General features: G+C 39.5%; 5 protein-coding genes across 6 annotated transcripts; 3 read left to right on the plus strand and 2 right to left on the minus strand.

Moving 5' to 3' along the window:
• The first annotated feature begins 27,322 nt into the window (after positions 1-27,322).
• Positions 27,323-40,044, plus strand: LOC141000382 (mitochondrial carrier homolog 1-like). The gene is made up of 12 exons (XM_073471103.1): positions 27,323-27,739; positions 30,411-30,495; positions 30,584-30,690; positions 31,952-32,014; positions 33,404-33,461; positions 33,983-34,034; positions 34,270-34,329; positions 34,430-34,523; positions 34,877-34,924; positions 35,008-35,075; positions 35,510-35,585; positions 37,563-40,044. Exons 1-12 carry the CDS (start codon positions 27,587-27,589, stop codon positions 37,635-37,637), a joined length of 939 nt encoding a protein of 312 aa, XP_073327204.1. The 5' UTR covers positions 27,323-27,586; the 3' UTR covers positions 37,638-40,044.
• Positions 40,045-41,650: 1,606 nt separating this feature from the next.
• Positions 41,651-60,978, minus strand: LOC140999650 (sodium-coupled neutral amino acid transporter 3-like). 2 transcript variants are annotated; one of them, XM_073470156.1, is made up of 16 exons: positions 60,572-60,978; positions 55,077-55,211; positions 54,883-54,952; positions 54,582-54,697; positions 53,402-53,475; positions 52,062-52,154; positions 51,302-51,383; positions 48,375-48,457; positions 48,036-48,094; positions 47,479-47,595; positions 47,200-47,279; positions 45,478-45,578; positions 45,235-45,359; positions 43,901-44,045; positions 42,666-42,769; positions 41,651-42,520 (listed from the first exon to the last, which is right to left on the minus strand). In XM_073470156.1, the coding sequence occupies exons 2-16, from the start codon at positions 55,139-55,141 to the stop codon at positions 42,416-42,418; spliced, it is 1,419 nt and encodes a 472-aa protein (XP_073326257.1). In that variant the 5' UTR covers positions 55,142-55,211; positions 60,572-60,978; the 3' UTR covers positions 41,651-42,415. The 2 variants fall into 2 exon arrangements, with proteins under 2 accessions (XP_073326257.1, XP_073326258.1); XM_073470157.1 differs by lacking the exon at positions 60,572-60,978 and adding an exon at positions 56,465-56,546 and having other exon boundaries at positions 42,331-42,520.
• A 1,569-nt stretch (positions 60,979-62,547) lies between these two features.
• Positions 62,548-75,351, plus strand: dedd (death effector domain containing). The gene is made up of 5 exons (XM_073470910.1): positions 62,548-62,842; positions 65,268-65,907; positions 72,076-72,180; positions 72,319-72,456; positions 73,809-75,351. Exons 2-5 carry the CDS (start codon positions 65,343-65,345, stop codon positions 74,213-74,215), a joined length of 1,215 nt encoding a protein of 404 aa, XP_073327011.1. The 5' UTR covers positions 62,548-62,842; positions 65,268-65,342; the 3' UTR covers positions 74,216-75,351.
• Positions 75,352-80,404: 5,053 nt separating this feature from the next.
• On the minus strand, positions 80,405-106,719 carry LOC141000003 (voltage-gated potassium channel subunit beta-2-like). The gene is made up of 15 exons (XM_073470615.1): positions 106,669-106,719; positions 103,027-103,367; positions 100,504-100,547; positions 94,051-94,088; positions 91,996-92,075; positions 90,380-90,424; positions 89,264-89,308; positions 88,193-88,236; positions 87,999-88,085; positions 86,899-86,984; positions 86,122-86,242; positions 84,989-85,083; positions 84,312-84,432; positions 82,274-82,362; positions 80,405-80,494 (listed from the first exon to the last, which is right to left on the minus strand). Exons 1-15 carry the CDS (start codon positions 106,717-106,719, stop codon positions 80,405-80,407), a joined length of 1,377 nt encoding a protein of 458 aa, XP_073326716.1.
• A 2,629-nt stretch (positions 106,720-109,348) lies between these two features.
• LOC141000146 (tumor necrosis factor receptor superfamily member 14-like) lies at positions 109,349-120,043 on the plus strand. The gene is made up of 7 exons (XM_073470776.1): positions 109,349-109,507; positions 113,157-113,291; positions 115,464-115,557; positions 115,936-116,061; positions 117,943-118,098; positions 119,591-119,678; positions 119,766-120,043. Exons 2-7 carry the CDS (start codon positions 113,253-113,255, stop codon positions 119,959-119,961), a joined length of 699 nt encoding a protein of 232 aa, XP_073326877.1. The 5' UTR covers positions 109,349-109,507; positions 113,157-113,252; the 3' UTR covers positions 119,962-120,043.
• The last annotated feature ends 1,853 nt before the right edge of the window (positions 120,044-121,896 follow it).

Raw genomic sequence — 121,896 nt, forward strand, 5'->3', positions numbered from 1 at the left:
TTCTAAAATCAATTCACTTTAAGTGAGAGACAATCAGTCATGTCCTTAGACTTCTATATGCAATGAAACCTTGTTTACTACTCCAGCTGAGCTTTAGTAACGACCTAGCAACAGAGACGATTTCTAGTCCATGTTGAGTCAACCTTGAGCTGACCTTAACTCAGGACATTATATTAAATGTGGACACAGCCTTGGAGGCGGAGCCCCATTCATTCCTATGAAAGCTGCTCAGTGGCATTTTGAATCCAACAAAGCTCAACTACCCAGTATGAAAATACCGAGATCTACCGTGTTGTGAGGCCCATAGAGCTGGTGCTCTAGAGACTTCCACCGACCGAGGTGGCTAACCTCCAGTTTAGCACCCAGCTAACTTGAATGGGGATAAAATAATATAATCGTGCAAATAATTGTAGTGAAATGAGTCATTTCATAGGGGTTGAAAAAATTTTTATCCACCACTTTATAGATGCTTCTTTCACAATTTAAGCTAATGAACAAGTCTTTTTGGGCCACGATGCGTCACATAACGGTTTGGCCAGTACAAAAACTGTCTTCAAAGCCTGGCTCTCTTCTTGGGGGCTTGGTCTTAACATTAAGGCTGAACATTTTGCAGAGAATTATGTTTAGTGATGAGCGAGGTGGGCCGTCATGCTGATTTGAGCAGGTTCTAAATGTTCAGTTGACCAATATGATCACTTGGTTTGAACCAGGCTACTTGTAAAATTCAAACACAGTTGGAATGTTTCCAGCTGTGTTGCTTCCAGCAATCCAGCTGTTCTTCAAAGATGTCGGTAGCTGTGTTTTTGAACTTTGGACAGTGGATAGATTCAGTGGTAGATTCACAAGTCTTTAAAAACAATAGTCAGTTATCCATATGAAAACTGGAACAGTTTGCGTCTGGATACATCCCCCCTTCATGAGGAGACTGCGGTGAGGAATCCTTTCTCTGCATAAATGTATTCCAAAGTTAATCTGAAGTTATTATAAGGCTCCAGCAGGCTCCAGAGTTATCAAGTCAAGAGATCTCTCAAAGTTGGTTTAGTACATAATTTCCTCTGTGTAATGAAGCTCTCGTGAAAGTTCAGTCAGGAAGACTCCTCTTTTGCATGTCTAGGCCATTAGTTTATAACTCATACCATCCAGTCATTCACTCTTCTCACACATGCTCACTTATGAAATCAGCTGTTCACATCCAACGGTCACATCTGTCCAATAACACAGCGACACACCCAGATTGATCATCTTGTTACTGTCTTTTTATGTAAATATGATTCTCTCTCTGCCTTTAGCTCATTCCCTTCCACCTCGCCATCACCAGCCTTCAAAGATTCACCATCTTTATCATTTCATCATCCTACCAATTTCTGCAGTGTCAGACTTTAACTTAAGATTTTTACACATTGAAGTGTGTTTTTTGTTTTGGGGAGTTAGACTGCATATGTGAAAAAAAAGTATTACAAACCCTTTTTGTGGCTCCAGAGGAAGCTGCATGTAATCTGATAAACTGCCACCAGTGATGTCACTCAGTGGCTAAATTGCATTGTGGGTAATGTAAGCAACAGGTTTTGAAAAGAAAGAAGAATGAATAAAAAAGGCGATATCTCTTGTTCCTCTGTGTTGATTTTAATCATCTGTTAGTGTCCATGATGAGTCCAATGGTGTTAAAGGAGTGCAATGATAGACTGGTGGACTGCCTTTCAAAGCCCAGTGCCTACATTACCCACAATGCAACTTAACCACTGAGTGACATAACTGCAGGCAGTTCATTTCTTTATGTTTTATTCACATAAAACATCATTTATTTTGATTGATAGGGACCCAATTTTGGATGCTCTTCAATGTGCTTAATTTCTCTAAGTTTTGCTTTAGTTTTTGGCACTAAAATAGTCTAATTTAAAGATACACATTGGTAAACCACTAAAGGAATCCAAAAATATCAGCATCAGTACAGAAAACTTAACACGTGTCAGACAAGCTGCAGGGAGCTGATGTCTCTGTCTGGCTCTTTCAGACCAAGCTGACCCACTTCTTCAGTGTAGCTGCCTTGTTCCGGGGCGGCACATGGCACTGGCAGCCGTCGCTGCCGTGGACACACACACACACACACACACACACACACACACACACACACACACACACACACACACACACACACACACACACACACAGACCAGCTGAATCAAGGTTGAGAACTGCCCTCTGTTTATCCTAATCTCTGTCTGTAGAGTCCGACTGAAAAGTAGAAATCAGACTGTTGTCAGATCAACATGGTGTCATGGTGATGCTCATAGAAACATTGCACTGGTCACTGGTTATCTGGTCTGTTCTGCCATATCATGATTCAAATGTTTTTCTTTTCATTTTAAAAACAGTGATGATGGGTCCATCTGTGTGAAACAATAAACAAACGATGCCCTGCTCAATGCCCTTTGATTTAAACACACAACTACAACTAAAACCTGAAAGGAACACTGAGTTTTGTTTTCTGTCTCAGAGTCAGACAAGAAGATCAATATCACTTTCATCTCACTGCATCCAAAGACATTACAAGACTGGAAACTGCTGGAAGCTGCTGGCTTCACTAACAGTACAAAGTGTAACAGGCTGACATGAACAAAATGTGTGGCTGAAAAAAAACAAAAGATTCTTGCGCTATATTAAAAAATGCAACCGTGCCTATTATCATTATAAAGCCCTATCCTGCCATGAGGTGAACATAGGAAGGAGTCATCTAATCCAACTGAGGCTGGCTGACCTTTAACCTTCTGACATCACACCCACCAGTCAGCCTCAGAGCACTACAGGAGATGAGACCTAACCTGATTACAACTGAAAAGAAAGAAAATGACATCACTTATTGGAATTATATTGTAAGCTCACAACAAACACTAGAAAAATATTGGGCCCTAATCCGGCAGTACACTGTGGCAGACTACCCAACCACAGTGACTGATAAGAAGACAGTGACAATGTACAGACTGAGTGGCCACAGTCTGGCAATAGATAAGAGCAGACAGAAGCAGACCTGCTGCCCAGAGAAGACAGGCCGTGCTGTTGTTATGATGTGGGAGACAGAACTACACAAATATCATGGAAGAAAAATGCCCTATTTTCCAAAATTTGACAGACAGGAAGAAATGAGCCTTCATTTTGATGGAAGAAAAGACTGCTACAACAAAAGAGAAAACCAGTAGACATAAACATTTAAATTCAATGATAGCAAAGTGAGACAAAAACAGCTGTTAGCAGTGTTTAAATAAAAATAGCATTTTCCAGGAGGATTTTGTTAAGAGCAGTCACGTTTCCCTGCCTCATAATTTTGATGATGTTTTCAGGAAAATGATCTGTTGCCTCAGTACCAACACTTTGTTCTACGACATAAAATACATCATTAAATGTCCCACAATTTAATTTAAAACGCCTGCATGTCTTAAACACGACAGTTGCTTAAGCGTCTAAATGAGACTACAGAGGTTGTCAGGGACATTAAACGTCATCACAGCGAACACGGAGACTCATCTACTCACTAGTCTGTCTTTACAGGCCCACTTTAGTTGTCTGTTTATAGCCGCACACTAGCTTTTTACTTCTAGTGATTTAATTTATGCTTCGAAAAAACAAAAGTGGTGTTCATCTGTGAAGATTATGCTGCTGAACCAAACGTCTTAATATCATAAACTGCCACAGAGCATATTTTTGACAATAACCCAAAATCCAACTAACAAATCCCTGATCTTTACTTCCAGCTTGGCCTACAAAAATACACCATTCCTACACCACTCTACAGAGGTTCGTTAGCTGGCGTTAGCAATGTTAGCTAGTGCACCAAACTGGCAACCACTTGAGGGGGGAGATGATTCCAACAACAGCGGTGTTGTGACATGAATGCAAGACTGACCCAGGTCACTCCTCACTTCCCCACCCTCCTTCTTCCCACCATTATTAAGACTGGAAGTGTGCACAGGTATACATAGATCTGACTAATCCTAATCCTCAGGTCTTTAATCTGCTGTGAGAACAAGCCGTGGACACACTGTGCCTCGACAGCCTGACCTGGCCTGGGTGATGGCACTAAATCCATCCTTTCCGCTGACGATGACACAGCAGGAAAATGGAGTCAGCACACAGAGACAGGACAGGACAGCTCCTCCCTGTCCTCCACATGTTCTGTGTTGCTTATAGCTTCATTTCCTCACTTATTTGGGGGTTTTATTTGTATTTTCATAATGCTGTCCTTTCTGTTCCATTCATCTACCCTTGATGCTTACCACAAAATCTTATCTCTGCAGGTCATGTTTATTTAGTTTCATACATGCATTTCTGCATGTATTTCACCACTGTTTGGCTCGATATTCAACAGCAAAAAAAGCAGTTACTGTTTAAAAAAAGCAGTATTGTATATTTTCTCCCTTGAATTTTGTTGAATTTATTTTGTCAGGGGCAATTGTATATACATTGTGACAATGTGACTGTAGCATGTACATTATGAGCGCCGACCACATATTCAAAGCATAAGGAAACTCGGTCACTGGTTTATACAAAAATAAAAAAATGGACTAAACAAAAGATAAAGGCAACAAATACAAACAGCAAAAAAAAAACACAACTATATTTCAAATGAAATATCAAAGAGATGAAATTCTCATTTCCAGTGTGCCAGTACTTTGGACATACAAGGACATCACAGCACAGCAGTTCAGTCTTTTGTCTGAGTGTGTGTGTGTGTGTGTGTGTGTGTGTCTGTGTGTGTGTGTGTGTGTGTGTGTGTGTGTGTGTGTGTGTGTGTGTGTGTGTGTTTGGAGCAGCAGCACACAGGGTTCAGTACACGATGTCCCAGCACGTTTACAGCTCTGTGTCCTCAGCCGGGGAGCTGATGGCTCCTAGCTAAATGGAGCTCAGCTCATCCATGAAGCACAGCAGCAGCCTGTAGAGAGCAGTGCTGCTCTCTGCCTGTCAGCACAGGAACAACCACAGCCCTGTGAAGAGCAGGGTGCTGGGGCTGGACCTGTATATGAGTCTTTTCATTATGATCAACTAGTACTATTTATTATTTGCTAATACAGCTAAATATTACTAATTAAAATATTATATTTGTATATAAGCAGTTGTGTTATTTACTTCAGTAGACACACACACACACACACACACACACACACAATGTTTCACAAATTGTTTCCTTGGTGGTGAGTGCGCGCACCGCAATAATCACTCACTATCACTAATCATTCCACAGTCACAACACATTGGTAAAAATTGACACACTACTTCACTGTTTAGTTAATCCACATTAGTTTATTCATTCTCATTATAGAGGGAAGTTTTGCTGAAGTCTTATTATCCTAAACTGTTGTTCTCCTCCTCCTCAGGTGTGTGTATATGTATAGTTGTTTTTTTCTTATTGCTCTGGAAGTCCAAGTTTTTGTTTAATCACTGTTTTTTGGAAATAAAAGCACCTCAATCTTCTTTGCAACTCAAGCTGATGTGTTTTTCTTTAAACAGTTAACCCACCTTTTTTAAAACAGCCTGATTACATAGTTTATGTGGTCCAGGTACATGAAAACACAGTCATCATTCAAGTCTCTAAGAATATCATTTATCATCATTTGTCATTTATTGACAGTGATGTCATTGAGACCCCTGTAGTCTGCTGCACAGGATAGATGGCTACAGATGAGGGATGGATGGCAGAACCCTGCTCCAGCAGGACACGAGGATGGACAAATGATGGCAGCAGCCAGAGAATCGTTGATGCCACACAACTTTACTGTGTCGGAGCATGTGGGGCTTGTGCATGGTTGAGTGTTGCAGCACTAATGTTGCTGTTATGAGCATGTCAAATAAAAACAGGAAATCTGTCAGTGGATGCAAACTCAACCACACAGCAAGTTGTGTTACCTAATCAGGCCTCTTCATAATATTATAAGAAAAAATAAATAAAGAGGTGACTCAAGGAAAAATGACTTTGTTTTATGGGGTCATCAGTCAAAAACAGTCGAGAACCACTGATTTACACAGTGAGATATCTAGAGATGTATTTGGCTGTATATAAGCATGATACTCAGTGCTGTGTTATGGCACTGAGAATAAGTTACAATTAAGAGACTTCTGAAAGGAGTACAGGCACATCTTGTGAAGTGAAGGGATCGTGTCACTTCTTTAGTCATAGTTTCTGCTTGGAGGGTTATCAAAAGTTTATCTCAAGTCAATAATGTGGTGACGGTAACGATCAACAAAGCAGGCACCCACTTCATTTTCTGAAGAGATATTGGAGAACACATCTAGTTTTATCAGTCCAAAGGTGTAGCCCTGTACTGATTTATTTTAATTTCAATAAGGGAGAAGCAGCTGCTGCTCTTCTCAAAGGGCTCATTTTGGGTGAGGATACTGAACTCCTTTAACAACTCCTGTCGAGACACAAGTGACGGTACCAAGGCCCGTTTTCACAAACATTCTGACAATTCTCTCAGAGAGCTCCTAACTTAGCATCTACCAAGGAGTCCTAGCTTCAGATTGATTTAGGAAACTTCTGCGACTCTGAGCAAGGAAAGGACAGAAGGTTTTATCTTAGTGAGGAGGCGGGGTCGACACATTCTTTTAAAAGCTGTGATTGGTTGATCAAAAAAGAAATAAATATGCACTTTTATAGATAATGGGCAGAAAATGGACAGTGAAATCACTAGGCCTAATCATAAAATGTAGTTTTTATTAAGACATGATGTAATAATGAACATTATACTTATGTACTTACAGTATGCACTTTTAAATATGGGTAAGTATTAGTGCTGCATGTTTTACATCTCCTGCCTGCGGAGAGATTCCTGCTACAACAACTACTCTTACTCTTTTTGTCTTTAACAAAATTCCCATCCATAGTTTCAACAAGGAAGGCTGAACAAGCATGTTTGTGCAAACTGCACCTTATTATGTGCAATCTAATGTTTGTTCAGCAAATGCTTTATATCTTCAGATAGAACATCTCACAGCAAAGCCTGAAAGTGATTATATATAATGAATTATATAAATTAATGTTGACCTATCTGTAACACATACATAGACACATAAGCAGGACTCAGAGCAGAGCAGCTAAAAGCAATAAATGATTTACAAGTAAAACCAGGCTGTGGTCAGGATGAACATGATGTTAGTGCTCCAACCTTCTCTCAAACCTGCTGGTGGTGATTCTCATTACAGTTATAGACTGCCCCCTGGTGGTGAATGATCACCAGTACACCACACGTTGACCAACATGGATCAATAAGTGATTATAAGAAACTTCTTGACCTCTGATTAGGGTGACATTCAGTCTCAGACATTTATCCTCCAAGGTTTCTTTAACTGATGGAGAACTGATTCAGCACATTTTAAAATCATCTATTTCCTGCAGACAGTGAATGATCAGTTTGAATTACAATCCAATCAAAGTCCTCAAGATAGAGACTAGGAAGGAGTCATTGAAGCAGGTTATTTATGCAAGTCTTTTCATGACAACAACAGTGTTGATATGAATGTAAGAAAATAAAACTAGAACCTGACTAGCAGCAGCTGTTTCCTCCTGTATGTACCCTTCTCTCTAAACACAAACACTGAAAAACAATCGCTGTAGATACACAACTCTACTACTCTAAGGCAAAATATAATTAACTCTGAGGACAAACAATACCCTTCTGTGCTCAATGTGTGTATTTGTGTGTTTTATTTAAGAACACAATATTGACCTCTCTCACTCGGTTTGCCGTCAGATTTATGCTCTGTACACCCGCAAACATCAACAGTTTAACTTAAACTTACAGTTATTACATAAACGAGTTAAGCATAGTTTAAAATGTGTCTATTATAAATACTGCCTATGTCACACATCTATACACCTGGTCAGACACTGTGTAAATAAGCATGACTGTCAGACTGGCTCAGACACTGAACACAGAGCCCCCATGTCCCACTCTGGACATGTGAAAAGGGAGGATGTTTCAGATGACAATCTAACAAACACACTGATTCCTGTCTTGAACAGTTTGTTATCTTTGTGCAACCGGCCTCTGACTCCACAGTTAGCTGTGGTTGTGAGTTGAGTCGGTGCTTGTGGTTTGTGACGCTGCTGCATCGATCTGTTTGGCCTTAATCCTGCTGAACACCTCTGTGCTGGAGAGGAAATGCAGCTTCCTCCCAGGATGTGACATGTCAGACTGTGTCAAGGTGGCGAGTGGTGCAGCTTGAGCTGAACAACATCACATCAGATAACATCCCATGAGGGAGTTTAAGAACAGTTGTCAGTGTTACTATCCATGTCTGGTGAGTCACAACATACTGTAAAAGAAAATGACGTAACAGATGATGACGTCCGTACAAGATGACCCACACACCTATTTTTACACAGGGTTGATATGAAATACCTGAAGTCAACACCTTAATGTGCTTTAAGAGAACACCAGCTCAGAGTTAATCCAATCAAAACAGCATAATGTCATATATAAGATTAATCTCTTGGCTCAGAGATGAAGCAGATCCAGCTGTGGGAGCTGTTAGAGTGCTGCAGAGATTAGCCACATCCTAAATCAAACAGGCTCACAGTCTCTCCAGACGAACCTAAAGCATCATTTTTATTAGCTCTGGAGATAAAGGCCAACACATGCAGGATTAGAGCAGGAAGACACAGCTCTGTCAAATATATATGTGCCTGTAAACTACGCTTTTCAATTCAATTTCCTGATCTGCACTGAATAAATAATGTCCATAAAGGTCTGCTCTTACACAGGCTTCTGTTGGTTTGTTTGTCAGTGTGAGCACCACCTCTAAAATGTAAATCTCATTAATGAACACCTTCATGACTGTGCCATTATCATGTATGAACAGTCAGGTATGAAATTAAAATCTGACTTTAACTTTATGGCTGTTGGATGCAATAGATGATATAAGCATATTTATCAATACACAGCACCTGTTGCTGATATGTTTCATGTCATTCTTTCTATATTTGGTGACAGCACCAGCTGGAACAATTAATATTTAATGTAGACAATGTGGCTACTGTATGTGTAATGCAAAAGGTGTCGCCCGTAGTGACAAATGCACAGGAAATAGTTTTTTAATGAATTCATGGGTAGATAACTGCCGGTTGATTTGCAGTGTGGAGACATGTAGAGTCTGTCAACTTGTTTATTTGTGTTGTCATTTTCACATCCAAAGTTAAACATGGTGGTCGGACCTAACAAACGTTTCTGCTCCGCTTATTTTATGTACTGTGTTGCTTTGCTTGTGTCTCCAAGAGCACCTCATCTTTGATAACTACTTAACAGTCTAACTGCTATTTTGGGTTCATTTAAGATTTTCTGCAGCCTGTGGCCCAACAGGTGAATCAGGTCTCCAACATAACGTTAGTGAAAGTTTACATTTCAACAGATCTTTGCACCAGCAGCATGTTTCCTACTCTAACAACAACATTAACATCCAGTGTTATTTGGATGTTACGGGTCCCGAATGTGGGACCTGTGGGACAAATACAATTGTCTGTGGAAACAGACAGAATAGAAGAGTAATGAAGACACGGAGTTGTACATGTGCCGTCCAAGTTGCGTCTCTTTAATTCTCTAATATTCAAAATACAGCATTAACTCTGCAATGTCATATCCCCATCAGTTTTAGGTCTATAAATCACATCCATCCAATGATCTCATACAAACAAATCAATCACAAATTAATACAGCATTACCCTGTAATCTGACTGTAAGAAAAGGCACATTGCATACTATAAATCTATAGCACAATTTACAGTGTCATTTTACTGTGACTAGCATGCAGCTTACTTCTGCTGTTTTACTGAATGTGATACACACTGCACTACAAGTGGACTCACGGAGGGATATAACATTTTTCTATACAAATCTTCCATAAACATCCTTAAACTCTTATTATTAAATTAACATAGGTGAACCATGTGTCAGTTGTGCGTTTCTTGTTTGCAGGTATGAGACTATGTGCGTGTGTAGTAGCAGTCTCGAACACACTTGACCGCCTGCAAGACAAAGGCAGGGGCAAAAACCCGCCAATTTACCGTCAGTAACAGCGCGAATTTCCGACTTCTTTAACAGCAATAAACATACGCAAATGACCATAAAACTCACTCTCAGTGTACGTATGCACAAATAGAAGTATAAACAACTTCAATTTATCAACCATTGTCACGTACTGACCTGTGGAAACAGACAGAATAGAAGAGTAATGAAGACACGGAGTTGTTCATGTGCCGTCCAAGTTGCGTCTGACGAGTGGGCGGAAGTCCACACCTGAGACCACCGGAATGGCAACAGTCCCGGCCTCAAAGGTTCCACTTACTAATGTTCCCTTTTTCTCCACAATGTACATAAAAAATAAAATGTCTGTATAACATATATTACCGGAGAATCACCTTCAATCCGTAAAAATCAACAGAAGGATTAATTTCCTTTCAATTCAAATTAATGTGGTGACACATTCTTGGGTTCACTACACACTCCCCCACAAACAAAAGTGGCTCCCGACACTTGCAATTCACAACACAACCATAAACTTCACATTATTTCTCATAACTGTAAACTTTCATCAACATATGAAAAGACTTTAACTAGTCTGATACTCAAAATACAAATACAACACCATGTTACTCAAGATGATCATGTGTTAAGTGTATGTGTGTGTTTACTGTTCAATAGCAATGAATAGGATAGATGAATGGCAGGTAAGTGGGAGTAATGACAGGTGTCAGTTGGAATGACTGAAAGTAAGGCTGTGGATACTGATGAGCATAAGTTAAGGGCTGAGCTGCTAATGTACTGACCACAGGGCGTGGCTCATAGGTTGGTTGGCCCAGGGAGCTGTAAGTCAACATCTGGCCAGGGCGCTTGTCTCTGGTGGATCTCCTCAGTGTAGGCTGAGTGTGAGGCTGTGTCTCCTGGATTTCTCCCTCTTGGTCATCAACATGAGGCGACTCCCGTCCATCATGAGGCAACTGTTCAGCAACAGCACCGAGCTCATCGTCCCCCTGTCCCTCTTGTCCTTCCTCATTAACACTTTCACTTTCAGATACAGGCTCGACAGGACCAGTTTCCCCTGTATGAGTGTGCTCAGTGTGTTTTGATATCTCACAGGTGAGTTGAGGCATGACACTGTCATCTTTCTGTGGTGCTCTCGGCCTGCGCAGCCAATAACATGGTGCTTCTTCCTCTTCATCTGATTCACTTGTGTCAGGGTTCTGTGTCTGTTCCATTGATCTTACTGGTTTTGCTGATCTTTTGTTTCTCTTTTGAACAGGTGTATTCTCGGTTGGTGGCTCTACAGGTAAGTCATTTACTTGGAGCAACATGTTTCGGTGGAGAGTGCGGGGCGGACGGCTCCCTGTCTCAGGACTAACCTTATAGACTGGATTTTCACCAACTTGCTCTCTCACAATGTAAATCATCTTTTCCCAATAGGGCTTTAATTTACATGGACCTCCCCTTTCAACAACATTACGGACCAAGACCCTGTCCCCTGGCTGTAGAGTCACACCTCTGTTTCTTTTGTCATAATAGCGTTTACCTTTAGCACTTGACTGCTGACTGTTGGTGCTAGCTATTCTGTATGCTTCAGTCATTCTCTCTGCCCATTTGTCTGCGTATCCCTTTGCCGTGTTTGTTCCTTCCTCTGTTAATAGTCCAAAGAGGAGGTCGACAGGGAGACGTGGATGGTGCCCATACAACAGGTAATATGGGGAATAGCCTGTTGACTCATGTTTAGTACAGTTGTACGCATGAATGACATGAGGCAAGTGATCTTTCCAAGTCTCTCTCTCCTTTTCTCCTAGTGTGCGGAGTATTTGCAACAGGGTCTGATTTAACCTCTCCACCGGATTGCCCTGTGGGTGATAAGGCGACGTTCTGGAGTGCTGCACGCCGGAGAGCTGCCTGAGGGCCCGAAACAGTTCATTCTCGAACTCTCTGCCTTGGTCGTGGTGAAGTTTAGTTGGATAACCAAACCGTGGAACAAAGTCATTGAAAATCTTGTCTGCAGCAGTTTTGCCTGCCTTGTTTCTGGTGGGATATGCCTGTGCAAACCTGGTAAAGTGGTCGAATGACCAGAATGTATTCATATCCACCACGGCTGGTTTCAAGGTGGAGGAAGTCAATGCAGACAAGTTCAAGGGGTGAGCTTGATGTGAGGCTCCCCATGGGCGCTCTGTCATGCACAGCTGGCTTTTTCTGCTGTATACAACGACACTTCCTGCTGATGTACTCCTCAATATCATTTTTCATAAAAGGCCAATAAAAACGTTGTCTTGCAAGGCTCAGTACTCTTTCCACACCCACATGTCCCATGTTATTGTGTAGGTAAGTGAGGGCTGTCTGTCTGTATGTGGTGGGTAAGACTAGCTGTTTGCGACCAAGTGTTTTCCTATACAGGAGGTCATTCTCTATATACAGCCTGCTCCACTCCCTAGAAAGTTTCCTGGTGGGTTTGTCTAATGCCCTGCATCTGTCCTCGGTCATCTCTTTGGTTTTCTTTTTTAACTCTAAGATTTTCCCAATGACTGGATCTCTCTGTTGTTCACTGACAAGGTCACTGTGGTCAATAACTGGAAAAGGTTCTGTCAGAGTTTGTGGGTGTGATGCAATGTTAAGAGCTGCCACCCATGCCACTTCTCCCTGCTGAGCTACTCTACTCCCTCCCCAGGCTGCACACACTGCCTCTTCTGACAAGTTCTCACTACACTGACTCATATAGGTGTTGATGTCAAAGGGACAACGAGAGAGCGTGTCGGCATCAACATTCAGTCTACCTGGTTTGTATCTTATCTCAAAGCGAAAGTCTGCGAGCTGCCCTACCCAGCGATGGCCCACTGCGTTAAGCTTAGCTGTGCTCATCACATAAGTGAGAGGATTGTTGTCAGTGTAGACAACAAAATGGGGTGCGTAAAACAAGTAATCCCTGAATTTGTCACACACTGCCCATTTCAAGGCTAAAAACTCGAGCTTACCACTATGGAGATGATAGCTTTGCTCTGCTGGTGTGAGTGTGCGAGACCCATAGGCGACTACTCTCATTTTCCCACCCTGATTTTGATACAGGACAGCTCCAAGGCCCTGTTGGGAAGCGTCAGTATGGAGTATGAAGGGGTGATCAAAGTCTGGGTACGCTAACACGGGGGGGTTGGTCAGAATGTTTATGAGGCACTCCAGGATCTGCTGATGCTCACTGGTCCACTCAACAGGGGTGCGTGAAGGGAGTTGAGGGCCTTTTGTTTTTCCCCTTGCAGGCTTGGGAGGTGATGGATTGGACTTTACCTGGAGGATCTCATATAAGGGTCTTGCTATACGTGAAAAGTCTTGGACATATGCTCTGTAATAGCTCAGGAAACCTAGGAGTCGTCTGACATCTCCTACTGTCTGTGGAGTTTTCTCTTTCAGGGCCTGTACTGCTTCGACATCCTTAGGATCCACTCTCACACCGTTTTCAGACACCAGCCGCCCCACATACCTGACCTCCTTCCTGAATAACTCACACTTTTCCGGCCTCAACTTTACACCATGGCGCTGTAGAGCTTGGAGTACACGCCGCAACACCTCGACATGCTCTTCAAATGACTGAGAGAAGCAGAGGACATCGTCCAGATAAGGAATGCAACACTCATCCCTTAATGTGTCAAGCATTTCCTCCATGCTTCTCTGGAAGGCTGCTGGTGCATTTGTTAAACCAAAGGGCATCCTGATCCACTCATATAAACCCCAAGGGGTAATGAAAGCTGTAAGGTGCCTTGAGCCCTCAGCAATGAAGCCCTGGTGATAGGCTTTGCCCTGGTCTAAGATGGAAAACCAGCTGTAGCCTCCAAGTGAGTCAATCAGGTCTTGTATGCGGGGGAGAGGATGTCTGTCGGGTACAGTCTTTTTGTTGAGCAGCCTATAATCAATGCAAAGGCGTAGTGATCCGTCTTTTTTTCTGACACAGACAATAGGTGCAGCATATGGAGACTTGGACTTAACAATCCACCCTTTCACTAACAACTCTTGGATGTACTCTTTTACTTCCTTGTACAGTGGCTTGGGGACTGAAGCATAACACTTCTGTACAGGGATGTCGTCCTGGAGCTTAATTGACATCTGAAGAGAGGGGATGCACCCAATGTCAGTGCTGTCACGGGCAAATGCTGCAGACTCCTCATGAAGCATTTCCTCCACCAGTCGTTGTTGCTCTGACTTGAGATGGCTTAGGTCGATAGGTGGTTGCCATAGATCAGCTGGTGGTGGTGTAGGAGTGATGACATTCACTTCTGCTCCAACAGCTTGAGCTGGTGGCTTCCCACTTTGTTGTGTCTCTAGTTTTCCCATTTCAATGACTTTGGTTATGTGCTGGATGGAGCCTAATTCTGTTCTCTTTGGGATAGTGATTTCATGCTTAGTGTGGTTGGAAATGGGCACGTGAATAAGGGGCCACCTGTTGTCACTGATCTCTAAGAGGCCCTCCCCTACACTCAGCTGTTCTATGCATGCACTCTCTTCTGGGGGTTCATATAGAACAACAGAGTCTGATGTGTCAAGTGTCGGTGGGACTCTACATCGTACATGGACAGTTCTCCCAGCTGGTATAGTTACATCTTCTTTCCCTACTCGAACTGTGGCAATGTTGTCATTTGATGTTTTCTGGACCTGAGTAAAATTAACCATAGCTACTGCTTGGTCTTCCTCTACTCCAAGTGCTTTTTGCAAAAGACTGATAACCATAGCATGTGTTTCAGCAGAAGACTGTGGGCCACTAATCATTTCATCAAGAACATTAGAGCCAATTATGGGCTGAGGGAGGGGAAGCTGACTGACTAAAAAGGGGACCTGTACTGCAAGATCTGGGTTGTCGTTAACCATCAGCTCCACCCATCCGTCATAGGGGATTGACTGTCCATTTGCAGCATACAGGCGGAAGCTTTCCCCTGCGTCGAGAAGCTCATCCAGTGGCCGCACTGGGTAACTGGGGATGAATCTTTCCCTCCAGGACCGGTCAATGATGCTTACTTGTGAGCCAGTGTCAAATAGTACTGTTGCTGCGTAACCACTTATGAAGCACTTGAGAAGACTCTTCTTGCCAATCAGTGGTACTGTGGGGGTGCTATTGTGAGGATGTAATGTGTTTTGAGTGCAGGGTTCACCCATTTTCTTGTGATGTTTTTTCTGTTTTGTGTTTCGCTGTCTATGTGTGGAGGTTACTGAGTGGGACTGGGACTGTGAAACGGCCTCTGGTTGTCCCTCGACAGAGACCGGCTCCCGTTTCCCTGCTGCCAGACTCTTTTTGAGCAGCCAACAGCCCGGTGTCCTGAAGCACCACACACAAAACAATGGTCACAGTTCTCTGAGCCATGGAGCGAGCAGTTGTTACAGAGGGGCACTTTACTCTTCCTTGGGAAGGAGAGCAGACCTGGTGTGGGAGGTGGGGCTTTGCTGGGCACGGCGGTGGGATGGGCCTGGGGCAGGTCAAGTATTTTAGCGGGGGAAGCCTTTGGATGAGTTGTTTGTATAGCTGCTGCTTGCTGATCCATTAAAGCGGCAACCATCTTGGTCAGACTCTCCACCTGAGCACTGAGTTTATGTATGGTGTGATGTTCTCTCTTGTCCGCAGTTTGATCTCCATCACCCACTTGAGCACTGTGTGCATGCATTGCTTTTGGTTTGGAGACATAGCCCAGCCGTCGCTGATGTTCATTTTCATCACTGATTATCTTTGTGACTCGGCTGACTATGTCCTCATCAGTTACTTGGTTGTTTGCGAGCAGTGGTCTTAACTGTTGTCTGACATCTGTATGTTTTGGACCCAGACCCTGGTAGATGGTGTGCAGGAAAACCTCCTGGATGGTTTTGGGGTCATAGCGAATGTCTGTGTTGGCCTGCTTTGCTTGGAAGAGGATTCTCTGTTTAAGCCCGATCATACGATATACAAACTGCTGGGGGGGTTCTTGCTCATTTTGCTTTGCACACATTAGTTCCTGGAACAGTTCTGTACTTGCCTTTTCGCCCAGATGAGATCTGAGGAAGCCCTTCAGTTCACAGATGGTTATTTCATCTTTATTTGTGAGCATGTCCTTGAAAGCTCCCGGCTTGATGATCCTCAAAACACCACGGATAACTTCTGCCTCTGTAAAACCCTCTCTGACGCCTTCGTCGATCTGCTTACAGACACTGTTATATGTGACTTCAGAATTTTGATCCCCGATCTGTCCCCCGTGCACCTTAAAGTCTCTACGCTGGAGATAAGGTAAGTCCTTGGGAGAAATCACTGTCTGTGTGTCACCCTTTAAGTGTGTGCGACTGGATGGTTGCATGCTATGTGGTGGGGTAGCAGTGTCTTGATAATGTCTCAGCTTCTTGCCCAGCTCTTCATACATTACTTGGAGCTGGTCTACACTGTGAGTGGCAGTGTCAGTGTTTGGATGAATGTGTTGTTGTATGGTGTGACCCATAGCTGCATCTTTTGGGAGGGTAGTGCTGGTTGCTGATGTGTTGTCGTTAGCATGTGTTGGTGTAGTGTCTTCTGTTGGAATGTTTGTATGTGTCTCATGTTGTTGTGTAGCCCCATTTGAGATATCAACTGTATCAGGATTCTCAATCAACTGACACACTAAATCATTTAACATTAGCAGCTGACTCATACCCTCATCTTCAGAACTGATTAAAGTTTCAGACTGCATATAGTCAAGGATATAACCGACACAACCTTCTTCATCAGAAGACTCCAGGTCAGTTGCACCTTTTCCATCAGCTGCAATGTCTCTGGCCAGCTCGTACACGACTTTTCCTGAGAGTCTGTACAAGTTTTTCTTTATGCTCCACACGAGTTGTTTCCGTGCAGAAGACATGGCTGGTGCAGGTTTGAAGAAACAGCAGTGCAGTTCCCTTGGAAGAACGAAAACCCTCTCCTGGCTGCGATCTCCCCAGCTGGACACCCACTGGCTGTTGTCGTGGCTGCAGTCACGTCTCCTCGCCAAGGCCTCGTGGTTCTGTTATCACTGGATCTCCTCCTCGCCGTGTTGGACGGAGCGAGATCCCGGACGAGCCACCAAGATTTGTTACGGGTCCCGAATGTGGGACCTGTGGGACAAATACAATTGTCTGTGGAAACAGACAGAATAGAAGAGTAATGAAGACACGGAGTTGTACATGTGCCGTCCAAGTTGCGTCTCTTTAATTCTCTAATATTCAAAATACAGCATTAACTCTGCAATGTCATATCCCCATCAGTTTTAGGTCTATAAATCACATCCATCCAATAATCTCATACAAACAAATCAATCACAAATTAATACAGCATTACCCTGTAATCTGACTGTAAGAAAAGGCACATTGCATACTATAAATCTATAGCACAATTTACAGTGTCATTTTACTGTGACTAGCATGCAGCTTACTTCTGCTGTTTTACTGAATGTGATACACACTGCACTACAAGTGGACTCACGGAGGGATATAACATTTTTCTATACAAATCTTCCATAAACATCCTTAAACTCTTATTATTAAATTAACATAGGTGAACCATGTGTCAGTTGTGCGTTTCTTGTTTGCAGGTATGAGACTATGTGCGTGTGTAGTAGCAGTCTCGAACACACTTGACCGCCTGCAAGACAAAGGCAGGGGCAAAAACCCGCCAATTTACCGTCAGTAACAGCGCGAATTTCCGACTTCTTTAACAGCAATAAACATACGCAAATGACCATAAAACTCACTCTCAGTGTACGTATGCACAAATAGAAGTATAAACAACTTCAATTTATCAACCATTGTCACGTACTGACCTGTGGAAACAGACAGAATAGAAGAGTAATGAAGACACGGAGTTGTTCATGTGCCGTCCAAGTTGCGTCTGACGAGTGGGCGGAAGTCCACACCTGAGACCACCGGAATGGCAACAGTCCCGGCCTCAAAGGTTCCACTTACTAATGTTCCCTTTTTCTCCACAATGTACATAAAAAATAAAATGTCTGTATAACATATATTACCGGAGAATCACCTTCAATCCGTAAAAATCAACAGAAGGACACTACATGGATTAATTGCACAAGGATGAATTAATCCTCATGACATATTTAGTGTATCAGATCCTGACACAGAGTTGACTCTACAGGGATGATGATCAACACCAAAGACTCTTTACCGCATCCCCCACGTGCATATGCAGCTTTCAGCACGGCTGACGACACGACTCAAGTGTTTGCTGCTAATTAGTTTGCCGCATCTCAAGGATGAGGTCACCTTCATTAATTAAAGCAAACTTCCTCCGTCCTTGTCAGTTTATGAGAGCACTGAGCTGTTGAGTCACTGGCGTCACTGTCAGCAGGACCCCAGTCTCATCAGCCGCTCTGCTCTGGACATGAGAGGGACATTTAAATGGTCCAATTAATACAGACCAGTAGAACAAAGGCATGCTGGGAGCACTTGATTGCAGGTCAGAGGATGAAAAGAGACATTTGAAGCTGATGGAACATCTCGCCATTGATTGCCAGTGATTAAAACTGCTACCCATGTACTGATCTTTTAATTGAAGAGGCTACATATAATTTGGATTACTGAGATACTGTGCATAAGAGTTCAGGGTGAAATAAGTCACAAGTTATGTAGAGGCGGCTGCCCTATAGAGGCAGGGAAAGAAGGTCTATGATAGCTGTTCACTAAGAGATAAAAGACAGATAATGACACAACACAATAACTCACTCAAGACAAAAGGGGAAAAAGGTCCAGTAGCACCAGATTTGCCAGATCTTACTGACCAAACGAGATGGGCACTAGTGAGCAATAGAAAAGTTAAGGTTGTAGTTTGTGAAACTCCCACAGTCTTTTACATTTTATTTAACACTATTGATTGAATTGAGTATGAAACACTTCCTTAGCCTCTATTCAGGTGACTTTTTAGGCAACAGCATATCCACCTTCTCTCTTTTCTGAGCTCTTGACAGCTTCATTTCATAGAATGCTGAGAGGCCACAAACTACGATAATGTGAAGCTCCTTTGTTTCTGAGTTGTCTGACAGTTTGTTATCATTTTACCACTTATTGATTCATCAAAAACTAAAATGATGATGGGCAGTGAATGTATGATCTCTCTGATTTACCCATTTTTAATTTAGCATGTTTAACACTGATATGACACTCAGAGGCAATCAGTTTGCCAGGTAATTCTCCTAATCCACGCCTGGCAGCACGACATTTGAGGTTGCCCACCCTGAGCTTGATGTCAGAGGGAAAAATGTTCATGTACACTTAAAAGGCTATTTATTTTTTAGGTGGCCCTTCTTTTTACCGTTTACACCAGTACAATGCTCTGCTTCCCTGTCTGTTACACACTGCTTCTCCACACAGGTCATCTACTGCAGGTAACACACTGACTAGGATAAGTACCTCATACATGCCCACATCAAAACACCTGAACTATCCCTTTGGGATGGAGACAATACCCTGTGGCCCCACCACTGTATCCGCCCATGCTTATCACCCCATAGCGATTGATGCATTAGTTGTGCTGATGTCATTTTCAGTTGACACAGAAGCTGTAGTGGTAGCAGCAGTTAACTTAGAGGTTTTTCTGACTCACAGCTGCATCGATCTCAATCTCTTTATATTTTAATAGGTAGCTAACCATGTACTAAGGGTATGCATATTTTTAATCACATCTACAAAGCCCTGATAAGTTGCAAAAGTCAATGAAGTCCAGTTTTGGTGCTTCGTTCCCACCTGCCATACACAGCTTTTACCTTCTTCAGATAGTGCTATAATCAGGAACATTAATACAAGAGAAGTCTGAGTGGTAATTTTTCCTATAACACCACAGGAAATCTATTCTGTTTACAGGGAGTTTAATGTTAAAGCTGGATGGGGGGGACACTCATTAGTTGGCATGTTAAGTATCACCCTGAGAGACTGGTGAATAATTCTCTTATTACTGCAGCACCACTGGAAGCTAATAAAGGTACACAAAGGAAATGTGAAAAATTGCAAGAATATGAAAATAAGTTTCATCGAAGCACAGAACAGTCAAGAAATATTAATGCAAGTTCTTGTTTTAGAGTTAAATTAATCAGCACGACAGGAAATTAGCGAACAGAGAAGAAATCTCATGGAGTGCTCCTTTGTTTTTCCTCCCACTCTCTGTGGGTTCTGAGGCACGACCGTTCTACTGATGCTGTGCTCTGGATACACACTCAGATGCTAGTTTATCAAGGTTCAAGGTGATTTATTAGTCATTATACAACACAGAATACTTAATGAAAAGAAGTTTGTAACTAAGAATAATCCACTTTGGAGGCTGTTTTTGTGATGTTGAACTGCATTATGTTTTACTGAGATGTGTATAACCCTAACCCTGGCTGACTTGCTCATTCTCTTACCACTCGAACATCAGAGTCACCTATAGGTTTTGGTCCGAGTTAATCAGTGGTCAAACATTTGCAATCCCAATGTAAGACTCTTCATCCCAATTTTTACATGCAGGTAAACAAGGAAAATAACCTGTTTAATCGACCACTTTTTAAAAGGAATGCATTTAGATGTGTTTTATTGGAGATGATTTTTTATATATATGGATGGAACAAAAAAAACTTTTTAGAAGGAGAGGAAGCTCTTTAGAGCTCTTTGATCATTTGACGTCAGTTGTCCACTCAACATGAAAATGTTCCCTTAACAAAGCTGTTCCCTTCAAGAGGCAAATGTGTAAGACGTGGCCCGGAATTTAGTTTACAACATTCAAAACATAAACTAACATTATCAACAGAGTGTGAAGCAATATCATTGTTGATGTTATGTCAAAGACGTCTATGTACTGCTATAGAGATGCCTACTGAAGTTAACCAGCTAGCCCCGACCTGTCCTGTCTCCTAATACCACTCTGTACAGCAAGAGGTGATAGTCTGAAAGCCCCCAGAGTTTCAGCTGGGAGGTGTGAGAAACAAAATAGACTCACAAAGTGTCAAGAAAGGAAATATTTCATCACACTGACCATTGTCCAGACTGTATGATATCGCATCAGTGATCAACACTTAAAATGCATCCACTGAACTAAAACTACCTGATCGATTCTAAACACACTTCATTACTGCATCTCGTGGTATAAAAAGTGACACTTAGGTGAATATTGTACATGAAGTACGTATTTTGCCATAAAAGAGAGTACATCTGGGCAAAGCAACATGTTACATAGTTGGTGTCCCCTATTTCATTGTTTGTGCATGCTGATCTATGGACTATTCAATATCCCAACAGTTTATTTTCTTTTTTCTTTATCTCCCAGTTCTTTTTTCAAGTGTCATCTCTTGAAAAATGTCCATTCATCACGAGGAACATTTGAACCAGGGGTGGTTGTTCAAGCGGCTTTATATAAATTTGTACCGTAGACTTTTTCATTTCACGGCATGTAGCCCAAATACCACTGATCACGCAACTGTGCTATAATACTTCAGATCTATCTGAGAATGTCTGAGAAACAGGCGGCTGCACCAGAGGAGTCCACTGGTGTAAAGCCCAACATTCATCGCATAGACACATTACACAGTCTGCAGAGGCTCCTCCTGCAAGACTGAAGGTCTTTCAACTACTCCTAAAACAAATGTTCACTCAAAAATGAAAGTTCAGTCATTATCTATTCACCCCCATGCCGATTGAAAGTTGGGTGAAGTTTTGTAGTACATGAGCATTTCTGGAGCTTCACAGTAAAACAGCGTTGCAGCATTCTCCTAAACAACTGAAGTAGATGGGGACTTGTTTTAAAACGTATGCAACAACTGAAAGAAACCATCTACTTCAGTTGTTCAGGAAGTGTCAGGTATACAAAAACAGGACCTAAATGCCGACACGGAACAGACAGACTCACAACAAAAAGCGAGCTTTAATGAAAGCTGAAAACCAGTCCAAAGATACAAAAGTAGATAAAACAAAAAGCTGGCTATAAAGAGAATCCAGATAACTTACCTGTAAAACAAAGACAGAGAACAAAGCATAAATCCAATTGGAACAAATGTAGAACACGGGGACCAGGAAAAGACACAGAAACACAGGATGAAGGCAAATGACAACAGGAGTGACGTGGAGATGAGAACTGAACAGACGAACCAACAAAGAGTGAGGGGAAAACACACCTAACTGCAAACTAAACTAACGAGGGGAGGAGGTGCAGGTGGAGACACACTGGAAACTGTGCGGTCCTAATGAGACTGCTGTGAGACAGGTGAGGGGGGGAGGGTAACACAGGAGGGAAACAGAACAGTGGGGACACGGGTGAGAAGGAAGTCTACAGTAACCCAAACCCATGACAGGAGAACGCTGCTTTGCTGTGAAGCTCCAGAACTGTTTTGAGGACTATGAAGCTTCACCCAACCTTCAGCATGAGGGTGAGCAGATAATGACTTTCACATATGGGTGAACATTTCCTATAAAGAGGAATTAACGTTAAAGCTGTGTAATCACTTATTCTCAGCTACCTGGGGTCAGAGCTCAACAACACGCTGAAAATCATCACATCTTATATCTCTGCACATATTATCACCTTGGATATTTGATATGGTGAATGTGTGTGGCAAATACATCTGATGTCAGCGAGCATCAGAGATTGTCAACCACACAATCTCCACCTACATAACTAATGTGACAAGAAAGTGTAGCAAGAATGATTTATTAAGTCAATCTACAAGTTGGAGATTAGCTTGCTGTCAGAATTTGACCCTATCTAAACCCGAGTACAACCCCACTGACCTCACGCTGCCTGAAATCCATAATGAAATCCAGCACCAATTCATCCGCACTCTGTGTGACCACCAGCTAATAAAACACACAAGCTGTGCGTGTATACCACAGAGCAGAAAAATGATGTCCCAGGGATCAATAAAAGATGGAGAGAGAAGAAGCTTTTAATTAAACTGTGCCAGGGAGAATTTAACTTGACCCAGCTCTACAGATATTCCATCATTTAAATTTATGATAAGCCATAGACATTTAATTTGAATTTATATTTTATCATATCAGGACAGAGGAGGAATGCAAATTCACACCTCTGTTCACTCAGTCTCACATTGGGACTTACAAACCTATTAAAATGTCTTTACCATCAGTTCAAAGGTGTCTCACTTCATCTACAGCCGACTGAAATCAATGAAAATAAAAACTGAGAGTTGACTTCAACACAGCTTATATTTCAGCATGGGGGCTAATGCTTTCATCTTTTGATTTTAAACTCTGTCAGTCCATCACCTTGGTCCAGACTGAAATATCTCAACAAATGTTGGACTGATTGCTGTGAAATTGTGTGCAGGCATCAGTGGTTCTAAGAGGATGAATCCTACTGATACTGATGATCCACTGAGCTCTCATGTACTGTAATGACACTGGCAGGTTGACAATTTGTACAATAAAATATCTTGAAAGCTATTGGATGTATTGTCATGGTCTCTCATACTGTAAATGATGATCCTCTCAGGTTGAATTCTAATAACATTGGTGCTCCTCTGATTTTTCATCCAGCGACATCATCATTTTCTCCAACAGGTTACTTTAGACTAAAAAACTAATGACAAACAAACCCTCCTCTTGCACAGCCTGTTATTAGATTTTAGGACCCAGTGAGCAGTATCCGTGTATCCAACACATGAGTGTACACTGCTTGACCACACCGTCTGCCCCATACTTCTCGCTGGCCAGCTGCGAGATGCTGAGCTATTTTACTATTTGATAATCTTTTAAAGCTTTTCAAGTCTAACAAATACATGACCAACTCTGTTAAGGCTAACTGGCACGACAGTGCTCACTTCAGCCGCTGACTGGGGCTGTCGCTGCCACAGAAGCGCTGTCCTCTGGCTGAGGGACTGTGTGCTTTGTGTTACTGAGTTAGCTGCTGAACAACCGGCTCAGGGCCCGTGTACTGAGAGCGAAGCTCATTGTTGTCATCGCTAACTGTCCATTGAGGCCACCTCATGTCTCATTCAGATGTAAGAAAAGAATCATCATAATCCATGTAGTAACGAACATGGCTATTGTTAGTGCTCATTGCAGCCGAGCTAGTACGTAGGTGTTTGAACATTTTGGCTGCATTTTCTCTGCTATTCTAGTGCTACTAGCTAGCTTAGCTCTAGCAACGATCCACGCCGAGCTGGTTGAGGCTTGTGGAAGATTCTGTTCATGTGCTTTGTGTGCACAGGCAGAGTGTGTGAAGGTAGGCAGGTACGTAGGTCGACCAGCAGGTAGACTGTCATTTGAAATGATTGAACATGCTTGTTAGAAGTCTGACTTTTTTTTCAAAGCATTTTATTTATTGATTGCTGTTTGGATCTTAAGAGATTTTCTGCAAATATCACAAAAACTAACTAAAATATAACTTAACAGCCCTTTCTTAGATATAACCATATTGATAAAAAAAAAATCATGATTATTTAGCTTGTTTACATCTCTCTGGTGTGAATTCCTACCAGACATGACTACAGCATAATACGTAGTGTCAGACTGACAAAGACGCATGAGGTGATGGAAGAAAGGATTGGTTCTTAAAGCCTCATTTTTACTACCACTGCATCACTGCTTACACAGCAGCAGTATTAAATAAGTGATGTATCCATCTTCAGTCTGAGGGCTTGAGTCTGTCAGCGTGAATGGAAACGGTCAGTGGGCTGAAACCAGCATCTGCCATGACGACAGTAAATCAGCTGACCCACAGGGCCGGCGACTAAATCACACTTGTTTGTGAGGTTTGTGTGTGAAAGGGAGTGTGTATGTGTGTGCATGTGAGCTCCTCTACTCATACCAATCAAACTGTTTGTTCCAGACACTTCATGTCTGACTTTCTGGTCTGATTTCATATGTGGAAAAAGAAGCTGTAAGCATGCATATGAACAGATGTTGACTAGTTTGCCGTTAATGAGATGGTAATAAACCATGCACGAACAATGACACCAGATGATATGTTAATTAAAGTGTCTCGTTGACATTTCCAAAATCTATTACTCTTTTGTCCATCAGGGAATGAATGGTCTATTTCATGAATGAATCAGTGTTTCATTCGGACTGTTTGTAAAATCACGATTCTGTTATTGGATAGGAGAAATGGTATAAAAGTCCACATTAGCCTCCATGCAGCATGAAGCAAGCCACACACCTCTAACATCTAACACGATCTGTTTTAAGATCATTTCCCTGCAATTAACAGTCAGAAATAATGGTATGATCAACATCTTGATGTCCAGTTTTGAACTAAGAACTGAACTTTTAATGCCACACTGCATCGTGAAGACAATCGCATCAGAGTCACTTAATAAACACTGAGACAGGAGGGCCCTGCTCTTGCTGCACCCACACCTTTAGAGGGTGCGGACTAGTTGAAGGTGACACCCTGTTCACTCAATGTATACTCTCAAGATATGTATTTGTTGTGGCCTAGCAGCATAAGCTACTGAAGGAGTTTCTCATTTTTGTTGATTCTGGCGAAAAAAGACGATGATGGTGAAAGAAAGTAAACTTTGTCTTGGTGCTGTTCCACCAGAGCACAGAGCAGCTTCTTTCCTCAGGCTGAGACTCAATTCATCCTCAACACTAAAACCATAAACAAAATAGTTATAATGTCATGACATATTCAACTTGGACTATATTTTCATATTCTCACATTGTTTCAAGTGGTCTGAAGGTTTCCACAGCACGTTTTTTTAAATCCCAATAACTCAGTCAGTTTCAATCCACACTTTTCCAAATCAGTCTGGTTGACTTCTGTATTTTCATCCCAACTCAATAAAAACAACAACAAAAACAATAGAATCATACTCCAAAATGACAAACATCTAAAAACTTGATTTTGGTTGAATGTGAACACCATTCACACTGAGCCATGTGTTACACTACTGCTGCTGTTTGGGTCCTGAGATGAAGAGAGGATACCCACTGAAAGACTCACAGCACCACCTGCTGGAATTAAAGCACTTCTCTATTCAAACTCATCTTAAAAGACCCATGCCATCAGACACAGTGCAGATTCACAAGCGTTAAATCTCACTTAGTAGGCATATTTGTTTTCTTGCAGCTCCTGATGCTACTGAAATGGAAAACTAGACACTGATTGCCATTAAAAGAAAACAAATGGAATGTCCCATTTGTCATTTTGTCAAAAAGGTGATGTTGAAAGAAGAAGGTGTGACATCACAGTATATTATCTGACTTTATTATGTTATTTGATAAATCTCAGTGATGGAATTTCACTAAGTACATTTACTAGGCCTACATTCCTAGAGTATTTCCATTGCCTACTACTTTACAGCCTATTTCCACTCCACTAGATTGTGGGGGCAAATATTGTACTTTACTCATTACATTTATTTGATAACCTTAAAAGCACTTTGTAGTTTTGGAGAAGAAATTCAAAATCAGAATTTTAATACAATATTCATGAGGTAATAATACAAACTCAGAAATAATTATTATTTTCCATAAGTGAATAAACAAGCTGTTCTCAGAGGAAAACAAGGTCCCAGAACACTGTTTGAAGCTAGAAAGGTGGCAGGGTCCGCCACATATAAACAAAGCAGAACAGTATGGAATTGTGTTGTCCTTTAAGGTCAGTTTGTTTATTCAGTTATGAAAACAAAGAGAGTTTGTTTATTAAGTTTATTTAGTCATGAAAACAAAGAGAGTTTGTTTGATTAAAATGTCTTCCCCAAAACTACATAGTGCCCCTTCAGTTAGCAGATTGCATGCTGCAGGAGAGCTCAGATTTGATCAGAAATCAGATTTTAAAAAAATGTAATAAAAAAACCCTCATTCCGATATTCAAAATATAATAATAAAATATAATGCAAAATATTGGATCTGATAACTGGCTGGGGGGTGGGGGGTGGGGCTCTTATAGTGCAGGATATAGCATCTACAGTATATGCAGTACAAACACGTAGGCCCTAAATGTAGCCTATGTATAATTTACTTTTACTCGTACTTTTCATACTTGAGTAAATGTATTATTATTTCATTTATTATTATCATTTTATTATTATTATTTAAAATTGATTTGTAGTACTTGTAAACATTTACTCTAGTAGACTTCTATTTGTATGGGTGACTTTCAATTTGAACCAAGTCATACTTTAACACCACATCTTTGTGACCTGTGACTTTCGGGTACTTCCAACGCTGACGAATTAAAATGTCTGTTTTGTAAACGCGTCCCTGCTGCCATCAGACTATCTGTGCTGCATGTCTTCGTGAATCACCTACCGTTAACTCAGAACATCTGTCCAGGCTCCAGCTCGACGGAACAGAAGTCTGGACACTTTAGATAAGATAAGAGACAAGTGTGTGTGCGACACACGTGTGTTTATGTTGTGGCTCGTCAGACTCCGCCCATGTGTGGTGGTGCCGCTGTCACATGAGAGACATGCTATTTTTAGACAGAAAGCTCTGAAATCACAATATATATAATATGCGCCATAAAGTCGTGTACTTTAACTGCACCGAGACAGACAACAGGTCAAGTCACCGCTGAAGTACTGAATATTATTTTGAAGGTTCAAAGCGGAAGTTGGTGTTGTAGTAGTCCGGCTCCAGACTGAGCGGTGATGAAGTGTGTCGCTCCTTCGAGGTAATTAAAGATGGAATCAGCAGAGAACCTGTCCGAGCAGGTAGTCGGTGCTGAGCAGGATGCTGCACCGGCCCCCGTGGATGTCGACACCGCAGTGTTGCTGCTGGGAGCGGGAGTGACAGCCATCACACATCCGCTGCTATATGTGAAGCTGCTAATACAGGTAGCTGATGTAGCTAGCTAACAGCGACCATAGTGATGTTATCAGAGCGCCGCTGCTGTGTTGTTTTCAGAGTCCTCCTGATGCTCATGTGTCTCATGTACTCATTCAACTAACCGACCCACAGCACACAGCCGGCCTGCTGGTCAGTACTCCCGGGTCCAGACCCAGGCAGAGAGCCGTACTGCAGTGGGTTCTTCCGGTAGCAACAGATGCAGGAGGCTCCGGCAAAGAACCGCTTGTAGTCCAGAGTACTGAAGTTTAAACACACTTTGTTGATGTTTCGTTTCTCAAATAATTTTGATTAGTAGTTTTTTCTTTCTCAAATAAGGACACATAACTGTACATCTGACAATATCTCAAACGTTTCCTAAGGTTTTAAAGGAGCACTGTGTAGTTTTGGAGAAGAAATTTTATTGAGAAGAGACAGATCTTTACTGACTGATTTGTTTTTATGTCTAAACCAACTAAATAAACAAACTCTCTTTTTTCTCATGACTGAATAAACTGATTAAACAAACTGACCTTAAAGGACAACACAGTTTATACTATTTCACTTTGTTTATATGTGGCGGACCCTGCCACCTCTTTAGCTTCAAACAGTGTTCTGGGACCTTATTTTCCTCTGAGAACAGCTTGTTTATGAACATTTCTAAGTTTGTATTATTACCTCATTAAAGTGTCTACGAGGAACAGTTAAGTGTTTATGAATCTTGTGATTCCGCTGATGATTATAAATGACCTGTAACAGCAAATGAGACCATTAGTGAAAAGACTGCTATTTTTATATAGTTATTATTAATGCCTGTGCTCGGGTCCGATCACATATATCACATATAAAATCACATATAAATACATTACCTCGTTGCAATCCATCCTGCGGTCTTTCTGTCACTTGCTTCCAAAACAGCAGCAAAGATCTTTAAAACAGCAGACACTGTGCCTTTGTCAGAATGGACCACTAGAATCAACAAAAACTGAAAGTTCCTCATAGTCACTTTAATATTGTACATATTAAAATTCTGAGTTTGAATTTCTTCTCCAAAACTAAATTCAGTGCCCCTTTAAGTAAACATTTCATCATCACATTGAAAGATGGCAAGCTATGTCTCTCAGCCAAGTCACAGCATGAATATGTGACTCTGTGATCATCTTAATGACAAAGTGATCATTTTAAAAAGACAGAGACAATAGTGTATCTGATACGAGCATAAATCTCTTATTCTTTGGCAACTTTTCAATTGGCAAACTACAACACTGTCAACCTCTGATAAGAGGTCAGCACAGTATAAGCTGGTTAAACCTCTGATTGGTCCCCTCCTGCTCCCTGTGAGTGCTTACACTGTGTTTTAAGACAAGCAAATTTATGATGTAGTTATTCTCATATACATGGAGAAAATACTGATTTGATAGAAACTCCTGAATACTACGTGTTAACCAGCAGGCATTCCCAATCAGCTGTGCTGCCATAGTAAAATCATGTTACACCTATTTTCCAAATAAACAAAAAAATACAACCATACACCATTTGAATTCAAGTTTCTTTACCAAACCAAGATGCCTTTTGCTCCTTGTTGCGTTCCTCAGACCATTCCTGACCGGTCTTTGTGGTGTGTCGGGGTGCATTGTCCTGCTGGGGGGAGACATTGTGGTCTAGGGTGCCGGGGCTGTACTTGGTCTGCAGTGGTGTTCGGATGGTTTGTGTGTGTTGGGTGCTGGGACACGGGGTTGCCCAGCAGAGCCTTGCACTGTGGTGGGGTGGCCAGTGTTGTTCACTCCGCCTGTCGGTGGTTGTGATGCTGTGGCCGATCGTTGTATATATATGTGTATACTATACACATACATGTGTAGTATGTATGTATGCATGTATTTATGTATGTATGTGACTATGTTTTTGTGCTTTCTTTTTTTTGACTTCTTGTTTAACTTCGACTAGATTGGCTTGACTGTTATGCATCCTGTTATATAACCTTCCTGAGTGTCCTGTTTTTGTTCAGTCAAAGCACTTTGTAAACTCTGTTTAAGGTGCTCTTCAATTTTTTTTAATTATCATTATTATCATTATTATTATTATTATTATTATTATTATTATTATTATTGTTGTTGCTGTTATTATTATTAGACAAGCCTAATTGCCTCTCATTCAACTGAGACATGAACAAAATAAAACTCATCAAAACAGTCTTGTCTACAATCACCTCTGGTTTGGTCAAAATAGCAATTGCTGTAAATCGCCTCTGTAGTGTTTCCCCTGTCTTCACACTGACCTCAGAGGCTGTTTTTAGTCCCAGTCTAGTGGCCCGCTGTGCTCACTGGGTGGAGGCTGAGCCTGCTTGAGCTGAGCCCTGTTGCCTGTGGTGACTAACCCTGTAATCCAAGATTGTGGTGCGGGCTGACTCCTGTCCCGTTCAAATTCTGGCCATGTCTTACAAATTACACATTTAAGCATTATCCACTCTGGATACCCTTTTGGAAAAAGACTGTTTTGGGGTCTGAAAAGGATACCTTTGCATGGACTGATGCCATAACACAGAGAAAAAGATTAATTTTTAAATGTAATTCTGTGGAGATCCCAGGTCCATTGTGTTTTTGGTCATTCCAGCAGTTGTCAATGTTATCATCATTCCCATTAGGCAGACAGGCTGTGTTTAATCTCAGTCACTGTTGTTTCCAGGTGGGTCATGAACCTCTTCCCCCAACTGTGGGCACAACTATGTTCGGACGAAGGGTCTTATACCTGCCTGGCTTCTTCTCTTATGGTGAGTGAGGTGTGATTGTTATCATTAGTCTTATTGTTTAACTGCACACATGTAAAGAGCAGTTGACAGGAGATGAATGTGTTTTCAGCACAGTACATTGTGAAAGTGGATGGAAAGAGAGGACTGTTTCGTGGCCTCTCTCCTCGAATCATCTCCAGTGCCATCTCCACTGTTGTCAGGAGCAAAGTTAAACAGGTAAGCAAGGACTTTACAGATATCATGTAAGAGATAATGCCTAACGAGGTGTCCATTGTCAGGAATTAATGCATGATTTCAAGGCCAGTGTTCGCAGAGTCCATTAAATCCTGATTAGGGACACCTTGAAGGACATTATCCCATTGCCAAAAAAAACAACAATTAATCATACATTGATTTATATTTTCATGCATTATGCGATCAAAATCCCAAAATCTGAGGTTTGACCAACAGCTGGAAGAGACGTTATGATCTCATAAAGGTTCTTTTAAAATGATGGTGTTGTTTACTGCTCCAGTAAATAGGACAAACCTTAGAGATGACTTGACAATGGGAGATAAACTAGTCCACTCAGCTCATAGAACCCTTTGGCTCATTAGGCAGAAAGCTAACGTCATGCTAGCCAGATTCAAAGTCAATAACACAATGTACAGTTGACAAACAGTAAATATAATCTGACGGTATGTTTAATAAAAAAGACTAGGTAGCTAGCCATATCACTGTCCTCAGCACTACCAATTTTCACGAACAAATGATAGATGATGGTTGTATAATACAAGCTAACTGCTAATATGAAGACTTGCCAATATATTTATGAAATATTTTGTATTCAGCACTTTTCACTGGAGAAAAAATCAATTATAGTTCAACACATGTACACAATATGTTCTAAGACATTAAATACATAATTAAATGTCCCAAAGTTTAATTATAAAGTGCTTACATGTCTTAATAATGGTGGTTGCTAACAAGTGGCTATAGGAGACAACAGATGTTGTCACAGACATTAAACGTCATCACACCAAGCATGGAGACTCATCTACTCACTAGTCCGTCTTTCCAGGCCGACTTTAGTTGCAAATTGATCAATTAATCAAAAATGTGTATTTTAACTGCGTAGTAAAAAGCTTAGTGGTGGTGAGGTTTTAGTCATTTGACTGTAATGTAATCTGTTAATTGCCTAACATTAGCTTTTTACTTCAAGCATTGTAATTTACAGTACACTTTGAAAATCACATCTTTATTTGTGAAGATTATCTTGCTGAACAAAACATGTAAATAAAACTTGTGTTTGCCTCAGAGCTTATTTTCAGTGATATTCCAAAATCCAATTTTAAAAAATCCCATAGCCTTTTTATTGAGGGTACCGGGGTGATGCTAACTTCCGGGTTAGGCTACAAAAATCTGTCATCCCTACACAACACTGTGCAAGATTGGGTCAAAACCTGTTTTGTCAAAGTAATTTGAGTTCTTGATTCAGCAGGTGGAGCTCCTATCCAAGAGAAATGACATGAAGACTTCACTGAGGAAGGTGGTCCAAGAGGTGAGAATATATGCCACTTAACTTTGGTATTAAAATGTTCCATTATGAAATGAATCTAAGTAGTTCCCAAGCATGTACCAGGTTAAGGTTCAACACCATGGCAGAGAGGACGGATAACTGTCAAGTACTGTCTTGTCAGATTTGTACTCTTCTTTAATCAGTTTTGACCAGGCAGCTTAAAGATACAATATGTAAGATTTCTGCAATAAAATGACTAAAGACGGCTAGACCTTTGATATATATATTTTGGCGAGTTGTGTACTTACATTATCCCGAATATTTCCAACAATGTTCAAACCCAGAGAAAGCTTACTTAAGGTAGGGGTGCGTTTCATTTAGTCACCTGTCGCTAGAACTATAAATATAGAGTCAGAGAGTGAGGAAGGAAGTTAGTGAACGAGATGAAACGTAATGTGAATAAAACTAAAACATTATCAGTTAGTAAACATTTATACATGAGTTGCATCAGATAGATTTTCAATAAACAGGTGGTGGTAGTTTGAGAGAATTTTCCCATTGTGTGACTTGCACGAGTGTTTATTTGCCCCAAACAGCCAGATTAATTTCCTGTATATTAGCTGTAAGACAGGGAGCAAAAGTACACACAAAGGGTGTGTTGAATTCATGTCAACTGCTCACTGAACTCAGCTCTCAAAAAGACTCAAGTTCTCTCTCTTTCGTTTTTCCCCTCTCCTCTATGTAACATTGCGTTTATGAAGTAAAGTAAATTTTCCCTCCAGAACTAGTCAGCAGTCAACACAGTGTAGTTCATCTCTGTAGATCACTGCTGCATTCAGGTTGATAATCAGGAGTGAAGGTAAATCCACTTTTTAATCCCAAAAGTTAAAAAGCAGTGTCTGAGCTCTCCTGTTGGTTAACGGCTCTGGATCAGAGCAGCATCAGATGTGACTCCGGGTGTTTATTCCTCCAGAAAGGTCTGGCTCTGCACCCAACTCTCTCTTCCAGAGATGGACAGCTCTGAGCAGCTGAGCAGCAGCTCTGCTCCCCTGCTCTGCCCGGCCCTCCCCACACAACACTCTGCTTACATATTTTTCTAGTGGTAGAAATTACTTATTCTCTTATTTTGTTGATAATACATTTATTTCAGGCAAATTGTCTGTATAGTAATTTGTGCTTATTTACATATATTAGTTACTTTAGTGTCTTCTGTCAATTTAGAAAAAATATGTTGTTCCTCAAGATAAGGTACCTAAAGAAGTTTTATTTGGGATCAAAATTGAAACACTGGTATTAGTAAGAAGCTTTTTAAAACTATATACCCTGCACTACTAGACACATTAATCCTTTATAATGGACCTGATACTATAAAGATTCCTTTATATCGCTTGGCTTTGGAACAAATCTTTTCAAATTGTTTCCTCTCTCCAGACCTCACATGAGATGATCATCCAGTGTCTTTCAAGAGTAGCCACTCATCCTTTTCATGGTATGTCATCACTGTCCAAGCTGAATTCATCATCAAAAGTGTCTTTGATTACGCAGCTATTTTCTGGAAGCATCTGCTTCATCTAAAAAAGCAATGTCACAACTGAAAGTAGGGCTGTGGCTGCTTATCTTCATTATCACTTGGTTGTTATTTTTTTCAGTTATTCCTGTAGTCTATTAAATGTAGAAATGTGAAAAATGCCCATCACAAATTCTCCATGGTGACGTCTTTAAATGTCTCCTTTTGCCCGACTAGCTAAAACCCAAAGATACTCAGTTCCACAATGACATAAAACAGAAAACGAGAAAATCCTCACATTAGAGAAACTGAAGCCAGTAAATCATTCTTAAATGATTAGACCGTCCGTTTGCACTGCCTACACTACTGTATGAGCCATGTTGTCAATCCCCTTAAAGCTGATATTACAAGTGTCATATACTGGCTGAATTAAATGAAACATCTTAATATCAAAGAGGTAAGTGGGTTGTTTAGCTGTTCATCTGTTTTGTTTCCTTTGGCAGTTATGTCAGTGCGGTGTATGGCCCAGTTTGTTGGCAGAGAGGTCACGTATGGGTAAGACTAATGCTGCAGATATGCTTCAATATTTCCCTTAAATCATTAGTTTCAATTCCCAACTCTACAACATTGAACAGTCATGACTAAATAAGCAACAATACAGGTTAAAGTTACAAAAAAGATTTCAGTGACCTCACAGAGCAATCTCAGTGATAAATACGCTACACGACATGTTCATTTTTACACTGTAGACGTTCTGCACATATTAAAGGAGTTTGTGTTGTATTTGCAGGTCGATGTTCAGTTCGATCGTCAAGATTTTTAAGGAGGAAGGAGTCGCTGGATTCTATGTGTGAGCCATACCTATCATTTTACTTTTCTCTCGATTCACTCACATTTTTACCTTGACCTTTGACCTCCATCAGTCTGAGCAGCGCTTTGTGTGTTTGCAGTGGATTCGTACCCCATGTGGTGGGAGAGGTTCTCTTCCTGTGGTGTTGTAACCTCCTGGCTCACTTTATTAACACCTATGCTGTAGACGATAGTGTAAGTCTCTCACCTTTTTAGACCGTAGAGAAGTAAGTGTAAGAAAAACAACAGTAAGCCTAATTTTGTGTTAACACAATGATTTCTTTATTGATAAAAAATATTGTATAACTAAGCATATACAAATAAACATAAACAAGCGGTCACACTTAGAACAAGATAATGTCCACCTTCTCTGGGTCAGTCAACTTTTACAGTGTTCAGGGACTAAAGCCAAATTTAATTGGGGGATCATTAATTTAGATGCAGTTTTAACCATTATCCCTATTGCATTAATTTCAGTAGTAGTCAGGCTAGCAAACTGTGACAGAGAAAGGTCTGCCTGTTTTCATTTGCTTGTTTTTGTGTTGCAGTTCAGTCAGGCCTCAGCAGTCAGAAGCTACACGAAGTTTGTGATGGGCGTAAGTTCAACATTCAAACTGTGACTCGAAAAGTTTCACATTTGCAGCATTACTACATATTAATGATGTGTGTTTGTCCCTAGATTGCAGTGAGTGTTCTAACATATCCATTCATGCTGGTGGCTGATCTTATGACCGTCAACAACTGTGGGTGAGTTACTCTTTGAAACATTAGTACACCCACTAATTAATTCTGATGGACAATGTACTGTAACAGGTAGTCAGTTCATTCAGTCTGGTAGCTCGTAGAGAAAAGGGAGGAGGGAGTTAGCAACCTCAAGGAAATGTTCTGTAGTTACAGATGGTGGATATATTCAAGTATATTTGGAATGAATCTGTGTAGATTTGACGACTTTAAGCATGTGATTCTGTTAGTGCTGGGTAATATGTTGTGAAAGCACCAATGCTTTAAACCAGCATTTAGACTTTCATATTGGGGAATAAAAATTTACAGAAAATATTAACACGATTGAATGAAGACAAATCCTAATGACTGAACAAGTTCCTTTTGGTTCTATCACTCTTTGTATTACTGAAATCCAGGCTACACTACTGACGCTGATTGGTTCTGGTTTGTGTTCTCAGCCTTGCTGCAGGCCTTCCTCCTCACTCTCCCATCTTTAAGTCCTGGCTGCACTGCTGGAAACACCTGAGCCACAAGGTAGAGTAACACTCATTCTGTTAATCCTGTGGAAACTCACAACACCTCAGTCTGAGTTGTGTTCAGGCATACACCGGTTGCATTACTTGTCCTCATTTTGCTTTTTTCCTGACGATGGACACTCACAACACAAACTGAAAGTGTCTGCACCGTACAGCAGCAGCAGAGCCACAGCACAGAGGACCAAGAGTTACATTTAATTTATCACATCAGGAGATTAAAGAGAGTTAAACAACACCAGTGGAGGAGTTGTTACCAAAGCGCAAAAAGCATCCACAGTATTTGGTATTATTTCAGTTTTAATCCCAAAGTTGACAGAGAACCTGATAACATTAATGAGGTAAAAGGAGTTGGTTACCTCACAGAGAAGTTGGAGGTGTGCAGCCTGTCGCCTGCAGCTCTTAATCTAACAGCTACCTGAGGCTGCTCCTCTTCCGTTACTCTCACAGACTGTATAAACTACTCCCTTAAATTTTAAACCGACCCACTGTCAATAAATGCCTAGAAATGTTTTGTCCTTTAGATGCATTTTTGATGAACAATAGCAGTGAACATGTTGTATTTCCTGTGACTATTTCATAATAAGTCAACTCCTGTTTCTCCAGTTACAGTGCCCCTACATTGTATTTTAATATTTGTATGATATTCAATATTTTTTGTCCTATCCTGGCAGTGTTGATGAACCATACTGTTTGCCAAATATTTTCTTCACAATTAACTTTGTGCTCAAAGTCACAGAATTTGAGCTGTTGCTAATATGGAATAATGATGTATGACTATGGTAGAATCTGTGAGTCAAACATCGTCCTCCAATAGGGTTATAAAAGCAGCGCAGTGGTCAAGCAAGAGAAGGAGAGATAGTTAAGGTGGTTGCTTTCAGATCAGACCAGAGTTAGTGAGAGAGCAGAGGGGAAGTTGATCAGAGAAGTTGTCTCGTGGCAGTAAATGTACAGTACAGGTTACAGTTTGATCATGAATAAACTCTGCAGCTCCTCAATACACAACAAGAACGTCTGTTTGAGTGACAGCTATCACTATCCCCGCTAATATTCATGCTGCTTGTCCATGCTAATATCGATGCTAATGCTAATCCATGCTATTGATGTTTATCCTACTAGAAGGGCAGTCTGGTTGCGATGGTAATAGCTACATATGACTATAAACCACGCCCCCATTCTCTGAAAAAACATTGACCGTTAGACAGGAAGAAAAAGTGACTGGAGGTGGGCTTCAAATGCTTTTAATGTGAAGCTGCAGCAGTAGGAAATGAACACAGTGCTCTACAGAGGTAGTGAGCATCTTTTCTTTTATAAAGTCAGTGTAGTCTGTAACACCAGGTTGGAACATTTCATCAACGTGGCAAGCCTACACCGCATGACACAGAAGAAAGCCACCTTATTTTCCTACCTTGATCTTAATCTCATAATTGTTTCCATTCTGATCACTCACCAAACCAGCCTAGTTTGTTTACTTGTGTGGGTCGCTGTCTAGAGACAGCTAGAGTTGCCGCAGCTAACAACAGAAGGTGGGTTTTTCCTGAAATGTTCCAAATTGGTTTTATCCTTGAAAGATAAAATAAAAAAAAATAAAAAATTGATCATTTTGATTCTGGTCATTCTTTGTGATGTCAGTTAAAAACTTGGTAAGTTGACCTAACTGTCATGTAACTGTTGGGGTACAAATGGGGATACATCTTAAAATCCTAATGCTTTGTCTTCTAGTCAGCGACAGTAATTAATAGCAATCCATTATATTATTGTGAGTATTTTAGAGAAAGTGTTTTTTCTATGTCGAGGGGAGGGTCCAAAGAACATTATCCAAAAAAAGCCCTGCTTCTTCAGAACCAGCCTCACCCAGATCATTTCTAAGACAGTCCCTGAGTTTGACCAGTTTTTTGAAGACTCTTATTTTGGATTGAAGTTGTCAGTATTCAGTATTCCAAAGCATTCAAAGTCCGTATGTGTCCCCTCCTGTCAGGGTCACCTCTTCAGAGGATCCAGCTTCTTTTTCCGCCGGGTGCCTGCAATCTCCCTGCCTCCCATCGAGGACTGACATCATCAGCAGCAGCAGCACCGGCTGGGATGTTCTTCCTCCTCCTGCTCACAAACATTTCCCAAAGACATGGCCTCCACCACCCTGCCGATCAGCCTTTGCTGCTGTCATCCACATGTAGCAGGAGCAGCAGAGACACAGTTCATGGAGTGCCAACAAACTTTTCTTTATAGGAGCTTCGGTTCAGTTCAGCGCAGTGAGAACAGAAGTGGTTCTCTTCAGAACTATGGGGCAATGTTTTGTTCTTGACTGCAGTGACCAAACATTGTGAATCTTCTCCAACTCTAGCAACAGCTACTGAGGGTTATGGGTAATGAAGTCATAAATGCTGTCACACAAACCAACAGATAGAAATATCATTCTCTCTGAGTGGAAACATTTCCAACAAATGGTCATAACACACGTTCCTATAGTGTTGAGTTTAACCCTTAAAGAACCATATCAACTAATTACACCACTACAAAGCACTTATACTTAATGACAACTAACCATTTTGCAAAAGGCGGAGGGTTTTTTGTTCAGCAAGCCTGGCAGCTGTAGATTTTCATTCATTTCTTTACATCTTAAAAGTCTATTAATGGAGTCTTTAAACTTAGTTGGCATGTATAATCCATCACAGTAAACATCAAATCTACACAGACCACAGTAAATTCCTCGTATGTGAAAACTTACTTGGTAATAAAAAATATGATTCTGATTCTTGTCAAAGTTACATTTTCACTGGGTAACACAGTGCAGTTTTTTAAATTGATTTGCTTCTTAATTGCATTATCATGCAAAAATATTGTCCCATCGACAAAAGTTAATGCAGGCTTGATGTTTGCTGGGTTGGATAACACATGGGCAGCAAGTCTTGTTACAGACATGAATGGCCACCCGAAAAAACACATAAAAAAAATCATACATGAAATGTACAGGATTTGTAGTTAAAGAGCTACAATTTGCATTTAACAATACACTTTTTAATCTGTTTGCGCCATGTTGATGTTGTTTCCGAACATCATAATTAATGTTGCTTCAGGACCAGACAAAAAACTAACACAAAAAAAAGTCCATGTCTGGAGCAAGCAGCTGTGGCTAAATAGGTGAAGTACAGCACTGTCCCCCAGGAGACCAGTGTTAATATCCTGTTGGAACATACAGTATTGTTACACTGTTTTTTTTTTTGTTTTTTTTGTTACACCAACTTCACTTAGCAATTTGTTTGTTTGTTTTCTGTTACTGTTTAATTTGGTTTAGGCAACAGAAATACTTGGTTAGTTTAAGTAAAATATGCTTTGGGTTTAAATAGACCCTTTCACAATATTAAACACGTGTTTGAAAGGATAATTTCTTCAATGTGCCTATTTTTCTCATCTTTCTCCCTGAGCCACAAAGCTATAACATTACAAAAACGTCAGTTGCAATGATTGTCCTGGAGCAACATTAACTATGATGTTCCAGGAACAGCACCAACACAGTGATATCAGATCGTGTTGACAAGAACCTGGTTTTGTTGTTTAAAAGCCTGACTATGCAACTTTTACTGAATAGAAGTAACTATTGCCACAAATAGTAATTACGGGTAAAAAAAAAAAATCTAAATTTTTTAAGGTCATGCTGATTCAGTTGCTGTAAAGATCTAGGTGACCTGACTGAGAACAACATCATGTTAATAATACTTAAAACCCTGAATAGAAAAACTGTGTCAACATTTTAAAAAGTTCTCAGGAAAAGAAAAAGAGGTTGCTAACAGAAATGATGCACCTCACTTCTGCTCTAGCCTGGGGTCTGTACTCCAACTTTTATTGGCTCAAAGACTTGAGGTCTTCAGTTGGACCCTCCTAAGACTGAGAACACAAAGCAGAAGTAGTTTGTGTTCCTCTCATTCCACCACAGAGAAATGAGACTTGTAGAAATCATTGGAACTGAAGACTGCCATGATATACATGTTCTTTACAAGTGGATGTAAACTTGACCGCGACTGTAGCAGTCCGGACTGGGAGTTTGGAGAACCGGGGGTAACATCAGAACTGTTCATTTTAGTTCATTTTTGAATGTTTTTGGCTAAAATTATTTCATATTGCACCTTTAATATGTCTGTCTCTGACATGCTAAAATATAGTGTAACAGTAGCACAGTTAAAGAAGAGTAATAAAATCACTACACTGACTGTCATAAGTTAGATAACATTAGCTACGATAAACTACTGGTCATAGTCTGTAAAGTCTGCAGCAGCAAAACTGAGCATGGGTGTGTTTTATTGCTGATAAATTTAGCTGAACATTTTGAAGTGGACAGTGTGTTATATCTTCCTACAAAAGTCAAATAGTCTGGCTTCATACTATTCTTTGCACAGGTAAAAAGACTCCCCCAACCAGCAGTGTCACCCACTGCTCTACAAATAATAAAGTCGGTATTAAAATTTGTCCCCTTTTCATGTATTCTTGATAACTGATTCTCCTCTCAGAACTATCTCCACGTTTTACTCTCAGCCTCTTATTACGAGTTATTACCCTGTCATCCATTCCAGTGACTATCCTCCATTTACCATAAGTGTCATTCATATGAAGCCATTTTGGAAGCTGTACACCTCGCATCTGAAGGCTTTGCTGTTTCTTTGCTATTTAAAATAGTTTCTGTTTATGGTTTTGCTGAGACTAAAAGAAGTATGTTTTTAAATAGCCCATATCAAGTTTGCTTGTGGCTGCTGTGTGTATGTGTGTGTGTGTGTGTGTGTGTGTGTGTGTGTGTGTTTGTGTGTGTGTTTGTGTTTATTTATATTTAGTATAATGAAAAGTTTAGTGGCACCAATGTAAAATCTTACATATTGGGACAACTCAGATGAAGGAAAAAGGTATGTACTGCCGATGCATAGATATACTATATGTATAAACAGTATAGTATAAACCTTTTCATTCCATCATACACAGTCTGTGTAAAATCTCTCTCCACAGGACTGTTTAAAAGCCATACATACATGTGTCCTTGTTGGATGATGTGTCGGTCACGCTCACTTATGTGACTGATGAATGAATGATGTTCATATTCTGACATATTTTCACTTCAGTGAAGTCCCATCTCGCAGGCTGTCGTTTGTGTTTTCATTAATGTAAATGTGTTGTGATTCACTCGTTGAATTCTCCCTCAGTCGTTGTGAAAATAAAATCTATGCTACTCACCAGTGTTCAGTTCATATTAACTATCTGGGAACTGCTTTCTGATTGGGTTTCATTTATACTGGGTTCTCCAAACTTTACTTAAGTTAATAAAGAATTTGCAAATCAAGTTCAAGTACTTACGGCATTGCTAAAGTGAAGCAGTCACTGGTTACTTGTTGTACTGTGTATACCCATAAAATCACTTGCAGGTGGTGATCATCGTTGATCATCTCATGTGGGTCTTTTTTAACATGTTCCCAGCATCTAGACAGCTCTGCAGCCCAAGTACACCCCCACATGGCTATGACATTCCCTGATGGAAGTGCCAGCAGGAAAATGCACCTCACCACACCACAAAAAACATTCAGGAACGGCTCACAGAATGTGACTGAGAGCTCAAGGTGCTGACCTGGCCCTCAAACTCATGGTGGTGCAGTGGTTAGCACTTTGAGTTTGGATGTTCTACCCAATGCTTGCGTGAGTCTCCTCCAGGTACTCTGGTTTTCCCCACCATGAAAACATGCACACTAGATTATCTTCTCGAACCCTCAAATGGGTTAAATGCAGAGTACCAGTTTCACAATGTATGATATGTGATCAAATAAAGATTCCTAGTTCTCCCTTCTTCCAAACCCCCCACATCTAAATCTGATTGAGCAACCACGAGACGCGCTGGAATGAGTCAGATGCAAGTTGTGGTTGATTTGAGTCCTGTGGTTTGCGAGTTGTGGCCTCTGGTTAGTTCTGGAATGTCTCAAGGAAGTGTGTTCAGATTGGGATCTGGGGAATTTCAGGGCCAGGTTGGTACCTTGAGCTCTTTGCCATATGTTAAAACCATAGCTTATATTCCATGCCATTAACAAACAACACAGGTTTCAACACTTGTGAACTTTTATTGGACATCATGAACATTGAACATCCACCTATGCTGTCCAGAATAAATTCACAAATAAACCATACCAAATTAATTGGTTCACAGCTGCATAAACTTAATGTTAGACTTTGGCTGATGGAAACCAAAACATTTTTATCCAGTTTGCCAAACACTGCTCTGCAGAATTACAATACACCAATACATCAATTGAAGTGAATTATTTGAAGGCATCTGTTCCGTCACCTAATACTGTGTGGCTCTCAGATGAACAGAAATAATTGGACTATAATGTTAAACACTGTGATGGAATCTCTTTTTGAATAGCAGTTATATCAAGCACATACCAAATACATTGTCTCCATCAAACTTAGCTGATTATTAAATGCTTTTTGCATTTAGACATTTGTCCAATTTGCTTTTAATATTGCTGTTATTATACACCACATTTAGCCTTTGTTAAGGCAAATAGCTTTTAGTGGTTGAGGGGCTTCCATGGTCAACATGTCCCTCAGCTCTTTATTTAGAACAGAGAAACACCACCTGTGATGGAGCCTGGTGGTATATATCAACCTGGGTGGGTGACGGGACAAAGCTGGACTCCTCTCATCACCCTGGACGGACGGATTGTCCTTATGATTAATAAAACAGTCCCACCAAAGCCACGAGCTTTCCAACAGTAGGTTGAGTCTTGCTTCCCTTTCAGAGGACTGGAGGAGGGGTGCAGCAATGGGCTGCTGTTGCTGTAGGGTTTAGGGGGTTGCACTTTAATGGCCGCCGAGATTTCGCTTTTCTCCGCTCATCCAGTCAAGCCCGATGAATGTTAGGCTCATGGTCATGAATATGAAACCCAGTGCTGTGAAACATGCAGCCTAAAAAACAAAAGAAGATACAGTACATCAGTACAGAATCACTAGGCCCACTGTGCTCCTGGCTGTTACATTTATTATAACTCTGTTTTTCTCAGCTGATTTTGTGAGTGTCTCCCCTCTCAGTCAGGGAGAGATATCAGCCTACCTGGATCTTTGGTCTGGAGTTCATGGGCTCCTGGTTGGTAGGGATAATGCGGATGTAGAAGAGTCCAGGAAGGATAAAGATCAGACTGGGAGCAGTTGTAGCCCCTGGGCACACAGAGGAGGCACAATAAATCAGTCACTGATTTGCTAAATGCACTTATTCATTGCTTGCTGGGTACCATAGTCATCTGGTGATATTGTTATCCACCTTATTCTTAGCCCCCATAATACATTGCTTACATACAGTTTATGGGCGTAACTTCTGGCATATCCAGTCACTTGAGGGAACCAGAGTTTTCCATGGTAACAGGAGGGCGAATCCTCCTTCTTAGAGTGAATAGTCCACCGTATCATTCATGAATGAAGATCTAGGTTAGTTATTTTATCTAGTGAATACTAACCCTAACACTGTTACTATTGCCTAGCCCACTTAGCAAATGCTTCTAAAGTCTTGAAAGTGCCGCCGGTGCGTCAGTTACTATGATACTTTTTTTTAACTTACACTAGTTCCGTCGATCACCTGAAGTATCCCGCTTAATCATTTCCCCAGTAACCTCCCCAGTGACCTGCGCAGGAAATTTGTGGATATAAATCTGTGTGTCATCTACATAACTGTGGTAAAATAGCTGTCTTTAATAATCTGAGCTAGTATGAGCAAGAAGATGTTTAGCAGGAGAGACCCTATAATGGAGCCTTGGGGAACTCCACGTCATTTTTGTTCGCTCAGGTGTGCAATTACTGATCATCACATAGTAGATCCTGCCGTGCAAATACAAATATCTGGAGCGATTTTCTGCACCATTTGAATAACCATCCAACAGTCCTCACTCTCATCCCGTTATGAACTTTCTTTTTCACTCTTACATGTTCGTCTTGTGTTCTTTTTGTTGCCGCGCCCTGCTGGTAGTGCCCCTTCATACACGTGGGTACTTTTCATGTCTAGGTGAGGCAAACTGTCACACTCTCAAGCTGCCCTATAGTGGATTGCAAGTCTATAACATGCTTTGCTGTGAGATTGGCCTGGCACAAATGCTAATGTAAACTTGACCTCATGGAACTCCAAAGTGGCCAATATTAAAACAAAATTAATTTTATAAGAAAAAAACATGAAAAATCTAAAATCTTAAAAACATTATAGAATTCCTCTGCATTTTTATTTCACTGGAGCTATGTTTTTTTTTTTAGATAGCCCTTTTCTTTCAGGCTTCCATAAAACTTCGAAGTGTAATATCTTACCAGTAATGCCAAAGATGTCTCTAATGTTGGGAACGAGAATGACCAGCAGGTTGACAGCAAACAGCAGACACATGGCGATGATGATGTGACGGAGCCAATGGAAGGGCTTCCCTGGAAACAGCAGCTGCAGTAGGGCACGGCGGATCTGGCAGGACAGGACATAAGGATGCATAATGCTGCCCAGGTATCAGACTGGGTCAGTGTATGAAACTAGAACTATAGGACTGTGTGTCACTAATCCCAGCAGACCAAGAGTGGAAATATTTCATGCATGTATGATGTATAACAGTTCACTTATACATCATTTTGTCAGTAGTCAGAATTGTCTTAAACAGGAATTCCAATCATTTTAAACAAGGGCCCTATGTTTGCATATTCTGGTGTGTAAATGATCAGTAGATTTCCTCAGCCAGCCGTCTCTGGCAGCTACAATGACTGCAATGCAATCCTTTGGATCGACAAAGTTACGTCTGCTAATTTAAGTCTCGCTCTGAAATATTTGTTGTTGTTGTTGTTACAGTTGTTGCCTCATCTTCTGTAGATCGTAGTTCAGCAATGACTATAGTAATAAATTATTTTTGGCAGTTTCTCTAGTTCCTCTTTCCACCGTTGTCTTCCTGCAACAACTCAGCTCCATTTCAGAGTGACATTTGTCCTTCAGTAAGACTTTTTGGTTACAAAACGGATTATAATCTTGTAGTAGTGGGTGGTGGTTGAAATCTCCCCCTATGAAATGGGAAACCCTTCAAGACCCTCATATGTCATCAGTAGTCATCAGTGGGGTTCGTGTAAACAGCCTCTTTAGTGGACGTAACAGAGTTGACCCAAAGTATTATGTTGTAGCCATTGCAGCTGTGTTGCTGCCGCTAGCTGAGCCAATCTTCAGGATCCAAAAGTTTCGGCAAGTCTTAATAATTTACATGCCAAAACATGTAAACGTGGGGCCCAGGTTTGAAAATACTGCAATTCCCCTCTTACAGTTCTGATCAATAAAACCTCAAGCTGGATAACCCGGTGTACCTCTGCTCTTTGCAGCTGACCCAAAATGTATCCAAAATCCACAAATGAATTTAAGTTGTTGAATTTATTCAAATAGTTCTCCCTTCCTTTCTGTGTAGGCTTTTAATGTGAAACATCTATAGGAAGTAGATGGAAGTGTATACATCACTTATGCTGAACAGAATAAATGAAGTACTGTGGAAGTATGCACCCTACTGAGTTTACCATGTGAACTTCTGTACTGCACTGCCCACTTTACTAAACGCACAAGTATTTCAGGTCAGTATCAGAGAGTATGTCAGATGGATGTGTGTGAAGCCCAGACACGTTCTTACGGGAAACAAGACCACAGGTACAGTCAGAGTGACGGCCACCAGGACAGCCAGCCGAACACACAGGATCAGAGTGTCCAGGGGGTCCACCTTACTGTAGGTATGGAGGAGCTCTGCCTCAGTGTTCTCTGCACACACACACACACACACACACACACACACACACACAGATATAGAACATGTGTCACTTCACTGTCATTAAACGGCGTTATGTTCTGCAGCTGAGGAAAAGAGACGTTGCCTCACCGTAAAAGGTCAGATAGCCAAAGATGGCAGTGAAGAAGTACATGATGAACATGCCCAGGATGGAAACATTGCCAATATTCTGCATTCTCTTCTTGGTTGGGCTTTGGGGGAAAAAGATACATAGATATAGTACATAAAGTCAAAAGACAAAAAGCATGGCTATAGTTTATTTTCAGAATAGCCTTTATTTACAGACACACACCCTGTTTATCACTGTAGTGCCCAAAAGGGAAACTTACTGCATTTATTTCTTTTGCTTTTTCATTTGGACAAGTTGTAAGAAAATTGCATTCGAGGTGCTCACATTTTCATTTTGATGTTAAAATAATGTGGCTTATCTTTCCAACTTGTAAGAGCTTCTGATTTTCCTTTTCCCCAGATGTCATTTTACCTGGTGGTTACTGATGGTGGGCCAAACCACAAAAATAAGACCCAATTTGTTATACACCAGAGTTATCCTTTCGATTAATGCACAAAAGCTCCTTGGTTAGGTTAAGGCTCCAAAACTACTGGGTTAGGTTTGGGAAAAAGCTCATACTTTGGATTAAAATGAGGACATTCAGTTACGTAACTCATGTCATGTAACTTAAGTAACATAAGTACATCACTTACATAACAGGTTTATGTTATTAACATGCATTTCTTACTTACATGACATAACTTCAAAACAAATCACTTTTGACTCTTAGTCACAAATGGGATGCCAACCCTAGTTTTCTTCACTAATTTAAACCCTGACAAATGTTAAGCATGAGAAGGTTGTGCTATCCAGCCAATAAGTAGATTACTGATAATTGATGCTCTATCATAAGAAAGTAAACTGCAGTGTCATTTCAAATTGGTTTAAAAGTGACTTGAACCAATGCTGCTACACACGTTTAGTACAGTGTGCTACTTACATGTAAACCTAGAACTGATGACAAGCAAAAAATCTGAGAGAAAAGCGTGGTTTTGATGGGTTTCATTCCAAAACACAAACGTTTCTTTCAGGAATGAAAGTCAGCTGATGTTCACTGTTAAACTACACAGACAATTGTATCCACAAAAATGTTGTGTTCTGTAAGAAAAGGACAAAGAAAGGTGCCAATTTTCACAAATGGTAGATATCTCTTTTTGAACAAAACTGTTCATGTTTTAATATCACCAGTTTATGGACTTGCAGTATGTTTCAGATAATTTGGCAGCAATAATGTTTTGCATTTAGCTACTGTAGCTGTGTATTTATATTGCAAAACAAGATATAGTTATTAATTTTAAAGATAAGCTTTCATTGAGTGTTTTTGTTTTTCATATTGCATTGCAATAGCCTGTTTAAAGTTATCATATACCAAACAACTAATCAGTGCTGATAATACTCTATGCTGATAAATAAAGGAGTGATGATAATAAAGTACATGCTTTGAATTCCTAAGATATAACTATGCAGTGTTCCAAGCAGACCGGATGGCCTGCAGCACATGATAGAGCGCTCATTACAACCATAAGAGACTTGAGACTTGACTTGGACTTACAAAAAATGACTTGTGAGCATCTCTTTATACTACTAGAGGGGTACTGCAAGAAGTGGCGTTAGAGGGATAACTACAGCATCAAACCAAGAAGTGCAGGGCCACTGATCAGGCTGCTGTATTTGACACACTGGGAGCGAGGGATGGTTTTTTGACTATCAAAGTGCATGATGTATACTGTGTGTGAAGAATGTAAGACTGGTATGTATCTTACTTGCTCAGTTCAGTGTAGATGGGAAGCACTTCAGGGTGACATACGAAGGCAAATGCCAGGATGGGAATGGTATATGCCGTCTGCAAATCAAGTAACAGAATAACTTCACTTGGTTGTTTTCCAGGAAGCATTTGAACTCCACACTACCCCATGTAATATGATGCATCCACAAATAGTTCCTGACAGTACACGGGTTCAGAGCACAGCACAGTCCTCTGAACAGAGCTCATCATAAATGAACAGCGTGCTTAAAATTGATTGAGGGAGTTTATGTCCAACCTCTTGGTTGATGGTGAAGAATTTGGTGGTGCATGTGTCCTCTGGGACCACTGTGTTCACAGAGTAGTTGCCAAACACTTCCAGAGGGCAGGCGATGTTGAATCTCTTGTAGATTACCTGATGTGACAGAGAGAGAGAGAGGGAGAGAGAGACTTTGATGAAGTGAAGCACATGTTATATTTTCTGCCTTTCCTGACAATACAACTATGGCACTTGTTGAACCCTTTCTAATCATATGTTGTTTTATTTGGTAACTTTACTCTTCTCTGACATGTCTCTACATCTTGGAAATTGATATATTGAGAGTGTGCACCCAGCAACAGTTGTATACATTCCCAAAAAGAACAAACAGAACTCTGCAGCAGCTGTTGGAGGTAACTCATCCCTGTCCAACCAGCTAAAGCTATAAGGATTTAGAGCCCGACTGAGTCTTAGAGAGTATTAACCGAGCCCGACTCAAACTCCACAGGCATTCTGTTTTACACCTCTGAACTCGACTTTGGGTATGTTCAGTGGTGCCCTGACAGTAGCCATTAAGTCATGACCCACAGACTCACCGAAGAGAGGAAGAAGACCATGCAGGAGAGAGAGAAGCCACTGGTATAACCAAGGTACCCTGAAGAATGCAAGAACACAAGCCTCAGACACACTGTTACTATATTAAAATATTATTGTGATGACAATATTTCATTTGAGTGCTGTTTGAGTGTCTGCAGGAGAGAACAACTAGAAATCTTTTGTGTCCTTCATGGCTTTGTGAAGGCTGTATTAAATTTAAGTCTGACCATCAATAAAAGGAAACATGGGGTGATTTTCTTTTTTATAATAAATGGCCTTGTGCTTTCAAAGGCATCTCTCTCAGGAATTGTTGAGCATGACTGGGTTGAGGGACGTACCAAGGTGTTTCATCAACGTTAGTGGGAGGATGATGCAGACAGTGACGATGATGATGAGGTAGTTTCCATTCATGAACCAGTCGCTAGGTGAAGAAAACACACATACAGTAAAGCACAAACACACACATAGTAGAAAACTGTGAGAACTGCATTTAGAGCAGAAGCGAGGTCGGTTCTGTTGTAAAATGACAACTTTTCACTGTGTCCCAGGGGCAGGAAGTCAAATATAGGTTTGTGGTATATGTATTTACTACACGTAGATAAGTGGCTGTGAAGTGAGAGACATTGTTCATACACAAATTATGACTTTTAAAGGAGAAATTCACCCCAAAATTCAATCATTATCTTCTCACCTGCAGTAACACGTTTAGCTTAGCAGCTACAGTGAAGATTCCAGGCTTTAAAAGAAGGTGCAAAAAATGTCAGGTTGATTGAGCGAGAGAAACTGTATGGAGCCATTTTATGTTCATTTGTTTTGGTTGCTTTTTACATTTTAAAAAGTCTCCAGCTACTTAAGTTGTTTAGGAGAATGCTGCAATGCTGTTTTGCTGTGAAGCTCCAGAAATGTTTTGTGGACTAAGAAACTTCACCTGACTTTCCATCAGCATGGGGGTTAGAGGGTAATCATTACATTATCATTTTTGGATGAACTTTTCCATTAAGTAGTTCTTTGTTTCGTACAGTGCAACCAAAACTAAACATGGCGACAAATGAGAAAGTTACCATATAATGTTGATATCTTAAATTAGTTTCAGCCTGTCCTCAAAACATTGCTCCAATTCTATTGTGGTTTGTTGAGAGTGTGCTGCTGACTTACTTCACATCCTCATATATCCCCTTCAGCATTTCACTTGAGCTTAATTACATCTCACAGTTGCAAAGCATTCATTTCTGAGAAGGCACACAACCAACACTCAGTGGGAATAAATTCTGGTGACCATACAACAAGCAAGTTGTCTCAACAAACGTAAGATTGGGTCAGTGCCAACAGATAAATAAATTCACACGGAGCAGAGAAATCACAAAAAGTGAACAATGAATAAGAGTGCAGTTTAGATAAAATTGCACAAAGCAGATTCATGGCACAAATAATAACCAAACACAGCGCATCTGTGTTTCTATTGGCTGATCATAAAAAAATGCTGTGAACAGGAAAACACCTGTTTGAATTTAGTCATACAGGCTTACATTTAAAGAGTAACTATACTTATTTTGCACTTTTTTACGCAGGTCTTGAGGAGTACTACTGAGTGAACAAAGTAGTATAATGCCTTTTGTTCTGGAAAGCAGTCCACTGGTCTAATGTTGCAGTCCTATAACACTCAGTATGTTTACATGATGTTAGAAAAAGTCCGACTACTGTGTTAGTCCGACTGAAACCTGACTTTTAAAGTCCATGTAAACAAGTTAGTCCGACTGAAATCCTACTAAATCGACTTTCTCAAAGTCGGACTAACACACCCAGATGCAGTTGGAAGTCGATTTACTCTTTCATGTATATGCCTTAGTTGGACCTGAACTGGCCTCAGCATTCTGCGCATGTCACCATGCCAGGCGTTGAACTGGAAGTCATCCATGGCATAAATCCATAGCAGGAAGTTGGGAAAAACAAAAGAAGAAGAAGACGACGGCAAAGGTATTAATACAATATATAATATGTAATGTACAGCGCCGAAAAGTCATCCATGTTTTCACCGTTCCCTGTGCAGCACATTTGCGACTTCTTAACTTGTTTGGTATGTGATGTTATAGGTCTACCAGATGAAGGTCCAGTAGCAACTAGCTGTAACGGTGCATATCACCTGCCGTGGTGGAGTCGGACATACTTCTGTCAATGGCAGATGTCCAATTAAATGGTCATAGCTTGACTAAAGTGTGCATGGAAACGTACTGACTGTTGGACTCCTTATTGACAGTCTAAAAACAAATGATCAGAATTGATGCAGCAGAATCAGAGATATCACCTTTTTAATCCATGCATTCTTCTTCCTTTTCAAAATCTGTTGCCTACATTACCCACAATGCAACGTAGCCACTGAGTGACATCATTTGGAGACAGATTACATTCAACTTCCTCTCGAGCCACAAAAGGTTTTGTACTATTTCTTTTTCCACATATGCAGTAGTACTCCTCAAGACCTGCAAATACACTTTAATGTGTAAAATTGGTGGAGTTGCCCTTTAAATGAATGAGAGTAACTCTTCACAATTGCAAGTGCAATGGGACTGGATCTGCTCACTGTGAAGGATCAACTTTACAACATTCAGTTGATTCTTTGTTGTGAGTGTGGTGAAGCAGCAGGGAGCACGCTCAGGTTAAGCTAATAATACAACATTACTCTTCAGAGCAGTGGTGTTGATGCTGATGTCATCATTTAATATCAGGCTTCATTCAGATGAGGCTTTATTGGGCCAAACGTAGGACCATTCTATGGAATATCTAGGAGAGTGGACAGTACACAATGAAATTCTATGAGATGACTGAATAAAACCCATTTTGAAGCAGTTTTAAAGGAACACTGACATTTTCATAAACGCGGTAAACAATCTCATGTTCAGAGCCAAACCAACAGTGAATGAGTTATGGGTTATCAAAGACTGATATGTCTTCTTCCCCTGTGCCTTCCCAAAACTATTACTTAAAACTACACATTACAACAAGTAACAAACAGTCTGGTAAGTTCAGAAAATGACATCACTTTACCATAACACAGCCTTTAAAACCAGGAAAAGACAGCACTTATGTCATATCACGATAAACCGATATCCAAAATCTAACACAATATAAATTCTTGAATCAGGATAAGGATATAAAATCAATATGTTGCCTCACCCTATTTGGACCCATCTCTGTAATGGACACAGTTGAAACCGATATTGAATTTTATACATTTTGTTGATTTCAAAGTTGTTAGCTCATTACTCACTCAGAGGTGGATGTCTGGCCAAGAAAGGCTTGGATGACCAGAGGTAACTCAGATTTTACTATGAACAGGTAGCTGGACATGGCTGCAGGTGAGGAAGAAAGAAAAGCATTTATTAGTGCTGTGTATTGTTTTGGGTTGTCAAAAGTATCAATACTTCAGTATTACATGTTTAAACAATATAATATCTGCATTCGATATTATTGAAACTACCAAACAAGGATCTACAATCAGATTTTCAAACCAAGGTTGTACAGATATTAACATTATGACAAATGTGTTGGTATGTTACCAGTTACTTTTTCTTTACCAGCACTGTGTGCAGGTTGTTGATTAAAAAGAGGAGAAGAAATCCTTTTTGGGCACTTATGAGGTTTTTTTTCTATTGCCATGCTAATTAAAGAGCTGTTGACAATATTCTTTTATTCTAGCGTTGTATCAAAGTTGAAAATTCTAGTAGCAGGACAACCTAATTGTATTGACAGCCTAAGTTTGTCCCTTTTGAGATGTCACGGCTGCTTGTGTTATGAGCACATGTGACGGTATTTGTGAGTCCTGAGTTGGAAGTTGGATGGATGGATGTTTCCTCATTTTTACTTTACCAAATAGTTGAATAGGTACTCAACAATTAGTATCGATGACCACATATATTCACACTGCCATAACACAAAGATTTTCTGGTTCCCTTGGAAGGATATATTATCACCACCTCCTCATCTGACATAAACATTTTAAATACCGCACCTCTATACCAAAGTCTTACCTCCAATGTTATGTAGCGTTATGATGACAGCTGCTAGAATCTTCCCTGGATGACCGAAAGCTCTCATGCCAAGCTGCTCATAGGCACGTATACCTGAAGAGACCAATAACATAGACCCATGTTAACAAACTGATTGGACATTCGGACCAGCCTCTCAATCCCAACCCTCCTACTAGTTGACAAAGCAAACAAGTTAAAAACTAGCTAGCCAGCTAACGACCCCCGGGATAAAATAACAGAGATTTCTTCCTTTTGCTTTACACATATGCTATATGGGTATGATTAAAATGATATAATAAACAAGAATAAACTTTATTTATATAGCACCTTTAAAAACTAAGTTTACAAAGTGCTTTGACAAACAAGCAAAAGAAGGCGAATCAGGAAGACAATATTACAGAATAAACACTCAACAGTCGAGCCAAACACAAGGAAGCCTTGTCTACAGTGAGTTAAAACAAGAAGGCAGAACAGAAAATGTAGTAATTACAAGTAAAAGGAATAAAAAGCAATAAAACAGGCAAAATCACAGAAAATGACAGAAAGGAGAAAAAAGGTAATGCAAATAAAGAGATAAATAAAAGAATAAAATCAGTAAAGGACGAAAAGAAGATGACATCACATCAGACGAATTAAGAACAGATAAAAGGATTAAAGGAGGACAGTAAAAAGAATTAAAAATAATAGATTCACGATAAACAAATAAAAGAAGTGAAGGACAGTAAGAAAAAGACATCACATGAGAGGAATTAAGAGCAGATAAACCGACCGGGAGCAGTAAAAGGACTAAAAAGATAGGAAGATGAAAAATCAGTTTAAAAAAGGTGACTTCACATAAAAGCAAGCCTAGAAAAGTGTTTTTAATAAGTGATTTAAAAGAAGTTACTGATTCTACAAGCTTTATAGTGAAGCAACATTAGCAACATCATACAGTAAGATGTTTCGGTTGTATTAAGGTATTGCATTGATTACAATAAAAAAAGCAAATTTGTGTTTTCAAGGCAGGGAGGAAGAGTAGCAAGTGAAGAGAAAGCCCAAAGACAAAACATAAAGTTTCTGATCTACATACTCACAAAAAAAAAAAGTACTGATGATAAAGTCTCTCTCACAAACCTTTGGTGTTACTTTGTAGATACTGCAATACATTGAGCAGTGATAGTAATGCTGTTGGACTGAATGTAGTGCATATGGTTTGTCAAGGGGATATGGGCTGGTTTTTTATAGGCCATTGACCTGGTTTTGTTACACAGACCTGGCAGCCCTGATTCAGACACATGTAAAGGACGACTAGCTAAACTGGCCTTATATACAGAAGTGAAGTGACTCAAATGAATTCTTACCAACAACTCCAGCACTGCATAGCAGCAGGTGGACGGAATAACAGGACAGACAGGCGATACATGTGAGCAAGATCCTGTAAAACACAAACATGTCTGGTAGGTAATAACATTAATGTCACTAACATGTTGATCAGAGAATTCTGTATTGCACTGCTTTCGGCCTTGGTTTCTTTGAAGCCTTTGAGATCAATTCTAAAAGCTACATGCAGTTATTACATTTTCAGGGATTAAAAAAAACATTCCACTTAAATTGATGTTGTCAAATTTACACAAATACATACTTTAGTTTCTCTCTTGGTACATCCCAATTTAAAGGCAGCATAATAAGCCCATGTTTGAAGACTAAATAGGCCATAAGCAGTCAGTCAACATGGTGCCATTCCCTACACATTATGCTTAGAAACACAGCCTTCTTCAGCCTTCTTTACCAGAGTCTGGAGGGACTTAACATGTCTTTTTCACCTCTTCTCAGTACATCATACATCTCCTGTGTTGCCACTTCACAATTTTTCAAGTTTGTCTATCATAGTCTGTCTTAGAAAACAATCAGGTGCCCACATCAACATTGAAACAGCTTGCTTACTGACTCGCGACAAATATCACAACCTATATTGTCAAATGTGTGGGCCACATTGGATTAATATGGATTTATTCTGGTTTTGGACTGAGATATGTGGATGATTTCCTGGTTTTGGCTGGTAAACACAATCTTATGTTATCTTTGACACACGGTATTAATTTTAGTATGCAAATGATTGATGATTCAATGGGGTTTCCTGTATAATGCATGACAATCCAAGGAAATGTATATAAAAGGAAATATCATAAAAACAGACATTGGAAATTAACAACAGCATTCTTATTATTCATTTAATTGTAATATGAAATATTTAGTAATTCTCAAGACAAGTTGATTAAATTGTACATCAAATATTTGAAACAATAATTTAAGTAACTTTGTATATGTCATAACTACATGATGGTGTGGCATAAGTGACCACAACCAGTGTTGTGTAATGTTTACCATGTCTTCTCACGTGTGTCATGTTTGTCTACTGTCTACCGTTTTCAGGGAACTGCTGTGATACAGAACGTGTGTGTGTGTGTGTGTGTGTTTTTTTTGTGTGTGTGTTTGTATCAGTTGTACTATTGCACCAAAGTGTGTGTCATTGGTACTCACAGGAAGAGGACAATGCCGGTGTTTGACATGGCGTATGACAGACCCAGAATGCCGCTGCCCATGATGGCATTGCTCAGGTTGAAGACAGACATCCCAAAGGAGGTTTTACCTTCAAACTGGAAAAGACATAAAACTGAAATATTAACTTCAAAGACACAATAACAATTATTTTTATTATTTCATTTTGCGTAATGTTACATAAAAGCTATTGTAAGTTATTCTTGAGGTATAAATTCATACAATTAAACAGCGTTTGGAGCACCAACAGGCTGCATGGCCTCTGCCTCTCTCTCAAACTCACATCTGTAAACTGAGGTCTCTTTGATCCATCGCTCTTGTGCTGCAGGAACTTTTCCTCCTCTGGTGGGACTCTGAAATATACACCACAAACAAAAAAGAAATATTGCACTTCTTCAAATTTAGATAATATGAACATATTTCATGTATTGTGCATTAATAGCAAGTCAGCATGGAGGACACATAATGGATACATACCCTCCCTCCACAGACACAGTAGCATCATGTTGGTGATTACCATTTGATAGCTTCTGCAGTTCCATACTTATGACAAGTACAGAGGCTCACTTATTTCTTCATTAAAAATAGAAATGTTCAATTGAACAATGAAATCTGAAAAAAAAACAAAAAACAAACAAACACACAGATTAAACCACCTCAGTCTTTGTTTCCTTTGTTTCCTCCCATAACGAAACAGGGAGCCAGGTTACATGAATAAGGTGTGAATGTAAGTGTCAATGGTTGTCTGATAAGTCCCACCCACTTTTTACACACACATACACATGAGCACGCTGCTCACGTTAACTTGTTATTGATGCATGAATGCCAGGCTGCTAAATTAAGGTGTGTCACACATTGTCACCACAAAATTCCTTGAATAAAGACAGTATAAGAGATTGGAAGATGGGAACATGACAGGACAGAGGAAAGTAAGATGAGACTAAAAGGGAGAAAGAGAAAGGGATGAATTGAAGGTAAAGAAGGAACAAATTAACAAAACAAAAAAGGATGAAGGATATAATGAAGAGGGGAGCTTTTTTTAAAATAATTATCTCTAAATATTTCAGTTGTTACAGCAGTGCCACCATTACATTAGCTAATACAACTGGGCACCTGATAACTGTGTCAGGTTATAAAATCTATTCACCAAAGAAAATTGTGATAATTGGTGATAATGTGTCAATAACTGCAGCATATTAGTGTTTGGAATGAGTGAGAGATACTCATGACCAATGTCCAATGGTATATATATTGACACTGGTACCTCTGGCTTACAGTCAAAGCTGAGCCAAACGATAACACATTCAACATGTGTTACTGTGGTACAGTTCAGAATACATCTGAGCAGCTCTTCTGGTCTTATCCTGTTATTTGTGAATAACAGAGAGAAAGTGGATGACACAAGTTTAGCAGCGTCATTCAGCCCCAGTTCATCAGTATCAAAGTGCACACCTATGAGTCATGTGTCTGTGTTTGGTCTGAATGTACCAACAAATTACTTAATCCACAGACGCTTTAGGTCAAACGCAATCACAATGTTCTATTGACTTTTGGTTGCAATTGGTATCATCTTGTAATATTTGTAATGTTAAAAAATTACCCCAAAATTTCAAGGCAATTGCATTAAGAGCTGAAAGCATTATTCAATTAGTAAATTCACAGAAAATCAATCTGCTGCAATTTTGATAAACAATTATTTTTTAAAGCCATTTATGAAACAAAAATGCCAGAATGTACTTGTTTCAGCATCTGAAATTCGAATCGTCTGAAAAGTCTGCTATGATAATCTTATTTTGTTAAGAACTACTGGTCAGACAAAACAAGACATCTGAATATCAACTGGGGCTTTGAGAAAATTCTCTTACTGTATCCAGTGGTAGAGTTAGGCAATAGGCAACTCTTCAGAGCCCCAAAAGCCCCAAGTTCACTCAAGCCCTTCGAAACAACATAGGATGTGCTTTCAGCACAGTAGCCAGCTCAGTAGTGATGTATCACAGGACACACGCACGTGTCTCTCGCTCTCTCCCTCTCTCTCTCACACACACACATACACAGACACACACACGCACACACGCACACACATACACGTGAATATTGCTAACAGAGGACTATATTTCTACACTGACTAAGAGTGGACCTCTGTATCTGGTCATTTTGAAAAAACAAAAATAGAATCTTCTTTTTACCATAATATTACTTTAAATGTGTTTTGTTTGTTTTTTTAAAAAGAAAGAAATTGCCAAGACGGGACTTGCATTGTTTTTATCCTTATTTTAGGACCAAGTTGCCAAAGACCCAAGGTATGTAGGGATAATGAATGTATATCCTATATCAACTATTTTTTAGCTCTGTTTTTTTTTTATCTCCACCTGTCTCTAAGTCCTCGATTTTGTTCACCAGCTAGTTTCTATCAGAGCTTTTTCTCTGAAAACAGCTGATTTCTGGTGCTGCAAACAAATCTGATGAGAGCAATGAGAGTGAACTCAAACAGTAAAGTTGTGGACCGTAAAATCCCAACAGCAAACATAAAATTTGCTTAAAAGTTCAGTAAAGCTGAGGGGAGCAGCAAAGTTGGTGGACACTGGACTTTTTAAGTATAGAATCTCTTTTGCCAGATTTGCTGTTCAACTAGGTTAAATGTCAGACAAATAGATTGCACACTGCTCTTTGCTAATAGAATACAGTTGGCTAACATTAACAAACCTCAGACAGAATCATAGTTTTTATTGCTAAGCCAATTTCCAATCCTCAGTGAAAGGCAACGTGGCTCTACAGATAAGTGACTGGAGTGGAGCCATATGTGGACAGCTCCAGTTGTGGATATCTGTTGCCTGTAGGCTTCAGTAACGACAGACAGGGTGATAACAGCTGAGAATGACCTCCCTGCTCAAACATGACTGAGCTGGCTCCTCAGACATTGACATTTTGTACAGCGGTCATCACGTGGACTGTATTTGTAAATACTGTCCCCACACAGAGAGACTTTTTACATTTCTATGCTGTTACGCACTTTATATGCAATACTTAACATATTCTTGTTTCCTAGAAGGAAATTTAAAAAATCTTGTTTTTAATGAGAAGAAAATACAATTATTATCATTATCAGATGGTGGCAGAGCAATCAGAGCACATATACTTTTACATACTAGTCTTTACACTGATGAAATTAGTTAACTGCATTTTTCTGTGCTCGTAAGCTTCATTTAAAATGTCCATTCAAAGGTTATTAGTCACACGGCACTGGTCCTACTTTAATGACACATGTTTAAACTGTTTTTCATCATGATAAAAAAGCACAATTTAGCCTGATTGGTAGTTAGTATATTGATTTGATTTGGGTGAACTGACACCTTTTCGTTGCTAAGCCAATGATTATTACACACACAACCCAATAGTTGTTTGAACCTGCTTTTATATCAGGGGAATATGTTGAACCATAGCATTCAATATACAACACTAAATCTCAGCCAATCCCATGAAAGGAAATGGTCGGTTACAGGAGAGTAAATAAAAGTCAAAGTGTTTCCTGTGGCTGTCCGCTCACCTGACATTATGTGACTTATTGTGATGCAGGTACACCCACCCACCCCGTGCACCAATCACGTTCAAGAGTTTTTTGCCAGCGCTTTTTGGCAAAAGACACACACAGCTGTAACTGTTGTATCCTTTTTTTTAATCTGTCCACAAACAGAAATATAAAAATGACAATTTGGCTTTATTACATTTATGTTTATGTTTACAGAAAACATAAATGTGAGTTGAGCACACTGTGTATTGTATTTATTATATACTATTCATGTTTTCTGTTTGTGGTATCCATCTGAATATCTCACTCTTGAAGAGTAAGTGAATAACTTTTATACTAAGGTCCTTTTAAAAGTGTTAGTTAATAGGTAATAAGGCTTTTACAAGTCCTTATAAGATACTTGTTAACATTATTTTGATATTTTTTGATTGATGGATAATTAAGATTATAGGACATTTATAAGCACTGATAAGAATAAAGTTATAGTTATAGACAGCTGGAGAATGTTATCAAAAACTTTGAGTTTCTTTAAAATGTTATATTGTAATATTTATAATTAATTAATATTATAAGGATATGTTTATATTTGTAATTGTAATATTTGCATACTTTATTAGGTATTTATTAGCAGTAAACAATGCACTTATTAACATTTTAGAAAACTTTTTGCAGCTATCAGATCTAAAGGGAGAACAATGATTTGTTCAGGTTAATAAATCCTTGATAATGCACTAAATAACAGATAACCATGCTTTTCCCAGCTACCCTATCTGGAATACTGCATGTTGTCAAGGTTGATAAAAGATGAATTAAGAAAATAGACTATTGTAGCAGTGAAGCATAAAAACATACTTGAAGACAAACTGTAAAATTCATATCCTATAAAATATAGCCCCAAATAGGAAGAAAAAAATATACAGGAAAAAATGGTACAATTATCTGGACAGTTACAGTATCTTTAAACACTGAGGAAAATTGTATGTTGTAAAAGACATTCTGATGATGTTTAATAGAACATCACTAATGGCATCAACACAATTGCCTGTAACTATTGGTAATCCCTTTAGAAATAGGATGCCTTATTTCTATGCAGTGGTAGAATAGAAAAACACTGGAAAAGCATATTGTGTTTTCCATTGCTATTGCTCTTAGGACCCATTAGTTAGTTAACCTCAATAAACTGGTCTGTAATGCTATTGTAAACATTATAAGAAACTCAGGAGGTTTTTATTCTAACATTCTAAGGCTTCTACTAATTGCTAACACTTTTCTTATAAGTCTTGAACTATAATCAAACAATAAATGTGATAATGATGATATTATTACAACTATATCATCTTATTAAAACATAATAAAATAAGAGTCCTCCAAGGACTTATAAGGACCTAACTACCTGTTAAATACCACTAATTACAAGGTCTGTAATACAAAGCGTTACTCTCCACAGTTCTGACAGTGATAAAAACTTTTAAAACCTTTATACATTATTCAAAGAGTTTTGAAAGCCAACAGGAAAACACACGTGTTCGTCTGGCTGGGACTGTATATATAGTCTCCCAGACACTGAGTAAGATGGAACATATAGTGTACAATGTGTGCCAGAATGAGGCCCTGCCCTTCTTTCCAAGCATGGAATGTGTAGATATACAGCTTATGTAATACTGTCACCTTTTTCCATGTGTTTCAGTCTTTTTTTAAAAACATGCAGCCCATTAACCTGAGATCGACACTAGGACAATTGTCCGCTGAGGCTCATGTTAACTCAAAACTGTTCACTGTTTGTTTTGTTGTTGTTGTTTGGTACGTTCTACATTTTTTCATTTATGTGTAGTAGTTAACATAGTCTATGCATGCATGTCAAGAGTACATTAGTGCATTAATTAAAGCTTTCCCTCATAGTCTGTCTTCCACAAATATCTAAAAAGTTACTGGAAAAAATATGTTTACGTCAAGACTCGCCATTTGTCATTTAAGAAGAGAAACCAACTAACCTCACTGTTCAGCAAAAATCATATCACTGTGGTTACCTTCTGACTTTGTTAAAAAAAACATTAGTTATTAATTTGAAAAATAATTAGTAAAATGTTAATAGATTAGAAAATAGCTTGAAATAACATTTTTGATTTTAAGAGGAATTGTGCTCATGCTCATTCAGAGTAAGTTACGTTACTTTAAATTTAAAGTAAAAGTAATTAAAGGGCTGCCAATAACTGACTCTCAGTGACAAATTGTTGGAAAACAGCTGGATAACCTATGCATACAACTTATTTAACGAGTGTGATTAAACCTTTCAAAATCCAAGCCTCTGAGGACAAGCTGGTGTCACTAACAAAGCTGTGCTCTTCTCCCCATGGTTCCTCACTCCTCCTGTGTAGACCTCCTCAAGTTTCTAAACCACGTGGCAGCACAGTAGCTCCAGTGCAGCCAGAAGAATGGACAGACTTACCTCCAGAAACAGACCCAGCTGACTCTACGAAGCAGAGGGAAACCTTTGGGTGAAGTCCTGGGATCAGAGGTGTAGCTTGGCCCGGGACGAATGGCAATGCTGGCCTGTTTTTGGAGCCCAGCAGAGAAGCAAGGGAGAGGTTGGGGAGAGGGGAGCAAAAGTGGGAGCAGGCAGTGAGGAGGAAGGGCTGCTGAAAATGACGGTTTCAAGTTTCTTGTGATGTCACATGTATAGGCACTCCTCTTCCTTTCGAAGAAAAACAGAGAAAGAAAACAAGTTAACTGTGACTTTCTCTCAGGGCTCTGGTGATGGAGGGCTCTGTGGGGAATTCACCAAGCTCCTATGGCCTGCTCATACATACTAGGCCTATTGAATTGTTTCCATGTTCCTACTTTCTACTCTCTTCCCCTGCCTGGGAGTTGAGGTATAGGGGAAATATAGTGAGGTGATAGGCACAGGGTTGCATAAGAGCCTGGCTGCTGGTGGGCAGCCCTGCATTAGAAGCAAACTGGAAAAAGCTGGCTCTATTAGATCAATGTGGGAACGTTTAGTAGAAAAGTAAATATGTAAACCAATGTTCCCGTGAAGTGTCCGAGGTGACCTGACTCCTGCAGCTGAACGGAACTGTTTGAAACAACACATGGTCCAGGATACACACATTCCCGTGGTTATTTTGGTATATTGTTCCACACAGGAACACTGTCCCAGCTGAGTGTCGGTGCTGATTAGTTCCATTAAGTGTGTGTGGAAGCTTGGCTGCTTTTACAATTACGTATTTCAATAAAATCTTTATTGTACAACTTAAATGAAGCATAATTATTATACCATCAGATCAATGTATTGGAGTACTGTTGAGCAGTTGGAGGTTCTTGCTGGTGAAAGATAAATCTAAAACAAATCTTTAAAGGGGTATTGTGCAGTTTTGGAATAGAAATTCAGAATTTTAATATTTACAATATTCATAAGATAAAAATACAAACTAAGAAATATGTATTTTTTGCATAAGTGAATAAACAAGCTGTTCTCAGAGGAAAATATGGTCCCAGAACACTGTTTGAAGCTAGAAAGGTGGCAGGGTCCGCCACATATAAACAAAGTAAAACAGTATTAACTGTGTTGTCCTTTAAGGTCAGTTTGTTCATTCAGTCATGAAAACAAAGAGAGTTTGTTTATTTAGTTTGGTCTACACAGTTAATCACTAAATAGGCCTACTCAAAATCACAATATGGCTGAAGGGAATACCCAAATCACAGAAGCTAAAGCTAAGCTAAGATAAAAGCAAAAAGGGGCAAATCAGCTAGATAATGAAGTAGGCCTACTGTAGTGCTGTAGAGATCCCCTGGCCTACAAATTATATTCTCCAAATGTAAGAAAACATGTTTGTTTTATACAAACCCCAACAAATGTCACATCATCATGTAAAAAATGATCATTCCCGTGGTACTCACAAGAGCTGTCCAAATAATTGCAATATGATTGTTTTAACCATATCATACAGTCCTGTCAGAGAGAAAAGAAATAGTTGTTGATGCTGCCAGAAGATTTTTGAGTAGGTCTATTGTTGAAGTGAGTGGAGAGTAAGTGCAGGGCCTGTTGAGAGCATGAGAGTCAATGCTCTCAGAGCCTAATATGAATAGTACTATGGATGGATCATTAGAGAATGGGAATAATGCCGGGAAAAAAGCTTTAACTTTGTTCTTTTTTTTCTTTTGATTTGACAGAAAATTGAGTGTTATTTTTAATCCAGTGTTGAGCGGTTATGAAACGTTTTGGATGCAAATTGCCTCTAAATAACCAAGAAGAAGAAGAAGAAGAAGAAGAAGAAGAAGAAGAAGAACGTGTGGTAGCAGGTACTAGGTGGTAGTCTGGAGCTGTGTCTGTGCGCGCTGCCGCAGGCTGCAGGCGGGACGCCGCACAGCGCCGGTGTTACCGGAACTGAACTGCACTGTGAACCGGAAGTTCTTTCATTTTAGCTGGAGAACGAAAATTGTCTTCTTATTTTTCCCATGATGTCTGTTTGAGCACCAAAACCGTTAGCTAAACGGACTCTTATTCCTGGAATGGAAGACGCCGTGCCGCACACCGATAGCCTGGAAACATATGTGTTGAGCATCCGTCTTGTAGTTCACCAAAACTATTCAACGGAAACGTGTTTTATGTCCAGAAATAAGCTTTGCTTTGCTATTAGACAGTAGGAAGCTAACTTCGCGTTAGCTGCCTACCGAACTGTGATATTGTCCAACTTGTCAGGAACATCCAGGAACACAGGAGGTAATGTAAAGTTATTAAAAGATAATGACATTTCTTCTTTTGATGGTGTGTTTTGCTTGGCTTTATGTAAGTAAGTTTGGATAATGTCAACGCTGACAGCAAACGTGGACTAAAGCTAGCCATGAGCAGTCATAACAAACCAGGACGCGAATCAAGGGGAGAACGTTCACCCAGGTGTGTTATTATGTGCAGACTAATGGTTACGTCAACGTTACTGACGAAATAGCAAATTGTTAGTTATTAAGTCGTAAGTAGTGTAACACGGATCAGGGGTCACTTTTGTTGTGTGATGACCACACGTCGGCATTGTTCATCTGTTTTTAATTTCCAGACAACTATCGTTAGCTTGCTAGCTAACTTCCGCTAGGCACCCAGCTTAGCTGGTTGTCAGCTTGTTATGTATCTTACTAAACAGCTGGACGTGGGAGGGTGTGTGTGCGTGTGTTTGATCTATACATTAGAAACGGTCTCCTAAGACTTAATATCCAAGTGGCAGCAGTGTTGTTCACGTTACAGAGCATCGGCTCTTGTGTTTACATAAATTCCGCTTTCGTTAGCTGAATTAGCATTAGCTAGCTTAGCGTTATGGTAACTGTAACGTTAGCTGTTAGTCCAAACGGCCTAACAGCTAACGATTATGGTTGTGATCAAAATCGTGATTTCCTGTGTTCATAAATGCATTTGTGCACCATGTGTACTTCACGAACAACGTAGACATGACATTGATGAAGTAAAAAGACAAGATAGAAACGTTACTAATGACAAAATCTCTCAATGTCAAAACTGGAATGGTCTATTTTAACTCACTAATTCCATTTCTGTAATGTTTTCTTATTCTTACGCTGCTCTTCTGTAACATTTACATCCCCTCATTTGATCTATAATTGAACAATACTTATTGTGCTGATAATGACTGTTCCATTATTGAACAGTCCCTCAACCAAACAGCCAATGATTCCAGGTTTTCTCACTGCAGACATGTAGACTTTTTTTAAAAAGCACATTGATGAGGGTCACCTCAGTGTGAGAGGTGCTGTCAGCAATGACAGTGAGTCAGCATGCACAAAACCCAGACCCTGAAACTGAAGCAACTAAATGGAATATAGTCGTCACTCATTTTATTGTTAAGCCAAAACCTCTCGACCTACCCTGGATGGGTGGCTGCGGTATAGGTCACAAGTCCCTCTTCGTCCATCTGAGCGGATGGGGCATAGGCCTGTCAAATACATAAAATATGCTTTCTGTCATTTCAGGCAGACCAAGTTCTTATCACACTGATGAACCAGACCATGTAATAATATTTATAATGTTCCAGGAACAACACCAGCGCAGCAATATCAGATCATCAGCTCATGCAGCTGTGGACTTATCTGAGACTAGAAGTCACAAGAAAAGAAAAATCATAGCTGTCCTCTAAGAATAGAGTTATCATAGTATGAAAAGAAGACATATTGCTATAGGTGGATATTATGATTGTGATATGATTCATGATTAGTGGGAATGATCATTTTTATGTCATAATTTTAATTTTCCCCTAAAAAAACATTAAATCATGATGATGGAACATTTGATGGGGTCAGCACCAAACAAATACGTTTTCCTACATCTATACAATATACTTTCCAGACCATTGCATCTCTGCAGCACTACAGTACTTCATTATAATGCTGTTTTTTCACAATTAATCTTATCACAGAATTGCAGCTTCACAAAATGAATATGTATGTGAATGCAAGTCACACGCAATTTGGGTATCTTCTGAACTGCACATCATAAACACTGTTGGCACAAGGTCACAGGACACATTACTGGAAGTGGCTGACAAAAAAACAGACCGACCAAGAGATACATTGGACATCTAAGTTAGCAAGACAGACACAATAGAGAGAAAGTTGTAAACATTGACACAAGCTTTGGTCAAGGGGGAGGTGGCAGAAGTGACAGGGCCTTGGACGGGAGAGAGAGAGGGATAAAGAGAGGGAGAGACAGATCATACAGCAAGCAGCGGGGGGCTTGAATGACTGGGAGTGAAAGATGCTTTGCTGAAATAACAGAGGACATATCTTTAATGCTATTATGAGAAGTGAACAATATTTTCAGTTGATTATACTACTTAGACTGTGGTGGCCTACCACAGTCTAGGTTATTAATGGGAAACATAGTCTTGTGATGTCACCCAGTCGTAGTCCAATCATTTGCCACCTTCTTTAAATAGTTGGCCCTTGCTTTTTTTTAATGTTGTGTCTCTGTTCTGTTTCTCTGAATGTGATATTTTCCATGAAAGAGTAATCAGAAATACTGATGTTGGTAGAGGGGCCTCTTGTATCATGTAGCTAATTATTGATAAATAATGTTAGTCACTGATGGTAAGCTTGATCTAAAAGAACTTATCGATGATATGTGATTCCCCACTCTCCGTACATAGCTCATCAGTTGGAGCAGACGAAGACAGCAGGAGCTGAAGGGATTCAAACATCCCTCTTCACCATCGGGTCCTGAGATGACATCACAGCAGCCACAGGTCCCCAATGCTGTTATTCCTCCCAACCTTGCTCAGAACTCCTCTGCTCATCAGGCCCGGCCTCACATTCAGGCTAATCAGCTGGACTCAAGTCAGAACAGTGCAGCCTCAAGGCCTCTGGACCACAGAGCTCTGACAGGCAGGCCGGGCTGCTCCGGTGTGGCAGCAACCAGCGGGGAGTCAGCCAACAGGAACGTTTCTGCATCCTGCACCAACTCCAGCTCATCCAGAAGAGATGGGGGCTTTGAACCGTGGCCTGAGGAGGCAGCGGACGACTCCCACGGGCTGTACTCACTCCACCGCATGTTTGACATAGTTGGAGCCCAGCTAACGCACCGGGATGTCAGGGTACTGTCATTCCTGTTTGTTGATGTGATTGACGAGTATGAGCGTGGTGGCATCAGGAGCGGAAAGGATTTCCTGCTGGCCCTTGAGCGCCAAGGTCGCTGTGATGAGACCAACTTCAGACACATTCTCCAGCTTCTGAGGATTATCACACGCCATGACCTACTGCCTTATGTCACACTCAGGAAACGGCAGGCTGGTGAGTACAGCAGTGTCATCAGTATGTTAACACTCACGCTGTCTTAAATTAATTATTAATTAATAACGTATATAAGGTGATCCACTTTTTGACAAAAAATATGTAGAGCTTCAAGCTTCATCACATTGTGTCAAAACTGAAGCGCTCGAGTGCTTCAATCTGTGTCAAATCACTGCAAATCATAAGTCTTTCTTGGCCGCTCCAAACACTGGTATGGTAACAGTGTGAATTAACGCGCATCAAAATCTGTATGGCTTGACAAGTTTTTCACAAATGACAGCTCATTTGACCTGGTTATCCTTACTAGATGTGCTTCTTACATGCTTGTTTGTCTCCAAGATTGACAGCATTGTGTTAAGATCAGTGGTAGGCTTATAATCAGAGTTAACTCAAATGCATCCCTTTGTGGATTATTATACTATTACGATATTCTTCCCATGAGAACAATATGTCACAACTAGTGATGCTGCTATGCTTTCAATATAGTGAGTCCCTGGGACTCACAGTTGGTCATTTGATGGGTCCCAAATAACATTTGTGATTTCTGACAAATTGTCATGCTTGATGTTATATGGTTATAATCACATAGCCATCATATAATCATGTTTGATGAAAATGTATATGAAAAGTAAACAAATGGAAAAACAAATAAAATCCCAAATCTGAAAACAAAACACTGGCACATCTGCAGCTGCCCCCTGAAAGTTGATGAGCCAGTCAGTCAGAGACAGATTTTGTTAGTCAGAGTACGTTAGAAAAACAGGATAAAACAGAGAAGCTTACGAAAGTGCACAGGGATGACATCTCATTGAGGAATTATAAATAAAAGGAACCATAAATATACCTTTATATTATCTGCCACATTAGTTAAAAAAAATAAAGTGATGTAACAAATGAGAGAAGCTGAAATTTGGGGGCACCAGATCCTAATCTACATTTTTAGGGCCCAAAATGTGTAGCAGGGCCGACAGCAGCCGGCAAGAGAGACACTACATGATGTGGGATTTTATAACTGAACTGTAAGCAGGACACACACTTGTACTCTCTCTGACTGTGTGAAGATCTGATGTTTTCAAATCACAGATGATGAAGAAAGGTGTTAAACTGCAAGTCTGAGGCTGCAGGTAAAACACACTGATGCAGGCTGATAAAGAAGTTTAGTGTGGAGCTGAACTGAAAAAAATCCAAATAGTTGAACCTTTTTTATTGAAAAACCCAATCTGGTAGGCTTACAGCCCTGTCACACCGTCCTGATACACTTGTCTCAACATGGCCTGTCTCCTGAACGGCAAAGCATCATCTGTCATCATCGTCATGACAGAATACAGAATCAGTCACCAATACCCATTTTCTAGCTTTGTTTGTTGGAATCTGTGAGTCAAGGATTGGTCTTGTTGCAGCAGAAAGTGTCACAATGATTGAGATATGCACAGTACACAGATGGTTGGAAACTGTCACCAGCGGATTTCTCCTGTCATGATAATGGGTGTCCTTTTATAATTATTTCAATATGGATTTGTGGTTCATGATGTAGCATTATCTGGGATAAACTACAGTGCGTACCTAGCAACATCATTGCACAACAAAAGGGATTCTGCAATACACAATAGTTAATATAACAAATAAAATGTATAAGATCATATCAACAACTGAAAAAGAAAGTACAGTACAGTAGTGCATTAGTTTCACAGAAACTAACAGCATCCTGTGTCACAATAGTAAATGTGATTGGGACCGGCAGAGATCTTCTCTGGGACACCTCTGGGATGAAAGCATTTTTGTATCTGTACAGTATGTATGACTGTCACTTAGCAAATGACAAACTGAACCGAGCAATGGAGCATGTCTTCTCATGCTGTTACTGTACTCTTCTCTCTGTCCAAAGTCGCTGGCTGGCTACTTGGTGCAAGACCTAGGAACAATATGATGCGCTGATATCCAAAAAGACGCAGTAAACTCTATCGATGGGGGCCAGATAGTATCTTTCCCTGATAATGTTGCATTGTGAACGATAAATCTGTTTCGAAGTTGGCAGTAGTAGAGCAAGTTAGCTGTTACCTAGCAGCAGGTGGGCAGCAGCGTCCTGCAGTATGCTTGTTAGGGTTGGGCCAACTTACACGTTTTTCAAACCGGTTGATATGAGGCCAAAGATTCACAACAACCATTCGACTTAACTTAAAAGTTAAATAACACAATGAGTAATAAAATCATCAAATGAGTGAAGCTGGAGAAAAGATGGCAGCAGCAACATTTCAGATAGTCACACATGCACCTTGCAAATCACTTAGTTTTCCACAACATGCCCCTCATGTTTCACCATAAAAAGCATGGTTAATGAAGGGTTTCTGTCTGCTGAAATGCTAAAGGGCTTTTAATGTGAAATGGATACAGGAATCGTAAAGCAGTTACTGTAAGGGCGATTAGGAGCAGCGAATCAAAACGAGGCTCATGCTGCAGGCTACAAAAACAGTGTGCAGTGCTAATAAACTGCAGCGTAACCTGCACCAACATGTTACTGATGAGAGTTTTCCCTTGCTGACTTTGGTATGAGTAGTATAGTGGCACTGTGGCATTGTGTGCAGTGACTAGGGATGTAACGGTATGAAAATTTCACACCACAGTAATAGTGACCAAAATTATCACGGTTATCGGTATACCGCGGTATTTTTAAAATGTCTTCAAAATGTTGAAAAAACACTGATACACTGATAAATTGAAATAATTTCACCAAGATTTATATTTAAATAGATGTATTATATATTAAAAGGCTTAGGGTATAAGCAGCCTGTTTTTGAAACGCGTCCTGTAATGTCTGCGTTACAGAGGTAGAATGAGATGTACTGGCAGTAGCACTCAATTGGCCAGCAGACCCTCTCTGTGAAAAAAATGAATAGAAAATGTCATTATTAATTATTACTGTCATTGTTACTTAATACTAAGGGTGCAACCAACAGATCACACAACTCACAATCTAGATCATATCACTTTTGTGAGAAACAGGTTGGATAATTTTTTAGATCAAAACAAAAAGGATTATTGTTGAATTAATTATGAACACTATTTTGGCTCTTATCTCTATCTAGACACTTGTTATATTCACCATTTTATATTATTCTTTATATATAGTCTATTCTACAAATAATCCACAAGTATTATATATTTCTGATATTACTTATATATATTGGCTGTCTGTCTCTGTCTGCTTGCTCGTCTGTCGTCAATGGACTCGGTCAATCTGATTGGTCAAATGGCTGCTGAGCCACAGGTAGACGCTGCTCCGGTGAACGGAGCTGAGATGAAAGTCAGTCATCTCAGTCATTTTGCATTCACTAACTCAGTCCACCCAGTACGTGTTTGTCTCAAATCATCCTCACTGCAGCTCTGCATCAATATCTGGGGAATTATTAGGTTGACTTTAAAAAGTGAAATCTACAATTAATAAGCGGTTCAGATAACGTGCCAAATCACGGATCAACTTCGTTCAGTTATACCACTATCTGGTCAGTTTACATTAGTGACAACAGCAAATTAGACAGAGAAAACTCGACATACACACATCATGCACCCGAGCTTAAGGTTAATTTACCTTGCATTCGCTGAACAGTTGAGGGTGATGGTCGTGCAAATGAGTAAGTAAATTGGATGTGTTGCCAACCCTCGCAACAACTTTCTTCTTGCAGCTCCTGCAGATAGGGCTGCCATCCTCGACCAGCTGTCCCTGAGCATTCTTATAATAACCAAAATACGCCCAGACTTCAGATTTGGTTCTCTTTGAAGGCAGAAAAATGCCGCTACTATCACGTCCTCCCTCCACCATGTCTTCTTCACTACATAACAAGCACACGTTGCACGTTGCACGCTGCGCCTGCGTAGGGAGACTTGGATAAAGTATCTTGCGAGTTTTCCACACCGTGGTTATCGACCGCGGCGGTTACCATGGTAATTAAAACTTAAACGGTAACCTTCACCGTCAGGAATTTTACCGTGGTTTACCGTGACACCGGTAACCGATACATCCCTAGTGTGCACAACGCTCAACTCTAGTAAAACACAACAAAAGACATAAGCAGTGTACCACCTGTGGAGCTGAGCTAATCGGCTATCCCCGGTCTCCTGCTAACTAGCCACATGTTGCCAGTTCTGTCCACCGGTATGTGATGACCTGAGAGACACACAAAAATTCAAAATCGCTAAATACTTTACCAACATTATATAGTGTTGCCTTAATTGTTCATCTTAATGAACGCAAACTGGCTTGCCTTGTCTTTGTTTTCTTTCTCCCAGCAATGTTATCTGCTTTCTTCATCAGCAGTACCTTTTATACAGATGCCCAAAAAACACACTATGCATTAAGCCACCTGTGGCTTGTGGAGGAGGCGTGTTGTTAATTATGTATCAGATCAAAACTGACATGCACCAAACATCATCTCAACGACCAGGTGCGCTTACAGATTTGTGCAAAACAACAACATAAGTAGGCCTACATTAAGTAGGAGAGGTCGCACCACAATCAGTGTGTTTACAGAAGGGATGTAATAACACAATGAGTCCTTCTCTCTCTCTCTGCAAAGCATGCATGATTGTCAGTAGACTGGAGGGGAAGAGCGAAGGCAGATTTTCCACTGGGTACAGATTTGCAAATTGCGATGGCTAACAAAAATAAAAATATAAAATGCTAAAGTGGGTTGCCAAATATAATTGAAGGGACATTGATATACCTAGGCAGACCATCCAAGTAAAGTTTATGTGTGGGGAAACACTGAGCAGTGAGCTGCGGTTTAATGTGACCCACAACAAGTTTACCACATCTTCTGTGAGTTTTAATGGCAGGTGTCAGACCAGCTTAAAGGCCCATTACCGCCATCTACTGGACTGGAGTGTGGAGCAGTAGACTGGCAGAAAAAACAAAGTTTTGTCCTCTCTCTTATTGCCATTACTCTTATGCAACTTATGTAATTTATAAGTAGATTGTGTACTTTCCAGGATGTCTTTCAAAACAGATTCCACAATGTAGTGTGTTTTCTATCAATTAATACTGATATCAATTCCCTTCTTTCTTCATCATACCTGTTGCAATCTATCAGGTAATGTTGACACTTTCCGGTTTAGTACAGTGTGTGCACAGTCCAGTAGGATGCTTGCCTTTTCTGTGGAGTGTCTGATTTAACAACAAGTTTATAGTGAATAAATCTACTGAAGTACTACAGCTAAGTACAGTTTGGAGGTAAAAGTACTATAAATACTAATACTTTAAATTAATAATTATAGATGATAACAAAGTAAAGAAAAGGCATTTGAATATGGGGATGGTTTTCATTCACTTTGGGTCAGTTAAAGTAGTTTTTTTCGAGATGGGATGATAACAAAAAATATATTACAGATCACAATAAAAAAAAAATGAGACACTCATGAATGGTCAAGTCTGTCACCATGGCTGAAGGCACAGCCTGCACATTGTATCCCTCACTGAAACAAGTTAACTGAGTATAAATATGCGTATAAATACTGCGCATACCAAATAAAAAAAGCCACAGGGAGATTTCTTTATACTTTATTTGTGCAGAAAGACCTTATCATTTTCGATTACTTATTTAAGATCCTTTGATTGTTTTTCAGGAAAAAAAGATGTGTGTCCCATCTGTGATGCAATGAAAATGTTTCGTAACAAAATGTAAGGTTAAAGTGTTTTGTGTCATGTTTTCGTGCAATTTTAGTTTTTATCGTAATGTTTAAGAATATTTTGATGATTAATGTGATGTGATCATGAATCACAGTTATGTTGGACAGGATAACCATGCTATTAAATTTCCACATGGTCTCATGCCTAGCCTGGAGCCCTGCTCAGCTTCTATCAATGTCACAACAATGATGAATTTTGTTCTTCTTGTACAAATAATATACCTTCAAACATTTCAAAGTTACATAGTTCACTGCAAATTGCTAGTAAGTAAATTATGGTTTTATGTAAAAATAGTAATGATATAAATACACAAACATAATAAACATGTTGGTCTGTACTTGACTGGGGTGAAGGCTCATGTATTGACCTTGGCAGTGCATAAAACTGACAGCATCATCTCTGCTTTCTGTGTGATGTATTACACTGGTTCAAATGTGATGATCAGCACTGCACTTAAACTAACATCAGGAATCAACTGTTGTTTTCAGTGTGCCCAGACCCTGTGGACAAGTATCTGGAAGAGACATCAGTGCGCTACATTTCACCAAGAGGAGCAGTGCAGAGCACAGACACGGCGCCTCACAGAAGAACAGGTGTGTGTGTGTGTGTGTGTGTGTGTGTGTGTGTGTGTGTGTGTTCTTTTTGTTACACTTTTATTTCAGCAGGACAAGAGTAAGATTAGTAATATGTGAAGTTGATTGATTAACATCAATATTAATGTCATTTTCTAGGTCCTCAGCCAGTCATATGCTGTTCCCCGTCAGGACCTCATGTTGGCCCTCCACGAATAAAGCCGGCCCCTCCTGTATCTAACCGTAAACGGAGGAGAAGTCATTCCTCAGCTGACTGCAGAGAGAAGCAAACATGTGGTAAAATGAAACACAACACAGAGAGGGATTATTGTTTTTGTCTGGACTTGAAATGAGCCCAGGCAAGAGAGTTTGGTAGAGAAAAACTTAGGAACACCAGTGACTAACCTGATGTTTTAAATGGGTAGGCACTTACTTAGTAACCCACTCACTTAAAATACTATAATGGAAGAACCACCTGTATATCACAGTCTATGACTTACTTCAACAAATGAGATCAATAAAAACCATGACATGGTAAATTAACTCACCAAAGTCAGTTGGGAGAAGAGCAAAAACATCTTTTCCAATGAGAAAAGCCTTCAGTGTCGCTCTTTGGTTTTCTTTCAATTAAATATACCGTATGACCGCTGCTGCCAGTAGCTCCTCGTAGGACCACTGTGGTTCAGACACAGCACAACACAGAGGAGCAGCCCCCTTTGTAGATACAAGGCTGATTCTAAGGTAACAAAAACACCATTCTTATTTTCAAGTGATTATTCACCGATGAAACATCATCATGAATATTATGTTCAATTTGTGTTAATCGAGCCGCCTAAATCCTTCACAGCTTTAATACTTCACATAATCAACACCCTTAAACTTGCTCAATAAGGAGACCTTTTCAGTTCATTTATGGGCACCAAAAAAAAGAGTTTCCAAAGAGTAAAAAGTTAATTCTTAACTTGGGAAGCTTCACACTCTGCTTTTGGAAATCAGTTGTAAGAGTATACACATTTAATAAGTTTGTCTTAGTTATATATTTGATTTTAAAGGGGCAATATTTAAGAAATGTCCACCTGTCAAATTATTTTCCAAACAAAGGGGGCCAGCATATCACCAGAGTAACCACTAACTGCTCCTAACTGTAGCTGTCATAAGCTAGGCAGCTCAGTTAGCTGTGCAGCTAGTGGTCCGGACTGGGACAGTGCCGGAGCTGTGGACAGTGACGGGTCGGGGCTAGCTGGCTAACATGCTATCTTTAGAAGCTATCACTGCAGCAATACATAGACGTTATCACATTGAAACTGTTATTTGTTGGTGATCTTAGTTCATTTTTGAATGTTCAGTTAAAATTCTTACATGTTGCACCTTTAATTACTTTATTGTATTTAAACTCCAAATTCATTTTGATTAAGACTGTGTGTGTGTGTGTGTGTGTGTGTGTGTGTGAGTGTGAGACTGCGCAGACACTGATACAACAATTTGGAAGCACTTGTGTGGAGTTTTCAGGCTTGTTAAGATAATCCTTTATTGATTCCCAGAGGGGAAATTCAAGACACACCCCTGGCATTTGTACAAGGTCAAGCTGGTTGCCATCTGTCGGTCAACTATGATTTTCATTCTTACCTTGCGCTCTTCTCCTCCTTCAGACATCCGCCTTCGGGTTCGTGCTGAATACTGCCAGCATGAGTCTGCTCTTCAGGGCAACGTCTTCTCCAACAAGCAAGAGGCAGTGGAGCGACAGTTTGAGCGCTTCAACCAGGCAAACACTATCCTCAAATCCCGAGACTTGGGCTCCATCATCTGTGACATCAAGTTTTCTGAGCTCACCTACTTGGATGCCTTCTGGAGGGACTATATCAATGGATCATTGCTAGAGGCCCTTAAAGGGGTCTTTATCACAGATTCCTTAAAGCAGGCTGTGGGCCACGAAGCTATAAAACTGTTGGTCAATGTTGACGAGGAGGACTACCAGGCCGGTCGACGCAAACTGCTTCGTAATTTGGTCACGAATGGCGGGAACCCACCAGGAGCTAGCAAAGACTCTGTATCTTAGACACTCTCCAGGAAGTAGCATAAGGGAGGACCGCTGCTGTGCCTCCCCCACAGGGAGAAGAGTGAGATGTGGTTGTGTCATTTGAGGTGCCTGAAGTGCGTGCCTGAAGGGAACTAAAGAACTTCTAGCCACCGCATTGATTCCTTGAGAGCCAAGGTCATACGTTATCTACTTGGCACCCCTTAGCGTAGCATGCGAGGTGATTGGGAACTATGTTAGCATAAAGAAGTAGGCGATTCATACAGGTTGACATTATTTTGAATGTTGAGCTGTTCATTTCCTTCACGGAGGAGAATGCTGATTCATGTGTGCATTGAATTGAATTTATTTCTTGTTTCTGGTATGTTAGTTCATTGAAACACGTTTGTTAACTCTAATGATACTCTTTACCCCTGTTCAAAAGTGGAGTTCTTTTCAATCCAGAAAACATGCATTACTCTGACAAGTTACTCCCAGTGGGAGTTGTACCTTATCAAAGTCAAACTGGTTTTTCCAGGTTTTTCAGGTACATTACCAGTTGATTGGAATTAACCCAATGAGAGTGTTCTGTATGTTATAGGAAAGCGCAGGCTGTAGTTGACTTAAAGTTATTTCTATTTCTTTCAGTCTTTTATCCCACTTGTACCCAAGACGTTGAGAGTTCCCTTGTCTGTAAAAATGAACCCTTCCAGAGCATTTTTTATTGACTCGTTTTTGGTTACTGTCGACTTTAATGTGTCTTGGCTTTATTTTAACAAATGATTTGTTTTAAAACATGGCTTATTTCCAGCAGCTGTTCTTCTGGCCTAATTTGAAATTTCAATTGTCCAGTCACTGCTAATATTTAAAACTTTGTGGATTGTTCTAATGTGTCAAATCTTATCCAATGACATAATGAGTCATACCCTGGTGTTGTAGATTTGTGTGGATGATTGCAAATCATTGCCAGTTTCATTGTCAGCCTATACCTCTGATCCCCACTCACCCTCTCAAATATGTTCACTCCGTATATAACACTGAACTTTTTAAGTTTTTTTTTTTTTTTTTTTAAATTGAAAATACATTTGATAACAAATCGACAGCAGGTGAAAATCACAGCCAGTATGTGTAGAGTCATCTCAGTTGTGCAGGTAAATAAAATCCCAGAACAAAAATAACTCACAGAGCTTGTTTTTGTGAAGTTGCAGATGTTTCATCCTACTGTAGTTGAACTCGCACATTCAATTCTTAGCAGTCAGGCATGTCATACCTCCTGATGGATAAGGATGCAGTTGAGTTCACATGCTCAGAAGGGGGTATGAGCAGGTGTTGCCATCACTTTCTCATTCAGTTGCCTGAATGGTTGTCAGGATACTGGAATTTCTAACTCTGATACAATACCTTCAAAATAAACGATATTCAATACCATGTTCGATACCACAGGGACATATGACATAGTATTGAGGTAATACAATCTTAGATTTTTATTAAAAGATAAATGTGACAAGGCGTGTTTACTGTGTGTTAAGCACAACAGCATCTACGTCAATTTACGTCTGGAAGGTTATATTGGCACCACAGCAGTGCATGTGTCAACTCGCTGTCAGAGAGAAGAGCAAAAAAATTCAGCTAGTACTGGTGTACTGATACTGCGAAAAATGAGTATTGAAACCATTTCAAATATTCAGAATTGATGTTTCAGTATTTAGATTTTTTTTCGACAACACTAGTTGCCTGACGGCCTGTTGGATGTGTTGGAGAAACCTGCCTTGTTTAGAGCTGCTGTTTTAAAACCAGCAGCATTTCACCCTAAAGATCAGTTTGTGAAGATGAACGTGAACACAGCAGTCGCACTCAAACCAAGTGAGCCGAGATCGCTAAGAAAGGCTGGTCTTGGACTGTTTCCAAGTGCTTTCTGGTGTGAAAGCAAGTGGACCAACCACACCATTTAGTACACATCATTTTAACACAATTTCACAAGTAAAACTACTAATGATTTTACTTTGCTCATGAGATCTGTTCAGGAAGCGGTCTTATAATTGATCTTTATAAGCCACATATATGTATATTTATGCAAATCATTTAGCAAAAATGAAAATGGGTATGCACGTTGGCACAGGTTTTCCCTGATTAATAGGCCAAAAGCTGTTAAAACAGCTGTGTTTTATCCTCTGTGTACTACATCTGTTCAGTCCATTAAAGTGTGTGACAGTGATCCCACGCTAATCAGCCCCGAGTCATTACTGTATGAAATGCATCCTTTTCGTCCTGTCTCTACATGTTACTAATTATTCATAACATGCAGTCAGTTTGCAGTTGAATAACACTAATGATGTTTATAGTCGATTATTTCTTGGTCAGCTCTTTGTGACTCCAAAGAACATAAATATACTCATCAGCTGCATTAAAATGCAGCATAAACTTCTGTCATTCACTGGAATTTGATTTCCCCACGTGGGTCATAATGATAAAGGATGACATGAGTCAAAACTCCTTTTGGACCAAATAAACCAAACTAAAGAAGTAAATACACCCTTAGTATCTGGACTGAAAGGACGAGCGTCCTCACTTACATCCTTCTCCATCAGGACGTATGACATGTCCACAGGTATTCATCAATCGTTTTATTAAGGGTTTGAATATGAAAAAAAAGCACTGCCAACAAATGTTACAGCAAGGTATGTGGCATGCTGACCAGAGACAGTAAGTCTGGTGGTTACCTGTGACAAACACGTGTTGACAGTATTACTGATAGTGGCTTTAATTGTATGCAGTCATAAAAGCACTCAGTGGCCACATTATTAGGCTCACCTTTCTGGTTCAGGGAACAGCAGGAAATCTTCATAGCATGGACTCAATGGAGGTTATCGAAACCCGCAGCAGTGGCCTCAGATTCTGTGGCTGCAAAGCCTCAGATTACATGACTGTCTAAGCTAAAGAGGACTTTTTTTTTTTTTTACTCAGGAGTGAAGGATTTCACAAGGCTGGTGGTAGAAAAACTCAGATGATGTTTAGCTGTGACCAAGTTTTCAGGAGAAGCTCATATTGGCTGGTACATTCGTGCCATAAAGCTTTTAGTATCTTCACCCTTTCAGTTCATTAGAGTTGAAGTGTCAGCCAATGTTGCCCATTATCAACATTTCATTGAGTCACTGATTTAATCAATTGAGTACAGTTTATCCAGTTTTTTGCTTTTTTTCTGCACTTTTTTAAATGACATTTCGAGCATATGGCAAAACTGTTTAATTGGTTTGATGGTGGAATGAAAATGGTGAGCTTGATTGTTTTGTTCATCTTTCTGTGATACGTAGGATCAAGTCTACAGACTACATCGGCTGGACTACCATGCTTCCATGTATGCTGGTGGCCAGCTGGCTGTGGTCTATTAAAAAATCCTGGATTATAACAACATTCCTGAAATTCTTGTTTTCTACAATTTCTGAGCACAGCAACAAGTATGTAATAGTAGTAGACAGATTGGGGTCAATAAATAAGCTAATTTCAATTGGAGGTCAGTAACAGTTTGCAGTTTGTACTCTCAGACTCTCAGACAACCTTACTTAACCTTACTTTTTGAGTAGCTGCTTGTTCCTAGAACATTATGATTAGTGTTGTTCCAGGACCGTCCTTGCATCTGAGCAATCATGTTGTTGTGATGTTATGTCTTAGCGACTTGTGGCGGTGTTGTTCCTGGAACTTCATAACTAATGTTGCTTTAGGACCATCATTTCAACTTCAGAAACAGCGACAAAGTCCATCTACGAAGTAATCCATCATGGCTGAGTGGTTAAGTAGACCCTTTCACAACATTAACCATGTATTAGAAAGAATAACTTCTCCAATATGCCTATTTTTCTGGTATTTTCTCCAAAGCTAAATAACAAAAACATGATTAGTCAGTTGCGGTGATGGCCCTGGAGCAACATTAATTATGATGTTGTAGAAAAACACCAAGACAGCGATATCAGATAGTGCTATAAAGGACACAGTATTTCCTGATATGTCATTCAGTGTTGCTTTTATCAGAATGGAGAGGTACAAAATCATCCACATATGGACACATTTCCTCAGAATGCAGGACTGGAGTCAACACCAGTGTCAACTGGCCATCATAATCATACATTTTCAAATGCTGCAAATCTGAAAAAAAAAGAAATTATTTGACATCTTGAAACGTCGTAGCTGGTGTACTGGGACTGGTTCTGACTCAAAGTAGCTTTGTTTTGAAATGTTTACTATTAAACTCAAAGTATAAGCCTAATGCTTCAATGTGATGAAATTATTTTTTGATTTGTTTTTTGATAAAACAGAAATCACATTTTAGTAAAAAGTGTCATTTGAATTGCCAGGATCTAATGCTAATATCTGACAGTTTTCCTTATTTCTGTTGCTTAGTGCACATAGCCAAATGATTGACATAAACAAAATCCAAATGTACTCAGTGTATGTTTTTACCAAATATATTCCTCCTGCTCAAAATCTTATCTCTGCTAACATCAATGGGTAAATATCAGAAAACATGTCATAATTGACAGGCCACTATCACTGTGAATTAGATAGAGTAGGCCTACATCTGATATTTTTACTCCAGTGGAATTTCATGTAAAGGTTGCGAGCTAATGTCTATTATGTAGGTTGGTGTATGTTCTGTTGATTGTATATTCTGTTAGTTGTTCAATGCAGCCGTCTCTTAAGCAAAATTGCATGTAGCCTGTTATGATCTCACTGTGAAACTCACAGTGCTAACACTTTGTAAATAACTTTATTGGATGTCAGGTTTTCTTACTTCAATTTTGCATTTCTTTCAGAAAACAGACAAGTAGGACTAACCATCTTTAATAAATGGTTTATAAAGCATTTAGTTGTTTGTTAACAGTGAAAAAACTTTTAACTTAAGTTTAAATAACTATAAATTTACCATCCAGGACATTTAAAAACAAATTGGCTTACTGATATAATGCTTATTATGGGCAATACCAACGTTTTAGAAATTTGGCTCAAACTTATACTGCTTTGACCCACAAAACCCTGTGTATGATGAGGAATGTCTGAACACACAATCACAAGCTGCTGCATATATCTCCCAGCTAAAAGTACAGGGGGCTGTCAAACTATCGCCTCTTGAGGTTTAAAGTGGTTTTCCAAGACAGGAGAGGCCGAGGCTAGCTGGTTAGCATGCTAACTTCAGTACACATCTCTGCAACACAGTACATAGACGTCTTTTACATGACGTCAACAGTGTTGTTTGTTCACAATCTGTTGAAAATATTATTTGTTTCAAACTAAAATTCTGGCCATATCTTAAAAATTGCCCGTTGAAGAGAAAGGTTGGGATGTCCATCTAAAAATGAACTAGTATATCATATTGTATATCATTATTGTGGTGTGTATGGTCATTTTTCCACACTGGCTGAGACAAAACAGCTAAACAGGCGAACACATAAATACTAAGAGATAAAAAGAGCTTTGAATTCTGTTACCATCTCTCTGTGAATTGTTATTATCATGTTAAGGATATTGGGCTTTTTTCAGGGAAAACTTCAGGCACCACAACAAAGTATTTGACAAAAGGTCACAGTAAAGATTTTAATGAAAGTACAACAGAAAAGCAAACATGCATTGATTAAAACAGAGCTAGATTTATGTAACTAAAACAAAATGCCCAAACTGTGAAAAACTAAAACGAATACAAGTCTTTGGAAAAGACTGATTCAAACTAAATTGAAATACTAGTATTCACAGTGTTTGAGCAAGCCTCATGTTATTACACTACACTAGCTGAATGTGTTGTGCTCAGTAGGTTAACAGGTCATGTGCAACATGTGTTCAATTGCACATAAATCCAATAAATTAATTTTGTAAGTTGCACTATGTGACATGTTGAGGCAACAATCTGTAGTCAGTGAAGAAGCTGCACCTTTAACTAGTTTTGTCAGTGCTTCGGTGACTCAGCTGATTGAACAGTGTTTCCTGTGGGATTTTTTCATTGAAGGCGATATTCAAACTGCATATTGTAGAACCTGATATTATTAAGTGGCAATAAGTGCAAATGTGATCATGAAAGTATCCTGACAGAACATTGACTTGGCCTGATATGTCTTTTGAAAACAGAGTCCAGACGATTCACTGTTCGCTACACTCTTATATTGCACGTGTGTGTTGCTGTCTCTTATTCATAGGCGTCTTTTTTCCAGCAACAGAGGACGTAGTGACAGTTCATCACTGGTGCTTCTAGGATCGAAAGTCCTTTTTACTGTAGGGCTTGTTTCCCAAGAGGTTCTCCACCTCAGATATGATGGACAGTGACAACTTTGGAAGAACCTGTGGAATGAGAAGAGACAAGTTAACTCATTTCTTTAATGACCTGTAATGCAGAGAGAACCAGTTTTTCTACTTGAAATGGCCTTTTATTAGAGACAGGCCTTTATTTCCTGAGTGTCACAAAGGACTTTGGTGTGTTTGCCTGTTTGGTTCTGGTCATTGCTGCTGTTATGGAAGCTGTCATTTGAACTGGACCAAGAGAGAGAATCCATCTGCTCATCATCAGCTTCAGTGTGAATTCCTTGTGTGCTTATGAGCTCGTTTCATTTTGACACACCTGTGAATCACGCCTGATACAGTACTGTATGTACCTAACACAAGTGCAAAACAAACTGACACATTTTAAATAAAATGTAAGACAGACCCATTTAGAAGCTGTAGAGACGTGCAGTGATCAGTTACTACTAGAAATTTAAAAGAATGAAAAGAATTTCAGATCATCTGGAATGTGTGTCTGGTGCGAAGAGCAAACATTGAATGACAATGAAAAAACTCCTTCACATTGCTGGTATAGAGAGCCAATGTTAAACACAATCAAAATGAATTTAACTTGAATTGAAATTCAGGGAAATAAACGTAACCAAAAAAACACTTAATATCTTACGAATCAAAAAATATTCATCCATAATTTTAAAGAGTGAAATACTGACCTACAAAGAACTCAACTAAAACAGATCATGTACAGAGAAGAACTATACATGTTATCATGTCTCAAGACAAGTCGAGTCACAAGTCTTTAACTTCAGAGTTGGATCTCAAGCCATTTATTTTCTGTCCAGTCAAGTTCTAATTCATCAAAACAGTGACTCGATTCAACTCTAGTCCAAGTCATAATGACTCGAGTCCACATCTCTGCTGATTACCATCCAGCACTGCCTTGAACATGCTGCATTTTTGCACAAAAGATGACAGAGACAGAAACATAATATTGGAGAGTCTAAGGAACAACAATAAATTGATTGAAACACTCTTATATGTAGCAACATGGACTATTCTCAAGTACTAGATTTCTAAGGCCATCCCTGCACTGGAGGATACATCTATACCCTTCGGGACAATTTGGGGCTGGGGCCTGGACTAACTTTCAGAACTTTGGCACACTGTTACTCTTATTTGGTGCAGACCTTGAAGGTTTAAAGTGTGAAGCACCTGATAATTCAATCAAGAATGGGAGTTGAGGCTGTAAGTCCATATGACTTTGGTCTGTCTCTAAAAAAATCAGTTTGGAAACAGACCACAACTAAAAGGCAACAATGGATCAAATATTTATTTTATGATTGAAACTGTCCCGATTGCTTTTTTCTGTTTGTTTTTTATTTGACATCATTTATTTTTTTTATTTTTTAGGACGCTTGCCCTGTTAAATTTTAGTGGATGACGAGCTTAATAATGGTGTTGTCCCCACTGTCACAGCTCCAGCTATCAATGGAGAGCAATGATACGATCATTGCCTCTTCCAGGAAAAGGAAAAAGAGCGACAGTGATGTCACCAGCGCCTTTCTGGAGAGTGAAAAGAGATTTTCAACTCAAAGCGCTCGGAACGGCCGCACAAAAAAGGCACAGCGCTCTGAAAAAGGATTCTAGGCAGCTGTGTGCTGCCACAGACGCTCTCCTCACTGAGAACAACTGAAAAATGACACTGGCATTCGGGAAAAAAGCGCTACATGGACACGGGCCCTCAAGCAGACCAAACACTGACTAATCTAGACTGTTTGGTACCATTTAATGTTGGCTGTGGTTATGGAAGTGTTTCCACCTGCAGCCTGTATGTTTTCTGACCTGTATTGCTCTGATGTTCTCCATCAGCTGGTCAGTTGTGGAAGCTCCCAGCAGAACAGAGTTCACCCCTTCATTCCTCAGGCACCATGCTGTGGGAATTTGCAGCACAGGAAGAAAAGCTGAATGCAGTCGCTCAGCAGCCATTGTTGAATGAACTCACCTGGGCTTTATTTCAGAAAGCAGGTTTAGTGTAAACTCTGAGTTTGTTAAGCCTGAGATGAGGGAAACTTTTCAGGTCCAGAAAGACTTAACTTCAACTCAGTAACAGCGACAGTTACCGAGGTAACCGACTAACGGCATATTACTTTTCTTTTTGAGCCACTGATTATTTTCTTTATTTTTTATTTTGGCAGTTTCAGTCCTCCATACTCATGGACAGATTATTTGCTTTTAAATATGCATTTATTTTTATTTGAATTTATGAAAATGTAACTTAGTCTTGGCTGATTTTTGTTATCAGGCAACTGTCTCAAGCATGACGAAATCTGACAAAAGAGATATGAGGGAGCCCGGACAAATAAAACCTGAACTATCTGCATGGTTATGTACGGAGCTGTGTGTGTGTATGTGTGTGTGTGTGTGTGTGTGTGTGCGTGTACATACAGTACATCTAGTGGTTGAATTAGATTTGCTGGAGACCAACTGACTGTTTTACCTTTAACTGAGCAAACCTTTCTACAGAAAGTGCTCCGACTCTGACTTATGTTCGTAGTTAACACCTACATTACATCATTGTTACAGACCTGGGATTTGTATCGACGTCAGTGGTGTCTAATACCATTTTCTACATAATGTTTTAATTACATTTAATCATCATTTAATGAAGTGTGGATCGAATCCAGCTGCACTGATGCATTGATTTGGAGCTCACAATTAAGCTGCATGTATTTTGAATGCGAGGGGAATCAGCACAGACAGCACAGGGAGAACATGCAAAATGATACCGTCATAGACAGTCTGCTAACAACAGCTAAAACTGATTCATTCATACATTCTGATCTGGGTTATATTATGTGGACAACACATTTTCTGGTTTGCCCTCTGATGTCCTCCAGCTGCTCTGCCTGAACTCTGAGTCCTGAGTGATTTACGGAGTTTCCTGATGGACACATAACTTAACTTGTTGTTAAAGTATTATCTACCTGCTGCTAACACCAACATCCTCCTCATTTTTGATTTTAAGGTCACAATTTGATTCAATTCTCGATCTTATTTCATGTGTATATATATCTATATATATATATCTATATATATATATATATATATATATATATATATATATATATATATATATACATATATATTAATTCTATATATATATATAGAATTATATATATATATATATTAATTATATATATATATATATATATATATATATATATATATATATATATATATATATACATATATACATGAAATTCTTTCGATTTCGAATCGAACATATATATATGTATATATATATATGTATATGTCATAGGTGGAATGTAATGTTTTCTCAGTTAAGTCTACTTCTTTATGATGCCTGTGGAGATGTCCTGTCAGCTTCTGTGATTGGCCACTACAAGTTGACTCCATCTAAACTTTTTCGGCACGTGCAACCGCAGCCAAAATGGACTACCCTGATTAAAATGAATGCAAAACTTGATTTCGTAGGTCGAGATCGTGGCGTCATTTTGATCGATATCCGACTTACAATTGAGGTTGTGACACCCGTACTAATTAGCATCTTATTTGAGGTCTGATAAACAGTAAAATCAGCAAATTCGTTGTCCAATATCATTATTGTCCAGGCTGAAGCTGTCATACTTTAGGGGATCCACAAAGTGCAGAGTTATAGCATGGAGGATAAAAAGCTCCTCTAGTTACAGGTTACCATAATAAAAGACATCATTGTGGAAAATGAGAATTAGTCAAACCATGGATAGAGTTTTCTGTAATGTGTGATGAAGTTTAATAAAGTTTTTGTGACAGAGACGGTACTGTAAAAAAACATGGACAACTACACTGAAGGATATGACTGAAGACAGTTTGTTTTTACCAATAGCCAGTTGGGGCAGAGTGCAGCACAGTCGCTCTGCAACTGCCTGCAACTCTTTCAGCTTCACCTGCTGACGGTGCCCCTCCTCACTCAGGATCTTGTCCTTCATCCATTGATAACCCTGTTGCAGACAACACATGACAGAGCTCAGGGCTTAAAATTACACAGGGATACTAGTGCTGTATCTAATCCTGAATGCAACAAAGGATGACCTGCCCAGCACTTCTTTCTTTCTTCAATGAAGCTGGTCTTTGTCACACTGTTACCTGTGAACAGGTCTTGGATGAGGAATACGACTTTTAAGTCCTGCCTTCATCAATATCAGAGTGTAAAACTCAAAATTGGTTCAAACCAATTTGCTCCTTTGAAAAAAATCTATTTTAAAATTGTGATTCAGATTGTGAGCACCATGTACACCTCAAGCACCTCAAACCCTCAACTAATATTATGCAACTATTTGCATGGCTAAATACAATGGAGGCTAAAGTGAGAATTATGTATTTGTGTCAAACATATCTATTCTGTGTAAAAATGTGTTTGCTTACTTGCTAATATGTTTATTTCTGATTGCTAGTAAGAATTTGGTAAAGGTAAGACAAAGGAAGTGGGTAAAGATGAGGATTAATCAGATGTAAAAGCGATGTCACACAATAGAAGAACATAAGGAGAAGTGGTACCTTGAGCGAGGCTCGTGAATAAGAGGGGATCCCTTTTGTATACTTCCCTGAGATGATCCCACAGGCCAGTGGAGACCATGTCATAGCTCCAATGCCTGGAGGTAATGGACAAAATCACATAATACAGGGTTAGCATCCAGATTTAAAGTAATACAGTTTAAAAAAAAAAAAAGAATCACATGGCTTAAAGGTATAACTTGCAAAATATATCCAGAGTAACCAACAACTGCTACTCTTTGCTATCTATCCGTGGCTGTAGCTAGCTACCGTTAGCTAGTTAACTAATGGCTCAGTTAGCCGTGGAGCCAGCAGCCCTAGAATTTGCCTCAACCAAGGACCTTGGGTCATGCGAGGACGGGGGTCAGACCTAAGGGGTCAGAACTGGGACTGAACACAGCCTCTAGGACCATAGGATGTCAGTTTGAAAACAGGGGACACAGTTCTCTGACCAGGACTATGACTTTGTGGACAAGAAGACATGGCAGGCATAAACGGCCAGATGAGAGAGAGAATCAGGCATCGGCAGCAGCAAACACTCGGTGAATTGAGGATTTATTGTGACCACGCCAGAGGTGATTGTTTTATTATATTTATGTTGAGTTTGAAGGCAGTTAAGTTTGTCTCAGTTTGGTAAAAAAAAAAAAAAAATTTGAAAAGAGAGAAACTTGAATTGACCAGGTGTGCGGTTGTATTTTCTGTTTAGTAAGGACAAGAAATTTAACAAGTATAGTAAGTATTTCCTTTCTTGACATTTCATTTGTTTATTTTGTTAATTCATTACAGTAAAAGCTAAGAGAGCCTGTGAAATGGACTTGCTGCTGGCGTATAACACAATTTCCCAGCTGGAACTATGGGGCCCTATCGAATTATGGTTATCATGCTAACTTCAGTAGATACAGAGACGTCTTTGATACAATGTCAACACTGTTGTCTCTGTACATTCTACCGATAAAATTCATTTTTTGAAAGTTCAAACTAAAATTCTGGCCATATATTATACATTGCCCCTAAAAACAAAATTAACATTAAATGGCAGCTCACTGATTCAATATCTTACACACATAATAGAAAATACTAACGAAAAGACTATGTTCTTTTTTATTCTGTTTATCAGGACTACGGCAGCTGCTTACCTATTTTGTGGAAGAGATCAGGGAGTTGCACTTCAACCTTCTCCCTCTGGAACATGTGGTACTCTGCCTGTTCACAGATGGGTGGGATCTGGTTGAACTGTCGTGCCACTGAGTATGCCTCCTACAGCAAGCACAGGGAACAATTACTGAACAGTTGAGCACCATTCAAGTCATTTGTCCACAGTTTTTGACCAATTCAAAGAAACTGACCAAGAAAAAGCCTTTTTTTAAACAACACTTTTCAAAAATCAAGTGCTTTACAAAGATATAAAAACAAGAGAGAAAATATTACCAGATAAAAAATGAAGTAGCAGTGATACAGTAATAATGATGAGCAAGGTGTGACTTACTAAAACACAATAAAACAAGTAAATTAAAAAACAGATGAATGACCAATTCAAAAGAACAGAGCTATCATTCCTGATCTCTCTCAGCATTCGTCCAGAAACATGGAGCTCTGACTCCGAGTGAATTACAAACAGACCTCCGCCGCAGGATCTCAGGCTGCATTCAGGCTCGTAAGAGGATAGTAAGTCAGTGATATAATAAGGGGCTAAGCCAAAACGTGCCTTAAAAGTAAGAGTAAGAGGAGTCCTGCTGAGGCATTTTAAACTAGTTGAAGTTTGGAGCAGTTGTATTGAGTGAGACAGAAGTCATTACATCCTGAATGGAATTTTGACCTGGCAGCAACTGAAGTAGTGTTGAATATCGGTAACAAAGAACCAAATGGATCCATCTATGTTTACTGACTACTTTGAGACTTGTGCGTGAACTTACCATGATCTCCATGGAGGTCCATCGTGACGTCCCCCAATACATGGCCATCCCCTGGTTGATTACATGGGTCATTGCCCTCACCGTCTCTACCAAAACAGCCCAAATTAGCTGAGTTACAAAGTTTGGCTTGAGGCATGAGAGACTTGGTTGAGGTATCCCACTCACGTGGCCACTGGCTAACTTTTCAATGAATAATGAATTATTATTTCTCTCTCATGCCTCCACATTGGGAAGTCATGGGGAGGTTCAAGTTTTATGAATACCACGCAACTGACAAAGGCCCTTTGATCCATCTGAATCCAAATGCATCTTTCACAAAGTTTTCAAACAGACATTCTGACACTTTTGGAGAACACTGATCGGGAACAAAGAGGGTTTCATGAATTCTCTAGTACGAGTCTGTATGCATCACAACTTAGCACAGCTGCCCTGGAAGCCCTGGATTTTTTAATTTTTTCTCTGGGGTCGCGCTTTGATCGAACTACTGCAATACACATAACTACCATTTGAATGAATTATGAGTTCCATTCTTACTTTTTTCATTCCCATTAAATCAGGTTAGCTCTGTTATTTGAGCTCAAATCCTTTTTATGAAAGTGCAGAAAGGTGAACATTCTTGATAATCTTATTATGAAAGCAGAAATATTAGTGATGACCTAACTATATGACTAATTTCTTACAAATGTTACGATGATATTAAAGGTGTTATTGACTGGCCCGCCATGTTTCTTGCCCTTACCCAGGACAAGAAGATCTCATAATGCATTCAATCTCCCCTTCCACTGCATTCACATCACAGAATCGCTGTTGTTCCAAACATCTGCCCCCTCAAGTGGTTGCCAGTGTTTTGCACTAGCTATTGTTGCTTACACTAGCTAGCAAACATTAACTTTGCTAATGCTAGCTAGATAACGTTAACATTGCTAACGCTGTTATGCTGGGCACAATCATGTCTTATTTATAAACGTATACATATGCATTTTAGAATGTAATCTGGATAAGGAGCATTCCCTTGTCTTGCTGGAGCAGGTCAAACCTCAGATAATTTCCTCACATAAATAGACTGTCACTGTGGTCTGTTGCAGGATAAGCACACCTACCTTCTATAGGTGTGTTTGGATCTGGTCGATTGGCGAAAACCACGTCTATGTACTCCAGCTGAAGTCTCTCTAGCGATGCCCTTAGACCTGTTTCATAAAGATAGTCACATATTTATTGCACTATAGCATACAAGCATGCTGCGGTGACACATGCAGCTATGAACAACTTGGTTGTGCTCCTTTTCAAACCTTACCTTCGATTATATGTTTTCTAGATAATCCTCTTTCCATTTCTGCTCTGAAAAACAAACATGTTTCATTTCAGAACACCGGTGTGTAGAATTCCATTTGATAGTGGTCATCACTATATTGAATACATGTAAATACTACAGTGTGTCTAAGTCTCTCTTTGTAAATATGATATTTTCTGTCAGGACTCAGGAAGGTAGATGGTTTAATGTTGGATGTAGTCACCTGTGAGGTTGACAAGCAACTGTTTCATATTGACAAAATAATAAGATTGAATCTGGATGTTATAAGACCACATGGGAAATTTAGCACTTGAATATGATGGCCCTACAGACAGAAGATGACATGGTAGAGTAGATAAGATGTTGCAATTTTGAGAGCAACTGTTAACCAATTGCTGCTTTTCTAATGAGCTTAAATGTGTCAGTGCTGGGAAATAGGACAAAAACCTAAAACATTCCTTTTTAAACTACTCTGCTTTCCCCTCCACCACATAACTTTGCCTGCTAGCAGCGGGTTTGGTAACAACCGTGAGCAAGCTTTTTTTTTTTTATTAAAACCAAAGTGAAGAAATGCATGCAGGTCACTCCATACCAACTCACCCAGAATTCATAATTTTTCCTAGTTCATGTCATGGATTTTTCTTGAGAGATTTCAAGTAAAAACTCCAATTACATTCATGGGACCTTGCAAAATCCTACCACTATACTCCAAATACTTTGAGTTATGAATGAAAATCTTATCTCCTTTAGTTTTTACTTTCTTGGAACCAAATGTTGATTCTGTGTAGTTATAAAAAAGTTCTATTACATCTAGATGTTATTTGGCCCTGCATAAAGAAATGTGCCACAGATCTTTTTCAATCCATTAGCTGGGCTCATCCCATGCCTAGTATGAACAGGAGGACTGTTTGCAACAAGCAAAAGCTCGTATTGCAGATAATTGACAGATAGATAGATAGATGTTACCTTCACTTAATACCTTCTAAAACTTAGCTCGTGGCAAGTAGGATGCTATCCATTCATTGCAATAACAGAATGATGAAAAGAAGGAGAGACAATTTAACATATACGTACTTTCCACCCCAGAAGATTTTGGTGGTGATGACTAAACTGGAACGTCTGCATTTGAGAATATAAATAAGAATACAAATTAAACTGTGGTAGTTTCCTTCTTTCAAAAATGACACCCAGAATTAATGACAATGACTAAAAACACTGTTATATTATCAAGCACATTGGCTAATTCAACTCAAAAACTGAAAATGAAAAATGAAATCGTGAAAAATTGATTGATTATTTCTGTGGACAAACAAATAACATGCAGTCTTTTTGTATTCTATTTAGAAATGTCATATGACAAATATACATCCACCAATGTAGAAATAAAAATCTGTAAGAGTGCAGTGAGAGGCAGGAGTGTTAGGGAGAAAAGCAACAACAACAACAAAAAAACACAACTGCTAACAATGCTCTGTGAGTATCTCACTCAGCATCTGTAAACCTCTGGCACAGAAAACAACACTGTCCTGCCAGTCAAAGAAGGTTAACTGTTCTACTGTTCCTGTTTAATATTGCTTGTGAGGTGAAATAAACAGTTCTACTCTCTTTCAAATGAAGATAACAAAATGATAATCTATCATTGAAGCATTCTATATTTTATATGCAACCTATTGTGAAGCTACAGTAATTTGTCTTACCATCTAACTGCGGATTGTAGTTTGAGGTATACCTTACCTGTCCACAAGAAACTCTGCATTACATCAGAATTTCTGTATCTTCTGTATTTTAATTATTTCCACAGATGGCCTCTGTATAGATCACTGAGTGATTTCTGTTTGTCTTCCTTATCTTCTTTGCTTTTCTTATATGGAAGTGTTTCTTTTCTACAGGAAGTACAATGTGTCAAAGCCTGGTATGTCTCTGAACAGGGGGCAAAACATAATTTATAGCTAATATTACTGCTATTTTATCAGCTACTGAACTATTTTTCGATTATACTGTTAGATAGAATATATAAAAAGATAAATGGTGGAATACATGTCACCATATATGCAATGCTCCTGTAGGGTATTGAGCTGGGAACACAATTTTAGGAAACAAGGAAAAACTACATAAGAACCTTCTAATAATATGATATTACTTTTAAACAAGTCTGCACAAACAAGAAGACACACAATATGAAAACTCTACCTCCATCCTCTCTTCTTTATGATATTTCCCATGACAGTTTCAGCCCTGAGAGGGAATGAGAGAGAGAGAGAGAGAGAGAGAGAGAGAGAGAGTCTTTTTGTTGTTTCTTTCTTTCCCTTTTTAATAAAAATGTAATACATTTCACAAGTCATACAAAGTTACACATACCCAAATAGTAAGGTAAAACAAGCGCCGGACAGTAGTGAGAGTTGTGTCAACATTAGTTCAAAATGTTTGACCGTTACGTAGACTTCAGAGTAGATCCAAGAAGTTCTTGGTGGTGAATTTGAAAAATTTAAACAGATGGACAGAACTGCAGTTTTTGGTAATTGGTAAATGCATTAATTTACAATATTCATATCGCATTCAACATGTGTATGTAGTAAAATATATATTATATTATTATATATTATATTATATTTTAAAGTCAAAATTCGCTAACATTTCAGGATTAGTGAGTGTGAACAGCTAGCGTTACTTGCCTTGTCGACATATTTCAGGGTAACGTTACCTAGGTTAAAAAGCATGTTGCTGTTGTTTATTGCTTTGAAAACTCTTTTTTATCATTTAAGATAAAATGAGGGAGGACAGGAAACAGGAAACAGGAAACCAACCATGGCGATAAATTAAGCAGTATAGGGGCCTGGACACACCAAGTATTTTAAGTCACTGAATCCCAACATGACCTTCTTTGTCTACAGTATCATTTGGTACATACACCCTCACATGTGCACATCCACCTTTGTAATGGTGTCAATAATGTTATTGAAAAAAGTAAATAGCAAGTAAAGTATAAAAAAATTGGGCTTAAATGTAGGCTACTATAAAACTATGAATAAACTATTAAACATGATTCAGTTGAATGAATATTTTCTCTTTGGTATTCATGTCATATACAGATGCAATGATGATGTTTACTGGGTAATATGGGCATGTTGTTGCATTGCTCACAGGCACATTGCTGTGAGCCTGGTGCACCTGGCTCTTAAAGGGAATGGAAGAGGACGCTCAGATTGGTTTATTTTATGTAGCGGCCAAAACACACCCAAGACTAATTCAGAGTCTAAATACAACCCCTTTGCATAGTGCGCATTAGTTTGCACCAAGATTATTCGCAAAATTGACCCCAAACGCACTTGCACCTTGTGCTTTAGACCATGCACCATAGATTGTTTAAATATAGCCCTGTGTATTTGATGACTGGACTGATATGTCATTACTGAAGCTTTGTTGTTTACCATATGTTTTATTACTGCATTGCTGCTTATTGTATGTTTTAGTCTTACATGTTCTGTTGTTGCCTTGTTGTTAACTGTATATTTTTATGATGTAAGGTGACCTTGGGTGTCATGAAAGGAGCCTTTTACATAAGATCTATTATTATTAGTGTTGTTATGTGTCTGTGTATGTGACATTACAGATACACTGGACTTAATAACAGCTGCCTGACTGATCATAGTCGGACTCGTCTGACACATGACACTATCGATTCATTTTTCAGACCCCTCAAACATTGAAATGAAAAACTGTCTATTGGACTATATACCCATTAATGTGGATTTCTCCAGATTTAACGGACTTGGATTGACAACTTTAAACTTTAAAAAAATACTTACTTCCCAGAACTATACACTTCTGCTGTGTCGAACAGATTGATTCCATTCTCATAGGCCAAAGTCATCAGCTCCTCTGCCACCTTCAACAGCAATATTTGAGATGATAAAGATGAGCAAAGTGTGCAAACTGTGTTATTTTCTCTCTCACTGATCTCTGAAGGCCCTTTCTGCTGACAAGGTTCCTCAAAAGGCAAACATTTATATCAATAATTCTTAATTATATAGCATATTTAAAAGGGATTTTTTTAAGCTATGGAAGCAGCGTTACTGTAGGAAAGTCAGTTAGTTACTTAGAAGGTCCACCACTTCAGACCTAAACATCTATTGGACTTTGTACTTTGTAGACTTCTTCCAGATCTCTGAATTGCCACCAAAATCTCTTATTTGTTCGACAAATGCCGCTGATGGCTAGTGATAGGGACACATTAATTACAGGCATGAATTAAGATCTTGGCAGCTGCCTCTGTTGCATACCGATATTAATGCAAGATTATCAGTAATTTTTCAATGTGAAGTTTTTGCTGAACCTATGTATTCAGGCAAGGCATTTGTGTTTTAGCTAATAGTATTAGAGGATTATAATTATGAGTGCCCTGATCAGAATTTCCCGGGCCTATTCCTGGAAGCAGTGTTGGCAGATACTGATCACTGAACAAAGGACTTTTTGTTACTTAGTCATCTACAGTTGTTAATTATTAGTGGCATAATAAAACCACCATTTAAAGGTGAGGAAATACATTTATATCAATCGAATCAAAGAAATAGGTTTATATATAGGTGTGTGTGTGCCTGTGACCGTGGTCAGTTTTGTCTCTGACCAGAGTTAGCACTCACCAGATAAATCCACTAGTGAAGATAAATCCACTTTTTAACCCCAAATGTTAAAACCTTGCTCTCCTCATCTAACAGTGTTTATTTCTCCAGAAGCTCCAGGCTCTGCCCAAGGCTGTCTCCTCCTCCAAAACACCATTGTCTGTCCCTCAAGTTTGTTCGCTTAGTCGTTGCAGACACATGATACTTGTATCATTACATTTGGATGTGTTGATCACAACTGAACAGTTATGGTGAAGGTATCCTTCATTATTTTAAGGGGCAATTTGTTGAACAACCAACACACTAATCAGCACACAAACAATTTACATGATAAGATAAGGAATAGCTAAATGTTGTTCAACATCCCAATAGCAGAAGGGATCAATGAGAGCTTAAATCTATTGGTCCTGCATCTCAGGAGATTTATTATTGTTCAGATGGAAGTCAGTCAGTGATCACATCATGGGCTGCAAAACGCAACATGTTTGACACAATAACATTTCAAACTGTGTTTTATTATGTGGGCCCTCACAAACATCATTACTTGTGGCATTAGCGTTTTAAAACATTAGCTAGCATTTACTGTAGAAGTTAAGAATATAAACATCAATGAGCTCTTGACACTCAGTGTAGTCATCAAATCGTTGAATTCAAGATGTCAACATACATGTTAGTGATGAAGGAGCAGCAGTAAATTTCACATTGTCTCTATCTCTAATTCCATAATATCTTGCTGTATAACCAAGTAAGTAGGTTTTCTAAGATTACTTGTGACTTGCACAACAACACATTTTCCACACCTTTGTTGTCAGGTATTAGGGCATAAACCCAAGTATTGGACTAATTACTATATTGATCAGATGATGATGCTAGATGAAAAGTGATAGGATCATCTATCACAAGTTATTGCAAGTTATCCTGTGGGGACTATGAATGTCTGTACCAAATTGCATTTCTAATCGTCCAATAGTTGAAATAGAAACAGATATATTTTGGCCTCGACCAAGTGGTGGACACTTCTAGCGTTATAAAAAAATCATATGTGAAAATATACAAGGGGGATTATTGAGCTAAAACAACATTTTTCCAGTCTACTACATCTTACACAAGACAATGAAAACATTTCCCTTGTCTGAACAGATACATGAATCCACACGAAACTATTCTTTCATTTTTACATCCTGTTGAACTTGTTGCTAGATTACATGAGAGTGTAAAGGTGTTAAGGGGGTTCTCTCTTACCTCATCCGTTATCTGGCCTCCAAAGGTAACCCACGTGCCTGCAAAAGAATAAAATGATTACACAGAGTGTGTGTGTGTGTGTGTGTGTGTGTGTGTGTGTGTGTGTGTGTGTGTGTGTGTGTGTGTGTGTGTGTTGCAGCAGAAGAGAATCTGGGGCCATATTCATAAAGCTGCCTAATGCTAAAAGTTGCTCCTAGTGACAAAATCCTTGTAAAAAAAAAAAAAGAGTTAATCAAAAAGCATCATCACCCTTAGCGCTTAAGAGCTCCTAAGGGGAAAATCTGTTACGGGTAGGGAGGAGGACTTCTAAGAGCCTTAAGAGTTTCTAAAGCAGAGGAGAAAATGGAGGAAAAACAAAGAGGAAGGAGAAATATTTTCCAAACACGAGATGATGGTGAGTTAATGAAACACTACAGTTTTGATCATGTGGTGATAATGTTTGTGGTCGATCTCATGTGCTCATCTCCGACCCATCGCAACAATGTAAACAGCAGAAATGAAAGTGAGCACAACACCGAGATATTTGGCAACTGTAAAAATGTAAAAGAAAAAGAAAAAAGGAGAAGAAGAAGTGTAACTGTTGTGCCATGATATAGACTTTGAAACATCTATATCTACTAAACCTGTCATCACATGTACATTTACATATGTTTCAGGGAAAAAGAGCGATAACCCTCTGTCAACCGACTACGTCCCAGCCATCTTCATTCATGTGCCAACCCCAAGGAAGAGAAGAAGGATGCAATTAGATGTATTCAGCAGAAGACAGAAGAGCAAACTCCGAAGAAGAGAGCATGCTGAGAAAGCTGCGGCAGTAACCCCTCCAACAGTCTTCAAGACAGCAGTAAGCAGCATACAGCACACCATCTCACAGGAGAAGCTCCTGTGGAGGAATCAACGCACAAAGAACTTGAAGATGATGTCCAGCCTATTCCTGATGATAACGCTGATACAGCAACTCCACCATGTACCAGTGAAGACTGTAAGAAGCATATTAAATCTCTTGAGTTGGAATGCCAAGCTCTAAGGACGGAAAATATGTTGTTCACAGAAAAAATGAATAGAACAGGGCTAAATGAGATGAATCTGCAATACCATGATGTGTATGCTTTAATTAAGCTGAGAATGGATTTGTCTTATGACTTTTTGTCTTAATATTTTGGCATTGATTCAACCACTATTTCAAAGCTTTGCAAACACTGTATTAGTGTCATGTATTGTAGACTGGTGCCAAGTCTAGTAATATGGCCTGAGGGAATCACAATGAAAATCTCAGTACCTTAGAAAAGACAGTTTGAGTCGTTGACTGTTTTGAAATATTTATTGAGAAACCAAGCAATTTGTTAGCCCGTGCTCAATGTTATTCAACATACAGTTCACACCTTACATTGAAATATTTAATTGCCATTTGCCCACAAGGTTCCATTTGTGTCATTTCCAATGGATGAGGAGGCCGCACAAGTGATAAGCTTATCACAGAGCAAAGTCATTTTTTGTCTAATTTGCTCCCAGGGGATCTAGTTTTGGCAGACAGAGGCTTCAATGTTAAAGACAATGTACATTCTAACCAAGCTGAATTAAAGATTCCAGCATTCACTCGTGGCAAGATACAATTAGATCCTGATGACTTGGAGAACACCAGATGCTTAGATTCTCTGAGGATACACATTGAAAGAGTCATTGGAGTTCTCCACCAAAAATACGCTGTCTTGCAAAGCACTGTCCCCACAGGATTCACTGACACTGACAGAGAAAATGATGTGACATACCTTGACAGATTTGTAAAAGTATGTTGTGCGCTTATAAATGTCTCTGAATCTGTTGTACCCTTTCAGTGATCCTGTAACGGATGTAGAGTAATCAATCTGACAACAGATGTGATAATGTAACTAAACAGACGTGTTCATGTAACTCTTAACAGATGTGATATCATCACTCATTCCAAATGTAGTCAGGTATCTCGTAACAGATATGATGTCATGTAACTCAGAAAAGATTTGGCCACCATCCAATGCTTAAGACAGTACCTTGTGGATTGCATAATAATAGATGTAATGACACTAAACATCTTTATGTTTTGCCTTGGAACTGAATTCAGTCAGTTAACTATAAATAAACCTGTTTTTCTCACAGCTCCCGTTGCTTGTGACAAATTACTTTCTGAAGAGAGACTGGTGTGTTTTATTGGCCCTTAAACTATCAATTTGCTAGAGGGCTAAAAAAGAGGGCATCTTTCACATCTGGTGTCACAAAAGGTGAAGAGCTTTCCCTTTCAGTCCAAAGCATAAAATCACAATATGTTTTGTCAGTAGCAAATAGTTACATTTGTACTTGATAGTAGTATGCATGGTCCTGCTTTAATCTGATGGTTCCTTGTTCATCTTTTTCAAGGCAAGGGTTTGGACTACAGTTTGCTGCCTCGTTTACAGAGAGGTCCTTTGCGCAGAATGGGGACAGCAGCTGCAGGAAACATAACCATCAGGTGACCCTGATAAATGGATGTAAAGGTGAAATCTTGAATCCAGCTGTTTCAACCAGAACATTTGAGATGCTGCAACTCCTCGTGCTTACAACCCCATCTAAAAAACAATAAAATCAGTTTAGATAACTTATGACAGAATGATAGCAAACACGCCCAACTTCTAAAACTTGTATGCATAAATACCTTGTAGCCTCAGTGGTGAAGCTATGAGACTTTTGGTAGCATTTTTTTCTTATCAGGGACACTGAGGGCTTTTCAACTGTTACACAATTACATTTTTAAGTCAGCAAGGGTTACATTGCCTTTGGAAGATCTTTTTTTTTTTTTTTTTTTTGCATTGTGTGATTTTGAAAATGATGTCCTTGCCTTGCTGATACTCCACTCTTTTCAAAGACTCCTTACCTGCTCTGGCACACTTGCACTTTTTTGATGTTACAGCTGTCTGATCCTCTCTTCCATGGTTATGCTGCCATACCCTGAAGAACAGAGGTGACACATGGAAGCAACATTCTCCAAGAACAGCTGTGCAGTTCCAGTGGGCTCCTAACACAACCCCAACATTACTGACCACCACCCATGGCTTCAGCTGAGGGTCATTCAGTCTTTGGGAATGATTCCCTGTCATACAGATTTCATGGCACTTTATTCATAACTGCTGTTTATCATAAAGGTATAATTTCATATATGAGGTGGTGCCTTCAGACATTCATTCAAACTGTGCTAACGTGGTAAAGTATTGGTATATCAGAGACATAGACTAGTTAACATAGAAGGCATGTAACAGCGATTAGCTAGTTACATTATGCTGTCCTTTTGCTTATGCTAACGTAACTGTGATGAAGAGACACTTACCCTTCCAGTGACGACGACGCTGTTTTTAGCCGATAGACTCCAAAGCTGAATATTCATCACGATACCGATTGCGTCCATTTGTACCCTTCCAGGCTCTTGTAGGCTTTCAGAGACTCTCCGTGTATGACGAGGGAAAGGTCATCAGATAATTGTAGATGTCTGGATATTCCAGGTCTGGAACATTGTCCGCTCCAGCTGTCTCAATATTTGTAAAAAGCACACCTGGGGCATTGTAAGGGTCAGTTATGTTTAATCTATCAAGTTTTGCATTATATAGCTCAATTTCTGTGGATTTAGAGTGTTCAGTGAACTCTGACAGCTTGAAATCGGCACTGGTGCCATTCATTTTTGCTCTGGCTTTTACTGCCAAAATGGTGGTGTAAACAAAATGAGTCACTTGACATCCAGAGCTCTATTGATTTTACTGTCCATTCTCTATCCATTATCACTGAGTGTGCATTTTTATTTATTTTTCTGTTCAACCAATCAGCTTTTAAAAGAATGTGTCACACCTAGCAATGGGGTCAACCATGCTTTGCTCCCTGTGGGATGAGGTGGGTTGCTGCCCCAAGTAAAGGACTTTAAGTATCCCGAGATGATGTTCACATGTGGAGCACAAGGCAGATTGGGGTGGCATCAGCAGTAATACAGCACTGTACCATACCATTGTAGTGAAAAGGGAGTTGAGACAGATGGCAAAGCTTTTGATTTACCAGTCGATCTGTGTTTCAACCATGGCCTATGATCATGGATCATTGATACAAGTGACCAAAATGAGATGTGACCCTTACAAACAGGGTGTAGAGCTTGGACATCCGGAGAGAGCTGGGACTAGAGTTGTAGTGCCACTTTGCGTTGAAAGGAACCGGCTGAGGTGGTGTCAGGGCACATCCAACATGGAGGAGATGCTTGGGTAGACCCAAAACTTGCTAGAGGGATTGCATATCTCATCTGGCCTGAGGAATGTCTAGAATGCCCAATTAGCCTGCTGCCACTGCGACCTCACCTGGATGAATGGACATTGGACTGGGGGTTGTAGAGCAGGGGAACCAGAGGTCTTGGGTGGATGTCTCTGGGAGTGGAGAGAAGGGTAGTTAGAGACCTCGGGTGGATGGCCAGGGACAGACAGACAGATGCAGACTTCAGATGGGCAACCTGGGGACTGGACAGAAGCAGAGCCACAGAGCTCAGGCAGGAGGCCTGGAGGCAAGACAGATGGGTAAAGCAGGTCAGGAGGGTTGAAGAGCATAGCAGGTCTGGAGGGCAAAGGCCTGGATGCTGGCAAGAGGGAGCTGCTCTGGAGGCCCGGTAAGGGAAGAAAGAGACTGGCAGAGCCGCTCTGGAGGACGACCTGGAGGCTGGCAGCTTAGGAGAAGCAGCAGCTCTGGAGGATGGGCAGGAGGATGACCTAACATGTAAAACAGATCAGGAGGACAACCAGGAGACAAGATAGTTGGGCCATTTCTGCCTTCCGATCAGGAAATCGAACAGATGCCAAAACTTGGCAAGTTTCCGGTTGACCGATCCCTGAAGACAAATCTTACATCGCATCAGCTCTCTAACATTTTCCTTCATCTGTTGGTTTGGCAGTCTGAACATCAAATCCAAGAATGCACTGGCTAAAATAGTTAATAAGCAGCAAAATCATAGTTGTCCAGCAGAGTAGCCTGTGTGTTCTGTACAACAGTCGGGTGGCGATGAGGACAAATTCCATCCTGTCTGACCACACTCACCCTCTCCATCAGGAGTTTCAATCCCTACCCTCTGGTACCTGCTTTAGATTCTCCTTAGTAAAGACAAACAGATACCAACACTCATTCATCCCTACAGCCATTACACTCCTCAATGCAGGGAGAAGGAGGTAGCTGCCTGTTTTGAGTGTTTTGAGTATGTTGGCCTAATTTGAAGAATGATTTATATAGATTTTTACTAAGTGTTGCTGCTGGAACAGTTTGTTGTACTTTGATTGTGAAGCTATCCTGGACATACGGTTGTGCTGATTGTGATTATGCTGTTTTCGCTGGATGATTTTGCTGATTATGTTGATGTATTTTAAACCAGGAGTGTTTTGCTGGTCATACCTTATGCAGGGGTGGCAGGATTGTCATTATCGTAGTGTGTTTATTGCTGTTTTGATGATGGTTGTTGATGTAGTGCTGCTGAGCCTATGGTATTTCATGTTTGTTTCTTTTTAGGTCAAGCTCTATGCTGCAACATCAACTGCCCTTCAGCGATAAACAAAGCTGAACTTGAACCTGAGAACCACCAGGTAGGTCAGGTGGGAAGACGAACACGCTGGTGGAGCCACACTAGAGGAAGACCTAGAAATGGAGCAAACTCAGGTGGGACAGGTGATTGGGGCTTGGGGCAGAGGCTGGCCACAAAGACAGAACCCTGTGGAGGTTAGCAACATGGCTGGAGATCAGGAACAGAGTCTGGCAGCTAGAGTGCAGCACCAGACTAGCGGCAAGAGATCTGAGCAGGAGACTGGCGAGAGTGCAGTACAACATGAGACTGGCAACAGGGCTGGCAGAAGACTAGAAGGTGGCAGCTAAGAGGCTGGCAGGAGAGCCGGTTGAGCCTGAAAAACAGGCTGCTCATCAGACAAATGAGAAATCAGACATCCTTGGGCAGCCCATCCATTTACACATGGACAGGATTTGCAGTGTTTAGAAAATTGTAAATTCAACTAATGAAAAGAAAATAAACTGTCAGCAGTTTTTTCGTTATTAAGCAAATACAGAATGTGGGTTGACGTTCATTATCCTCTATATCCCTGGTGTCTGTTGAAATTATTAAATAATTAATGAAGGTGTCCATGCTGCCAGCTGTGTGTAAAAGTGTGCTTGATTTTAGAGAGGTCTGAGGTACATGATCCTCTGCCAGGAGTTAACACAGCTGAACATAATCGATTGTCACAAAGCACCTCTAATCTCTTTTGTACCCTTATGTAGTCTGTGCAGAACTGCACTACATTTGGTTGAGCTACATTGATAAATGTTGACCTGCAGACTGAAGAGCATTTGAATTTGTTCCGGGCTTATTCAGTCTCTTTACAATGGTGTAGATATGTTATTATATTCATGCTAAATGGCCTCACATTCATAAGCAACACTCACCTAATCCGAGACAGGACACCCTCAGGCCAGATTTGCCCAGATTTCTGTTGACCAAAAAAAAAAAAAACAGTCCAGTTAGAGCAGCAACATCATCAATATGTTCTATTTTGTATAATAATAAAGTGCAGTGTATTTAATAGAAGCAGACTCCACTTTTGAAGTAATTCACATGCTTTTTGTTGTTGCTCAAGATGCACAAAATGATTTAAAGCAGGAGAAAAAACAAATACAGTACAAATATGAAGCAACACTGAGAAGTGACCTTTTTATTGCTGCAAAGATTGTTGACTGTACGGTCTTTCTCAAGTACTCAAAGTCATTTCCCAGCATACAGCTTGAATCAGTCAATGTATGGCCCATCAAACCAAGGCAAACCTCATAATTGAGTTGAGGTATAAAATGCATATATGCACTAGCTCTGGAGGTCAATACTACAAATACACGTTTTGTCAGAATCTGTGACATGCTCAAAATCATCACACCACCCCAATGACCACTGCACAGTTATAAAATGATGATGAAATTTACGCGCAACACAGCAGTACAGAGTTGGATGAACACCTTTGCCATATATTCAGCTAAAACAGATTAGTGCACTGGTGGTCTTCTACACAATACTGTTGCACACATGAAAAAACAAGAAGCAACTTTTGTTTTCAGAAAATGAAGTCATTGTTAGTTATTCTTTTCTAAAAAATATAAAAGAAACACTTAAATTTTTGTTCCCATTTTCACAAGTTGATGAAAAATATTTAAGACATTTTTATGCACACAAAAATTCTTCTTGATTCTTCTTGAAAATGATTCTTTAAAATCAATGTTAGGCTGCAACATGAGGGCCATGGACGGTATGAAAATACCTGGATCTTCTGGTTGTTGGGCCCATAGGGTATGCACACTAGACTTCTGATGACTGAGCTGGCCAAGTTCTGGTTTAGCGCCCGACTAACTGAAATGGAAATTAATAATAACATATAATAATTTAATCGTGCGGCTATTCTAGACTTTCCAAATTTTATTGGACCTAATGGATCAAATTATGATAGCCAAATAATGTGATCAGTGAATATGAATGTGAATAGTGTGAATAATATGACAGAGCTTGTGATGCTCAAAAAAATGTATCCACCGCTTTCCATACACTTCTTTCACAATGTAAGCTTATGGCAAAAAGTCTTTTTAGGCCGCAGTGCATCAGGTGACATTGTTATTACATGGTTTGGCCACTATAAAAACTGGCTTCAAAGCCTGGTGCTCTTCCTGGACTGAAGGCCTGGGCTTGATGAGGGCTGGCTCGCATATCCTGCATCTATTTGGAGCGTCAGTCGTGCTCATTGCAGGATGCAATATGCGCGTGAGCTGTAGGAGCAGTGAAGGGCCTGTATGGGAATGTGATGTAGTCAGGAGTTTGTACATCAGCAGCAGCAGGGACAACAATGGGACAACAAGCTTGCCATTTAGTGGTATCCTCCAGTAAAACACGTAGTATATGTGAACAGCGACGTACATGCCGCAGCTGGTTGGCTATGCAGACATGTGGTTCAAAAGGAAATATCTCCAGACTTAGAGAGCATGTCTCCTTTGTCAAGATAATCTATACACCTGACAGGTGTGGCTTGTCAAGATGCTGATCAAACAGCATGATTAGGTGTATTTTGTGCTGGTCACATAAAATGCCACTCTACAATGTGCAGTTTTAATCCCACACAACGCAAAAACACAATGCTACAGATGTCACAAGTTTTAAAGAAGCTTGGATGGTATTGAAACGGACTTGAATTCAATGATTGTTTCAATACCATAAACCGTCTTCCGAGAATTTGGCTGTACATCCAACCGGCTTCACAACTGCAGACAATGTATAAACACACCAGCTCAGAAGCCCAGAAGATTCACCTGTGTGATCGCATGTGAGGATATGAACACAATTCCTGGAAGCCGAAAACAGAAACCAGTTCTTGCCTGGCCTGCATACATGTCAGCCATTGAGCATGTTTGGAATGCTCTGGATCGATGTGTACGACAGTGTGGACCAACACAATCGACAACCTGATCAGCTCTGTGCGAAGGAGATGTATCACACTGCATGGATCAAATGTGGTCACACCAGACACTGCAGCAGGTTGTGTGATCCATGCGTAATCCTCCTCATGTTCAGTGCCAAAGGAATGTCCTTCTACAAGATAAAACTGGTGGTCTTTTCACTTTGACCAGTGCAAAGCACTCTCACACACCTTTGCACTAATCATGTTGTGATCAGCTCACTTACATGGTCAAAGAGAAAGAAACTGACAAAGAAAGTGGGGAAGACAAGGACATAGACACACAAGGGGTGAATCACTAATAGAACACAGGTAAGGAGTGACAAGGGCATGAAGACAGACAAAGGGAGAAAATGAAAAGCAAAACATGACACACAAGGACAGAACTTCAAAATAAAACAGGAAATAAACCAAAAACTCAAACCATGACAACATTTATATCTTAGCTCAGGGCTATATCTGTGCTATATGGCCTCCTCACCTGTAAATCATGCCTGTAGCATAAGAAATGCTGTCCCTGAGTGAGACATGGTTCATCCGAAGGAAGTCCTCCAGGTTTTTGAGCTGAGCAGCTGCACGGACCTCTCTAAGACGCTGAAACTCTGCTAACTGGCTGCTGCGTTGCTGTCTTTCTTCCTGCTCCAGTGCTTGCTCTGACAAGAAACAGCTCAGGCCACTGTGCACACTCTCACTCATGGACGACAGGGACATTATCTTGCCTCCAGACCCGACATTGCCACTGCTGATGCTACTGCTTCGACATATCCCAGTGTTCTCACGACTCCCAGGTGGCACCACTCCGCTGCCCCCAGGCTTGGGCATCTAGAAGTTGATGATAAAACATGATCTAGTATCAGAGTCAAATAGGAAAGTGATTGAGTCACACCACGTCTTCCTCAGATGTTCTGAGTGGGTCGCTCAGTCATCAGGATACTCTTCTCAACCATTCCCAATGCCATGTGCTCCATGGCTCGAAACATATCACAGCTGTGTTTCATTGGTCTCTGCTCTGTACTTCAATAATGCAGACAGCAGAGACAAACACTGAATCATTTATGGGTGAGTGAACTGCTGATGTGCTTTGCTGTTTGTCTGCGTGGATGAAAAGATGGACGTGCACACATGCACATGACAATGCTGTTTAAAACAGTGCAAGATCTGTACTCACATACTAGGTGCCCAGGAAGACATCTGTGGAATTGTGGCATGCATGAGGATAACTGACTTTGTGGAGACACAGCACAGTTAGCTGAAGGAAGAATTCAAAGACAAGAGCTTTTCAAAACTGACAGTCTCACAATTAACTGAGGATTATCTGCAGAACTGTTATAGAGTATCACATAAGAAAGCAACAAGACGACACAGTGAACATCTGCTTGTGTGAAATGTAACGTTGACGGTGTTAAATTGGAGACACAAGAGGAAAACAGCTCACACACTAAATTACCTAAACAATCAGTTTTTAAAGAAGTCTATGAAAAGGATTATATTTAAAAACAAAAACATTCCATATTGTTATTTGTTGGTCAAGAAACATCGTCAACATCGTGTCAGTCAACTCTCCTTACTCCTTCATATTATAAGTGAAATCTGACTCCTGCTTCACTGCTGTTGTTTGTGATTGTGGTGTTCAATAAAAAAACAAAACAAAGTGCTACTCAACCAGATTGGGGCAAATCTTTATGTAGATATACACCTTCAAGTTCAGAGCTCTTGTTCACACAAGCTGCAAGCTGTGTCGCTCTCTCACTGTCCACTCTCTATAGCTTCCTCCTCCTCCTCCTCCTCTTTTTTCATTCAGGCTCCCTTCTGATGGACCACTGGCCCTTTGGATCATCTACCTCTCCTGGCTCCTGCTGCCTCACATATTGACGGATCTTGATGGTCATACCCTTTGCTCCGGATCATTCTCTTCTGTTTTACTATCTCCTTATCTATGTATTTCTGTCAAATTTGAAGCCTCTTCACTCTGATCTTTTCTTTTTTACTGCTAATTATCTTGTGTGGCCTGCCCTCTTCCAGGTCACCAAGGTGATGAGCGATGCCTCGGCCTGCTCAGTCGTCTCCTGGATCCACAAACTTTACATATATTATAATTTGTATCAGATATTCTGTCTATGTAATTTGTAAACTGTGATTTTGTTGTTCTGTTCTGTACATGCGACATCTTATGCATGTCTGTCTGTCCTGGAAGAGGGATCCTCCTCCACGGCTCTTCCTGAGGTTTCTTCCATCTTCTTTTTTCCCTGTTAAAAGGGTTTTTTTCTCAACATAGCAAGTTTTTCCTCACTCGAATCGAGGGTCTAACGACAGAGGGTGTCCTTCACTGTACAGATTGTAAAGCCCACTGAGGCAATTTGATTGTGATTTGGGGCTATATAAATAAAATTGATTTGATTTCTTTTGAGTAAACATGTTAATATAGAGTCCAAAAGTCTCAGACCACAAAAACCTGGAAATAATCTGACAGTTTGAGGATTCAGAAAGTAAGTGAAAGTGTCTGAGGTCAAATTGTTACTCTTAGCAAAGAGAGTTTTCCTCAGCATCAAATCATGGTTAGACTAAAGGTCACTAATGGGGCAGTGGATGTAACTCCAAAATGCTTCACAGAAACTGGATCAGTTGTTTCCAAAGCACGATCAGGCAGATTCAAAGTGATCACACCATCAGAAGATCAGTACATCAAGCTTAGTTCACTGAGAGATAGAAAAGCAACTTCATCATTCAGATACAGAATGTGCTAAATTAAGACAAGGCTCCATGGAGTCCTGACTGTCATGGACTTTCCTCCACAGTCACCTGACTTCAACCCCACTGAACATTTAGGCTGCAGGCACACATATGTAAATGCCGGCACGCTGAATTTAGGCGGTGCAGGATGTGAGACACATGGAACGTGTGATGTTTTGTCGTCTGTTTGGAGCGGGCCAGCACACAAACATCTTTGCTATTGGTTGTGACTGCAATTTTGCCAGTCAAAGTTCCCCAAAGTTGAACTCCAGGCAAAGCCAAACTGCGGATTTGCTTCAGTACCAGACCCCTTCATTCACATAGAATGGAAGTGAATGAGAGGCAATTTTACATATGCGGCCTTATCGGGGGTCTTGAAGAGCACTGTGTGACATCACAAAAAGCTTTGTGGAACACTGTCAAATCATGCTGGGATAACATGAGTCATCAGGTTTTGCACAAACTTGTGGAGTCCATGCCAGCTCGAGTGCATGCTGTCATTGAAGAAAAAGGGGGATATAACAAATACTAAGATATTCTGAAATTAATGGACAAATTAAAATGTTTAAATTGATAGCATCATTTGTAACAGAAAAGGTGCTATTTCAGTCGAATTAAATGCAAAAAAGTATCTAGTGGTCTCAGACTTTTGGACCCCAATGTAAATCAGAAATGAATGTTAGCCCCACAGACATTGCACTGGGTGAGACATACAACCAGACATCTAGTGTCTGAGATATAACAGCACAAATGTCGAGATGGGAACGAAACAATGTCTGAAATGACTTGGACGTCAATAGTTCACATTAAAAAGACACTTTTTAAAATTATTTCCCAAAAACTTTCAGTCTGGCTCATCAATGGACTTTTTTGAACGTTCAACAAGGACATTAAATTGATACCATTGCTCAGTGGATGGTATTTCAGGATGGTATTTACTGTAAGAAAGACTGCAATAAGTGCTCACAAGCTCCTAAACACATATTATAAATACATTGTATAATAATTTTACATTTCCATTAAATCCATCCTTTATGATGTCCTCACACATGCAAATAAATCAACTGTACAATCTCTGCTGTCTCCATTTTCCTAACCCGCTAGAGCGCATATACCAGAAAATCCCCAACCTCTCAATAATTTAAGATCCTCTTTCCACATCCTGATGACGAAGATGGAACATATCATCATCTGGATACTTTCACTGAGGCAAAACAGAAGAACAGCTGTGTCTTAAGAAGGAGGAGAACAAGAGAAAAAGACATTGGAGAAATATCTTGGGCTTCCACGATCTTCCCCTTAGAAGATCCTTATAGTTCTCCAGACATCGGCAGCATATCCATGCAACATCAATCCTTCAATCCCCTTATCAGTCAAACTATCAGCTACTCACCCGAGCGGTTGGAGTTCGGCCGATGTAGGGGTTCTGGACTACACTGCTCATGATAGATCTTGGTGATGGCCAGCTAAAGAAAAATGTGTTCTACTCAGCCTAAAGCCACACAGAGCAGCTGCTGGATTGCTTTAAAAGTAGTTGTTGGAGGAGTTAATATGGCTTTCCACTCCCTCCTACTTGGTCACACGGCACACAAAGAGCCCTATCAGCAACCCTGTCTGCACTGCAGAGGCCAGAAAATAATCTCACAGGTAAATTATTTATGTTACTAAAACTAGCATCTGCACTAAAAGCTTGTGATTGTCTGAACAGCAGAAAGCATGCTGAAAGCCTATCATTTTGCCTGTTTCAACAGTGATGTAACAAACTATATGTATGTACTAAAGGAAAACTACTCCTACTCCTACTACTACTACTACTGGGGTAGAAAGTGCCATAGGTGTAGATTTGTGTATGTATGGGAGGGGCATGTCAATGTTAGGGTTGACATTTGAACTGTTCCCTTTATTGGTACCTGGAATTTTGTACTGTTACTCAATAGTACCTTTTTCCGGCACTTTACTCGCTCTGTTATTAAATCTTTATAAAATTTCAGTTGGAAAAAATAAGCCTCCAAATACGACCAGCATTGTTTCAAAGGAAGACGCTATTCAAAGGAACTGATGAAATATCAGCACAGTATTGGACTATTTAAAATATACATTACTGTCAAATGGAGCATTAATAACAAGCAGTAGAGGGCAGCAATACTCCACTGCAGCATCTAGTCTGCCTGATCTAAAGAAACACATTCACTGTCTGTCATGTTGTTGCTGTCACTACAGCAGTACTACATACTGTAATATTTCTCCATAAATATTATGCAGTTCTCTTGGTATCTTAATAAGGTTTTGGAAAAACTACAAAGATCTCACACAGTCTACTGTTTTAGCATAACATCGACCAAGACAGTGAAAAAATGCCACAACTTCTCCAGTTTGCTCATTATTACAGCTGCTACAGGGGAGCTGGCTTTCATGCTATCAAACTCTGTACACTCTGGCTTTAAGATATATCTTATGTTTGACCCGGTGTTTCTTCAGGTTACATGTGTTGCCCTGATCTCCATTTTACAGTGCATATATTGCAGCGAGTGTTGCACTGACTTAATGACTTCTTGCCGGGGTGGTGTCTTGTTCTCTGTCTGTCTCTTAACAACGTTGTTTAAAAGGCACTGAAATGTTGCACCAATTCACTTAACCTGAACCAGTACTCAGCAGTCCCAATGTAATCTGGTTTGTAGCCATAAGAGTACCAAGCTCAGTACCCGACCCAAGACAACAGTTGGCCTGCCATGAAAAAATGATATTTTACATTTTTGGCTGTAAAAATGTTTACATAATGTAGGATCCCTTATAATTAATTTGTTTCATAAACTAAGTGCAGCACACAGAGTGACACTTGAATTAAGTCGATTAATTGAACTTGGGAGCTTAAACACAGCCCCAACAATGGAGGCTTATCTTCATGTAGTCCAGTGAGTAACATGAAATAAATTAGTTTTTCACTGCAACCCTGCAGTCATATCATCTGAATCCATGTTTGTTGTTATCAGAATGTCACAGGACAGTCTGGAGGCCTTCCTGCTGATGATAAGTTATGGTAACCCAAAGTGTCTGCCTGTTCAACTATTTCTCTTTTGCAAATTGTTATATAAAGCCAACAGAGGACTCATGAAGAGTTAACAGATCAGATAACAAAGTACCATGTAGATTAAAAAAAAAAAAAAAAAAAAAAGCTGGCCCATTTTGGGGAGGGGTTTTGTTTTTCTTTATTTCAAAGCAGGGGAATTCCATCTCTTCAAATCTCTTTCACTTTCAAGCCCTTCAGAATAAAAGCTTCATAAATGCTCTCTATCAATAGGTACTGGAGGTGATTGTAGGTGAGTTGGCTGACAAATTAAACAGAAAATATGGTGCTTCAAATGAGCTATGACTTACATTGGCAGGGAAAAATTCTTAATGAGCAAGTCTCAACATATCATATGTCAGGTAGTCTGATTTTCATTTTTTTTTCTTTTTTCTGTTAGGTTTAGCCATGGTAATGTTTTGTTAGGATTGAGGGTTGGTGCCACCCAGAACGGCCCTTTGTGGGGTCTGGGTGGCTTCCCTTCATTTTCATTTAGCTGGCCCATCAGCATTTTGTTTTGACGTTTGCTTAGTGAATTTCATATTTCTTTTTTTTGGCTGCAACAAATCATCCATGGCACACACAGTACTCTGTCTGAAGGTGTATCATGTTGTGTGTTTACTTCAGGTGTCGTGACCATCAGGAAACATATCAAGAGACTCAAGTTAACATCTACAATCTTTCCATTGACCACCACAGCTGCTCTACTACCTGCCCTCTGTGAAATGCACTACTGGTAGCTACATTTGCATCCAAATGATAATATTTGCTCTCATAACTAATTATGCATATTCTATTTGTTTTGTCAATGTGTCACCATTATGGCAGAGGGGACATGTTCAGTGCTCTTTACCACCCTGCTACAGGTGAGATAAGGATACAGTGGGAGGAGAATGTACAGGAAGGATCTGAGCTCTGACAAAGATGATTTGTTGCCTCACCAGCAGCACAATGTGGAGGATTTTGAGGATCTTTGTTTAATTTCTTATTTATCTATTTTAACTTATCCGACACTGCTACAGATTAAATGATGTGACAGGTCACGTTAGAGTTTTACAGCCTCATCAGTGCAATTCAGGCTGCACTTATGAAGGACCTTTATTTTGAAAGGTTAAAACGTCCTCCTTCTCTTCACGGACACAAAGTGCGCAGTCTTGTTCATCACACGGTATGTTCTGTATCTTATTTCTTTTCTTTAAAGATGCTAACACATTGTCACACTGTTGAAGTGTGTGTCGTTATGGCTCGTGTATTACATGTATATAGTTTATTATAAGTGTTGCTGCTGATCGAAGCTGCTCTTTCTGTGTGACTGTAACGTCTGTCTGGCTCCATGAAGGTACAGGAGGTTAGAAATGAAGACGAACAATGAAGTTTGACCACGTGTGACGGTGAGAACATCGAGGTCAGGTCCTACAGTATATAAGACAGAGCTGAGATACTGTTGGCATGCGGTTTACCTCTGACTGTTTCTGGTAATATAATCAGAATCAGAATTCCTTTATTTGTCCCGCAAATGGGGAAAGTTCTTAGTCACAGCAGCCAAAGGACAGTATCACACTTAAACAATAATAAAAAGTAAAAAATAACCAGTATAATAAGAGATAAGAGATAAGAAATAGAATTAACTTGTATATACATAGTATTTACAATATCAACTTGGTATTTACAATATGACATAGTATTTATAATATGAACAGTGTAAGTATAAGCAGTTTGGTATTGTTATTTACAAACAATAAATAATAAATATGGGTATTGAAAATTGTCCAATTAGTGCAAACCAGAAAGTGTGTGGATATGTGTAGAGTTTTGTATTGCACAGTGCACATGTGAGGTCTACTGGGAGCAGTGCTGGTTGTACAGTCTAACCGCAGCAGGAAGAAAGGACCTGCGATACCTCTCCTTCACACACTTGGGGTGTATCAACCTGTCGCTGACCAGTGCGGTGATAGTGTCCTGCAGGGGGTGGGACTCCTTCACCAGCAGCGATGACAGTTTATCCATCATCCTGCTCTCTCCCACCACCTGCACTGGGTCAAGAGGGCATCCCAGGATGGAGCTGGCCTTTATTGATAAGTTTATCAAGTCTCTTCCTACCTGCTGCCGAGATGCTGCTGCTCCAGCAGACTACACCATAGAAAATGGCTGATGCCACCACAGAGTCATAGAAAGTTGTCAGGAGTTCCCCCTGCACTCCAATGGACCTGAGCTTCCTCAGCAGATGGAGTCTGCTCTGACCTTTCTTGTATGTTGCTGCAGTGTGATCAGTCCAGTTTATTGTTCAGGTGAACTCCCAGGTACTTGTAAGACGTCACCATCTCAATGTCTCAATGTCTCAATAATAACACAATATAATATAATATAAAAGTAAAGAAAAGAAAAGAATAAATGCAGGCGGATATAATTAGATAGCAGTGTTGGGGTAACTTGTAAAAAAGTAATCAGTTTTTTCTTGTAACAAGTAACGTAACACATAAGTTCTGTAATTCAAGTAATCCATTGTTTATTTAGGTTTTCATAAAAGTAATCATAACTGGAAAAAAATGCTTCCATCCAGTGGAGAGACTTTTTAGCCTTGGAAGTCTTGTCCTTACCCCCCAAGAGGAACCAGCTGTCTGAGGAGACTTCTCTCTTCTCCTGCGTCACAATCACTACTTTGAAACAAAGTAAAGTAGAGAGCAGGACATTGGCTGAGTGACTCTGTGTTTGAAAAGCCTAAATGCATTTATATAGTTTTCAGTGTTGAGCAAGTTACTTTCAAAATATAATATATTACATAATACTGGTTACCTTCATTTTAAAGTAATATATTACATTACGATATTACTGTCCTATAGCTGTAATATTCCTGGGCTAGATCTGTTGTTTTGTTTTTGTGCTTAATACTCAGTAGCTCCGTATCCACACAAGCAACTGCAGCTCCCAGTCTGGTCTTACAGGCCTCAACACAGTTGGAGAAAAATTCAATTTCATGAACTTGAACTTGTTTTTTGTACTCTTGCCCTCTCCCAGCAAGCTGCCAAAACCCCTGTGATCAGATCAGATCTATTGTATGTCAGTACATGTCTGACAGTTTCCAGTTTATTACAGTGTGCACAGTCCAGTGGCCTATGGGATGGTTTAAATTGTTTAAATTATATACATTTAGTAATAAATGTTAATATTAACACCATTGATGTGTTTCATCACAGTACAGTCATATGATTTGGTTTACAGCTTAAAGAACATGTTGAAGTGTGCAGGGCCACTTTAAAGGAGCAATGTGTAATTCCCAGCCACCTGCTCCAGATGAATGGGGGCAGTATTTCAACTGCTCAATGTTTAGTTCAAACCCTTTTTGTTATTTATTTGATATATTTCATTTATTTCTGTACACATTCATCGTTACAAGTTGTTAAAAATGTCAAGACTAAAATAATTACTAGTATGTATTTAGTTACCCATATATTCACCATTCCTCGGTGTTATTGTTGCATCCTTTTGTTACACAGTAAGTGCTAAATAAAACTTTTGGAGGTGCACACTGATACTAAATCCTGAGAACAACTCATTCTGTTGGTGTAACAAGCACAGGTCTGTGTAAGCAGGCATACTGAACAACCACTGTACCCCACATCTGAGTAAAGCTGGCACTAAACTCTTTCAGGCAGGTTATATATATATATATATATAATATACATACATATATATATATATATACATATATATACATATACATATATATATATATATATACATACACATATATACACACATACATATATACATACATACATACATTTATATATATATATAATGTATGTATGTATGTATGTATATATATATATATATATGTATGTATATATATATATATATATATATAATACAAAAAGTACAATAAAAATACAAGGAAATACTATAACAAAAATTTTAGCACGTATGTATGCATTAGACTCACAAAGCTGTACATTTTTTTGCAAACCACTTCATCATGGGATGTGCAAAAGTTCACAGTATAGAGTATATGTCATGGGATGATGGTCAAAGATGTCAGCTGATGTAATGTATAGAGATGGACGTCCACTGGGGGGGTTGTTGATGAGAGCAGCTGCAGATGAGAATAAAGGGCAGGGTGGTAATTCATCACTAGGGTCGGATGGACTGGAATTCTGGTCCGACAAAGACAAAGATGTTGCAAGATAGTTAGTTTAGTCCAGACACATTGTTTTTATCAGAACATGTTAGGACTGTGTTTATTGTACAGTGTGAACAGTGATGTGATCAGAATCAGATATATACAGTGTGAACAATGATGCGTTCAGAATCAGATATATACAGTGTGAACAGTGATGTGATCAGAATCAGATATATACAGTGTGAACAGTGATGTGATCAGAATCAGATATATACAGTGTGAACAGTGATGTGATCAGAATCAGATATATACAGTGTGAACAGTGATGTGATCAGAATCAGATATATACAGTGTGAACAATGATGCGTTCAGAATCAGATATATGCAGTGTGAACAGTGATGTGTTTTGACTGTTTTTTCTAAGGCCTTCTGCATCTTTGTGTTTGTGTCACTTTTTGAATGTTTTAAACAAAGATTGTGTCCAGATCTTACAAGATGCACCTTTTAAAAACAATCACTCAAGCTGCTTCAAATCACCTGTTCATGTGTGGACAGTTTCTACCTTAAAATCAGGTTAGCAAGGTTTTTTTTATTTACATGACATTTAAGATGTCTGATCACTGCAGGAAGCTCAAAATAAACTGTTTGCTTGGCAGTTAGTTTAATCTCTGCATGGATTCTGTTTTCTTTTATTTTTCAGATGGTGTCCTCCTTTTGGAGTTTATATCTCATTTCATCATAAAATGCAGTGAGATAACATCTTCAGCCAATAAAAACTGTGATCCAGCTGTACAAAATGAAAAGAAAACCTGCACTATCACCGTCACTATTACTGGTAAAGTAATTTGTTATTACACAAAGCTTTTATTTGCTCCTCCTCGCCAACATTTCCTTCTTTTTGTACACCTTTTTTCTATTCTCTGTCCCTCACACACATCTACAAACATTTTAGTGTCAAGAAAAGAAAATGGAGAAGTGCTTTGTGTTCATCAGAGAGGCTTCATCAGTTCTACTGTATGAAAACAGCTGCCCTGCCTTTAACTTCTGAATAAGAAGAGAGTAGGTGGGGCAAAAGTCAAGATGGAGCTGTTTTTAAATATGGCAGGCTACTGGTGTGAAGGTGTGAACTAGGTGGAAAGTTTGTTTACTTTTTTTATATATACCATATGTAGTAAACACTGGTGAACCTCCACCTTAACAGACACAGGCCACGTCACAGGAATGTTGCTGAGATTCAACATGTGCCAGGCCACACAGTGACCTTACTCTTAAGACTCCAGCGACTGTCAAACAGGCTTGGGGAGTTATACAGGATTACATAGTCAAGATACAAAAAGAACAGTAACTTTATTCCGGAAAGGTTACAGGAAAAAAAATTATAGTAATTAGAATATTGATACATTCAGTTAAAAGGGATTAGTAACATGATTGCAATTTTAAATGATGATATACTGGTCTTTTACCATGAACATGCACACACATCATGACAACACTGTTACTATGGGGTGCCGAATGTAAAAATTCAGTCACACTTTTCTAGCTGATATATTTTGAATATTTAGCTCATTTTCCTCACATCTGAGGTACAAATTAAATGGTGAATCTAAATCTAAATGCTAAAACTAAATGTTAACTCTAAATCGAAATGCTAAATCTAAATGTTAAATCTAAATCTTAATGTTAAATCTAAATCTTAATGTTAAATCGAAATGCTAAATCTAAATGTTAAATCTAAATCTTAATGTTAAATCTAAATCTTAATGTTAAATCTAAATGCTAAATCTAAATGTTAAATCTAAATCTTAATGTTAAATCTAAATCTTAATGTTAAATCTAAATCTGAATGTTAAATCTAAATCTAAATGCTAAAACTAAATGTTAACTCTAAATCGAAATGTTAACTCTAAATCGAAATGCTAAATCTAAATGTTAAATCTAAATCTTAATGTTAAATCTAAATCTTAATGTTAAATCTAAATCTAAATGCTAAATCTAAATGTGAAATCTAAATCTAAATGTTAAATCTAAATGCTAAATCTAAATCTAAATCTAAATGCTAAATCTATATCTAAATGTTTAGAAAATATGCAAATAGCCCACACGTGTCAGCGTGCACAGACCCGCCCACACCTCTGACCGACCGTGCTGTGGATGTGGAGGTTAAGAGAGGAAGGACCGAACACTGGCAAACGTTAGCTTGTTGGTCGGTTAGCTAACAATAGCTTCCCCCAGAATACAGTAAAAAAGTTCAACTTTTAACTACGTAACTTACCGTTAACTTCTGAGCACAGCGTAAGGCAGCTGGCTGCAGAGGTGCAGAGAGCTGGACAGCTGGAGCTGGAAACACTGGAAGGTGAACACTGGTTGTAGAGAGAACACGAGAAAATGTTAGATCTCCAAGAGAGCAATACGACAAAACTAGAAGTCATACAAAACGACGATCTAACTGAAGCCATGGACCACATCTAACTGATGAAATCATCCGGCAGCAGGTAGCGTGGAGAGCAGGGTGTTATGAGCAGGCGCTGATTGCCAACCTGCTGCAGGTGAGCGCCTCTGCAAGCACAACAGCAAAAGAAACACACCAAGCACAAAATAACCACCACAGAATTTGACCGAACATGACAACACTTCTCCAGTCTCACACAACATCACTGTGATCTGAAGTGAAGCCAAATACACAAGTGTGTATTTTTACAGAAAACACACTCGTTATGAATATTAAATAGAAAAGTCATCTTATTGATATTTCTTTTCTTTGGTCTTTATATGTATATGTTTGTAATTAATTAATGTAAGTAATCAAGTTACATTACTTTTATATTGTGATAGTTACATTACTGATTACATTGTTTAACAGGTAATCAGTAACTGTATCAGAATACATGTTTAAAGTAACTCTCATAACCCTGCTGTCAAATGACATGAATGTGAACTCATTGACTCACATGTGGTTTCATGCTGTAACTCTTGTTTTTCTACTTTGATCGTCCGTTCTTCTTCACAGATACTTGTGATGGATCTCTCCAGAGGACAGACCCTTACATGTCATCGGGCAGAGTATCAGACAGGGACTGAATGCTGTCCTATGTGTCCTGTTGGTAAGATTCAATTGAATATTGAAGAGATGTTTCACTTTTTTCTTTTGTTATACTGTCAGGTGCCAACAATGCTGAATTAACCACTTGTGTGCAGATCACTGGTTGGTGTTGTGATGTTCACAAGTGAAATGTATTGGTGACGGGCCAGCATCTCACTGGTGTTTTAACAGTACAAGAACAAGCTGAACTTCATATATTTTTTAAAGATTTATTTTAATTTGGCATCATCTGGTGGTAAAGTAGGAATAAGAATGACACTGTAATAAATTGTCACTTTGCCGAGCTGGAAACATGCAACATACTCTTAAGATTGTATCTTTCCAGTTAACAGAAACAATTTATGTCATGAAAATAAACTGTTGTTTTTCTTTTCAACAGGCAGCCGAGTTAAAATAGACTGCAGCAAGGGCCAAAGTACTTCCTGTGCGCCCTGCACTGAGGGGACCTTTATGAATCAGCCGACAGGATTAAAACTGTGTTTTCACTGTACAAACTGCAATGCAGGTAGATTCCTATTAATATTTCCTAACTATTAGTAGAAACTAAAGTCTATGCCTTGATTTGAAAGCTGTAATTAGACTTATTACTGCAAGCCCCACTGTTAATACTGTGTAAGAACTGAGAAACTGTTGAAGATGTGTTGAAGTTTTGAAGATGCATACACTCATTATGAGATAACTGCAACTTACTGATTCAATATTGACGAAAACCTTATGTATCATGAAATATTGTGAGACGTGAGATGTTTTGTGCCACAACAGGCTCGTTTCACATAGTTAAGCCACAAGACATTCATTTACATTTACATTTAGTGCATTCAGCAGACGCTTTTGTCCAAAGCGACTTACAATAAGTAGTCTGTCGTCGAGGATCACACCCAGGTTTCTCGCAGTCGATGAAGGCGATACCGTGATGTTCTCGACAGTGACTGCCAGGTCCATGTGAGGGCAGTCTTTCCCCGGGATGAAGAGGAGTTCAGTTTTACTGAGGTTGATTCATTATGATGAAAAGTTCTACATTACCGCTCAAAAACTTATTTTTTTTAAAAAATCACTTAAAATAACATTAAATTCATAAGAAATACAGTCTAGACATTATTAATGGGGCAAATGACTATTTAAATTCAAAATGGCTGACTAATGGACTGTTTACTCAGCTGTACAGAGAACCATCCTCAGCAACCATCATTCTTTTGGTCCAACATTACATTATGTTAGTTAATCCAAGTTTTTTGTGTTAAAAGGTTTATTTATCTTTTTTTTTAAAAACTGGAAACAGTTGTACTGATTGAAGAAGCAATCAAATTAACCTTCCTTTGGCTAGTTTGGTATCTGGAGCATCAACATCTGAGGCTTCCATTATAGTCTCAAAATGGCCAGAAAAAAGAACTTTGTTCTGAAACTCATCAGTCTATATTCTGAGAAAGGCTTTTCCATGTGAGAAATTGTCTAGAAACTAAAGCTCTCATATGTTACAGGATCAGACTGAAAACCTATAAACAGAGAAGATTCCTGTAGAGACATGAGAAAGAATGAAAGGTGCAAATGCTTCTGTTCAGTGCAGCTTCACTCAGCAGAATTATTTGCCAATATGAAAATATACCTCTCTTCTCTGTATTGTGTTTTCTGCCTTCCAATGTTATTTCAACAACACTAACACACGTTTCCTTATTCATCCTCACTCATAGTGCAAATAGAAATACAGCATATTGGCTGTCAGTTCAGTAAAAGTGCAGTCAGCTGGTATTCTGTCTAAAATGAAGTGGCCAGCATAGTCACCAGATCTCAACTCTATTTACTGTATAATACGTAAGAAGTGCCCATCAAGCCAATCCAACACGTGGGAGGTACTTCAGGAAGCAGGAAGTGACACTTCTCCAGATTACCTCAACAAACTGACAGCTAGAATTTCCACAGGTGAATGTCAAGAGAAGGATTCTTTAACCAAAGCAAAGTGAAGTAAAAATCATCATTTCTAACCTTGTCACTGTCTTGGCTATATTTTCTATTCATTTAGCAACTCATTTGGTGAATTACTGTGAGTTTTAATGGAAAACATCAAATTCTTTGTGATTCCAAACTTTTGAGGAGCAGTATATATTTTTACACTCAAGTTATTAGCTCTTAATATCATTAACGTCAGTCAGCTCTGTATTTTCCTCATTTTTAAACAGCAGTAAACAAGTTTGAATTACTGGGACTTGAAGTGATAATATTATATGTTTGCTCATATTTATGCATCCATACATCCATTCAGATTTGAATATTGTATTTACAGACCATGACTGACAAATCCCACTCATTCTGACTTAAAGATTTAGTCTCTAGTAGATTAAACTGAATAATAGTTTTGTTTCTCCACAAGTAACCTCTATGTGTGTTGCAGGTTCGGGTTTGAAAATGAAGACGTCATGTACTCCATCATCAGACACAGTTTGTGAACCACTGGAGGGATTCTTCTGTCTGGACCCTGCAGAGAACGGCTGTATGGCAGCACAGAAACACACAGGCTGTAAACCAGGACAATACATCCGTCACAACGGTTGGTTTTCTTGTGCTGACTTCATATGGGACATATTAAGCTCATTTTCAGGTTCATACTTCTGCTTGGGGGTTTACATGAATAGGTTTACATGGTTCAATGTTCGAAAAACACCTGTTTTTTCTGATAGCGTACATTACTGCAGCACCTCTATTCACCCACCATCTGAAAATCTTCATAGTACCACAAGTCTCTTTAAGGTCCCCTCCTGAAGAGTCTTTTTGTAGCCAGGAAATCAGTTTAACCAAGTTCAGCTGCATTTTTGCCATGCATATCACCACAGTAACAGCTTCTGAACCAAAGACCAATCATGATTGAGCAGGAATCTGATCTGTACTGTGTAAGCCTGGGCCTGCCCAGTGTGCCACTATCTCAGCTTTTCATGGTTTGAGCAAATCAAGGATTAAGGTTTAAGTGTGTGACTGGCTTATCATCTGGGTTATTATCACGATAGGGACAGTTTATTTATATATATCAACTTATTTTAACCGGTCTACCCAGAGGTGAAACAGCCTAACTTCAGGGGCCAAAGGGCAGGGATCCAGCCCGCAGCTTTGTTTCAGGATCCTGACAGCGACGTTGGCTGATGAACATCTCCAGTGTCCCACTGATGTGATAGTTGAATGTCAAATAAAATGAATCAGGCCACTCTTAGTTTATTTAACTACCTTACTCAATTGTGCTGGCTGCAGGAAAACTTTGTTACAAAGGCATTTTGTTTAGAAAGTAAATTTGTGTGTGTACTTCAGGGTAGGGACGGCAAGCTGGCTCAGGTTTTGTCCCCAAGACAAACAGGCAGAGTTTTTGGAATGAGAGAAGATATTTCACACCAAAACTTGTGTTTGTTGCACACTGTGTGTGTGTGTGTGTGTGTGTGTGTGTGTGTGTGTGTGTGTGTGTGTGTGTGTGTGTGTGTGTGTGTGTGTGAGAGAGAGAGAGAGAGAGAGAGAAAGAGCAGAAGAATCTTGCTCTTTCTGTCAGGACGATGTTACTCAGACACAAAGGATGTTACACTGGCAAAGAGTTGAAGAATTGAATTTATTTAATTTCTTGACAATCTAGTTGTGAACTTGCATATTACATTATTATAATAACATATGAGCAAACATTTCACTGCTTAAATATTTGCATGCAGCACTGAAGCTAATGACATTTGGATAACTTAGTTCAGTTTGTTCATGACTCTGGTGTGATTCCTCCTTTACAGTCAATCAAGTAGAACAAGTCATTGCACCACAAACAATGCCAGAATATCGCCCATAATCATTTCCCCAGTGACCTCTGCAGGAAAGTCAGGGATAAAAACTTGTGAAGACAAGACAAAATAAATATCTTGTGTCTGCTTCCAAAATCTCAACAATCAAATAGTTGTTTAAATCCACTGAGAGGAAATCAGACAGGTCTGTTGAAATGTACTGATGTCATTTTAAACCTTGATCCTTTCATAATATATCTATGCTAGTCTCAACAGATATCATTTGTATTTGTACAGGAACAGCACAAAGAGACACTGAGTGCTCTGACTGCAGTGAAGGACAATATTCAGATGGAACATTTACATCCTGTCTGTCACACACACAGTAAGTGAAGTTTCACAGCAGACACCTAAGGTCTTACAACTGTAGTAAATTCATAGTGTCCTTCAAAATGTCCCTCTTTCATTCCAGATGTGAACCATTAAATCTTCAGTTGATAAAACCAGGAACTGTTTCAACTGATGCTGAATGTGGAGAACAAACATCAGGATCGACAGCAGTTGTGGTCGGCAGTGTAGTGACTTCTTTATTAATTGTAGCAGCACTTGCACTTGTAATGATCCTTCTCAAAAAGAAAAAAATATGTGCAAACACAGCTGTGATTTGAATTTAGACAATAAAACATGTTTTTGATGTATAATAAAAGTCTTTTAAATGAAGTCGATTAAATAAAGTCTGTCACATCACAATGTTGTTGATTATGGTGTTTTGTTAATGTATTTATTGTTAAAACTGGTATGTTTTATACTCTATGTCCTGTTATTACTACTACTTACTACTGTAAACGTGCAGACAGTTTTTGGACACAGCAGAGAACATGCTTTCTAGGATTCAGTAAGAATGGTGCTGGATGCTAGGACATTGTCTTTGCAGTGTCCAGCAGTGAAAACAGTCCAAGCTAAATTTCCTGCGCTGTGCTAAAAACTGAACACACCCTCTGCAGAAGTGCCTGTCTACAGTCTTGGTCATTATGGAGCACAGATCAAATGTACCTGTACAGACACTAAAGTCACCCTGGAATAACAACTTGGAGCAAATTTAAGACTTACTGTTTGTCTGAGAAGGAATGTTTCTGTCAAAGTTTTACATGCTGACTTCCAGCAAATCATGCAACTGTATAAAGCCTATTCATCTTCTCTGATGATCACACTGAGCTCAGTTGGATCTGACACCAGACTGAAACTGGACTTTACCCATGATACACAGGAACAAGTAATTGGAACAGAGGACGGATTGGACAAATGGCTGCTGCCACCTCGCTGAATCTTTGCCTGTGAACAACTGAGCCTATTGAGGATGATCCTCTCACCCAATCATAATACCATCACCTGTTACCAGTGAACCCATTTACCTTTTTTTTTTCTTCAGCTATCCACTTTCCGGGCTTTTGTTGCCCCTGACTGAAACTTCTTTGAAACATGTAGCTGACATCGAATTTAGAGTAATTTCCAAACATCAGTGGATAGAAATCATTGATATATTGTCTCTGTCCTGTTTTCAGTGCAGTTGGTGTCAAAAAGGGTTGACAAATGATCACATTGTTTTAGTTTTTTGTTTTGCTGAAGCCAAACAAAGATGAATTTGGTAGTAAGTATTGGACAGTTTTTATAAGACTGCCTGGCACTATTTCTGGTCAGATTGTTTACCTAAGAGATGAGAATGAAAAAACCTACAGTAAATGATGTCAAACCTACAGTAAATGATGTCAAACCTACAGTAAATGTGCTCAGGACTCACCTCAGACACTCAGCCAATCCTTCATGCCTGATAGCCTATACTTCAACTAAACATGCTTAAAGTATTAACTATGTAGAGAAGAAATTCAAACTCAGAATTGTAATATTTACAATATTAATGAGGTAATAATACAATAACAAAAATATGTATCTTTTCCATAAGTGAATAAACAAGCTGTTCTCAGAGGAAAATAAGGTCCCAGAACACTGTTTGAAGCTAGAAAGGTGGCAGGGTCCGCCACATATAAACAAAGAAAAGATATTTCACACCAAAACTTCTGTTTGTTGCACACTATGTGTGTGTGTGTGTGTGTGTGTGTGTGTGTTTGTGTGTGTTTGTGTGTGTGTGTGTGTGTGTGTGTGTGTGCGTGTGTGTGTGTGTGTGAAAGCAGAAGAATCTTACTCTTTCTGTCAGCATGATGTTACTCAGACAAAAAGGATGTAACACTGGCAAAGATTTTTAAAATGGAAAAAGTAAAACAGTGTGAAAACTGAGTTGTCTTTGTCTTTTAATGACCAAATAAAGGGACCTTAGAGTGACAGTTCAGGTGTTTTGATGTGGGGTTGTATGAGGTTGCCTACTTATCCTCGTCAGTGTCACCTGCAGTAGATGACCTCAGCCCTCCCCCTGTGTGGAGAAGCAGTGTGTAACACCGATGGTTTATGGTGAAATGATGTTCTTTCCACTTCCTGATAATGGATAACAGTGCTCAGTGGAACATTCAGAAGTTTAGAAATACGTCTGTAACCAATGCCACCAGTATGTTTTGCAACAATAAGTTTGCAAAGGTCTTGAGAGCTCTTTG

The sequence above is a fragment of the Pagrus major genome, chromosome 7, assembly GCF_040436345.1.
Source record: "Pagrus major chromosome 7, Pma_NU_1.0".
Taxonomy (NCBI): Eukaryota; Metazoa; Chordata; class Actinopteri; order Spariformes; family Sparidae; genus Pagrus; species Pagrus major.

What these genes read in the sequence shown, in the direction of transcription:
- dedd (XM_073470910.1), top strand. Translation starts at nt 65,343, where the DNA reads ATGACATCACAGCAGCCACAGGTCCCCAATGCTGTTATTCCTCCCAAC. An exon ending in GGCGCCTCACAGAAGAACAG is followed by an intron (nt 72,181 to 72,318) that starts GTGTGTGTGTGT and finishes GTCATTTTCTAG; the next exon opens with GTCCTCAGCCAGTCATATGC. An exon ending in CAGAGAGAAGCAAACATGTG is followed by an intron (nt 72,457 to 73,808) that starts GTAAAATGAAAC and finishes CTCCTCCTTCAG; the next exon opens with ACATCCGCCTTCGGGTTCGT.
- LOC141000003 (XM_073470615.1), bottom strand. Translation starts at nt 106,719, where the DNA reads ATGAGCAGTGTAGTCCAGAACCCCTACATCGGCCGAACTCCAACCGCT. An exon ending in GCCGAACTCCAACCGCTCGG is followed by an intron (nt 103,368 to 106,668) that starts GTGAGTAGCTGA and finishes ATCAACTTCTAG; the next exon opens with ATGCCCAAGCCTGGGGGCAG. An exon ending in ATTCACGAGCCTCGCTCAAG is followed by an intron (nt 84,433 to 84,988) that starts GTACCACTTCTC and finishes TGTCTGCAACAG; the next exon opens with GGTTATCAATGGATGAAGGA.
- LOC141000146 (XM_073470776.1), top strand. Translation starts at nt 113,253, where the DNA reads ATGAAAAGAAAACCTGCACTATCACCGTCACTATTACTG. An exon ending in CTGTCCTATGTGTCCTGTTG is followed by an intron (nt 115,558 to 115,935) that starts GTAAGATTCAAT and finishes TCTTTTCAACAG; the next exon opens with GCAGCCGAGTTAAAATAGAC. An exon ending in TCCTGTCTGTCACACACACA is followed by an intron (nt 119,679 to 119,765) that starts GTAAGTGAAGTT and finishes CTTTCATTCCAG; the next exon opens with ATGTGAACCATTAAATCTTC.
- LOC141000382 (XM_073471103.1), top strand. Translation starts at nt 27,587, where the DNA reads ATGGAATCAGCAGAGAACCTGTCCGAGCAGGTAGTCGGTGCTGAGCAG. An exon ending in AGCCACTCATCCTTTTCATG is followed by an intron (nt 33,462 to 33,982) that starts GTATGTCATCAC and finishes TTCCTTTGGCAG; the next exon opens with TTATGTCAGTGCGGTGTATG. An exon ending in GGAGTCGCTGGATTCTATGT is followed by an intron (nt 34,330 to 34,429) that starts GTGAGCCATACC and finishes GTGTGTTTGCAG; the next exon opens with TGGATTCGTACCCCATGTGG.
- LOC140999650 (XM_073470156.1), bottom strand. Translation starts at nt 55,141, where the DNA reads ATGGAACTGCAGAAGCTATCAAATGGTAATCACCAACATGATGCTACT. An exon ending in AGAGACCTCAGTTTACAGAT is followed by an intron (nt 54,698 to 54,882) that starts GTGAGTTTGAGA and finishes TGTCTTTTCCAG; the next exon opens with TTTGAAGGTAAAACCTCCTT. An exon ending in ACTCCAGACCAAAGATCCAG is followed by an intron (nt 42,521 to 42,665) that starts GTAGGCTGATAT and finishes TTTGTTTTTTAG; the next exon opens with GCTGCATGTTTCACAGCACT.